The sequence below is a fragment of the Engystomops pustulosus genome, chromosome 4, assembly GCF_040894005.1.
Source record: "Engystomops pustulosus chromosome 4, aEngPut4.maternal, whole genome shotgun sequence".
Lineage (NCBI taxonomy): Eukaryota > Metazoa > Chordata > Amphibia > Anura > Leptodactylidae > Engystomops > Engystomops pustulosus.
The window spans coordinates 83167528-83311706 of NC_092414.1; the positions used below are offsets into that span (position 1 = coordinate 83167528).

The 144179-nt window shown below is 40.3% G+C and overlaps 1 protein-coding gene across 6 annotated transcripts; it reads right to left on the reverse strand.

Moving 5' to 3' along the window:
- Positions 1–13822: 13822 nt before the first annotated feature.
- On the reverse strand, positions 13823–105398 carry MGAT4C (MGAT4 family member C). 6 transcript variants are annotated; one of them, XM_072146517.1, is made up of 6 exons: positions 105085–105398; positions 96159–96398; positions 57517–57585; positions 21280–21429; positions 19763–19907; positions 13823–15496 (listed from the first exon to the last, which is right to left on the reverse strand). In XM_072146517.1, exons 4-6 carry the CDS (start codon positions 21376–21378, stop codon positions 14340–14342), a joined length of 1401 nt encoding a protein of 466 aa, XP_072002618.1. In that variant the 5' UTR covers positions 21379–21429; positions 57517–57585; positions 96159–96398; positions 105085–105398; the 3' UTR covers positions 13823–14339. The 6 variants fall into 6 exon arrangements, with proteins under 6 accessions (XP_072002618.1, XP_072002617.1, XP_072002616.1 ...); XM_072146516.1 differs by having other exon boundaries at positions 96159–96410; XM_072146515.1 differs by lacking the exon at positions 96159–96398.
- Positions 105399–144179: the final 38781 nt, after the last annotated feature.

Below are 144179 nucleotides of genomic sequence, written 5' to 3' on the forward strand. Positions count from 1 at the left end.
CTTCCCGGCTCGTCTTCTGTAAGATCGTGCTGGGCGCCACCATTGTTCTATGTGGCAGGCGCATAGTATGACACGCCGCTGCTGACGTCATACTAGGCGCCGCCCGTGGGAGGACAATGGTGGAGCCCAGCACGATGTGACAGAAAAGGACCCTGGAAGCCAGAAGACAAGCCGCAATGACATCGGGGGAGCAGCGCTGCACATCGGGCCCACCGGAGGTTGAGTATATAAGTTTATTATTTTTTTTAATTCTGGGCAGGCTGTATACTACAGGGGACAGGCTGTATATTATAGGGGGCTGGCTGGCTATATACTGGGGGGGGTCTGTGACCAATGCATTTCCCACCCTCAGCTTATACTCGAGTCAATAGGTTTTCCCAGTTTTTGGTGGTAAAATTACTGGTCTCGGCTTATACTCGGGTCGGCTTATACACGGGTAAATACGGTAAATGTATTTTTCTAATTAACATACTTTTAAGACAAAAATGTAAAATCATTTGCTAAAATTAAATAGGAATTTATGTTCATTCCTGTCAGTATTAGACATTCATAATAATTCCAGCCACAAGGGCACTACGTTGAAAAAGAAAATCCACCAGAGCAAGAATAAAAATATTCATCTCTGAGTTGTCTGCAAATTATCTGGTCCAGTGTATTTTGTGGTTTTGCTGGCACCTCGCCCTGATGGGGGATATCCTCTGACAAATCCATGGTTATGTCCATATGCAGCTTGTTGGGTCTGGCAGTATTATGGAGCATGGCACAGGCAACTTTAATCTTGCAGGCAGTGGGTGGGCTGTACAGTATTGCTTCTCCTGAAAGTCTAAAATCAATTTTTACAAGTTTGACAAATTATACTGTATTGTGTCTAACCATCCCTTATAATCACTTCACATAGATTTGCCTATCACAGTGAAATATGCAATCCATGGAAAAAGACAACACAATTTGAAAAGAAAATGGCTATAACTTCTGGTAAATATCATAATAATGGATGCAGGTAAAGCAGGAAGATTATAGAACAAGGCGATGTTCACCCAAAGGTTAAAAATGCTGTTGCTTTCATCAGTGTTCTCAAACCAATATCAAAAAAGATTCACAACAAGGTGGTTCCAGAAAACTGTGTTCACTTTCAATAATGTTGGTAAACTTTTTAACATGGGTTTGGAATTTTTAGGAAGAAAAAATGGTACTGTTAGACATAATTTAAATAAATCCCAAGGAGAAAACAGACCTGTGTCATGCTATGGATGACACAAATGTTATTTTGCAGTGAAATAAAAATTGCTAAGCATCATAAAGGAAATCACTTTGAGTAGTTGAGTTTTCAGCAATAAAAAAAATCAGTTTGAGTATTTGCCTTTGAAAAAACAACTCCAAAAAGTTGCAGTTTAGGAAAGCAACTCAGATTGAGTAGCTGCCTTTTAAGCCAGAATGTAAAGAAACACTGTAGTTGTCTTTCAAGCAATAATGTCCAAAAAAACAAAGCTGTTTCATGTAGAAAATGCTTTTTATGCTATGTTTGTATTATAAGAAAAAATAAACTTTTTTTGGCTGATTAAAAAATTGTAATTTTTGCTTCAATTTAAAAAAAAAACGCATCCACAAAAAGGGTGAAAAATACAAACAACAAAACACCAACATAAGAGAGTGGCATGTGACACAATTCTGTCAGACAATGCATGATAAATATGGAGCATGGATTGACTCCGCACCAGAACCCCCCGTTTATGTGCAGAATTTTGTGGTGCGGTGGACACAGTACACCGGTGACACAAAGCTGGGCATACACTTTATAAATACATGAGCAAGCAGTTTGCACGTTTTTTTCAGTGGAAAGAACTTTATAAAAATATGTGAATGAGTCTGAGGCGCTCACCGTGCTCTAATTATGGACACCCCCCGCCACTTTATATGCACCCCTCTGTCCCGCCCACTCTTCACAGACACCCGGTGACTTGTCATAGATGTAGATCCCGGCACATATCTTCATTATGCTTGACATACTGGGATTCCTGCGGAAAAAAAAAAAACATGCTGTAAGCTAATAATTGTGCACACCTCAATCGGCGATAGCTAACTCCTCTCCCTGCTGGAGAGTCTGGTGATTCCACACTGGAGGCGTACATGATTATCGGTCGAGAGAGCCTGTTTGACATGAGCATGTCTACGACAATCAACCGCTCTGGCCAGATTATTATCAATATAATAGGAGAATATTTCTGATAGTCTGAGCCCTCCTCTGTTTTTAGGACTAAGTAATAATAAAGTACTTTAAAATTTCTGCCACATAAATCTTTTAAAGGTATGATTTATAGTTTTAAAATACATCTGCAGAATGTTAATTGGTATTGTCTGAAAGACATATGAAGCTCTCTGCAAAAGATTCATCTTTTGGATTGCATATCTATCAAACCATGTATGATTACCTTTAGCCTATCTCGTGGACAATAGGAAGAAGAAAAGAATAAAAAGCACTCACAGAAGAACAAATCTGGGTGCTAAAAGAAAAAATGGGAGTATGGCTCACCAGATTGCAAAGATTATTCACAGTTCTATTCAGTTAGGGGTCACTCTCACAAATTCACCATAATCAAAAAGAGAAGACCCTCTGCGATACTTGAAATGGCATTAATCCCCACATGAGGTCCCAGATTGCCGAAGTACAAACACCTTCGTATCGGAGGCCGGTTGCAGATCCTACATGAAACAGAAGGTACACAATCATGCAGGCATCAGGTATAGGTAAAAATATATTTATTTACACATACTTCTGAAGTGTAGGATCATTTTTTCACATTTCCTGTTTGGGACGCTATGTTGTAGAACTAATCCCTGTTTCAAAATGTGTAGAAGCCAAATGTGGAAGCTTATTATTTGTTCATCAAAAACAATAAGATAACGTGGATAGGGGAATTGAGGTAAGGGGACCTGAGGAAGAACTCACCTGCAATATGAATATTCGGCTATTCCAACTATTGGGTCCTAGAATACACAATGGACCAGAAGGAGAACTGTAAGAAATTTTTCTTTCTGTAGATGTTCCTCCCACTCAACCTATGATTGGTGCTTTTTCTAGTGGGTGTGTACTCTTGTTTAAACCATGATTGGGCTTTATGGTTTAGGTGGTTTATTTAAAATAATTTGAAAAGACTGTTATCTTAATGTATGGCGGATAATGAAATAAGAATATGAGATAAGGTATTTGAGTTGAGCATTAGATTAGTAGTCTTCTAATAATATTACAAATAGTTCTAATTCAGATATATTCAGCAATTAAACAGATTAGTAATAAACTTGTACATTTACACTCACACTTTATTAGGTTCACCTGTCCAACTGCTCGTTAACACTTAATTTCTAATCATCCAATCACATGGCGGCAACTCAGTGCATTTAGGCAGGTAGACATGGTCAAGACAATATTCTGCAGTTCAAACCGAGCATCAGTATGGGGAAGAAAGGTGATTTGAGTGCCTTTGAACGTGGCATGGTTGTTGGTGCCAGAAGGGCTGGTCTGAGTATTTCAGAAACTACTGGGATTTTCACGCACAACCATCTCTAGGGTTTCCAGAGAATGGTCCGAAAAAGAAAAAACATCCAGTGAGCGGCAATTCTGTGGGCGGAAATGCCTTGTTGATGCCAGAGGTCAGAGGAGAATGGGCAGACTGGTTTGAGCGGCAACAGTGACTCAAATCGCCACCCGTTACAACCAAGGTAGGCAGAAGAGCATCTCTGAACGCACAGTACGTCGAACTTTGAGGCAGATGGGCTACAGCAGCAGAAGACCACACCGGGTGCCACTCCTTTCAGCTAAGAACAGGAAACTGAGGCTACAATTTGCACAAGCTCATCGAAATTGGACAGTAGAAGATTGGAAAAATGTTGCCTGGTCTGATGAGTCTCGATTTCTGCTGCGACATTCGAATGGTAGGGTCAGAATTTGGTGTCAACAACATGAAAGCATGGATCCATCCTGCCTTGTATCAAGGGTTCAGGCTGGTGGTGGTGGTGTCATGGTGTGGGGAATATTTTCCTGGCACTCTTTGGAACCCTTGGTACCAATTGAGCATCGTTGCAATGCCACAGCCTACCTGAGTATTGTTGCTGACCATGTCCATCCTTTTATGACCACAATGTACCCAACATCTGATGGCTACTTTCAGCAGGATAATGCGCCATGTCATAGAGCTGGAATCATCTCAGACTGGTTTCTTGAACATGACAATGAGTTCACTGTGCTCAAATGGCCTCCACAGTCACTAGATCTCAATCCAATAGAGCATCTTTGGGATGTGGTGGAACGGGAGATTCGCATCATGGATGTGCAGCTGACAAATCTGCGGCAACTGTGTGATGACCCACAGCGTCAGCATGGGTTTATGAGAGATCGGTCCTGTCAGACTAATCTGATTGGTTTCTACGAGGAGGTAAGTTCAAGAATGGATCTGGGGGACGCTGTGGATGTTGTATATCTGGACTTTTCAAAGGCATTTGACATCGTGCCACATAAAAGGTTGGTATATAAAATGAGACTGCTGGGAATAGGAGAAAATCTGTGTATCTGGGTAAGTAATTGGCTTAGTGATAGAAAACAGAGGGTGGTCATTAATGGCACATTCTCAGATTGGGTTGATGTTACCAGTGGAGTGCCACAGGGGTCAGTATTGGGGCCACTTCTTTTTAATATTTTTATTAATGACCTTGTAGTGGGTTTACACAGTCAAGTTTCAATATTTGCAGATGATACTAAGCTGTGTAAAGTAATAAATACTGAGGTCGATAGTTTAGCATTACAGAGGGATTTGTGGAAGCTTGAGGGATGGGCAGAGAAATGGTTGATGAGGTTTAATTTAGATAAATGTAAAGTTATGCACTTGGGCCATGGAAACAAAAAGTATAATTATGTTCTAAACGGTCAATTACTTAGTAAAACTGAAGCTGAAAAGGACTTGGGCGTATTGGTGGATGGTAAACTTAATTTTAGTGACCAGAGCCAGGCGGCTGCTGCTAAAGCAAATAAAATAATGGGATGTATCAAGAGAGGAATAGATTCTCATGATAAAGACATAGTTTTGCCCTTATACAAATCCCTGGTCAGACCACACATGGAATATTGTGTACAGTTTTGGGCACCAGTGTATAAAAAGGATATAGTAGAGCTGGAACGGGTGCAGAGGAGAGCAACCAGGATTATTAGGGGAATGGGGGGACTAGAATACAATGACAGATTACAAAATTTGGGATTATTCAGTTTAGAAAAAAGACGACTGAGGGGAGACCTCATTACAATGTACAAATACCTGAACGGACAGTACAAGGATCTCTCCAAAGATCTTTTTATACCTAGGCCTGTGACCAGGACAAGGGGGCATCCTCTACGCCTAGAGGAGAGGCGATTCTACCATCACCATAGACAAAGGTTCTTTACTGTAAGAGCAGTGAGACTATGGAACTCTCTGCCGCAGGAGGTTGTTATGGCCGACTCTATGTACATGTTCAAGAGAGGCCTGGATGACTTTCTGGAGAGAAAAAATATCACGGGTTATGGGGATAAAACACTTATTTAATTCTTGAAGGTTGGACTTGATGGACTTGCTTCTCCTTCCAGCCTTATATACTATGATACTATGATACTAGGATGACATCATGTCAATATGGACCAAAATCTCTGAGGAATGCTTCCAGCACCTTGTTGAATCTATGCCACGAAGAATTGAGGCAGTTCTGAAGGCAAAAGGGGGTCCAACCCGTTACTAGCATGGTGTACCTAATTAAGTGGCCAGTGAGTGTATATATTTTAGCTGTAAGTCACTTGAGGTAAAACAAAAATAAAATAAAAAATAATGAAAACAAAAAATTCAAATAATAAGCAAGCAGGAAATCATATGCAACATAATATATATTGATATAATACCTTGAATAATTATTTATAGATGATGTATAAGCATTGTAACCTTGTTGAAGTGAAGTTGGGAACCCTGTATAGGGATAAAAGGTAAAAATTGACAGGGTCACTTGGATATTACTCTTGGGAGTGGCCCAAAGCCAAGTCTTTCAGGTGGCACAGTGAGTCAACAACCTGCTTCATCATACAACATGCACTTAAGGAAAGAAAAGACTCATTGATGAGCAGGACCCTATGTGCTACAACAGGAGAGGGAGCCCTGTAACCCTGTGCATGATTGTGAATTGGCTGTTCTACGGTCTACCACAGCTGCTGCAACACGGTATGCTCACAGTGTTCCCAAAGCAGTGTAGCTGCATTATATAAGTTGTTTGCAGGGTATTGTAACGTCCGTGCCTGATCGTCGCTCTATCCGCAGTTGGCGGAATACATGGTGTTTATTTGTGTGTGAACTGTGGCTTAATTCTTGTGTTTGGATTAACTGAGCCACACCCTGGTCCTTGCATTTCTGTCCTGCCCAGCAAGGGTTACTAGCCTGATGGACAGTTCCCCCAGCGTGCTGCTGGAGGCGTGTCCGGGATCAGCCTTATATTCCTGCCCATTCCCATCATACCTTGCTGGTTATTTTGAGTCTTGTCTTCCTTGTGTATCTAATTCAGTTTTACCTGTCTCCGTTTGTCTGCCTGTATCTGTACCTGATCTGTATATTACCCGCTTGATCTTGATCTTGACCTGACCTGTATATAACCCGTTTGATCCTGACCTGTATATAACCTTTTGATCTTGACCTGACCTGTGTATATCATGCCTGCACCAGTATCTGGATCTGACCTGTGACTATCTGCCTGAAGACCTGTCTATATCTGTTGTTTTGTCCCTGACTCAGTCCTGTTTAGTATTCTGTGCACAAGTGTGAACACTGGTCTATTCCTGTATTCCGGTTACCTGTTCAGTCTTGTGTTGGTTTCTGTGTGCCAGTGTGAACACTGGTCTATTCCTGTATTCCAGTTACCTGAGCGCTCCACCATCCAGCAGCTGCCAGACGAGTAAGTTTCCCTTGTCATGTTACTTTATTGAAGAAAATGTTGAAGCGGCACTCACCAGATTCGTGCATAAGTTTATTAGAACCAACAGAGTGATGACATGGACAGACCGCGGCTAGCAACGGGCCGTTTCGCACCTGTGTGGCGCTTTCTCAAGCCTACAAAGGCATGTCTCTGGGGATGCCCTTTTAAACATGACTTCCGGTAACGTGCCGGCCGTGTGTCACACGGTACAGCACTTCCGGAAGCCGTGAGTAGGTACACACCCCCCGTGACGTGCTCATTGCTATGGCAACACAACAACAAAGACACATTAAAAGGACAGTAATCAAAGGGGTGCCAGCATAACACAGAGATCGTGATAATTATGCACTTCTATTCCTACGAATTGGATCTGCGTGACTATAATGAGTCTAGATAGATTGAGACGCAATCTTAGAGATAGAACATTGTTATACCTTATTTTAAATTTTAATTTTCTTGTCCTCGCATAATTTTACGATAGGGCAAATCGCCTTTTTAGGTGTTGTGGGTTGTAAATAACAATAAAATGTGAAGCGATCTCGGCAGTTAGCTGGCAATCCCAGGAGAAATATATACCAAATGCTGGCACACAAATATGTAAACACACAGGACATTGCATCTCTTCTTTTTTTCAATTTTTTCCAAAAGACAGGTGAATCGGGAAGTAAATAATTAAGTAATTAAATATACAAGTATACTGCAACTGTACATTTTTTTCCCTTTTCTCAATGTATATATAACATTTTCATCTTCTTACACATATAACTCCCCCCTATTTTTTTGATCATCCTGAGACACTGCAGGTGGGAACACGTAGTTTTTGTGCCCTCTCACCATGGTCAATCTGTGCCCAAAAAGACTGACCTATCATTAAGGCCCAGTCTCCCCATGGCGTCAAATCGTATAATATGCTTAGCCTCTCGACGTAACAGTTCCTTCTCCCTGTTTCCTCCCCTTGGGTTCCTTTCCACCTTCTTGAGGCCAGCAAATTGGAGTACCTCCGGATCTCCTCCGTGTTGTTCCCTTATATGTTCAATGACCCTAGGGCAGCCATTGCCTGTCTCTATAGATCTACAATGTTCCCTAAATCGTACAAACAAATTCCGAATAGTCTTACCTATATAGAAACACCTGCATGGGCACCAGAGAATGTATACTATGTGTGTGGTTCTACACGTGATGAACGAGTTCACTTTCCATGTGATGCCACCCAGATCGATGTGTTTTGCCTAGCTATTAAATTTACAAAAGTTGCAAGACCTACACCTATAATTCCCATTTGGGATGCTGCGTTCTAACCACGTTCTTTTCGGAGAGGAGAACTGACTACTAACTAGATGATTTCTAATGGTTTTGCTCCTCCTAAATGAGATAACGGGTCTCTGCATTGTGACTTCTGCTAATTGGGGATCATCTTTTAAGAGGTCCCAATTTTTATGGATAGCAGTTCGAATAGCGTCTCCATGTGGGCTGTAAACAAAAGAGAACGCAAATCTCTCATTTTTGGGGGGCATTGTCCTCTGTTACTGTTGTAATTTTTTGTTCTTGCTGTTCCCTGTCTTTGGGGGGAGTCTAACGCTTTTTTGAAAGCTGTCTCTATAACCTGCATGGGATATCCCCGTTCTAACAATCTAATCTTAAGATCATGTGCCTGTGTTCTGAATCCACTGTTGGTATTGTTCAGTCTTTTTATCCATAAGAATTGACTATAAGGTAAACTGACGCGAGTGTGTTTCGAATGAAAACTATCATACCGTAATAAGGAATTGGAAGCGGTGGGTTTTCTGAAGGTAATGGTATTGAGGGTCTCTCCTTCTACACTGACTCTTACGTCTAAAAAATCCAATTCCTTTCCCCCAAATACGGAGGTGAATCTCATGTTCATGTTGTTCACGGTATTCAAATACTAATCAAGATATTGTGAAATAGGTTCAGTAAGTGATCCGATGCCGGCAACAATAGGGCGACTGGGGGGATTGAGGAGTGTCTTGTGTACTTTCGGCAAAAAGTACCAGTTGGGGTATTTTGGGGATGTGGGGAATAGTTTTCTTGCTGTTTTTTCAGACAGTATCTCATTTTCGACACACCACCTAAAAAAAGAACGTAATTGTGTCTGAAATGTCACAGTGGGGTTCGAATCAAGCGGGCTGTATGTGTCTATATCCCCCAATTGTCTATTCGCTTCCTGGGCGTACTAAGTTCTAGTCATGACCACTACGTTACCCCCCTTGTCTGCCGGCTTAACCACCAGGTCATGGCGAGACTGGAGCCACTGTCATGTTGTAGGGTCGCTCAGGGACCGTCAGTTAGGTTCCTGATAGTTGGTTCGCCCTTATCAGGGCGGTTTATCTGCTTTAGACAGGGCCTTAGCCCGCAGGGATGTCACAGGGTGAGTTCGCCACCACTTACCTAGTCTGACAGCTAGCGCCAAGCCTGGTTGCCGTTGCGCATTTGCTGGACAGGTGCTGACAGGTACATTGTGCAGTGATCAGGAGTTTTCCATTAAATTGGCAATTTTAATTTTTATCAGCAAACTATATATATATATATATATATATATATATATATATATATATATATATATACAAACGGACCTCTGGATGTTGGTAATTTATTGTACTTTAGTCCTAGGCTACTAAACAGCTGTAACAGTTATCACAGGTGTCTGTAATTTAGCTTTATTGTTAATCCTGGTCTTATGACAATCCAACAGTTTCAGACTTACATATAAATTCAACTTAAGAACAAACCTACAGACCCTATCTTGTATGTAACCCGGGGACTGCCTGTATATATATATATATATATATATATATATATATATATATAATAATTTAACTATACTATGAAAGACATTTAAGGGAATAACATCATTGGAGACCAAATTTTTTTCAACAAAGATAAGCAACATGAATTTTACTCTTCTGTTTGAATCTGCAATCTAAATATATTTCCATGGAATGAAAAAGTGATTCAATTTGACTAATGAATAGAAATATAAAAGGTTGAAGAGACGTTTATTGAAATATTTTGCTGATTAATAGATGCCTATTTTGATTCATATTTTAATTATACATCTTTCTAGAAAAGACTCAAAAGATATAAAATGCGGATTGTATTTAAATAAAGAAATCTTACATTAAAGCAGCATGATATTCGAGTTCATACAATTCTTTCTTTTTAGAGGAAATCAACCACTTGCCTTTTGTTGTTTTAGGTTAAGTCACTGTCACATCTGCCCAGGATCTTATTTCCATTAGCCACAAAACTTTGCCATTCATGAGAAAATTCAGTTTAAAAATTACGCTAAATAGATAGCCTGGGCACTAGAGCCTGAGCAAAGCTGTTCAGAGCTCCAACTTTCCCATATTATTCATGCCTTTTACAAACCACCCTTTACAAGGGTCGGTGATGTCTTGCTCATGCATGTTTGGTTTACTTCCAGGTTCACTCAGTAAAGTCGCACTGAGAGCAGTCAGCTCCACTGAGTGATCCCGGGTGTGACTTCACTCATTTAAGACAGTAAGCAGCTGGCTGCTTGAAAGGGCCATCAAATCAAATTGCATGAGACTTTTCTGAAAGCCAGCTAACGTCAATGCCCCTTGGAAAGGGTAATCAGCATAATTCTAAAAATATATTTTCTGGCAAGGTTTTGTGGCTAAAGAAAATAAGATCCCATATGGGCATAAAATTGCTGATAAATCAGTGACCTCAGCATAAAACAACAAAAGCCAAGGGGTAGATTTATTTTAAGGTTATGTTGGGGTAGGATTTAAGATATCCTTTTTTAGTGTGCGTTGGCTGCGTCTAATCAATCAGCATGCGTGCACGTCGTAAGGAATTCAGACACATTTGCTGATTTAAATCTCGCTCATGCTATCATTGCCTGTGGCAAATCTGCACTGCGTGAACTTTATTTGGTTTCACAAACCTATATAGAAATTAGGAAAGAAGCAGAAGGGGGCGGAGAATTCCCAGCTCATGTAGTCTCTTGATTGGAGAACTTCCCTGCTGTCACACATTGAAGTCTTATTAGCTTCAAAACCTTTCTGTCTCGGCGCCATCTTGAGTTCATTGTGTCTATTACAGTACATTTTAGGAAAATAATAAAAGTAGAAATGACAGGATTTGATCTTTCAGCTAGGTTTACCTTAACAGTTACTAATGTAAAAGGCAAACAAAATGGATAGGATTTTCTATACTGAATCACAATTTATACTGTATATATACTTGACAAATTATGTCACTTCTAAAGCATACTTTACCAATGAGTTTTCACTGTTTCATATTTGATTATTTAACTTTATTAAAGTGTTTTGATAATTGAGTGCCGGATAAACAATCATAACTATCTCTTAAAAAGATGATTTTCTTGTTTTTTCTTTAGGACATGGTTTGGGATCATATTGCAATACAGAAAAAAATTAGGAGAGATTTAAATGGTAACTAACTTTTAAACATTTTTTCCATAAATAATGTGCCATAATATACAATAATGTACCATGTAAGTAGGAAATTGGTAAATGGTTTTAATTTACCTCCCTATCTTTTTGATAAAATGATTTCATTCTGCTGAAATCTCTGCTAAAGTTTCTCTTGCTAGCAAGTTGGATAGATGCTCATTGAGGTTTCAGAATTGTGAGGAAGGATTTAGATAAGGTCTCTATCCCTTATCTCATGTAGAAGTGAAAATTACCGTTAGAGATGGCAGAGAAATCTACTAGAAAATGCTGACTATGAGTCACTTAAGGTCTAGAAATTGTGGTATTGCTCAGGTAAATTGTTCATACATTGGCTCTGATATTTTATGCCCAATGTGACAATTTTCTGGCAAATCTGACACAGACTTAGCATCTTTTTACCCCTTTTGAACCTTGCCTATCTCTTTATAACATAGTGAGCAATTAAGGGCCCAAAGTAGACAAGGGTGTGGAATGGTGCAGATTATAACTGAAATATACACCAGGTCAGCATGACCAAGTATAATCGGTCTTTGTATTCTAGTCCATCCATTCTCAATGTCCTTTTTATATACTTGTGCCCAAAACTGTACACAATATTACTTGTGTTGTCTGACCAATGATTTGTATAGGGGCAAAACTATTTCCTTATCATGATAATTTATGCCTCTCTTGATACATACAATAATTTTATTTACTTTATTAGCAGCTGTCTCACTATGGTCACTAAAATTAATTTACCATCGACCAATACCAGTTTTATCAAGTAATTGACTGTTTGAAACATAAATCTTTCCATTTTTGTTTCCATGACTCAAGTGCATAACCTTAAATTCATCTACATTAAACCATCAACCATTTTTCTGCCCAATCCTCCAGCTTCCACAAATCCCTGTGTAATGCTATACTATCCGCCTCTGTATTAATTACTTTATTTTATGTATCAACCTTTTATGTGACACTGTATCAAATGTCTAAGAAAAGTCCAGATACACAGCACCCACAGCCTCCCCAAGGTCCAGACTACAGCTTACCACCTCATAGAAGCTGATCATGACTGTTCCCTCTTAAACCCAGCTGATGCTGGTGCATAAGGTTATGTACTGTGTGTTACTCCTGGATAGAATCTCTAATAAACCCCTCAAATATTTGCCCCACAACCAAAGTTAAACTCACTGGTCATTAGTTTCCAGGATCATTAGTTTCCAGGATCCTTTTTTGTATATTGGCACCATATTTGCTAAGCACAAGTCTTGTGGAACAGAAACCTGCAATCTTAAAATATTTTAAATAATGGTCTATCAATTACAGTACATAATTTCTTCAGTACTTTGGGTGTATACCATCTAGGCCAGGTGATTTGTCTATTGTAGTGGTCTTTAAGCGGCGCTGTACATCTTCCTGGGTTAAACTGTTGACATTCAAAAGAGAATTTGCATTATACCTTATTAAAGGGGTATTCCCATCTGGGCATTTAAATTTAATTAAATTCATTTGCCATATGTAAACATTTCTTCAATTACTGTTCTCTGTAAATCCTGCCATTGTTCCATTTGAATATACTAAGCTATAGAGAAGTAATACAGGTGTGATTAGAGAAATGAGTTTGGCACATGTAAGATATGCTCAGCTATTATATAGAACGTCCATTGGCCTTTAGATAAAATTACGGTATACAGTAAAAAAGGAGGTTTGACAAAGCGCTATTGGCGCTAAACAGCCTGTTAACTATCGGACCTCGGCGTCCCCACATGTCTGCATGCTTAATAGAGATTGTGGATTGTATAAGCGAGTGCTGTCCTGTCCTTGGATTTGAAGTACACAGTAAAAACAACACACCTCACCAGAAAAGGAGTCTTTGCAATATTCTGTGCATGGAGATACCAGACGCTTGGTGTGGAAGCAACACAGACAATGGACAGAAGTGTATATTCTTCACTGGACAAAGTTGGTATCTGTTAAAAATTCACACGTTATTCTTTATATCTCTATAAAAAGTGCATACAGCAATCAGAAAAGAACATGTAATAGGACTAACGCAGTCGCGTTTCGGCTCAATGCAACTCCCAAAGTTCCTTATTTTGTCCAATGCTGGATTTCCACTGGCACTATTATCTGTATTGCATCCTTTGGCCTTATCATAAACAATCATGTTCAAAGTTATCATAACGTCCTTGATTCCCTAACTGGATACAAACAGTCGAGAAGTAAGTATTCCTAAGAATTCTTAAGTATTCTTATAAAGTTTTATATTTAAAATATTCTGCCGACTTGACTTGAACAAAAATAAAATACTTTGTAAAAAATAAATACCGTGTTCCATATATTTGAATATATGCAATTCTAATGAGCCCATGAATATGCCTTGAAAAGAAATTATACACATATAAGCATTTCAATCAAAGTTTAATGGATTTAACAACTCGTAGTAAAGCATAAAAGAAAAATATTTCGTCCACAGTGTTCAATCACAGTGTTTAATTAAGTTTGCCTTGTGCATTAAACTTTTAAGATTATGGTAAAAAATGGACTCAATATAGAAAGAAAATAGAGGTAGTAAAATACGGTACAATAAAGACAAAACAAACAGAAATGCAAGACAGATTATATATGTCCTTAGTGACATTCCCATAGATTTAACACATAAAATCTTGAAATAAATAGGCTACAAAAATTTAGATTATGGGAAAATTAAGCTCAGTTTGATATAAAATAGAGGACGTTCAAAAAACACCAAATTGACTGAAATATTGCCGGACATAAATAGTAAAATAGAAAGAAAACGTTTAATTTGCCATTTTGCATTTCACATATTAGCAAAAAAGTAGTCCATAAGTGAAATAGACCAGTTGGCATTCAACTGAAATATCTTTCTTCCATGAGGAAGGCAGCAAAATGAATATTTCATTGGTTCAGTGTCTCAGTAGTCCAAACACTTATACTTTTAATAATTAGCCATTCAAGTTGATTTTTAGTCACTAAAATTCGAATACAGTCAATATTAAAAAGAACTTTACGGTCTATATTGTCCATTTCAAAGTTTCCATTTATGAAATCACCTAACCTAAGGTAAGTGGTACATTTTTTGTTCTTCTTAGTCCCAACTAATCTTTCTCCAACCTCCAGGGTCCCATGGTGTAAAATATCATTCTGCCGATCTTCTGTTCCTGTACTGACTTTTATTTTGCTTATTTTTATAGGCTTCTGAAACACAATGTGATAAAAGTCACCACTAGAAGGAGGCTTCGCCCAGAAATATTCTTCGGCACTACTATAAGCCCTATTAACCTCATAATTTTCAAAGGTATTCATATTTGTGCTGAGAAGTGCAGAAGGGTTATCAGGTATATCAAGCGAATCCTCTTCGAAATCATCATCCTTCAATTTGTTCTCAGCACCTTTATATGAGGAATAATATCCCATATGCTGAAAAAGAGATGGCTTAAACCGAATAGCTTCTTTTTGGGCTAACAGACCTCTAAAATGAATCAGCAACCAATCACAAGGCATTTCCTGGTAGAACATAAGTAGAAAATGGGCAAGTCGCGATAGATCATGAGTATGATATAGTTTTCCAATATATCCTAGTTTTGAAAATTCCAATGTGACCCAGTTTGATCCTTTCCTGGAGTTGATCACTTTTTTAATATTTGACAAGAAATTCTTGGCACATCTAACATCATCTTCAAGCATTAAATAATACTCTGAGAGATTGGCACAAAAATTTAATAGGAAGGCGTAGTCAACATTTTGTTTAGATCTGAATTTAACTCTGGCATCAGGATCATTATAGTTCCTTTTTAAACCTTCCAATATAGGATAGTACTGTGCTGGGGTATGAATAATTGACAGTCTTCCTGCAATAATATGATGGGAGAATTTTCTTGATATATCTTGTACAATGCTTTCACACCAAGCTAGGTCAAAATCTGCTAAATGAACAACTACAGCTATCTCCTTCAGTTCTTCATAGCTTGACTGTTCAAATACAGACTTGATGGTTTCAAGCAAATAATTTCCCTTTTTCCTTTTCACAGATGATAAGCCAATTGTTAAAAAACCTAAATGAAAAGAAAGACAGTGAATATCCATACTGTTCTTTTTCTAATTACTTCTTATATAAAAAGTAAAGAACCATATTGCACTTGTTATACAATTGCTTTGGATGGCTGAGGCCATGTTCTGCAGATTTAACCTCTTGAATGTGACATCCAGTGCATTCAAATATTCATTAGGCACTGATTTAATTTAATAATCTAGTACTTACCATCATAAGAGGACATTTTCGAGTGCTGTAATCAGATCTGGCAACCACTAGATCTCAATATTGATTAATAACTAAGAAATGTGGGTACAATTTTATATGTACAGACTACAGACTCCATACCTTCGTAGCTTGTTTTTAGTTTATGTTTGCTCAATATACCACAGAGTATATGTTATTGTTTGATGTTTTTGATAAAGTGAAAATTAATAATATTATCAAAAATCCAAGCTTCAAACTCTTACAAATATTTAGCACCTGAAAACATTAAGGAGAGGCTTTAAAGGACACCTGTCATCAGGTCTCTGTCACTATTTCTGTCACCTCTACCTGTTGGAGCAGCTCACAAGGATTCCACCCCAGACTTTATCTAGTCAATTTATACATAAATCATTGTAAAATCATCTTTGCTTTATTATGTAAATGAGGCTGGTCACATGGTCAGAGGCAGTGATGTCACCCCTGTTACCTCTCCCCTCTCCTCCCCCTGCTCATGTCTGTGTGTAATGTATAGTAAAGAATTGCTAGTGTGTGTGCTTTATCTGCTAACATGCTCTCCCTCCTAATACACAGGTGAGAGACACAGACATCAGCTACACATGAATCTGACATGTTCTGCTATAACATGGCTGCCTGGAACTGTTGTATCTCTCCTATATACACACAGGCTGCATGGGGCGCCAGCACCAGGAAGCACATGGAGGAGCCATCAATCCATTATACCTCACTCCATTATACAAGCTGTCAGTCATCTATATAGAAGTATTTCATACACACAGGCTGCAGGGGGCGCTAGTACCAGGAAGCACATAAAGGAGACATGACACCATTATATCTGACACCATTATACAGACTGTCAGTCAAGCACTGGGGGTGTGGCTCTATCTCCCACTCATGAATAAGGTGGACAGCTTAAATATGCTAATTGGACATTTCACAGGTCATTTGCATACAGCTTTAGGACCTCATTGCTTAGGGTTACAGGCATGTAGAGGGACAATGAAGGGATAGAGGCAATGATTTCTAATGGCAGTTAATGAAAATATATTTAGTTTGGGGGGTTAATTGGCCTGACTGGTTCTCTTTAAGTAAGAGCATTTCCTAAATTTTTTATATTTTAAATTATGTACTATAATTACCCTGTAGGATAATTGACAATTCTTCCTTCAGTTATCTAAAAAATATGTTTTCTAAATATTTCCTTCTTATAGTAAAAAGACTATAGCTGTCTATACTGGACTGTAAGTCTATACTGGACTGTATTTAGGGAAAAGTTTGTCTCTGGTCAATAAAAGTGACATGCTTTACTCAGCTCCATTTCTGCATCGAAGGGAACACAATAACATTTTCTGTGGGGGTACTTAATTGTAACTTTATGTGGGACAAAAGGGACTCACTGGGGGGGGGGGGATTTATCATTACAATTTGTCTATGAATTCATGAAGTGAGTCTATGTATATTGTTGTATTTGTTTTTTCTCATAATTTTGTATTTTTTTTGTTTGTCGCAAAATGTTCCTCTAAGGAGCAACTGGTCTTGATAAATTTGGTACGTGTTTTTGTACTATTTCTACAGCAGGGGGGGCGGGAGTAATCTTGCGCCAAAGCATATGCCTAAACGAAAATTTGGGCCAAATTGCAAATCATGAATTTAGTTAATTATTGTGAAAACTAGTCTAACCAAATAATAAATTTGACAAAAGCAACCCACCCATGTATTGCATTTATATACACTTAATCATCATTATCTCTTTTGGGCACACATTCTGAGATTTCAAACCTATGCAAAAACCTATGTTTTTGGAGTTTGGGGGGAAATTGGAATGCCCCGTAGAAGCCTTTGTAATCACATGGAGAGGTTAAAAATGCCACAAGACATATCCATGCCCATGCAATGCCTTTTGATAGAATTAAACACAGGACTCCAGGGAGACCATAATACCACACTAGTAACTTAATGAAAGTGAAGTTGAATCCAGCGCAAAGTCTTTTGATGCCCATAATTTATCTCTTGCACATATGAATAAAAAGAATATAATAATAATGGGTAGCCTGGTACAGATTTTACATTAGAGTCCAGCAGCTTCACAATAAGCCGCTAGTTGCAATTCATAATAAATAGAGATGAGCGAGTATACTCGTCCGAGTATACTGCTCGGTCGAGTATTAGCATACTCGGACCGGCTCGTTACTCGGACGAGTATCTCGCCGGCTCGAGATCGAGCAGTAAATTAATAAAATAAATTGAATAAAAGTATTTTTATTGTAAAAAAAAATATTACACATGTTTGCAGATGTTTTACTTGTAAGAACACATTGAAATAACACTATTCTTCACTTTCCAGGTGTTCGCGCGTGTCTCCCGCTAGGTTCGGAGATGTTCGGAACATCTGGAATGTGAAGAATATTGTTCTTTCAATGTGTTCTGCACTTAAATGGTCCTGTATTCACTGTTTTTAATGTTTTAATCCTATTCTTCACTTTGCAGCTGTGCGCGCGTATCTCCGAACCTATCGGGAGACACGCGCGCACACCTGCAAAGTGAAGAATAGAATTAAAACATTAAAAACAGTGAACACAGGAGCATTTAAGTGCAGAACACATTGAAAGAACACTATTCTTCACATTCCAGATGTTCGTGCACATCTCCTAACTTAGCGGGAGACACGCGCGAACACCTGCAAAGTGAAGAATAGTGTTATTTCAATGTGTTCTTACAAGTAAAACATCTGCAAACATCTGGAATTTCTTTTTTTTGCATTGTTCTTTTACTGTTCAGTTTTATTAAAAAAATGCTCGGGTCTCCCATTGACTTCAATGGGGCTCGTTATTCGAGACGAGCACTCGAGCATCTGGAAAAGTTCGTCTCGAATAACGAGCACCCGAGCATTTTAGTGCTCGCTCATCTCTAATAATAAACCAATGTACAGAATATGATTATTTGTTTGAAATAAAGAATGAAATAGACTGCAAAAGAGTGAAAAAGTTAGCCATGATGCACACCTAAATGCCTCTAGTTATATTGTACCACAGCTAATAACTCAAGGTAGGGGCATGGTACTTGACATCAAAGTGATGAAAGCATCTTTTATTTCTAACAAGTGCTCTTGCTAAACTACACTTGAAAAATTCTCTGATTAGAGTGGAAAAGTCACTTGGTTGAAGGGGCATTTGTACCTTTGAGGTCAAGTACCCTACTTCTTTTTGATTTTTTTTTTAAATATGTGTTTTTTAGACAAAATGTATATGTGTACAGAATATTAATTTGCTAAAAACTTTAAAATAAAATTACTAAATGTACTTTTATTTCTTATGAAGTATTTTATATTTTATTTTCAGTAAATGTGCTCGGAATAAGATGATTTAATGACTAAATTCAGAAAGTACTCTCGCACTCATGTGGGCTCTGCACACAGGTTCTGGGCTCTGCACCACAATTGTTTTGCGCGTGACCTTTTTGTGGTGCAGCTGAACTAGGCATCATGAAACGTGTTGCATGCCCTATGTTGAAGGTGCATCAGAAAAAGTTGGTGCACTCTGTCGGGGCAGCGCAGGGAAGTGCCAGATTCATGAAGAACGGGCACAAGAAATACGGAATCTGGAGCACTCTGCACTATACACAGACAAACTGCATTTAGTGTAGTTTGCCCTGTTCTTAGTAAATGTGCCCCATTGTGTTTACTGACTACAAATTCCAGCATGAAATGCTCCAGCTCTACTTCTTTCCATGGTCCTCTGAGCTATTTTTCAAGCCCCACCAGGTCACATCCACAGTTCCCCAGTGTACTGTCCAGTCCTCTAACTGCCTCTGTCTCTCCTAGCTGAATTTTAGGGTCTGCCACTATCATCTGAAGATATCCTTTCCCCAAGTACCTTCTTTACTCTTGTCAGTGTAAATCCCTAAATTGTAATCACTGCCCACTCCTGCTCATTAGTTTCTCCTGTCAGTGTACATCCCCATAGTGCTATTAGTGGGTTATTTTTTTTTTTTATAATCATACAGAAATGTAAAGCAAGAAATGCATATATGGATTCAGGGAATTCATGTTGGAACTAATACTTACGTTTTCTTGATATAGGTACTCCAGCTAAAATCTGATATGTAACATTTATAGTTGAGGAGATGTTAGAGAACTCCCTGACAGCGTTGCCATATGGATCTGAGCTTAATTGGTGAGTAGAAGCATCTCTAAGTCTTTTGTCTTCTTCCTATATGAAAAACATGAAGGTAAATTATAAGGTGTAACACATAACTTTTAGTAAAACTTAACACCTAGAACCTTAACACCTTGAGTTCTATTCTTTTCCTCTGAGAAAATTGTGGCATTATTTTGGTCAAAAAAACTTGAATGGTTATAGTTTTGATTTGATTATTGCAATTAGTGCTGGCACCATTTGTGCGTGTTGACTCTGTAAATGTTGCTAGCAAAGTAATTGGTTGTAAAGATCATATACTATAGACAGGAGAGTTTAGTATATGAGAGATCAGATAGTTGGGAGTTACTACAGTCAAGATGAGGAATGAAAGTCGCAGTCTGGCCTCTTTAAAGTAGGTTATCACTAAGATGGCCGCCACTGGAAACTACAAGTCCCAAGATCCTTTAGTTCTCAGTAACTCCTCCTCCCTCTTATGCTCTGCTCCCAGTGATGATCTAACAGGTTTTCTTGCTCTGTTACCATAGTAATGATGTGTAACTGCCATCACCACAACACTGGCCATACTGGATGCACTTCAACCAAGAGACTACAGCCAAACATAGTGGTGATCACATGACGTGCCCAGGCATGTGATGTGGAAATGTGACCAGCGGCCATCTTCTGTCCTGTTTCTGCTCTGCAACGGACCACACGGAGGAAATTAACGGACTGATTAAAGAGCCAGTAGCATTTTTAATTCTCCATCATAGTGTATGTCACCAACATTTTCTACTAAGGGGAGCAAAATTTTAAATAACAACTAATTACACATTAGCTTATATTTTAATGACCGATTTCTAAATGAATTATGCTTATTCCTGGAATACCCCTTTAAGACTGGTGTTTTACATGGGCATACTGCATGCCGGATATATCCAGAAGCAATCTCTGTCAGGTCAGTGCAGTATAGACCAGGTCTGACCGGGTGGATATTTCAGCTATGGTTTCGGGCAGAGACTATAGTAAATATGGGGCTTTATACAAGCTTTATCCACCAGAAAGCTGTAAGACAAAGCATTATAAATTCCCCCTGTGTTCAGTTTCTGAAAAATAAAATGTATATTGTGTAATGCAGTCCCCCATGGTGACACTGTAGAAAAAATGTCACAACTGATCACTAGTGGTCCCAGCAAGGTGAATCTTTTGTCATCAGCTTATTGTCAAAGCACCCTTCTAACAAATACAAGATTTCAAAGATGGATGCATGCTTTCAGCAATATTTTTGCAGAGTTGCTTTATCTTTTATCTAACATAAAATATACTGTATTGCAAAGGTGGACAATCTTTGACCCAAAATGGAAACCAGAAATTCTTGAATCTGAATTGCAAGCATGGTCAAAGTAATAGCACAGATCAAAGGTGTAATAATTGCATTATTTCTTACCACAACATACTCATCTTCAATATACAAGTTCATGAACAGCAGGCAAAAGATTAAAACCCCAAGGACTGGTAATGCCGAGCGTTTTCGAAAACATCTCATTTTATCCAGATATTAAGATTCAGTCGTTGTATGAATAAATACATATATTTCCTAATAAAAGACATAAAAAGACATATTTTATCCATCATCTAGTTGTATCACTCATTAGTAGCAAAATATATAAGTATTAAAATAAACTAACTAATTAAAATGTTTTAAGGTGAGTATAGAAAAGCCATCATATCAAGGTACACTGTAAATGAAGAGCTGTATTACATATAACAGAGGGACATGAATTGTGATTACATCATGTTACTGTTAACCAGCATTTTACCGAATGTATAAACGGAGGTGTCCAATGTTAAATGAGTTCAGTTAAGGACCCCAATTTCTCATAAAACTACTTCATCGTAATATCACAACATGCTAAAATAAACCCTACTAACAATACTACTCCCAACTTGGTGGTGGCACTGAAATACATATAAGATAGTTAGCTTATAATTTTGATCAGAATTTTTGTCCTACATATTCTTTCATGATTTAGGTGTGCTCATTTGTTGTTTAATATTTGTACCTGTATATTTATGCCATTTTTTAACTTTGTGTACAGCATATTGAGGGAGTTGTGGCAGAACACCATGAGTGTGGCATTTAAAGGAAATCTACCAAAAGGATGACGGATTGTAAACCAAGCACACTTACATTCAGGTATGTACCCCTTCTGGATCTGCTCTTCTTTTAACATCTTATGACTTTGTTTTTGCAAAAAAAAAAATTTTTGAATTATGCAAGGGGCTCCTCAGGCTCTTTGCATATTGTTTAAAGCCTTTTTTTTCTCAAAAACAAGGGTATAAGAAGCTTAAAGAAGAGCAGATCCTGCCAGAGGGGGCACACACCAGCATGTAAGTGTACTAGGTTTACAATCCTTCATCTCGATGATGGATTTCCTTTAAAGCTTATTGGGTAGACCATCTTACCCAAACTTATGCTTGTAGCGTTCTGCATACTTTGTACTTCTAATTGTTTTATTTGAACGTCTGGTCTTTTGTTTATGTCCTTTTTTCCATTCATGCAATAAAGATTGTGGTATTTATTCTTGAGCTTTTGTATACACATGTCCTTTTTGTGCATTTGGTGGTCAGTATTTTTACATGCATTAGCTCCATACAGGGCTGTTCCTACTATATTATTTTCTTTTGAGTTATTAATGTATCATGTCATTTTCAGATAAATAGCTGAATGTGGAATTTGGCTTTTCATCCCAAGTGCCTAACTTAACATTTGTTCATGTTTTGCATAATTGGGCCCAATGGTTAAACATTAAATTTTACTTTTGGATCATGCAAAAAAATAACTATTTAACCCTTTAGCCAGATGACCACATAAATAAATGGGCTACTGAATTTAGCGTAGCACCTAAACTAATTTTGTGTAGCCAAAATATGAAGACGGTATGGGTGCCAGAATATGATGGCATGAGGCTTTTTTTTCATGCAAGGTTTTTAATTTTTTTTAATGCTATACAGACATAGCCAATCTTTATAATTTTGGTCTTGCACCCAAAAAATAAATGGGAGGTGTCGCCTGGACTGCTTAGAGAATATAGAATAGGGAAAAATTAAGACATTTCCCATACAAAGGTTTTAATTTTTTGAAAGCAATAAAACCTTATACCAACCCAAAGAATAAAGGAGAGATGTAATTTTAGAAAGGGAAACAAAGCCAACAATAAAATGGATTTTTTTGGCAATTTCACTGGATTTTTTCTTGCTGTCCAGTGTACAACATTGAATATAAAATACTGTACCACCACCAGGTACAATTTTTGTTAATAAGAAAATAAGCCCAAATACTGGCAATGAAAAAACGAAATTATTATAATTAGGGCAACGAAACATTTAAGGATGTCAAGCAGTTGAAAAATATCTGTATTTTGCTGTTCAATTTACAAGAAGAATTATATTTTTAAAACACTAGAGGGCAGAATACTCAAATTTTGAAAGCAAAACTGTCTCCATGCCATAAGCAAAAAGGTATTTTGATTATAGGTTTCTAAACTTTATATAGGCAGCTCATGTATAAGCAACCAACCACCTGAAAAAGTTTCTAATACAGACAGTCCCTGAGTAAAGAATCCCCAATTTACAGATTATTCCTAGTTACAAAGCAACCTCTCTGCCCTCTGTGACCTCTGCAGTTATAGTTCCAAAATACAGGCGGTCCCCTACTTAAGGACACCCGACTTACAGACAACCCATAGTTACAGACGGACCCCTCTGCCCACTGTGACCTCTGGTGAAGCTCTCTGGATGCTTTACTATAGTCCCAGACTGCAATGATCAGCTGTAAGATGTCTGTAATGAAGCTTTATTGATAATTCTTGGTCCTATTACACCAAAAATTTTGAAACTCCAATTGTCACTGGGGCAAAAGAAAAAAAAATTGTCTAGAGCTTTTAAAGCTCTATAAAATATACAGTTTCGACTTACATACAAATTCAACTTAAGAACAAACCTCCAGACCCTATCTTGTATGTAACCCGGGGACTGCCTGTATACTTGTTCCAACTTTCACACAAATGCAACTTATGAAAAAATCTACAGAACCTGGGGATTGCCTGTGCACACAAACACATGTCAATATATGTGGTTTAGACGATTGTTCTGTGTTTGTTTTGTGTTTTATGTTTTCAAGAAAATAATTTCCTTCTAAATAAAAGTAGATATATTTTCAATATCTCTGTTGGCTCCAACCAATTATTAAATGATGGCACATCCAAATAACGTTTGAAGCTCACACATTGTACTTCAAATTAAAGAAGGCTCATTGAAAGGTCTGGCAGGCATCCTTGATGGGCTTCAAATATAGATTTTCTGCTTTGGGACAAGTCTTGTACTGCTGAAGAAATCTACCCACAATAGCTTCTTTAGAAATGCGGAGGGCCCTACACTATTATAATAATTACTGTTAATCTTAGGCGAAACATTTTGCCCATATGCATAACATGAGGCTTTAGGCTCCAAGGCAAAATCTGTACCTGCCCTTCCCCCCTAATTAAATGTATTGTTTATAGTACTGACCTCTTCATATGGAGAAAAGATGGCATATGGAACCCATAAATATTCAGTACGTTATCCCAGGTTTGTGAGGAGCATGGAATGCGAAATTCACATATATGGTTTTTACAAAAGCATAGGGCAAAAAAAAAAAGACAGTAGTGATGCTAGAGGGTAAAGGAGCCATGTGGGCCAGGAAAGATTCTGGAAAACTGGCAGCATTGGGGAGATTTAAGTGTCTTTTGTGAGTCTTCTGGTGGAGAAAACATAATAAATCTCCCCCATTGTTTTTTTTTAATAAAAAAAGAGCACATTACAAAATTATACTTTGATATAAATAAATAGCAATGAATTACGTTTGTTCTCTATTATCTTATTATAATGCATTTCCAGACCTGAAAAGGGGCAGCTTTTAAAACTCCAACCCAAAGTGAATGTCCCTGTCTGATATAGGGTCAGGACTGGATAAACCATGATCAGGACCCTTAGTGGCCTAGGGCTTTAAAGTCCCTATTTTATGAATACACTACCAAACCAAGGAGCAGAAGAGCCATACAAGTCACAATCCAGGTTAAAATAATAAATTGTGCAATGTGTGCACTTTCAATGTTTGTTGTGTGTTTTTATTTTTCATTTTTGTACTTTCACATTTTATTCCCATTTAACCCTATCCTGTTAGATATATAGGAAAATGTTGTTATTCAGTTCATATACATTTATAATATTTAATAACGTAACTCCTGTATGCCATTAACCAATACGGCACGCCATTGCTTGACACACGTGCTGCTTAGCTTTAGTTCAATAGTGTTTGACCAGTTGCTGTGTGTGCATGTGCTAGTGACGATACTTCCGATTCTGAATAGGACCAGGTGTACGATGTGTGCCTTCACATGTGGTATAATCAGGTACTTATCGTCTATTATTGCTTAGATTTATTTTATTATGAGGGACCAGGAGGGTATTTAATACCTAACAAGTTCACTGAGAGTATACCTTTGACAAGTCGCTCTACGAATCGAGACGAGTAGCTCCCACAGTATGTATACACTCCATGTATATTATTCCAGTCCTGTCATGTGCTATGACCTATATGTGAGCCTTTTATTTTTTTATTTTTAAAATCATAACTTAATAAATGTATTATTTTATTGTACATGGTGACTTTTACGGCTCTTGTGTTCCTTAATTTTGGTAGTTCATTGTTTAACACCTTAAGGACGTGTCCCTTTTTCATTTTTGCATTTTCATTTTTCACTCCCCACCTTCAAAAATCTGTAACTTTTTTATTTTTCCATGTAAAGAGCTGTGTTTGGGCTGGTTTCCTGCCTAACAAATTGCACTTCCTAGTGATGGTATTGAATATTCCATGCCATGTACTGCGCCATATTCTTGTGGGCTTGGATTTTACAGCTTTCACATATCTACTTTACTCTTTGGTTCAGTACAATCATGAGGATTGTACTAATAATTGTACTAATAATTGGCACTAATAACTTTTTCATACTTCAGTGCACGGAGCTGTGGATGATGTTTTTAATGCTATCATTTTGAGGACTGTACGGCCTTCTGATCACTTATTATAGAATTTTTTATATTTTTCAAAATGGCACAAAAGTGTCACTTTCAACTTAGGGCGCCATTTTCTGTTTGAGCAGGAAAAAAATGTAAAAGAGGTCTGTATTATGAATATCCTGAAGGCCATTTTAGGCCATGTCCTTAAGGTGTTAACTAGAAAAAAAGTTTTAAAAAATAAGTAGATTGGCTGACATCACCTGAGCGCCTTTCAGCAATCTTTTAATTTGCTCACACCCAACTATTATAGTCTTGGTTGGTTCCGCCCAATGAGCTAGAAGAGAACTCACGCCCTGCACTCTCTAAGCACCGGCTCTCTGATGTCACTGTCTCTCTCCAAGTCCCTTGGGTGAGACTATGGTAGTCCGGGATGAATGAATTAAAATACGGCAATGTCGGTTATGTCACCATGAGCACCTCCAGCTAATTTACATATTTTTATAAACTCTTTTTCTAGTTAATGATGCAGTTACTGCACTTAATACAACCACATCCATGACCTTCATCACCCGGGAAGCCTGTCAGTGCTAAACATCTTAAATCAGTGATGGCGAACCTTTTAGAGATTGAGTGCCCAAAATGAGACCCGAAAACCACTAGCATTTCCCAAAGTGCCAACATGGCAATTTAGGCAGTAACAAACTTATTGCTACCAGAATTTTGGAGCTGCAATCCAACCCTGTCCACACCTTTTCACTCTTCAGACAGGACCAAGCAGCACAGGATGGGTCACTTTAAAATAGCAGGGCACTACTCGGACTGCCTGAGACTGCAGGAAGATGACATGTCTGGTAAACTCTGTGCCTGGGAGACAGCCTGTGTGCCCACAGAGAGGCCTCCGAGTGCCATCTCTGGCACCAGTGCCATAGGTTCGCCACCACTGTCTTAAATGATATATACATGTGGTTCAAAGAATTGATGATATTACACAATGGAGGTTTTCAATACATTTACATTTAAAATACTTTGATATATAAACACTTTTAAAGACGGTGAATGCATAGACACCTAGGGGGAGATATATCATTAGTCCTATGTAGCCTCTTGGCATATAATTGTCGCAGAAAAAATAACAACTTACACAATGGTGGAAAAAATACTATACTAAAATACATATTAGGTGATGTGGGTCTATACTTCTCTACAGGGAGAAGTTTTGCTCAATTTTGAAGTTTTTGCTAATATTAAAGTTTTTCTTCAATTTTAAAGTTATCTGAGAATTTCCTGTGTAAAAACATTGCAAAAAGGCAGAAATTGAGCAGATGTTAAACATACGTGCGACTGGTGCAGTCTATTCGCATCAGAAGGAATTTAACACTGCACATACACCGGACTATAAATCCGACTGTTGGAAACCTGCCAGTGTAACACATAGATAACCGCTCAAACTCCTACCTAATGATAAATCTCCCATTTAAAATGTATGACCGTGCATATCTTGGATGTAGAAATAGTGGAGAACCCTGGTGGAGGTCAGAAAGCTCATTAAGAAGTGGCCAATAAAATGATAGTTCTGTATTACTGACATTCTTGTAGTCCAATTTACAGCAGTTGTGCTCTTTTATGATTCTTTGCCTCATCATACATAGTTGTGATGTACAATACATTACATGGAGAAATGGAAACATATAATGGGGCACATTTACTAAGAATGTGGGAAACTGCACTAAAAGTGCTCTGCCCGTGTATAATGCTGGATGCAACAGATTCATTAAGAACGTGCGCCAGAAATCATGAATTTGTATGCACCGAGAAGAGTTCACCAACTTTTTTGTTGTGCACCTCTAACATAGGGAGTGCGACAGACTTTGCAGGTTAAATACAGTGCATGGTCTGACTAAGTGCCGGGTGACCCTAATTTGTGTCGCATTGTAGCTAGTGCAGCCACCATGCGTCACAAAATGGTTGCGTGTGACACAATAATGGCACGGACACTTCTTAAATACTTGTGCAAGCAGTTAACACCTAAAAGAATGTGCAAAGTCTGTCAGAAAACTGGCAAAAAGCCCTTAGTAAATGTGCCCCAATATCTCCATGTATCTCTATATATTTTATAAAAACACAATAAATCCTTTATTTTCTTTTGCAATATTTTTAAAAATTAGAGGATTAATGAATGTTTCAATAGACTTATGTGACATTTACGGATACTAAGTACAACGAGATCACTTTTCTGCTACATATGAATATGTTTTATAATTATCACTCCTATTTATGAACCAACACTTGTAAGAACTCTTTCATTATGGACACAAAAAAAATATTATTAACACCTTCATTCATAAATGTATGATGTATTTGTTTTGAAAATGTCTTGTAAAGCACCTGTATACTTTATTTTGTGAAGCTTGCTGATATAGCTCTTCATGCTAATATATTCATATGTGAGAAGAGGCCAGGAGTGTTATAGAGAAATAACGAGTTCCTACTGTCTACTTGGGCAGCAAAAGTTACCACTTTCTCATTGTAAATACAGCTCTTCTTGTACATCTTATTATTCACCATAAAAGCATATCTAAAAATAAATTATTTAATTAGGATAAATTATAAATAGAGAAAAATATAACTTAAAGGACTTATTGCTTCTGAGCAATGTCACTCTCTATTACCTTATCTTTTTTTATTCTGCCTGGTCCTGCCATATTTAGAAAATGCACTATTTTCTCTCTCCCTCAGCCTCTCCACCTTGATCCAAGCATTTTGGCTGCTAAGGGCAGTCTATAGAGTGAAAATCCATGAATCTGAGGCTCAGGAAAAGGTAAGGGGTAGGGCTGTTCTCTGTTGAGGAAAAAAAAAGATCAATTCTTGTTTTGGATTTTTAGATTTTTTTTATTTATATTATTTTATTTTTTAATTATTATTATTATTATTATTTTTATTATTATTATTATTTTTATTATTATTTTAATTATTTTAATTATTTTTATTATTATTATTTATTTATTATTATTATTATTATTTTAATTATTTATATATTATCTATAGTCTATGGGTCACTATGATTATGGTGATAAGTTATTTGTATACATTTTCTATTGTGACCAAATTTACAAAATAAAAACAATATTGAAAAAATCTAATTACTTTTAGGATTGATGCATATTTTTTTTTGGTTGACAGAGATGGTTGAGGGCTTATTTCTTTGGAAAAAAAAAATATTCTTTTCAGTGGTCTCATGTGAAGGGTTTTGATAAAAAGTTTTTATGAAAGTTTTTATTTTTTTATATTTTGCTCTTGACCATAGAGGTCCAATATTGCTTTAGATTTATTTTACAGATTATTGCAGACGCAAAAATGCCAAATATGTGGGGGGTTGTGCATTTGTGGTTTTATACTTCTTTTCATTTTTAAATGGAAATATGGTTTATTAGGGTCTTTTTTTACTTTATTTTTAACTTTATAACTTTTTTGAGCCTTGGGCTTCAAGTATTTGTCTGATCGCATTTTAAAACCTCTTCACACTGTAATACAAATGTACTGTATTGCAGTGTGTTATGTAGATGACGCAGGACCTGACTTATAATGGCATTGGGCTGCACCAGGGCACTTATCAGACCCTATTGCTGCTACATCCAATCCGGATCCCCTGGTAAGCTCAGGGGGTGGGGGAGGACGTAATAGTACTGCGGTTTGCAGCTCCCCACAGTGCTGTACTATTAGGTCCCTTTGTGGGAAGAAGTTACCGTATATACTCGAGTATAAGCCGACCCGAGTATAAGCCGAGACCCCTAATTTTAACACAAAATACAGGGAAAGCCTATTGACTCGAGTATAAGCCGAGGGTGGGAAATGCATTGGTCACAGCCTCCCCAGTATATAGCCAGCCAGCCCCTGCCCCAGTTTATATAGCCAGCCAGCCCCTGCCCCAGTGTATATAGCCAGCCAGCCCCTGCCCCAGTGTATATAGCCAGCCAGCCCCAGTGTATATAGCCTGCCAGCCAGCCCCAGTGTATATAGCCTGCCAGCCCCTGCCCCAGTGTATATAGCCTGCCAGCCCCTGCCCCAGTGTATATAGCCTGCCAGCCCCTGCCCCAGTGTATATAGCCTGCCAGACACTGCCCCAGTGTATATAGCCTGCCAGACCCTGCCCCAGTGTATATAGCCTGCTGCAGTTGGCGGACAGATCACACAGAAGATATGCAGGGGTATTTATTTTTTTGACTCGAGTATAAGCCGAGTTTGGGGTTTTCAGCACATTTATTGTGCTGAAAAACTAGGCTTATACTCGAGTATATAAGGTAAATGGTTCCACTAAAAAGTATAATTTTTCTTGCAGATAACAAGCCCTCATATGGATTTGCAAACCGAAAAATCATAAAATATATGGCTTATAGAAGGAGCAGAGTAACAAATGGAACTGCAAAAAATGGAAAAAAATGACCCTGAAGGGGTAGTTTTAACTATATGTATTGGGAAAACTGGGGTTAAAAATATATATTTCTATTTAAAACCTCAATTTATGTGCATTTATGGAATAGTTGTAAAAGATAGCACAATATGATGACATAAGACAAGGGACCATAGTTTTGAGCTGTACTTTGATACTAAAACCAGAGATATTAAGCTGTTAGAAATTTATGTCTACAAAAACTATGCATCTTAAATAGAGATGAGCGAACATGCTCGTCCGAGCTTGATGCTCGTTCGAGCATTAGCGTACTCGAAACTGCTCGTTGCTCGGACGAATACTTCGCCCGCTCGAGAAAATGGCAGCTCCCGCCGTTTTGCTTTTTGGCGGCCAGAAACAGAGCCAATCACAAGCCAGGAGACTCTGCACTCCACCCAGCATGACGTGGTACCCTTACACGTCGATAGCAGTGGTTGGCTGGCCAGATCAGGTGACCCTGGGATAGACTAGCCGCTGCCCGCGCTGCTCGGATCATTCTGTGTCTGGATGCCGCTAGGGAGAGAGCTGCTGCTGGTCAGGGAAAGCGTTAGGGTGTTCTATTAGCTTACTGTTAGGCAGGAGTGATTCTCCAAGAACCCAACAACCCTTCTTAGGGCTACAATAACGTTCTACTTTTTTTTTTTTATTTGCATCTAGTACCATTTTGTGAGGAATTAGCAGGGGGACTTGCTACCGTTGTGTTTAGCTCTTAGTGGCACACATATCCACCTCAAACACCAAAGTGGGAAAATTTAGTAGGGGTTGGATTTCAATTAGGCACAGTCTGCCATTTTTCCTTTTTTATTTTACGTTTATTTTGTTTAATAACTCAGTGTCATCTCATCTGGCATAGTAGTGTGCTTTCATACTTGGCTAGAAAATAGCCATAGGAGAATCCAAACGGCTTACGCCTACAGTAGCGTTATATATTTGATTTCTGGTTGATCTGCTGGTGGCTGTACTTGCTGCAGTGCATCTACTAGCCAATTGTGAGCAATTTGTAGTGAGACTTGCGACCGCTGTGTTTTGCGCTTAGTGACGCACATATCCATTGCAAAGACCGAAGTGGGAAAATTTAGTAGGGGTTGGATTTCAATTAGGCACAGTCTGCCATTTGTCCTTTTTTATTTTACGTTTATTTTGTTTAATAACTCAGCGTCATCTCATCTGGCATAGTAGTGTGCTTTCATACTTGGCTAGAAAATAGCCATAGGAGAATCCAAACGGCTTACGCCTACAGTAGCGTTATATATTTGATTTCTGGTTGATCTGCTGGTGGCTGTACTTGCTGCAGTGCATCTACTAGCCAATTGTGAGCAATTTGTAGTGAGACTTGCGACCGCTGTGTTTTGCGCTTAGTGACGCACATATCCATTGCAAAGACCGAAGTGGGAAAATTTAGTAGGGGTTGGATTTCAATTAGGCACAGTCTGCCATTTGTCCTTTTTTATTTTACGTTTATTTTGTTTAATAACTCAGCGTCATCTCATCTGGCATAGTAGTGTGCTTTCATACTTGGCTAGAAAATAGCCATAGGAGAATCCAAACGGCTTACGCCTACAGTAGCGTTATATATTTGATTTCTGGTTGATCTGCTGGTGGCTGTACTTGCTGCAGTGCATCTACTAGCCAATTGTGAGCAATTTGTAGTGAGACTTGCGACCGCTGTGTTTTGCGCTTAGTGACGCACATATCCATTGCAAAGACCGAAGTGGGAAAATTTAGTAGGGGTTGGATTTCAATTAGGCACAGTCTGCCATTTGTCCTTTTTTATTTTACGTTTATTTTGTTTAATAACTCAGCGTCATCTCATCTGGCATAGTAGTGTGCTTTCATACTTGGCTAGAAAATAGCCATAGGAGAATCCAAACGGCTTACGCCTACAGTAGCGTTATATATTTGATTTCTGGTTGATCTGCTGGTGGCTGTACTTGCTGCAGTGCATCTACTAGCCAATTGTGAGCAATTTGTAGTGAGACTTGCGACCGCTGTGTTTTGCGCTTAGTGACGCACATATCCATTGCAAAGACCGAAGTGGGAAAATTTAGTAGGGGTTGGATTTCAATTAGGCACAGTCTGCCATTTGTCCTTTTTTATTTTACGTTTATTTTGTTTAATAACTCAGCGTCATCTCATCTGGCATAGTAGTGTGCTTTCATACTTGGCTAGAAAATAGCCATAGGAGAATCCAAACGGCTTACGCCTACAGTAGCGTTATATATTTGATTTCTGGTTGATCTGCTGGTGGCTGTACTTGCTGCAGTGCATCTACTAGCCAATTGTGAGCAATTTGTAGTGAGACTTGCGACCGCTGTGTTTTGCGCTTAGTGACGCACATATCCATTGCAAAGACCGAAGTGGGAAAATTTAGTAGGGGTTGGATTTCAATTAGGCACAGTCTGCCATTTGTCCTTTTTTATTTTACGTTTATTTTGTTTAATAACTCAGCGTCATCTCATCTGGCATAGTAGTGTGCTTTCATACTTGGCTAGAAAATAGCCATAGGAGAATCCAAACGGCTTACGCCTACAGTAGCGTTATATATTTGATTTCTGGTTGATCTGCTGGTGGCTGTACTTGCTGCAGTGCATCTACTAGCCAATTGTGAGCAATTTGTAGTGAGACTTGCGACCGCTGTGTTTTGCGCTTAGTGACGCACTTATCCATTGCAAAGACCGAAGTGGGAAAATTTAGTAGGGGTTGGATTTCAATTAGGCACAGTCTGCCATTTGTCCTTTTTTATTTTACGTTTATTTTGTTTAATAACTCAGTGTCATCTCATCTGGCATAGTAGTGTGCTTTCATACTTGGCTAGAAAATAGCCATAGCAATAGGATAGCATTGTTTGGTTTTAAAAACTCAAAAACACAAAAAAAAAAAAAAAAAAACACAAAAAAAAGTTAAAAAAAAATTAAAGCTATAACTCTCATTTTAAAAATGTTTAACCCGAGGGCTAGGGGTAGAGGACGAGGGCGGGGACGTGGGCGTCCAACTACTGCAGGGGTCAGAGGCCGTGGTCCTGGCCGGGGTGAGACACCACCTGCTTATGAGGGAGCAGGGGAACGCCGCAGAGCTACACTCCCTAGGTTCATGTCTGAAGTTACTGGGACTCGTGGTAGAGCACTGTTGAGGCCAGAACAGTGCGAACAGGTGATGTCGTGGATTGCTGACAATGCTTCGAGCAATTTGTCCACCAGTCAGTCTTCCACGCAGTCCACCCATGTCACCGAAATCGCCACTCCTCCAGCTCCTGCACCTCAGCCTCCTCCCCCCCAGTCTGCCCCCTCCCAGGAAAATTTGGCATTTGAACCGGCATACTCTGAGGAACTGTTTTCTGGACCCTTCCCACAGTCACAAACCACTTGTCCGGTTGCTGCTGAGCAATTTTCCGATGCCCAGGTTTTCCACCAGTCACAGTCTGTGGGTGATGATGACCTTCTTGACGTAGTGGAAGTGTGTAAAGAGGTGTCCGACGATGAGGAGACACGGTTGTCAGACAGTGGGGAAGTTGTTGTCAGGGCAGGAAGTCCGAGGGGGGAGCAGACTGAGGGATCGGAGGATGATGAGGTGACAGACCCAAGCTGGGTTGAGAGGCCGGGTGAACACAGTGCTTCTGAGACGGAGGAGAGTCCTCGACCAGAACAGGTTGGAAGAGGCAGTGGTGGGGCCAGACGGAGAGGCAGGGCCAGAGCTGGTGCATCAGCGCCAAATGTGTCAACTAGTGAAGCTCCCGTGGCGAGGGCTCTTGCGGCGAGGGCTAGATCTTCAGAAGTCTGGAGGTTCTTTAAGGAAACACCGGATGACCGACGGACTGTGGTGTGCAACATTTGCCAAACCAGGCTCAGCAGGGGTTCCACCACTACTAGCTTAACTACCACCAGTATGCGCAGGCATATGAATGCTAAACACCCCACTCAGTGGCAACAAGCCCGTTCACCTCCGGCCGTGCACACCACTGCTCCTTCCCCTGTGTCAGCTGATAGTCAGCCCCCTGCCCAGGACCCTGCCACAAAAACCCCATCGTCGCCTCCACGATCCTCCACAGCATCCACCAGCGTTCAGCTCTCCATACCCCAGACGCTGGAGCGGAAACGCAAATATAGTGCAACCCACCCGCACGCCCAAGCCCTTAATGTGCACATCTCCAGATTGCTTAGCCTGGAGATGCTGCCCTATAGGCTAGTAGAGACCGAGGCCTTTCGCAACCTCATGGCGGCGGCCGCCCCTCGGTATTCGGTCCCCAGCCGCCACTACTTTTCCCGATGTGCCGTCCCAGCCCTGCACCAGCACGTGTCAGACAACATCACCCGTGCCCTGACCAACGCCGTTTCTGACAAGGTCCACCTGACCACGGACACGTGGACGAGTGCTGCCGGGCAGGGCCACTATATATGGCTGACGGCACATTGGGTTAACTTGGTGGAGGCTGGGACCGAGTCTGACCCTGGGGCTGGTCATATACTGCCGACGCCGAGGATTGCGGGGCCTACCTCGGTCCAGGTGTTTCAGGCCTACTATGCCTCCTCCTCCTCCCACCCCTCCTCCACCTCCTCCTCCGAACTACCATCCGTGGGCACGGCGCCATCAGTCGGTAGCTCTAGGCACAGCAGCAGTGCCGTTGCTAAGCGACAGCAGGCGGTGCTCAAACTGCTGAGCCTAGGCGATAAAAGGCACACCGCCCAAGAGCTATTACAGGGCATCACGGCGCAGACTGATCTGTGGCTGGCACCGCTGAACCTGAAGCCAGGCATGGTTGTGTGTGACAACGGCTGTAACCTGGTGGCGGCTCTGCAACTCGGCAGACTGACACATGTGCCATGCCTGGCCCATGTGTTAAATCTGATAGTTCAGCGTTTCCTCAAGACATACCCCAATCTGTCAGATTTGCTCACGAAGGTGCGCCGCATCTGTGCGCATTTCAGGAAGTCCAGCACAGATGCTGCCACTCTCAGGGCAGCGCAGCGCCGCCTCCAGCTGCCCGCTCACCGACTGTTGTGCGACGTGCCCACGAGGTGGAATTCAACACTGACCATGTTATCCAGAGTTTACCAGCAGCGCCGAGCCATTGTAGACTGCCAGATGTCAACTTCCACCAGAACTGGTAGTCAGGTCAGTCAGCTTCCTCAAGTCTACAATGAGGAGTGGACGTGGATGTCTGATATCTGTCAGGTGCTGAGTAACTTTGAGGAGTCAACACAGATGGTCAGTGGCGATGCCGCCATCATCAGCCTCACCATCCCGCTGCTTGGCCTGTTGAAAAACTCTCTGATCAGCATGAAGTCGGAAGCTTTGCGCTCGTCACAAGAGACGGGGGAAGAAGATTCCCTTGTTGATAGCCAAAGCACCCTTAGGTCTGTTTCTCAGCGCATATCGGAGGAGGTGGAGGTGGAGGAGGATGAGGAGGAAGAGGAGGAGAATGTTGGCGAGACACAAGAGGGGACCATTGTTGAGTCCTTCACTGTTCAGCGTGTATGGGCAGAAGAAGAGGAGTTGGAGGAGTTGGAGGAGGAGGAAATGGACAGTCAGGCCAGTGAGGGGAGTGAATTCTTACGCGTTGGTACTCTGGCGCATATGGCAGATTTCATGCTAGGCTGCCTATCCCGTGACCCTCGCGTTCAAAGAATTTATTCCAGCACCGATTACTGGGTGTTCACTCTCCTGGACCCACGGTACAAGCAAAATCTTTCCACTCTCATCCCTGCAGAGGAAAGGAGTGTGAGAATGCATGAATACCAGCAGGCCCTGGTTCACAAGCTGAAACAGTATTTCCCTTCTGACAGCGCTAGCGGCAGAGTGCGTAGTTCTGCGGGACAAGTAGCGAGGGAGAGTAGGCGAGCAGGCAGCTTGTCCAGCACTGGCAAGGGTACGCTTTACAAGGCTTTTGCCAGCTTTATGTCACCCCAGCAAGACACTGTCACCTGTCCCCAGTCTCGGCAGAGTAGGGCTGATCTTTACAGAAAGATGGTGAGGGAGTACGTAGCTGACCATACCATCGTCCTAAATGATCACACAGCTCCCTACAACTACTGGGTTTCAAAGCTGGACATGTGGCACGAACTGGCGCTGTACGCCTTGGAGGTTCTTGCCTGCCCTGCCGCTAGCGTCTTGTCCGAGCGGGTTTTCAGTGCAGCTGGTGGCATCATCACCGATAAGCGTACACGCCTGTCGACTGACAGCGCTGACAGGCTGACGCTTATTAAGATGAATAAAGCCTGGATTTCTCATAATTTCCAATCTCCACCAGGTGAAGGAAGCTCAACCTGAATAATTGATCCACTCCTCCTCCTCCTCATTTTCCTCCTTCTCCTCCTCTTTGTACAGTAAAGCAGAGGAAACTGGCTATTTTTTGACAGGGCCCACTGGCTCTAGCTATAGTACTTTATGCATTTAATTTTTCTGGAGGGCCACCGACCCGGTCCTCTGTTTTAAACAATTTTTGGGAGTGCCACATACAGGCACTCAATCTATTCAATTTTTCTGGAGGGCCACCTACCCGGTCCTCTGTTTTAAACAATTTTTGGGAGTGCCACATACAGGCACTCAATCTATTCAATTTTTCTGGAGGGCCACCTACCTGCTCCTCTGGTTTGAAAATTTTTTTGGACTGCCACATACAGGCACTCAATCTATTCCATTTTACTGGAGGGCCACCTACCTGCTCCTCTGGTTTGAAAAATTTTTGGGACTGCCACATACAGGCACTATCCAAATTAAATTGTCTCCATAGCAGCCTCCACACGTCGTCTCCATTGCTACCTCCAAAAGTCGTCCATATAGCTGCCTCCATACATCGTCCCTTTATCAAACGAGGTGTGTCAGGCAGAAATTTGGGTTGTTTTCATGGATTCCACATCAAAGTTGTTAACTTTGTCGCCACCCTGCTGTGTTATCCACAAAATATACTGGCAAACTTTTATCATTTACCGATATTATTTCAGCGCTTCTTGCGCATCTGTTTACATTCCCCTCACCCGGCATATCCTAAACTTATAAGAACGCTACTACACTTGATCTTATACAAAAGGTTCTTAGAAGTGCTGTTTGGGGAGTAGCCTAGAGACAGGGGCTTGGATTGGCGAAAGCTCGCCTGGCAGCGGAGCGCCAACTCCATGCCAAGATCCAACTAACATAGTTTTAACTGCAGCACCTTTAATCTACTACTAGTTCACTGCCTCCATACATGGTCCCCTTATCAAACGAGCTGTGTCAGGCAGAATTTTGGGTTGTTTTCATGGCTTCCATGTTAACTTTGTCGCCACCCTGCTGTGTAATCCACAAAATATACTGGCAAACTTTTATCATGTACCGATATTATTTGAGCGCTTCTTGCTCACCTCCTTTGGTTCCTCTCTGCCACCCATTGGTTTGAAGCCTGAGTCCATTTAGGGTATGTCGCCATGCCACTCTCTAGCCTGCTGCCGCTGCCTCTGCATGCCGTCCCCTATAGTGTCAGGGTCAATTATTGCATGTTTTAGATGCTATCTAGCTTCATTCTGTCACTCTGTCATGGCCATGCTGTTGCCCATAATTTTGGCATAATGGTGCGATTAAGCAGCCTCAGAGGCATCCATGCATGCTGCCCCTGCTGTTTCCTGTCCATTTCCGTGGTGTTTCCATCCTTTTCTGAGGTTCCCAGGTGTTTGGCCAAGCTTCCCTGTGCAGAGCCTTGGTCCCCTTGAAAAATGCTCGAGTCTCCCATTGACTTCAATGGGGTTCGTTATTCGAGACGAGCACTCGAGCATCGGGAAAAGTTCGTCTCGAATAACGAGTACCCGAGCATTTTAGTGCTCGCTCATCTCTAATCTTAAAGTATCATTCCAAAATGTTACAAATAAGGGCTATATATTTGTTGTATATTGGGAAACATAAGGGATTCTTAAGATGTCCTGGGGGAAAGGCAAACTGTCCAAGCCATTTTCTGAAAGACATTTTACACTTATGACATAAAATTAATCACCTCTCTTGTCTTATTGTACCTTAGAAACGACAGTTTAAAACTGTGTATACTGCAGAAAAAAATACTTAAGGGTTTTACACATTCCCTTTTGATTTATTTTTTCTTGAATTAATTCTTTTATTGATCAAGACACTGTAGCTGAAGTGCTCAATGGCAAACTTTGATGAAAAACTCATTTTAGAAAGAGATTAATAATGTGGCTAGTAAAAACCAATTTTCTCACATTTAATCTCCTAATCTATTTTACATTATTTCCCTGGGGTATTCTGAACTTCACAGATACATGGTCCTGTGCAAATAATCAATTATACTGGGAGACGCTCGTAAAGGTGTTTCTTGATATATATGAAACCTCAAGCTTTCTAAATAGATTTTCAACAGCAATGAAATATATTACAGCACAAATATATATATATATATATATATATATATACAAATGTTGACTTTTTAAATGAAAAGAATATCTGAGCATATTATAATATATGAAATGTGTGTGGCTGAAAATTAATTCCTACTTTTTATAGTCTTTTGTTGAAGATTTAGTAAATGTTTGTCTTTTAATTTACACATGGAATTGTAATTTCCAATTATTTTATAGTAGATTAATCTGTATTTTCTAATAAAGGGATATTCTAGTTTCAGTGAAATATGATTTTATTGTATATCCTTAAAGGGTTTGCCCATGATTTTTACACAATAAGGTCATTTTAACCCCTTTCTTTTAAATTTTACTCAGTTTTATTGCTGTTTTAGCTCCTATCACTCAGTGATGGTCGGTGTAAAATACTAGAGTGTGGGCGGCGACAAGCAGACACTTCATGATTCGTCTAGCACTGTGAGATGTTGTGTGCTGACAATGTGCTATGATTACCAGGGTCCAGGGTTTATCTACAGTATTATTTATATTCTGCACATTCTACTAGTACCTGACACATAAAAAGAGAGATGAGACAGATCAGAGATGAGACAGGATGAGATCCATGAGATGGATATAACACACATACCATGAGTAAGGCTTAAGTAATAGCCGAAACGCGTAGGTGTTTGGACCTACTTGTACACTATGTACAATTTTTAATAATGACAAAATAAAGGAAAGAATCATTATTTTATCTGAATGTACTACGGAACTCTTCTTTTTTTGGATCTAACACACAATGACACTCTGCTAAATCACCTATAACACACAGTCAGCTATACTATATCTCAGCTACAACACACCATCATCTCTGCTATATGCCTCCTTCCCCTATAAAGAACTTATCTTGCCTGTAGTTTGTATACAAAGTCTATGCATGCTTCTTCTAGCCATCAGGAAGTGTCTGTTTGTGAGCTTGTCTTGTAATAGAGGGGGAGGGGCTGGAGAGCACACTGCATCCTGCAGACAGAATAAGAATCTGCCCTACCCGACCATAGAAGATTTACGGTCAGATCCTGGGGCAACCAAAATTGTATATGCTAGTACTGATAGAAACAGGTTGGAATTATATCTGTGAAATGTTATATTTTTGTTAATAATAATCAATTAGAGAGTCTGTTATTTTATTATCCTGAGTATATTTAAGAATCTTGTCTTCGCAGGAATACCCCTTTAATTCTCAGTTTTAAGTCAATTAATTAAACCTGTCTATGATTACTTTCAGGTGATAGAAAAGTGTATGGATCATATCACAAAAGTGCACCACTCATTAAATGACGGTTTTGGCATATAAGTCCTATGTTGTTGTGTCCTTCACACTTATACTAGGTGCTCTTAAGTGTTCGACAGGTAACACCAGAGCTCTAGTTTATAAACCATGTGGTGAGTAGATACAAAACTTAACTTTTAATAATGCTGAGTAAAATAAAAAGAAATTGATGCCAACATTAAAATTTGAATGACATGTGTTAAGAAGAAAATATCAATGGAAAGTTTTGTCAATGCAATTGCCTTACTCGATGTGGGGTATTTCCCCACTGTTTCAGAAACCAACATAGGTAATGCGGGCTACAAACACCAGCTTAGAGCCCCCTGACATGTTTCACTGGACAACCACTTCATCAGGGCAAAAGGAGCTATGGCAATAACTGAGATCTAGGGGGTCATTTACTAAGGGCCCGATTCGCGTTTTCCCGACGTGTTACCCGAATATTTCCGATTTGCGCCGATTTCCCCTGAATTGCCCCGGGATTTTGGCGCATGCGATCGGCTTGTGGCGCATCGGCGCTGGCATGCACGCGACGGAAATCGGGGGGCGTGGCCAAACGAAAACCCGATGGATTCGGAAAAACCGCCGCATTTAAAACAAAAAATGTGTTGCGGAGCTTGCACTTACCTTCACTCAGCCCAGCTCGGTGTATTCCAGTGCGTTCCAGGGAACGTCAGCGCAGCAGCGCCACCTGTTGGACGTCGGAGGAACTGCCTTAATAAATCCCGGCCGGACCCGAATCCAGCGCAGAGAACGCGCCACTGGATCGCAAATGGACCGGGTAAGTAAATATGCCCCCTTGTGTCAAGTGAACATTTTATATACTAGAAGTGTCATTTCTTACAGTACACAAAAAAGGTAATTTAATTTAACAAGACTCATTTATTGGTTTACATTGTGTGTTTATGCTCTCATTTGAAATTAATAATACTAACAGAAATGTAACAAAGCAAATACAACATAGAATTAGTTTTGTCATCACACATTTTCCATACACCTGAGGGGACAATGGATTTAAGTGACACTTCATTAATTGTCAAGAAAAGCTGTAAAAAAAACCTACCGGAATTATTATCTGGTCAAAACAATATGAGAAATGGCACAAAAGATGTTGATATACACATACAACTGCAGTATAATCATTGTGAAATACTTGAGGTACAATAAAGATGAAATTAAATAGTCCTGTTTCCTTGTTTTTCCTTTTTTCAGTGATGCACTATATAGCCTATTATTAGTAAAATATTTTTGTTCTATTATTATTACGGGGTGTTAATTCCCTAATAATGTAATTTAGAAGTCTGCAGTTAAGAACAAATATACAACAAAACCTTGGATTACAAGTAACTTCATCTGCAAGGGATTTGCAAGACAAGCATGCATTATACAAGCATTCTAACTTGCTTTACAACAAAAATCAATCTTGCAATCATCATGTGAGCCCTCCCCACCCTCTCACAATACTGTACTGTACCTTCCTGTCTCACAATATTGAAGTAGTAGAAGAAATAAAGGCTAGATATTGTGTTACACATGACTAAATATGTTTTGGCTGTTTTTGGCTTATTACACTTTTTACACATTTTCCCTATTGGAGTAAAATCGTAATGCAATATCAAAAATCCCACTTGTATATTTGCAAAAAAGTGTTTACTATACAGAAAATAATAATATTTTGTTTTTCTCAAAAATGACATGCACCATAGTACTTTGGCAAAATATCATGAAAGCCATATGGAGTGTTCATACAAGGCGAGTGTTTGCTGTATTATACTAACTGCTTCAGTTGGTACCAACATTTTTCCCTTGTTATGTCTTTAATTAGATAGCTGCCCCCTGTCACCTTCAGGGAGGGGGGATAACTGCTGTGATGCATTGCCTCTCCGGGGCTACCAGATCTTTAACTCAGCAATCCATATTACAGCCTTCTGCTTCTGGTATATGGACTGCTTTGAGATGCACCAACTATTTTAAGTGGCTCATAACAAATTAAGCTAGTACATTTCTTATTGAGAGTGACATATAATACACCAGCTTTAGAGAGATCTGCCACCAGATTTTAACCCACTAAACTACTAGTCCACTAAAGTAGGGTATTGTCTATTCTTTTTAGAATTCCCTCTTTTCTATGAAATCTTGCCAACTTACCTATACAAAAATCTCCTACAAGGTAATGGAAAAAAACTTAGTCAAGTTTAGAAGCTAAGCGGTTAATTTCCTTTTAATACTTTTGATGTCATATTAAAGATAAGAATATATATATTAGATGGAATTGTATAAAGGACATTTCATACCCTATTTGTAGTGTAATTGGGTAAAATATGGTGACAGATTAAGTTTAAGTTGTCAGCAACTTTTATAAAATGTTATCTCTGTCTGCAGGTCGTGATTCTAGAAATTGTTACTCGATTTTCTTGTCTAACAAAGCTGATCTTCCACTTTTATCAAGTATTGCACCTTAGTATTGCATAGTTAATTCCATAGGTTTATTATTTACATTTTAGTACATTGGCTATGTGCACACTCTTTTCCATAGAATTCCCCCTATTTAAGTATTTCCCTTTGGTGCTCAGGAAAGTTATTGATTAAAAAAGACCTTATTCCTTTAAAGTACCTTTCCATTAAACGTCACTTGGAACATTGTAAATATTCCCTGCTTAATTTATGAGCATTAGTTATAGCTTGCATATCTTTTCGGGTTGTTACCAACTACAGTAGGAAAGTAAATCATAAAGGATTTCCAAAATCCACTAAAATGTCACTTATAAATGTCATGTCATACACGTGTAATCCTATTGCTAAGGTCTAATGATTTAATTAGCAGTGAAAAAGCTTTATAATGACACAAAAGATAGGGAGAAATGCCTGCAGCAAAGTTTTTTTTTCCACTAAAATCTAATATTCAGTCCTTCCTATTGGCAAATTGTAATAAAAATGACAGTACAAGAATACACTCTGAGATCAATATCATAGCCTTGGACAGAGGACACTGTTAATGGCTGAATAGAGCTCACATGGCTGCTGAAGATGAAATCAGCTGCATTGTATATTGTGGAACTGAACAATCACAATGACATTTAGTTCACCTGTCTCTATGATTCATTTATCAATGGAACATTCAGTGCATTTTAATGTGAAACAGAAACAAAATGAAATGTTTCCATTGCTGGAAAAAATAAACCTTTGACCTGCAAATTAGTAACTAGTGAAATTAAAATAGGAGTGAAGGGGTATTCCAGTAATACCAAATTATCTTTTAGACAGAGGTTTACCAATAGATCAGCGGGGCCCATTTGCTGGGCACCCTATTAATCATGAGGATAGAGCAGCTTAGTCTCCCTGTTTGAATGTGAAGGTATTGAATTACTCTTGCTGATTTTTTATAGGTCTAATGTACATGTTTTTGTAGTCACAAATGTTGCATGTCTGTAATTGTGGCAGTTTCCACACCAAAAGTGGCAAACAAATGGCTCAAGACCAGACACAAGGCAATTTCGGTATGGACAATTGTGTAATAACAGACATGTGACTTTATCGGCCCAAAAATACTCACATCAGACCCATAAGAGTTTTGATAAATCTTACTCTAATCTTCTGTTATCTATGCAAAAACATGAACAAAACAGAGCTACTGTGCACCCATATGATTGCTGCTCTATAAAACTACTGGGACTCAGGAACTTAGCTATATTGATTGTTGTTGGACTCAAGACCACCATAGAAAGAAGACTTAGGCAGTAGGAAACGGCTGCACCAGAACTGCAGCCAGGATCGTGCTGTATCAAGAAGCTAATTTGCATAAAATACATAGGAAACCATATATTATCTAAAATGATGACAGCTCACTAGAATAAAATAATGCTATCTTTACTTGAATTGAACCAACATAAATGATAAGCCTAAAGAAGACCTGTCACCAGTATTTTACCAACCTGACTAACATTACCTGCTGATAAAGGGTTACAAGTCCTCCCCATATCACCTAACATCAGCTGCCAGTGGGGCACTGTACCTTATTTACAGACGTTTTTCAGATATGCAAATTAGCTTTCTTGACTCATGTCAAGTGGTTTGACTCTTCTCAGGCTGCCAGTGAATCATGCCCCATTATTTTGACTGACTGCTCAGTGTATCTTCAAATCACTTTTTTAATCCCTTATACTTAGGGACTGTCTGCTGACATTCAAATATATTCATATAAAGCACTATTTATAGGAAATAGTGTGTCAGTTTATGCAGTGCCTTGTGTTACATACATGTAATGTGACCAGAGTGAAATCATTGCAGGTCCTTTAGCCTTCTAACAAAAGCAAACTACACACCATGTATGTGATCACATAAAATCACAGAAGCTTTCATCAGTTTCAAAATTAACTTTTATATTTTAATAAATCATGACATGTTTACATATTTCTGAGTTTTCAGATGTGCTTTTCAATGCTTAACCCCTTAACGCTCTGCGCCGTAGCTCTACGGCGCAGAGGTATAAGGGATGTGTGAAGAGGGCTCACGGGCTGAGTCCTCTTCATACAGAGGTGGGGGTTTTTGCATTTTGCACAAAACCCCCACCGCTAATAACCGCGGTCGGTGCTTGCACCAATCGCGGCTATTAACCCCCTAAACGCGGCCACCAAAGTCGCCGGCGGCGTTTAAAAGACGGCGGCGCGCGGGCGCCGCCATCTTTTTTTCGATCGCCACGCCCCCGAACGTCATCGGGGGGCGGCGATCGGTTGCCATGGTAGCCTCGTGTCTTCTTTTGACACGAGGCTATCTGGCAGCTGCATATTCGTTACAATGAGCCAGTGGCTCATTGTAATGAATGTGCTGCAAAAATGCCATATATTGCAATACAGAAGTATTGCAGTATATGGTAGCAGCGATCTGACCATCTAGGGTTAATGTACCCTAGATGGTCTAAAAGATAGTGAAAAAAAAAAGAAAAAAAAAAGTTTAAAAAATAAAAAAAATCAATAAAATATTAAAAGTTCAAATCACCCCCCTTTCCCTAGAACGGATATAAAACATAACAAACAGTAAAAATCACAGACATATTAGGTATCGCCGCGTCCCAAAATGCCCGATCTATCAAAATATAAAAACGGTTACGGCCGGCGGTGACCTCCGAGGCGGGAAATGGCGCCCAAATGTCCGAAATGCGACTTTTACACCTTTTTACATAACCTAAAAAATGAAATAAAAAATTATCAAAATGTCGCACAGACCTCAAAATGGTAGCAATGAAAACGTCGCCTCATTTCGCAAAAAATGACCCCTCACACATCTCCGTGCACCAAAGTATGAAAAAGTTACCAAAGAATAAAGCAGTGTGTTATTTGGAGCGAAGAGTGAAAGTCGTAAAAACTGAGCCCACAAGAACGTGACGCACGTGCGTTTTTTTTTCAATTTTTCCACATTTGGAATTTTTTTTCAGCTTCGCAGTACACGGCATGTTAAAATAAATAACATTACGGGAAAGTAAAATTTGTTACGCACAAAATAAGCCCTCACACAGGTCTGTACACGGAAAAATGAAAAAGTTATGGATTTTTGAAGTTGGAGAGCGAGAAATGAGGCGAAAAACCCTCCGTCCTTAAGGGGTTAAGTCTATTCTGCATTCTGGTTCTGAGGTGTATTATTCGGCTTTGGTCCAGTAACTTCATTAAGAATGTTAAACCCAAAATCATCAAACTCCGCCTCCACCATAAAAGCTGCCTGTATGGTGCAAAAATTGAAAAGCAGAAACTTGGAGGGGGTAAACCGCGTTTTCAAAGACTCCAGGGTTTAATAAATAACTTCAAAAGCATAGAATATGTTAACTCAAACAAGAAAAATATTAATGCAAAAAGCCTTAAGCAACTCTAATTTCATAAAATAAAAAATTAGCAAGTTGGGACAACTAAGAAGTCTAGGAAGTAAGACAAGTTTGAATATCAAAGAAATATTCAGCATCAGCAGTAAAAATAAAACTTTAATGCTCATTTACAGATAAAAGCATATCTACAATGCAAATTGGAAATAAAAGAAGGCAGTTGTCTGGTGTGGACATTCACTATTCATTTCCCAGGTTATAGAGGTAAGTGCTTATTAAAGCATTATATAGCACTCTCTTGAAACAGTGGGAATTGATGTATTCTTTTAATGAGCATCCAAAACATTTGAGAGGGAGAGATCAGCTTTAGAAAATTACTGATCTATAACGACAAATATCTACTTTTAACCCCATTAATAAATAAAAATGATAAGATTGAGAGTTCTATTTAGATATACATTAAAGAAAGACAAAAATCAGAACATAGAAGCCCCAAGAGGGAGCTACGGCGAAGATGCAAGTCCCAGAACACCAGAACCTACACAATGAAAGTCAAGCTAGGGCGCTTCCTCCGATCCAGAAGATATTGGTTTCCAGTGCTTGTCAATTCCTCACCACACTATTTTGGTATTAGAAGTAGATGTATGTAGTATATGTATGATGTACTTCTAACACAAAAAAAATGTACTACTAGAAACTGGAAACAAATATCTCCTGTATAAGAGGTAGCAGCTTGGCATTGACTTTTTATAATGAGACATTAAAATGTATAAGTGTTTTTTAATGACATATACAGTAGTATGTATATAATTTCCCCATGTTATTTGTGGTATATTGAAATTGAATCAACATATATATATAGGAATTATACAGTATATATTATATATGCACTTGCCTCTCAACCAACCCAAACTAGTTTCCTTCCCTCTAATGATGAGATACAATGACCTTGAAAATGCTACTGATCTAAGTATTATTCCAAAACATGTCCCTAGACCTCTTGAAAGTCAGACATTGATTTAGAGGGAGCTCCCTTGCTTAGCTGCAGACTGGGGTCATAGTTTTGCCACCCTGAAAAATTATTTGAATATTCCTTCCTCCTCCCTCCTAAACTGATATTCACCTCTTAATATCTTCTTAATATCTATTGACCAAAAATATGGATTGAAGTATAGAAGAATATGATTACATAACAGTCTATGAAGTGGGGAAGAATGAAGGTGAAAGAAAGATCTGACAGATTGTGGAGAGACTGGAAAAAAGTCTGCGGGAGCTAAATACTAACTAAGAGTTAATAAAATCTCATTGATAAGCTAACAACCCACTAAAATGAAGTATATGTAATCTCGGAGAATATAAGCCGTTATATGGCCAAAATATGAAAGATTGTATAGCCTTTAAAAAGTGACAATGCAAGTCTGCTCTGAATGGCACAGCTTCCCTTAAATGCCATGGTGTGTGCCAGGGTCGGCTCTAGATTTGGCGACAGAGCCTATGTGGGCCCCTTTGCAGTGAACTCGCATGGCAGCATTTAAAATGCAGAAACTAAAACAGTCTCCTGTTTCCTAGTTTCTAATACCAAACAGCCACTCATGGTTATGTTATATAAGCTTTTGTGACAAAAACTTGGCATTTTGGACCCCTAAGGGGTACACAAGGCCAATTAATTATCCTTTTATAGACGGTCCAGAAGGTGCAGGAACCGATTTACAGTTGTCCACACAACCTCCGGATAAGGCACAACAATAAATCACAACCCTGAATGGCTAAAAGACCCCTTTCACTAGCCTTAGTGAAACAGAACTAAGAGACGGATGTGGGGGCCTCGTGGATCGAGAAAAAAGAAAGACACAGTTTAAACATTTAATTGCCCTAAGGGCACACTACACAAACAGTACACACAATGGGGCACATTTACTAAGGGTCCGCGGACCGCGATTCTGTCGGGTTTCCCGACTATTTGTATTCTGCACTGAATCGCACGTGATCGGATTGTGGCGCATCGGCGCCGGCTTGCATGCGACACAAATCGGGGGCGTGGCCGTCATACAACCGGACTGCTTCAAACAAACCACAGAATTTAAAATTCAAATTGTGTCGCAAGATCAGCACTCACATACACTGGGAAGAAGATGGTGTGTCCCAATATATATATAAGCAGAGTATAAAGTACACGAGTACTACAAGTATCAGTATGCAGTATGTTAGTTACCTTGTGTGGGCCTAATGGAAATGGATAGGCTGCACTTAATGATCCTTCTTGCGATTAGTGATGGTAAATGTTTTTCCAGAAGAAATACACTGGTTCTCGTGGGTGCTCTGATTATATTAAGTGCAGACACACCCCTGCACACCCACAGGAGGGCGCTTGGGATCCTCCTACCTGGTATCAGGTCCAGAACCTTGGAGGAGTTCTAGCTTCTCAAAGCTTCTGGTCTCATTGGATCCAGGTGAATCCCTGGATCATATTAATACCAAACCTGACCCATTTGCTATGGTTCCATTCAGAGTTATTTGTATCTCTGTGTCCAAGAATGCTAGAATCTAGTGAGTCAGAGCTATATGATCCACTAGCTATACCGATTCCAAAAATGTATCTGCCCTTGGGCTAAGATGGACCATAACTCCATTACGGTAGTGAAGTCCTTTGAAGCTCTACTACCTGGAGATTTGATGACACTCTAGTTCAATTAGGCTAGACAAGATGAGGCTGGAGGGAAGTGGTTGATTTGAGTAGTATAAGGCCCCCTGGTCATATTTATCACAGTCCCCTCATACCTTATGGATTGATTAGACACAGCCCCACCTCACCCCCATGGATTCCTTATATACAGGCTTTTGTGGGCCTCCCAGCAGCTCTGAGCCCCAGCACCTGCCCAGCTAAGCCGAGTGCTGGTGCAAGCCCTGGTGCGTGCTCATACTGCAAGTTACCACCACATATGGGATATTGGCATGGAGAGATTGGGTATCAAACTTTGCAGAGCATTTTGGTATTTAATGCACTGAGAATATATGTATATTTGGAAAAATACATTCATTTAACCAAAGAATTTTAAAATGTAAAATATTGGGGGTATAATTTCTATAATGGGCTAAGTTTTGGAGATTTGCTATAAACTTCTCCCAACCGTCCAAGAGCTGGTGATCAACAATGCCTTTTCCAGTATGATGGAGCACCTTGCCGTAAAGCAAAGGTGATAACTAAATGGCTCAGGGAACAAAACATAGATATTTTGGGGCAGATTTATTAAACTGTTTGAAAGTCTAGTTGGCCATGGCAACCAATCACAGCTCAGCTTTCAATTTGCCAGTGCTCATGAATATTTTAAAGGCGAGCTCTGATTGGTTGCCATGGGCAACTAGAAATATTCTGGCTTTCAGACAGCTTGATAAATCTGCCCCTTTGGGTCCATGGCATGGAAACTCCCCAGATCTTGATCCCATTGAGAACTTGTGGTCAATCATCAAGAGACGGGTGGACAAACAAAAACCAACAAATTGTGACAAAATGCAAGCATTGATTGTGCAAGAATGGACTGCTATCAGTCAGGATTTGGTCCAGAAGTTGATTGAGAGCATGCCAGGGAGAATTGCAGACGTCCTGAAGAAGGGCCAACACTGCAAATCTTTACTTGCTGCATTAACTCATTCTAACTGTCAATAAAAGCTTTTGTTACTCATAATATGATTGCACTTGTATTTCTGTATGTGATCAAAACATCTGAAAAACACACATAAAAGCCAGAGGGCAACAGAACATGTGAAACTATAATATTTGTGTCATTTTCAAAACTTATGGCTATGACTGTAGAATCTGAACTACTGGAATTTTTTCAGAACAATGGCCCTTCCTCCCTTTCACCAAGCAATCTCCGGAAAGTGCATAAAATGTTTATTTGGGGCACAGGAAAAACAAAGGCTAGCTCAAACCTTGAAAACAATCAATGAGATAAGGAGAGTAGATTCCCAAAATAAGACTACCCCATTGCAGAACCTAGCGGGACCTATTACCACACTGAGGGATAAACATCGCTCGCTGTTGCTATATTTATATGAGAGACAATTACAAAGGACGAAGGATTTTACTACTCATAAGAGAATAAAGCTGGCAAGCTTTTGGCCTCTCAATTGAAGGCCTGGCATCTTAAGTCCAAAACCCCATACCTAATGCATCTTCACACAGGTGGGAAACTCACACACCCTCTGGATATCATCAACAGGTTCAAGAAATATTACACCTCCCTTTATAATTTGAACTCCTTTGAAGATAGATGAGGTCAATGTTCCTTTTTGTGTAGTCAGAGGTTCAATAAGCAATCAAATCGTCACCTTCTAAAAAAAATCCCTTGTCCCTGATAGGCTCATTGGGGAATATTATAAACATTTTCCCACATCTTAACTCCTCTCATGACTAAGGTGTTTGCTATGGCAAAGTCCACAGAAAACCAGCAAGCATTAATAGCAACATTCTGCCTGTGCCTGACCATGAGCCTGGATTCCAATTCTGTACCTTTGCCAAGGCACCCTGCTGCAACAAGACCATCCCGCTTTGCGGTGGGCTCTTGTGAAAACCAGGTGCCACTTAGACTCCGGTCTCAGGTGTCGGCTAGTGCCATCTCCCACGGTGATCCAGGGGTCCACTGACCCTGAACCCTGACCCAGGCTGTGGACATCCAGGTGAACATCCTGGAAGCTATTAAAGCTCTCTACTCCAACCCATCCGCCAGAGTGTTCGTCAACGGTGCGTTATCGGAACCTTTTGAAATTACCAATGAATCCCCCCAAGGATGTCCCTTGTCCCTGCTGGTATTTATTCTCTCCTTGGAGCCCCTGGCGGTTATGTAAAGAACGCTCCAGATATTCAAGGTATCCCTGTAGGTGAAAGCTTCAATCTTATATCTCTTTATGCAGAGGATATTATTTTCTCCCAGAGATTTCACTGGAACAAGCAATACTGGCAGTCTCTAGATTTAGCAAACTGTCCTAGTATAAACTAAACACGCAAAAAACGCAAGCTATGCCCCTATTCAAATTTCATTCTTCTCTAGAGCTTTTAAAAGACTAATACCCATTTGACTGGAAAATGAAACATTTAGGTCGCAAATTGTGTAAACGTAATGAAAGAGAAGGCGACGCATATCAAGAAAACAAAGGATGCATGGATTGGGAGGATAGCAGCCTATAAGATGTTGTTTCTACCTAAGGATTATATTGCCAGCTGAAAGTGGTATGTTTTTTACCCTCTAAAAGGCTTATACCAATGCATACTGGGGGTCATTTTCTAAGGGCCCGAATTGCATTTTCCGTTGCGTTACCCGAATATTTCCGATTTGCAACGATTTTCCCTGAATTGCCCTGGGATTTTGGCGCACGTGATCAGATTGTGGCCCAGCAGTGCTGGCATGCATGCTACGGAAATCGGGGGTGGGGGGGGTGGGCGTAAGAAAACCCGCCGGATTCGGAAAAACATTTTAAAAATAAAAAGTTTTGCTTGACACGCGCTTACCTGCACCCAGCGTAGGATGGTGAACTTCAGTGAACGATGATGGAATTCAGCGCAGCAGCGACACCTAGTGGACATTGGGTGCACTACCTTAGTGAATCGCCAGAAGACCCGTATCCTCCGCAAAGAATGCGCTGCTGGATCGCGACAGGACTGGGTAAGTAAATCTGCCCCACTGTGTTGCTTGGTTATAATAGTTCCAGGCTCAGATTCCAGTCTCATATCATTATAACAGCTAAATATCACCACCAGTTTTGTTTTGTCCTTTACAAAGCAGTTAAATTATTTTCTAACTCAAGTTTCTGTCTTTGGAGAATAAATTTCTGTAGTGAAGGCTTCTTGCAAAGCTTAAAGTATTCATCATAGACCAACTGATTTAATTTAAGCTGAAGTAAGTGAGCATTTTGCAGATGATAACATTAGTAACTGTCTTCTCATAAGTAAATATTATGAGAAATATTTCTTACACATTCCAATGGAAATTCAAGTTTATTTGATTTTATATCATTATTCTATAGATAACTGCGAGACAAAGAATCCTCATGGAGCTGTTTTCTACAGCAAACTGACTATCTAAGGCTCTCATTAGAAAACATCTGAGTTCTGAGCTGGACAGATGTAATTAAGTCATTTTCCACAGGGACAAAGGAGGTTGATATGTTGTTCAAGTAGCACTTGCTTAGCAGTAAAGATACTTTAATTAGAATTTTAGTAAAATTGAGGGCAATAAGTTACTATCTAGCATCTGTCTTAATGCAATCTCTTCAAAATGAAGATAAATTAGGCTTATGCGCTATGCAGATATGATACATATTTCATTTTACCGAGGCAAACAATGCCATTATTTCATTCATTTTGTTCAAATTGCTCTACATATACAGCATATCTTAAAATAATGTTGTAAATGAAAACATATAGCATTGTACTCAGGAACTCATTACTAACCTATATATTTTAAGTAAAATCCAACGACAGTATTAATGGGCTTGAACAACTGGCTAATATAATACTAGCTTCACACTGTAGCTGTGCTTTAAAGAGCTCTCCAAAGAAAGATATTTGGAGGACAAAAGAAATAAGAGTAGAGTTAAAATCATTAACTATGATTCACCTTTTAAATCCTCCCATTTAAATGATGGTGGCCACCACTTATCTTTATTTACTTTGTACTAATGTCCCAGACTACAGTCTAGCAGGGGTAGTGGACCCACTGTACCACCGCAGACAGTGATGTAAGTCAACACATGGGAGTGGAGTCTAAGTGGCACTCGGTTTTCACCAGATCCCGCCGCAAAGCGTGTTGGACTTGCTGCGGCATGGTACCACCAGTTTTCTCCACAGGCACAACTTTGTCCACGATAGCAGACAAGTTAGGGTGCAGAATCGTGAGGCAGAGATGGAGTCATGAAGAGGCAGGAGGTCAGGACAGGGGGCATGGGTTCAGAGTCGGGGACGTAGCAGAAGGTCAGGACAGGCAGCACAGGAGTGAAGTCAGGAATGGAATATAGTGAAATCACTATAAATGCACAGGACATAGGGTACAAGCTTTCTCTAAGACAAAAGGCACGAATATCCAGCAGGGAATAAGGGAAGAGGCTATTTATTAGGAACCAGGTAGCCATCACTAATTAGCGGTGCGCTGGCCCTTTAAATTCTACAGAGCCAGCAAGCATTCACCCAAGTAGGCGGGGACGTGTGCACCGAGCCACGGGAGATGCCGCTGGAGCACATAGAGGTAAGTGAGACTTTAGCCTGCATGGAGGAGCACACGGGGCACACGGGAAAGGGGGCATTTATCAGGGCTTCTGTGTCACACCACATAAATAATAGCAGATGCTAGATTATTTTCCCCTTTCCACCTCCTGGAAAGGGGAGCACAATAAATACCTCCTGATTTTGTTTATGTGTTGGCACAGGGGTACAAATACCTAAGAAGCCTGTAGTCTAGCTTATGTGAGAAGAAGATATAACACCTGACTAGATGCTGGAGGCTTCAGCAGCTCTCCTGCTTTTGGCTACCAAAAAAACAGAAGGGGGCGTCTATGGAATGACCTTAATTCCTTACTGCTGAAGCCACTTTGTACCTTCCCGACGCAACTCATTTTTCAACAACTATAAGTTGTTATAATTTTGAAATACTTTAAAATATCCAAGTGATTTTGAAATAGTTTTCTTGTGACACATTGTACTTCATATTTGTTGAAAAATTTTGCTGGTATGTTTTGCATTTATTTATGAAAAAACAGATATTTGATGAAAACTAGCACAAATTCTTTTTCAACACATATTTATAACAGCAAAAAATACTAACTGCTTTACGTTGACACAGATTTTATGCATCTTCTCATTTTTGTAGGATGTTATGGGGCTTTGAACTTGAGGTGCGATTTTTCACAATTTCATAAAAAATGCAAAATCAGACTTTGGAGGGACCTGCTCAGATTTCAAGTCACTTTGAGAGGCCTAAATAATATTAAAACCATATAAATTACCACATTATAGAATCTATGCCCTTCAACTTACGTAAAACAACGTTTATGAAGTTTGTTAACCCTTTAATTGTTTTACAGGGGTTAAAACAAAATTGGGTGCATTTTAAAAATGTGCACATTATCAGTGGATAAAATACCAAAACTCTCCACAAAGTTTAATACCCAATCCCTCCTGACTATAACAAACCCCCATATGTGGTGGTCACCTGCTGTATGAACACATGCCAGGGCTTCAAAGAGAAGCTGCGCCATTCAGAGAAGATTCACATTTCCACTTTTTATTGGCTATACAATCTTTATTTTTTTCTGGCACTTTGGACATATAAGGGCAATTTTTGCGACATGAGATGCACTTTACAAATTCTTCATTTTAGGGGGTCATTAGCTTATTGATGAGATTTTATTAACTCTTGAATGTGTGGAAGAAAAGAAAATCGAGAAAAAGTACTCTTTGGGGGGCCATACACCGTACATTAAAAATACAATATTGTCTTTATTCTATAGATCACTACGATTATGGTGAAGCCTCATGTATATAGTTTTTTAAAAATATATTTATATTTAATTTTACTGAAGAAAACCTGATATAGAGAAAATCTCATTCATTTTTGTATTGCCATCTTTTCAGAGAAATAATTTTAATATTTCTTCGTTGACAGAGCTGGTTTAGGGCTTATTTTTTATGTGTTGAGTTGTTCTTGTCAGTGGTACTATTTTGGCACACATCATTTTTTTAATCATTTTTTGGAACATTTTTGTAGAGGGATTTTATGAAAAATTTCAATTTTTTGCACATTTTTCTGGTTTTGTTTTTACAGCGTTCACTATGTGGGTCCAATCATTTTACTGATTTATTGTACAGATTATCATGGACACTGGGATACATAGTTTTTATGTGATTTTGTGGAGTTTTTTGTACTTTATTAAATGTGTATATGGAATGTTGGTGTTTAGGGGACTTTCATTTTATTTAATTAATTATGTATTATAAAGACTTTATTAAATGTTTTAAAAAAACTTTCCTAACACAGTGTAATACAGTGTAATACAAAAGTAAATTTTAGACAGCAATGTAAAAATGCATAAAAAACATGCAAAAACATTTTGGATCTAAAATGCTTTATTTAGATGCATCAAAAGTTGTGCAAATTTTCACATATGAAAATTTGCCTGCTGCAGCAAGTGCGAAGGCTTGAGGACAGCTGTGGGCCCACTCCTCGCCGGTCATGCCTGTCTTCCACCCCCATCAAGACCCTCTACACTCCCCCTGCCGTGAAGGTTGGGGATTGGGCAAAATAATCGCAAGTGCTAGTAATAATCTAACATTTGCGGTTATTTCAGGGATTCTACGCCACTGATAAATATCCCCCAATATTTCTATAGATTAAACATAAAAGAGGGAATGCTAAAAGGATATTTCATATACTAATAATGATAATAATTCCTTTATTTATATAGCGCACACAGATTACGCAGCGCTGCACAGAACTGAGAATGTGATTTGTCTAGAGGTGTTAAAGCTGGTGACAGGTTCCCTTTTGATATCAGTGGTATGACATGCAGTATGCAAGTTCTTATTGAAGCTTGTATTATTGATCTAGATAACCTCTGTTATTAGTTTTATAGGCTAATCATTAATGATGGGACTTTTGCCTTGTGGCATTATAAATAAAGATGTCCCCTGGCCATAACAGGAAAACACATTACATGCATGTGTCTGTTGTGTGAATCTCTCTGGTCAATATCACTCTATCTCTGCAGGGAGAAATTAGTGCTTATTGATCAGGTAATCACAGACAACAGAATGCGGTGATAAGGTGATCATTTTGGGCTTGTTTTGCAGTTGCAGATCCTGAGTATTTTCAGTCATTAGATCCACTAAACATTTACTACAGACTGGGGACATCTAGAAAACAGAAAGTGCTGACACTGGGGGAAGACAAGGGTGGAATTTTATCACCTATTCTGCGTTATCCTACACTACACTATTGTTGTGTTAGATTTATCACTGTGATAATAAATTGTGGTGCAGCATAAGACTGTCAGGTCCTACTTTAGACCTTCATTAAGTTGGTCTACACCTTTTGCATGATCATGTCCCTTTGACAGAGGTCATGCCACTTAGTAAAACTAGTAAGAAAAGTGACAGAAAGAGATGTAAAAGCCTTGATGAATGTGGTGTAAGGTATTTTAGACAGTTTTTGATGCAAATTAAGCCATATTCAAAAGTGGACTACTGCATCCCCCCAATAATCCCAAGCACAGCAGCAAATTTTGGATAAAATGGCTAAAAAAAGGGTTTGAGGAGTTACAATAGTTCATAACTTCATTTAATTGAAATGATGTGGCAGGACCTTAAGATTGCTGTGCATATATAAATGTCAACAAACCTTTATGGGGAAGATTTATTAAGCTGTCTAAAAGTAAGAATGTTCTTAGTTGCCCATGCCAACCAATTACAGCTCTCCTTTTAAATATTCATGAGCACTGGTAAAATGAAAGCTGAGGTGTGATTGGTTGGGCTACTAAGAACATTCTTACTTACAGCTTGATAAATCTGTCCCAATGTTCTGAAGAAACAAGAAGACTTGTGAGAGACTGATCAAGTCATAATAAAGGAATCATTTTCTTAAAGTTATTGGGTGGTTTCAAATTGGTGTTTTTTTTTTAAATCAGTGATTTTTCACTTCAAGGACATCTACCACCTAAATGAAATACTAAGTGCAAATGAGCCTGAGGGGCCTCAGGTTCCATTAACACCAATGAAGGCTGGAGTCCCTCAGGCTCATTTGCATACAGTCCTTTATCCTGGTGGTAGATGCCCTTTAACCCATTTTGGCTTATGGACACATACAGATTGGTTTTATGTTCCTGGCTTCAGGAAGAGAAAACTTGAAGCTAGGCCCATAGGCCAAAATAGGTTCAGCAAAAAATCGCTGATGTGAAAAAAACGCCAATGTGAAACCACCCTAAAGGTGGTTCTCCAAGCTATTGATTTATGAGGGGTACTTAGATTTTCACAAATGGCCAAATAAATGAAACTTTTTATGTCCTAATGTCCTTTTTATGTCCTTAGTAAAACCTAACATTTCAAAGTGATTTTTTCATGAAAATATATATTCCTATAATGTATATACTGTATAAATCATAAATAATTAAATGATATTAAAATGATATTCTGGTTTTCATGATGTGATTTATTTAAGCAGAGAATATAATATACTGTGCTTTTCTAATAAACATACATTTCATTTTACTTACATGTTGCAATACATAACTGCAGTAACCTGTTTCTAAGAAGAAAAATTGGTAAGACATGATTATACAATGGGGAGGAGAATAATTATGATTATTCCCATTACCATTATTTCTATATACATTTGCAAAATTGTTTATATACAACATATAAAAACAAGCATTGAACAAAAGAAAAACTAACTAGATTGCTGCAGTTGAAATACAGTAGGTCTTTGTCTATGAGGACTTAAGGTTATTTTAGAAAAGGAATTTCACATAGTTCTATAGACAAGTGAATTTAATCAATGTAACATCCCTTTAATAGGCAACATTGTTAGTTGCAGTCAATGAAGTTACTTTAAATTGTAATTATTAAGGATTGCAAAACATAGAGAGAACTGCTACAATATCCCATAGGGCTAAATCCTTGAGTAGCAACTAATTGTTTAGGAAGTGTTATTTTTATATGACATTACTTATTTACTTCTTACCTTTAGTAATACTCACTCCGGTGTTATTCAGTATCAACTCAGATCGTTTTTCATATTTCCGTATTAATTCTAGAAATAAAAAAAAACACATTTGAGATTGGATAGCAACTTATATATGTAACTGTACGGATACTTCTTTAGTTGATTGTGACTATTGGTAAGCAAAATATCAAAGACTCACTTTGCAGAAGAATTCCTGGATTTTTCAAAATATTTAGTTGTGGTCTAAATCTATTTCATTAGAGCCGATACTGCTCCCTTTGGTATACAACCCCCTCTCGTTGTCTGGAACACGGATTTTTCAATTAAAAGCTTCAATCTTCTTTTATTTATTTTATTTACAATTGTATTACATTCCCCTCGCCAATTCCGCCTCCCAAATCTATGGGATGAATGACAGCAGCATTTTGCAAGGTTTGTCCGATGCAAATCAAAAAAGGTTTAGATTTGATTTGGTGGCTGAAAAATGCCAGATTTGTACCAATCTAGATCAGCTCATCTCTAAAAATGACAGAATTGATTTGTGGAAACAACAGATGCATGTTATTATTACTTAGTGTCTTAGTGTATAATATGATCTGATAACACATATCACAATTTAATAATGCTGTTCTTACTAAGATTGGCAGTGTTTAAATACATTTATTTTCTAAATTTATTTAAATTAGAAAATATATATGGACAAAATTGTTGGTACTCCTTGTTTAATGACCAGAGATGGTCAGAGAAATAACTTGAATTTGACAAAAGTCAAAATAAACATTTATAGAAAAATGAACAAATCAAAGACAGACATTGCTCATCATAGACATAGTTCATCAACAAAATTTTAACAAAACTCATGATGCAGGCTTGGACAGAAGTGATGGTACCGCTGAAAAAGTTGTGAGCAAAAGTACAGGTTAAATCAAGATGTGTCCACAAATTAGCATTGTATGTGTCTACAATCTTGTAATCAGTCAGTGGCCTGATTAAAGATTATAAGATCATCTCCAAGCAGCTAGATGTTCCTGTGACTACAGTTGCACATATTATTCAGAAATTTAAGATTTATGGGACTGTAGCCAACCTCCCTGGATGTGGCAGCAGGGGGAAAATATTTAGGACAAACCAAAGAGACAAATAATACAAATGGTAACAAAATAGCCCAGAAAAACTTCTAAAGAGGTTAAAGTTGTACTTCAAGCTCAAGGAATATCAGTGTCAGATTGCACCATCCCTCGTTGTTTGAGCCAAAGTTGACTTAATGGGAGATGACCAAAGAGGACACCAGTGCTGAAAACAAATCTGGAATTTGCAAAACTACATGTTGACACATCAACTCTATGTTCACAGACTGAAAAATTGGAGGAGGCTATGTTATGTTCTGGAGCTGGTTTGCTGCATCTGACACATGGTTACATATACTAAGGGACAGTTTTAATGTAAACTTTGCACATTCTTTCTAGTGCAAACTAGTGTATTCACTAGGGTCCATACCACATATGTGTCACACGCAACCGTTTTGTGGCTCAGCTGCACTATGCTTCATGCAACACAAATTTGTGCAAATTTGGGCATTCCAGTGCTCAGTGGGACCATGCACCAGATTTAACATGCAAAGTCTGACAGAGGGGGAGACAGTTTAACACCCTGTGAAACTACAACATGGGAGGCTTTGATAACCCCCGGAAGAGCCATTCAGGCTCATTAGCATAATTCTCAACGTTGATTTTAGAGGGAAGCAATTGATATCAAATATAAGAAGAGTACCACAGCCTCGGTGCCTGGATCATAATAAATTCCAAGAGAAAAAAGATTCAAAATATAATTTTAATAATCCAAACAGAAATTTTTTGACTACTGGTTCTATTGTACATTAATCACATCTAAACTCCAGGCCATGTTTTTCTTATTGCAGAAACTTGATGCCGGATAAAACAGATAACGCACTCCCAAAAGAATACATCTCTTAGCATTGCCTTTGCAGATACATGAGCTAGGGATTTCACTCTGGGCAGTGCTTGATACTTTGGCTTTATTGTTTACTCATAATTCACAAAAGAGTCAGTTAAAATAGCACTGCCAAATAAAATTGTTATTGATAACTTCAGTTATCTGGTGTTCTTCTGCTTAATGCTAAATATGATGAGTGATCTAGCCATGCTAATAAAAGTAATCAGTGAGATAGGGTTGTCCACACAACCTCTGGTATGGCACCACAATTGCCCACAATCCAATCCTGAATAGTTGAAGGTCCACTTTCACTAGCCTCAGTGAAACCCAGATTTATCAGTACATTTATCAGTACATATATATATCTCCATAACTAACATATGGAGTTCTTAAAGGGGTATTCCAGGAATCAGCATAATTCAAATATAAATGGGTCCTTAAAATATAAGCTTATATGTAATTAGTTGTTATTTAAAATTTTGCTCCCTTTAGCAGAAAATGCTGGTGACATAGACTGTAATGAAGAATTAAAATGCTACTGGCCCTTTAATCAGTCCGTTAATTTCCTCCGCGCGGTCCGTTGCAGAGCATACACAGGATAGAAGATGGCCGCTGGTCACATGTCCACATCACATGTCCTGGGCAGGTCATGTGATCACCTCTATGTTTGGATGTAGTCAGTTGGTTGCAGTGCATCCAGTATGGCCCGTGTTGTGGTGATGGCAGTTACACATCATTACTATGGTAACAGAGCAAGAAAACCTGTTACATCATCACAAGGAGCAGAGCATAAGAGGGAGGAGGAGTTATTGAGAACTAAAGGATCTTGGGACTTGTAGTATACAGTGGCAGCCATCTTGGTGATAACTTTAGGGAGGCCATAAAATTTTGTGAATCATAAAATCAAACTATTTAAGCTTCATATTGTGACTAATGACATTGAGTTTTGTTACATTCATTTATTTATAGCATTATGGGGTTTTGTATCAGACGTTCATATTCCCGAAATACCCCTTTAAGTTTTTGTCTCTTTGTAAAAAGTGGAGGGAATTCTAAAAAAAAGTCCTCAGGTCTGTGGAAGTGTCAGTTGCTTCACCCCCCACAGAGTAAATTACACTCTCCATTTTTTCTTCCCCTGAAGCCTATACCACCCAGTTAACTATGTTATTTAGTTAAGGTTGGGGGAGTGAGTGACATGTGTTCCGGCAATGTTGAGCTTAATGCCCCCTTACCCTGGCTGTATGGTCTATACTTTCATCACAGGGAGATTTAACATAAATGTGTGCGAGCAGAACTGATCTAGTTGCCCATAGCAACCTATCAGAGCTCAGCTTGCATTTTTTCACCGCTGTTTATAATATTAAAGCTCTGATTGGTTGCTGTCGGCAACTGGAAAGTTCTTCTCTCAGACATTTGTGATTAATATCTCCCAATGCTTTGGAGAGCCATCACAAAGCCCTGATCTAAATGATATTGAAAATTTATGGGCAAAGATCAATAGGTGGCCTCCAAACATGGCTGTTATATCAGTTCTGTCAGGAGGAATGGGCCCAAATTCCTACCAACTATTGTGAAAAGCTTGTGGTGCTATATCCAAAATGTGTGACCCAATTCATATAGTTTAAGGGCAATGGTGCCGAATACTAATGAAATATGAGTAAACTTTTGAATTTGAAAAATATAAATAATTTTGGTAATCTAAAACAGGAAAGTTTCATTTCCTGACCTTACCTAACCTTATTAGTGGGATTCTTGGAGGTAGAGCAATACTTATTGTTGAACTGAAATAAGAAATCCAGTTGCAAAAGTCCTGGTTTTGGCTCAAGGATAAGTTAGACATTTAGAAATAAGGTAAATATAAATCTAAGAGGGAATATATTTTGAGCCATCAGGGGCAATATCCTAATTCCACTTGTGCCAGTTCAGTCTAGTGATGTGTACTTTTTAGTTATTTGAACCCTTTGCTCCTGAAACAGCAGAGCCCCATATGAGTAGCAGTGAAAATTGCAGATTAAAGGGAACCTGTCACCAGGCATCTAATTTTCACTAAAGGCAGGCGGCAGAAGCTCATCTGCAGTGCAAATATGTCTTACTGCCTTTTCTAAGCAGTTAGTATCCAATGATATCATTGTGTCAAAGTACAGACACTTATAGTGCAGTCTCACAGTGCCTCCAAAACGAAGTGCATCAGTGTCCCCAACAATTATAGTTTCAACCATATTCTTAAAGTAGTACTAAAGAGGCTAAGCCTCTACAAGTTACATTATTCATTTATGCCCATTCAACATTTCTTCTATATGATACTGCCCCAGTGATGAAATCCTTTGCTGTTTTGTACATGTATAATAGATGTTCTCTCTTGTAGACGACAGGCCTATAGTATCCTTTGATCATAGAATGAGAGGATCTGTACTTCCTGTTTGAGTTCAGGGTTTGGGTGCACCCTGAACGACCCGGTGATTTTGTCAGATTGGTTGCTGAACAGCCAATGTGGCAAATTTATGTCCCTGGCTACCAGCCATTTCTGTGATTGGCCAAGAGCACACCCCTAGCCAGTCATAGCCATGGCTAGTTTCTAGATGCACCTGAACTCAAATGAGAGGTTCTGATCCACTAATCTCTAAATGTGACCAGTCTATGTGCCATGGACATCAATGATGACATGTGCGGCACCACTGATGTCTGTATCTGAAATATTTCTCTTGTAAGACTTGGCTACAATTACAGCCATTAAATGCAATCTCTAAGCTAGCCATATGCATCCAGATGACTCACATGATACACTCAAGCTTGAATATATATATATATATATATATCTACATACTGCTTGCGTATTATGAAACCTAGACCTGTTAGTATTCTTATTCGTAATGAGATTGTGGATCTCTTTTGCATTTATTTGAATATTTCCACATATTAGTTTTAGTTTTAAAAATGCATTCCTCCTATAACACATCAACTTTTACTCCAATGCACAGAAATCATTTCTGATTATTAATAACATCCACTATCTGCATGTAGGTCTAATATCTTTCCAAAACCCCGGGTAATACTCAAGTGTGCAAAAGGAGAATAAAAGACATAGTAACTAATCTCTTTGTTGAAAAGAAAGAAACATAAGACATTAAGCTGCGCAAAAGTAATTCTATGAAATCCAGTAACTATCATGATGCTAAGTAGAGGATAAAAAGACACATTGGCAGATAAACATGTGGACTTACTTGACTTCAATGTACGTATTGTACATCCAAGCTTCAAGACAGCTGACATGGCTTGTGGAAAAGCACTCTACCGCCATGTGGAGTTCAAAAATAAATAATGAATGTCTCAAAGGTATAAAATTGTTTGCTTTTATTGATCGCGAAGCTTTACAGTCTTTAGGATAGCCCTTCCAATGCTGTATTGAAATTCCATTCAGTGAAGAGAAAATAAATTGAAATGCCTTAGGCAGGCAGTGTGATGAATAAAACAAAAGCACTGCAGGCCTCTTCTATGTGAATTAAAATTTCAGATATTCTCCTATGGGGTACTGCATATTGAAAATTTGACTTGCATCACCTCTTTTTTTTATATTTGTCTCAAATTGCCTCAAATCTTTAAGTCAACTTTGCTTTGTTGATATGTGCCTTTCATGTCTCTACCATTTCTGTATTTTATATAAGATTCTGTAAAACATTGACTAGCTATTTTTCTTTTTTTTGTGGGGGGCGGGGGCTGTACACATCCAACCCATGTTGAAAAAGTTCAATGTGCTACATATCTAAAGTGAAGCAAGTATTAACCACTTAACCAACATTGGTCAGCATTGACCCTATCATAAATGTATGAGAAAGTTTAGATGTGAGTGTTGATGATCTCTGGAATATGTGTTGGTGCTATATAAACAACAGAAGTGAAAGAATAAATACATATATTTTTAAAAGGGAATAAGTCACTGCTGATCCACTTTTTTATCACAGCTTTTTATGCTTACAAGCTGAGAACCGATTCCAAGTGAGGAAGAAAATTCATCCAAGCACTTAATGAAGGTTTTCTTGTGGCTAGGCCTACATTACCTAAACAAATGGAGCAGGAAACTCACAGTATTGTCAAGAACTCTTCAAAAGCAGGAATTACCTTTGTAAAGCCCCTTTATGTTATTCTGTGAAATCAACCAATATCTTCAAACAGGTATCCATTACTACATAGAGGGACTTGCATAGACAGCATTTTGATTTTTAGATTTAATCATTCTGCCTATAAAAGCATATATGAGAGGTTGTGTATTGTTAACAGTTGTTAACTGTTAGTTATTTGTAGAATGGGAAAAGCAATATTTAGAGATGTGCAAAGCAATTCAGATGAATTGGAATTTGAACTTTTTTGTGAATTTCATGGCAGTTCATAGAAATAAAGTTTCCACAAATGGTGAATACGTGATTGTAGAAATTAAAAGCACTATATCACATGTTAGGGCATACACATAATCAGCAGCTATCCATTCCCTGAGATATCACATGCTGTTAAAGCTGCTTTAAAAAGTGACCAAGTAAACCACTTCCTGTACCTTATCATGAACACTTACACATGTTTCTTTCACTGTCTAGGGTGTTGGCATCATCCAAAAATCAACTTTGAAGTGAGATGTACAATGGAAAGTACAATAGGCTTGACTTTAGATCTCCACCAACCAGTTTTTATCCAATTTCAAAGTTAGTTTTCTGGAGGATGGCGTCATGCTGGGCGATGTAAAAACATTATCTGGAAGGTGTTTAGATGCTTGACATCTTAATTGTAGTCTTTTTTAGGTAAATTTCTGCTGACAGGTTCCCTTTAAATTTCTTATTCTGCATCATCCCAGCCATTAGCTTGCTAACTACGCATAGGAAGAGACACTGTTTAATAGGAAAGAGCAAAGCAGTTTTGAGGGTGACCTTGTAATTGATTGTTTAAGGGGGTTAAGGACTCAAGACAATATGCTGAGTGCTGCTGTAGTTGCTTGGATACTGGTATCTTTACACCATCTATACACCTTGCTTGCTCGTGTGTGTAGCTTGTTAAAGTTTAGGGGCCCCGACACAAAGCACCTGAGCCCATTACAGTCTTGTTACGCCACTGTTACCATCTAAAATCTTTGCTTATCTGCTGCATTGTGTAGCCTGTCAAAATTTGGGGCTACAGCACCTTTTTACATAAGCTCCCTGATACACCATCTTAAAACTTTGTTTGCTGATTTCTTAGCTTTTAAAGTTTTTGGGTTGATTCCCCTTTTGAAGAAGACTAGAGATGAGCGAGTATACTCATCCGAGCTTGATGCTCGTTCGAGTATTAAGGTACTCGAAACGGGTCGTTGCTCGGACGAGTATTTCCCCTGCTCGAGATCGAGCATTTAATTAAAAAAACACAGTGAAGAACAATGAAGAATAGAATAAAAACAGTGAACACAGTGAACACAGGATCATTTAAGTGAAAAAGACAGTGAAGAACACAGTGAAGAATAGATTACAGATGTTCGGCACATCTGCTTACTTGTCGGAAGATACGCGCGGAACGGCAGCAGGGAGACATCAAGCAGCAGGGAGACATCAAGCAGCACGGGGAGACATCGGGCAGCGGGGAGACATCGGGCAGCACGGGGCAGACATCGGGCAGCACGGGGGAGACATCGGGCAGCACGGGGGAGACATCGGGCAGCACGGGGGAGACATCGGGCAGCACGGGGGAGACATCGGGCAGCACGGGGCAGACATCGGGCAGCACGGGGGAGACATCGGCCAGCACGGGGGAGACATCGGGCAGCACGGGGGAGACATCGGGCAGCACGGGGGAGACATCGGGCAGCACGGGGGAGACATCGGGCAGCGCGGGGGAGACATTGGGCAGCGCGGGGAGACTTCAGTGGAAGAAGAGGAGCGATCCCGGGACAGCGTATCACCCCGACAAGTAAGCAGATGTGCCGAACATCTGTAATCTATTCTTCACTGTGTTTTTCACTGCACTTTTCACTTAAATGATCCTGTGTTCACTGTTTTTATTCTATTCTTCACTGTTCTTCACATCTGTTAACCCCTTCGTGTCTATGCCATTTTAGACCTTTAGGACCAGGCCCGATTTTTAAAATTTGCCCTGTGTCATTATAGGAGGTTATAACTTTTTGACACTTTAACATATCCAGGGGATTTTGAGATTGCTTTACCGTCACACATTGTACTTCAAAGTAATATTAAAATTTTGATGATATCTTTTGTGTTTAGTTATGAAAAAAATTTAAATTTGGCAAAAATTTCTAAAAATTCTTCATTTTCATAGTTCAAAATGTTCTGCTTTTCAGGCAGATAGTCATAGCACCCAAGTAACTTTATAACTAACATTTCCCGAATGTCTGCTTTATATCGGCACAGGGTTTTATGCATCTTCTCTCTTTTCTAGGTTGTTAGGAGGTTCAGAATTTTGGGAGCAATTTTTCTCATTTTTAGGAAAAACGCCAAAACCCTTATTTAGAGGCACATGCTCAGCTTTAACTGACTTTGAGAGGCCTAAACAGCAGTAAACCCCCATGTATCACGCCATTTTAGAAACTACACCCCTCAATGTGTAAAAAAATCAACTTTAAGAAGTATGTTAACCCTTTAGATGCTTCACAGTGGTTAAAACAAAATGGAGGTCTAATTTACAAGCTGTCATTTTTTTTAGACAATATATTAATTTTGGCCAAAAATTAAACCGTCACAAAGTATTAAATGACAAAAAACTCCACAAAGTTTGATACCCAATGTCTCCCGAGTCAGAGGATGCCCCATATGTGGTGGTGACTGCTGTACGGCCGCACGGCCAGGCATAGAACGAAAGGAGGCGCCATTCAGAGCAGATCTGCAATGTCACATCTTACAGGCTATAAAATGTTTATTTTTTGTCATTTGGACATATGGGGGATTATTTTTTTGTGGATGAGATCCACTTTTCAGGTACATCATTTACGGGGGGGCCGAATAGCTAATAATCAGATTTTATTAACTCTTTCTTGGTGGTGGTTAAAAAAATCATTGATTCTTGTTTATGGTTTTTAGCATTTTTCCCCCCCGACGTTCACCATACCATAAAAATAATGTGTTATCTTTATTCTACGGGTCATCACGATTACGGCGATACCCCATTTATATGGCTTTTTTATGGTTAACTTGTTTTGCAGAATATAGAACTAATTTTGTGAGAAATTTGCTTGTTTTTGTATCGCCATGTAACAATGGGCAGAACATTTATATTTTTTTGTTTACAGCGCTGGTTTAGAGCTTATTTTTTGCGGGACAAGCTGTACTTTTTCTTGGTATCATGTTGGGGTACATTTTACTTTTTTATCACTTTTTATGCACTTTTTATGCTGTCAGATGTGAAAATTTAATAATTTTTGTGAGGTTTTTTTGTGTGTTTTTTTACGGCGTTCACTGTACGGGTTCAGTGACCATTTTATTTTATTGTACGGGTTGTTACGGACGTTGTGATACCCAATATGTTGTGTTTTTTTTGTGATTTTCATTTTTTTTTTATGTTTTATTTGATTACTGCATGGGACGGGACTTAAGGGGACTTTTATTCTTTTTAAATAATTTTTTTTAGTTGCACCTTTTTTTTTAACTTTTTTTTTACTGTTTTATTTTGTCCCAGGGTGGGACATGAACAAGTGATCATTTGATCACTTGTTCATTGTAATATGCTGCAATACTAATGTATTGCAGCATATTACATAGTCAGCCTATGCATTCTGCATAGGCTGACAGCTGCACTGTTAGATCGTGCACAGTGCACAATCCTAGCAGGCAGCTGCCATATGCAGCCCAGAGGACCTGATCGGGCCTCAGGGTTGCCATGGCAACGATCAGCACCTCAGTGCCCTGCACGGAGGGTGCCGATCGTCGCGCCGATGCACCATAGACGCCGCGGTCACTATGACCGCGGCGTCTATAGGGTTAAACAGTCGGGATCGCGATAGTCGCGATCCCGGCTGTTACTGCGGGATCCCAGCTACCGCGTACCGCTGGGATCCCGCGGCGATCGCAAGGGCTCAGCTTCTGAGCCCGGGTGATCGCCATGACGTGATACTACGTCAAGGTGCGGGAACGACCCGCATCCTATGACGTAGTATCACGTCAAGGTGCGGGAAGGGGTTAACTTGTCGGGAGATAATATACGCGCGGAACAGTGAAGAATAGATTGCAGATGTTTACATACATCTGATAACTTATCAGAAGACATTCTTTTTCAATTAAATAACACATTTTATTCCTGAACCATGGCCCCTTTGAAAAATGCTCGGGTCTCCCATTGACTTCAATGGGGCTCGTTATTCGAGACGAGCACTCGAGCATCTGGAAAAGTTCGTCTCGAATATCGAGCACCCAAGCATTTTAGTGCTCGCTTATCTCTAAAGAAGACCCATAATATAGAATCTAAAAAGCTTGCTTGCTTGGTTCTGTAGCCTTTTAAAGTATGCGGTTACATCACCTTTTTGCAAAACCACCATAATACAACATCTAAAAACCTTGCTTGCTGAAGCCTGTTAAAATTTGGGGTTAAATAACCTGTAAAAAAAACACTATATTGCAAAAACACTATAAATTAAAAAAACAGGGTCTAAGAGGCAGACTCATGGGTTCCTTATGGGGACAGACAATGAGAAAAGGGTTACTGACAGTAGCAGCGGAAGAAGGGGGTTGGTAGCAACTCCAGCAGCAGGCCAGAGGTGTCAGTGTCATCAAGCAGTCATGTCCTGGCAACCAATCCTACAGTTACAGAATGGTTAGCTCAGTCTTCTACATGAACACAAGTGATGGAGAATGTCAGCTAGGAATAGCTGGGCTCTTAGACATCACACCTGGCATAGCCCAGGAAAAGGCTATGGGCCCTCACCTACACTCAAACTGCCTCTTACTAATGTTTCTCCTTCTGTCAGGGAAGTAACATCTGTCACCAACTCTCTTATGCTTTATGCTAAAGAGCAAGAGCAAAGGCCACTAAGGTAACCCCAGATTTGGAGGAGTGGTCCCTTAGTGTAGAAGCTGTTGCCAGTCACATATGAGCAGGCATTAGGGGAAAGTGCCATCAAATGAAGATGATAGTGACAAGACATTTGTGGATGATGATGTTGCCTATTGCACGTCCGAGCTGGGATAAGAGGTGGCTGCATCATCATAATGTGGCAGCACACAGATCAACTCGTAGGGTGGCAGAGATGAAGTCAAATGTGCCTGCATTGTGTGAAGTCAACTGAGCTCCCAGATAATATGTAGGATTTGAACCCAGAAGGTGAGCCATGGACAGGGTGAAAATGTTGGCACCAGAGCAGCTAGCGTCTGTTCATCAGCAGTCTGGGCTCCTAACTAGAGATGAGCGAATATACTCGTCCGAGCTTGATGCTCGTTCGAGCATTTAATTTAAAAAACACAGTGAAGAACAATGAAGAATGGAATAAAAACAGTGAACACAGTGAACACAGGATCATTTAAGTGAAAAACACAGTGAAAAACACAATGAAGAATAGATTACAGATGTTCGGCACATCAGCTTACTTGTCGGAAGATACGCGCGAAATGGTGCAACCAAAATAGTATGTGAAGAACACATTTAAGAACACGGTGAGCAGCACAGAGACACCAGAGAGCAGCACAGAGACACCAGGGAGCAGCACAGAGACACCTGGGAGCAGCACAAAGACACCGGGGAGCAGCACATGGAGACACCGGGGAGCAGCACATGGAGACACCGGGGAGCAGCACATGGAGACACTGGGGAGCAGCACATGGAGACACCGGGGAGCAGCACATGGAGACACCGGGGAGCAGCACATGGAGACACCGGGGAGCAGCACATGGAGACACCGGGGAGCAGCACATGGAGACACCAGGGAGCAGCACATGGAGACATCGGGGCAGTGCATGGAGACATCGGGGCAGCGCGGAGACACATCGGAGCAGCACATGGAGACACCGGGGAGCAGCACATGGAGACACCGGGGAGCAGCACTTGGAGACACCGGGGAGCAGCACATGGAGACACCGGGGAGCAGCACATGGAGACACCAGGGAGCAGCACATGGAGACATCGGGGCAGTGCATGGAGACATCGGGGCAGCGCATGGACACATCGGGCAGCACGGAGACACATCGGGGCAGCACGGAGACACATCGGGGCAGCATATGGAGACATCAGGGCAGCACATGGAGACATCGGGGCAGCACGGAGACTTCAGTGGAAGAAGAGGAGCGTATCTCCCGACAAGTAAGCAAATATGCAGAACATCTGCAATCTATTATTCACTGTGTTCTTCACTGCGTTTTTCACTTAAATGATCCTGTGTTCACTGTGTTCACTGTTTTTATTCTATTCTTCACTGTTCTTCACATCTGCTAACTTGTCGGGAGATAATATACGTGCGGAACAGTGAAGAATAGATTGCAGATGTTTGCATACATCTGCTAACTTATCCGAAGACATTCTTTTTCAATTAAATAACACATTTTATTCCCAAACCATGGTTCCCTTGAAAAATGCTCGAGTCTCCCATTGACTTCAATGGGGCTCGTTATTCGAGACGAGCACTCGAGCATCAGGAAAAGTTCGTCTCGAATAACGAGCACTCGAGCATTTTAGTGCTCGCTCATCTCTACTCCTAACCTAAAAAGCTGTTTTTCCCTGCATTCCTCTGCTGGTTCAAATCCTCCTCCTCATCTTCATGACCCTTCCTCAACCTTAAATGTCTTGCAATTATCACATCTACTAATTTGTGTTCTAAGTGTAAGTGTACAAGGAAATCTATTTTGTGTGAAACTGGCACAATAGCGTTCCATAGTAGGAGGGAAGTGTATGGAATTTGGTGAGCCTTGCTAATCATGGAGGACACTTCATTCCAAATCTTGGTTGGTTTACACTACCTTACTCTGATCTTTTGTACCATACTTTGGTTTAATGTTGAAACATTTTAAGCCTTGTCCCCAGACACTTTCAAATGTGGAATAAAATTGACTTAAAACACAATAAAATATGGCACAAGGCATGCACTATTTTTTTTTTAAATAAACAATAAATAAATAAATAACCTTACCTTTTGTAAGTAGTTATTTGGAATAAAAATATGTAAATTTCAAAGCAGTATGTCAAATGCAACCATCTAAAACTTAAGAAAAATACAACACACTGGCCTTTTTTAGCTGTTCATCTCTAAGTTACATCAGAATAATAATCATTTAAATATAAAAATCGATATAAGTAATGATTACACAATATAATTAAAATATATGAACACTCATACAAGTGTCACTTATTTTTCTGTATTGTGGACTAAATTGGAAAGAAAAAATTCAATTGACCTTTGTACATTCTGATATCAACAATCATCGGTAATAACAGAGTCTGAATAATATATTAAAATGATGGATTCAGTCTGGAAGAATATTAAATAATGATCAATATTGTATATTTCAGACAGCATATAATATCTCGAGAAAAAAATCAATAACCACCCTAGCTGCTAATATATGAGGATAGCATCTCCCCGCCATTAAATAACAATTTATGCATCTACTGTACAGAAGATACCTGACTTATGGTTTAAAGATAACAGGCAAAAATTTATACACTGCAAACAGCTTGCAGCTAAATTTCATCGTTGCATTTCTATATGGAAGATACCATCTTTAGTATTTTAATGTTAATCCTTGATTTTATGCAGTTATTCATTGCTGGGAACATTCTAATCAGCCTTCAGGAGCAAGACCTAAAATCTGTATTCAAGGATAGAGTTTCGGAGTAGGAGATGCAGTTATCTCCTTTATTAAATTCTTCATATATGCTAATCTTCGAGGTGTGAGCGTGTTTGTCCCTTTGTCACTGCATAGACGGTTGATATTGGAAATAGCTCATTTAAATATCAATGCAGCAGATACAATGGAGTTTGAATAATTATTAGAAATTGAACAGGATATCAGGTCCATACTTAGCATTTAAAGGAATAGCATTAAATGTGTCTACATGTCTTTTTTATATCTACCGTCCTATATCAGTGTATTTAATAGCCAGGCAGCCATTGAAACATAATAGACTTTAGATAATGAAAACATGAGGGATACTAATGACTTGCTCAGCCTACAGAGAGGATAAATTAATGGGTGCAAAGTATTTTAAGACTTGGAGAAATCCGAATTAATGAAGGTATTTATTTTACATTGTAGACACCTAACAAATTACACATCTTATGTTATATTGCCAATAGGCAGCTACAGATTATTAACCCCTTAACACTGAGGCCCTTTTTCATTTTTGCGGTTTCAGTTTTAACTCCCCACCTTAAAAATTCTATAGCTTTTTTATTTTTCCATGCAAAAAACTGTGTAGTGGCTTGTTTTCTTCCTAACAAATTGCACTTCATAGTGACAGCATTTAAGATTCTGTGGCGTGCAATGGGAAGTGGAAAAAAATTCCAAATGCAGTGAAATTCTGGTGGTAATAACTTTTTCATACTTCAGTGTACAGAGCTAGTGTGGTGTCATTTTTTGCAAGTTCTGATGATGTTTTCAATGCTTCTATATTTAGGACTGTACCCCCTTTTGATCACTTTTTGTAGAATTTTTTATATTTTTCAGATGGGCAAAAAAGTGGCATTTTTGACTTTGGGCGCTATTTTCCGTTACAAAATTAAACACGGTGAAAAAATTCAATATTCTGATAGATCGGGCATTTTTGGATGCGGCAATAACTAATGTGTTAATCATTTTTACTGTTTATTTATATGACTTCTAGGGAAAAGGGGGTGATTTGAATTTTTAGGTTTTTTTCAATATATTTTTTAACCATTTTTTTTACTATTTTTCAGACCCCTTAGGGTACTTTAACCACGGGTTGTCTGATTGATCCTACCATATACTGCCATACTGCTGATTTTCCTCCTCATTCATTACAATGAATCACACATTGTACTGAATAGGTTAAAACAAGACAGCCTAGGGTCTTTGTGAGCACTCTCCATTCACCCGCAGCCGATTCATGACATAGTACTACATCACGTGTCGGTAAAGGGTTAAAGGAAACCTACCACTTGAAGTGGAAGGTATAAGAGGGTACTACCGAGCACCAGCTCAGGGTGAGCAGGTGCCGGAGCTTATTTTTGTTAGTGTTTTAAACCGCAGCAACCCCTTTTTAACCCCTTAAGGATGCAGCCATTTTACAGCTTAAGGCTCAGTCCCATTTTTTAGATTCTGACCTGCGTCTCTTTATATGGTTATAACTTTTGAACACTGTTACTTATCAAAGCGATTCTGAGATTGTTTTTCCCCACATGTTGTACTTCATTTTATTGGTAAATTTTGGCTGATAAGTTTTGCGTTTATTTACAAAAAAAAGAAAAAAATGATGAATTTTTAGAAAAATTTGCCATTTTTGAAATTCAAAATCACCGCGTTTTCAGGCAGATCGATTTACCACCTAAATAACTTGCCGAATAACATTTCCCATTTGTCTACTTTACATTTTCATAATTTTTGAAATGCTTGGATAATTTATTTTGACGTCACGCGGCCTACAAATCGAATAGCGATTTTCCGTATTTTCAGAATTGACTATTTTGGGGATAAATACTGTTTGAAATCAAATTTTACATAATTAGCAACAAAAACCCCCTATATAACCAACCCATTTTCAAATCTGCACCCCTCAAACTATCAGAAACAGCATTTACAAAGATTGTTAACCCCTTGAGATCTTCATAGTAATTGAATCAAAATGGCGGTGAAATTTAGAATGGTCAAATTTTGTCGGTTATACGTTCATTTAGCCCTAAAATTTACACATTTCCAAAAGATAAAAAGAGAAAACTCACCATAAAATTTTTTCTACAATTTCTCCTGAGTGCAGCGACCCCCCACATGTGGACATTACTTGTGTTATGGGGGCACAGCTAGGCGCAGAAGAGAAGGAGCACCCTGCAGCTGCCAGGATTTTAGATTTCTCGTTGCCCCCTTTTGAAGGCTATAAAATTTTCGCTTTTCCGTTATTTGGGCCATGTGATGGCATTTTTTTTGCGGGATGAGATGCTTTTTCCAGTGTTACCATTTTGGGGTTGGTATCACCTATTGTTGAAAATGTAGGAACTTTTTTTGAGGTCATGAGTAGAAAAGCATCAATTCTGTACTGGATTTTTAACTTTTTTTTTTTTTCGTGTTCACCGTATAGCCCAAAAATCATGTTATCTTTATTCTATGGCCCGATACGATTACGAGGATACCAGACATGAATATTTTTTCTTATGTTTTACTAAATTTGCCAAATAAAACCCTAATGTGGGGAAAAATCTATCATTTTTGCATCGCCGTCTTCCAAGTGGCATAACATTGTTACGTTTTTGGCTACAGAGCTGGTTGATGGCTTGTTTTTTGAGGGACATGTTGTTCTTTGCAAAGGTATCATTCTGGAGGACATATGTTTTGTTGATCACTTTTTATTGCATTTTTAGTGGGATATAATAGGTAAAAATCATAATTTTTGGTGGGTTTTTAACGTGTTTTTTTTTTTACGGCGTTCATCATATGGGTTCAATAGTTATTTAGTTTTATTCTATGGATTGTTATGGATGCGTTGATACTATATATGTGGGGTTTGTGTTATGATTTAGACTTTTTTGAGCGTTATATGTCTCTTTATATGTTTTGGGGCTTATGGGCATTTTTAGTGATTTATAAAGTAATTTTTTATTGAAAAACATTTTTTTTTTACATTTTTTTACATGATCCACCATGGGATATGAACAAGCAATCATCTGATTGCTTTTTCTTGATAATACTCTGCAATACTAATGTATTGCAGGGTATTAGCAGTGCCAGCCTATGCAGATGCATAGGCTGACACTTTGCCTTTAAGATGACGTCACAGACGCCATCTTAAAGGCAATCCCTCCAGGCTTTCGATCGGGACCCCAGAGGTGCCAAAACAGCAATCGGCCCCACCGAAAAAGGTGCGGGGGGGGCGATCGTGGGGTAAAGACCCCCAGAAGGCATGTTAAATGCCGCGGTCGCGTTGACCGCGGCATTTAACGGGTTAAACACCCGCGATCGGAGCCCACTCTGACCGCGGGTGTTAGCCGGGGATGTCAACGGTAGATTACCGTTGAAATCCCGCGGCTAACGATGCCAGTTCGGCTGCTATGCAGCGCTGAACAGGCATCGTCTCTGCGCAGTAGCTGTACTGCACTGAGCGCTATTCGCGGGACTCAGCGCAGTACAGCTACGGCGCAGAGCATTAAGGGGGTTAAACTTTATGGCCGGAGCTGCTTCGGCGCAGGGAGGTACGTGCTCGGCGCGCGACCGTGCACGCGGCTACATAGGAAGTGAAGGAGAGCCGTGCGCACGGTCGCGCGCATGGTGCGCCGAGCGCGTACCCCCCTGTGCCGAAGCAGCTTCAGCCATAAAGTTTAAAAAGTGTTTTAAACCGCGATACTGCGGTTTAAAACACTAACAAAAATAAGCTCCGGCACCAGCTCACCCTGAGCTGGTGCTCGGTAGTTCCCTCTTATACCTGCCACTTCAAGTGGTAGGTTTCCTTTAAAATTTCCTTTTAAATTTTTGCCTTCACATTTTATTGACATTTATTGATTACTTCTTAGGGTGTGGTCACACCTACTACTCAGGTAGGGTGCTTAGATAGGGTACTACCCCAATCTCCACAATACTAATAATAACCTGCCACTCCAAGGTGTGTCAAAATAGATATACTTGCAAGTTAGATATGCCTTACCTTCTGCGGAATCATGAAATGTTCTATATCCACCTTAGTGTTTATATACTTGCTGGGGATTTTATTGGTTGTGAGGATTGTACAAGGGGATATTTTGTGTCTATATTCACTTTCTTCTATATAAAAGGTTCTTGGAAAAAACCTATTACATGGTGCACATTTATTGCACCAGATGATGAGGAGTTCAAGGTCTGGCGTGCTGATGCTGAAGGGAAGAGCAATGTACCCCTACTCCAATTTGTGAATGGACTCTAGAAGTACTGCTGTCGTTTGAGATTTTTATTCAATTTTGTGGGACAGAAAAGCAAACTCATTGGGGCACATTTACTAAGGGTCCGAATCGTGTTTTTCCGCCAGAGTTCCTGAATTTTTCTGAATTGTGCTGAATTGCCCCGGGATTTTGGCGCTCGCGATCGGATTGAGACGCATCGGCGCCGGCTTGCACGTGACAGAAATCGAGGGGCGTGGCCATTGGAAAACCCAACGGATTCGGAAAAACTGCGGAATTAAAAAAACAAATTGTGTCGCAAAATCTATCACTCACATGCACCAGGAATAGGTTGGTGAACTCCAGCGGACCTCGGCAGACTTCAACGCAGCAGCGACAAATGGTGGACATCGGGCGCATGACCTTAGTGAAGACCTGATTCCTTGTCGGAGAACGCGCCACTGGATTGCGACATGACCAGGTAAATGACCCCCATTATGTTGTTTCCCAACAATAAGCTTTGTACTGGCATTTTTCTTTTCTAGCTCCATTTTCTCCTGTTATTATCCTTCTCTGTTCTGCTTTGATTGCATTGTAGGCTTTCAAGGTTTAATACTGAGTCTTGTTGAGCTTTAATTATTACAGCACACAGTTTGTGTACCTAAAAAAGAACCATACGACACAAATACTTAATGACCTCCAATATATATATTATCCCTTCTTTCTTGTTTTTCGTCTTATTTTGAGCATTGTGAAAATAGTACTTTGTGCACTTTTTTTTGCATGTGAATACACCCTAAAAAAGACTTCAAAATCATCGAGCAATAGTATCTAGAGATGAGCGAGCACTAAAATGCTCGAGTGCTCGTTATTCGAGACGAACTTTTCCAGATGCTCGAGTGCTCGTCTCGAATAACGAGCCCCATTGAAGTCAATGGGAGACTCGAGCATTTTTCAAAGGGACCATGGTTCGGGAATAAAATGTGTTAATTAATTGAAAAAGAATGTCTTCTGATAAGTTAGCAGATGTATGCAAACATCTGCAATCTATTCTTCACTGTTCCGCGCGTATATTATCTCCCGACAAGTTAGCAGATGTGAAGAACAGTGAAGAATAGGATCATTTAAGTGAAAAACACAGTGAAGAATAGATTGCAGATGTTCGGCACATCTGCTTACTTGTCGGGAGATACGCTGTCTCCGTGCCCCGCTGTCTCCGCTCCGTGCCGCTCCCCGATGTCTCCGTGCGGCTCCCCGCCGCTCCCCGATGTCTCCGTGCCCCGCTGTCTCCGTGCCCCGCTGTCTCCGTGCCCCGCTGTCTCCGTGCCCCGCTGTCTCCGTGCCCCGCTGTCTCCGTGCCCCGATGTCTCCGTGCCGCTCCCCGATGTCTCCGTGCAACGATGTCTCCGTGCGGCTCCCCGCCGCTCCCCGATGTCTCCGTGCCCCGATGTCTCTGTGCCCCGATGTCTCCGTGCCGCTCCGTGCCGCTGCCTGATGTCTCCATGCTGCCGCTGCCCCATGTCTCTGTGCTGCCGCTGCCCCATGTCTCCGTGCTGCTCCCTGGTGTCTCTGTGCTGCTCCCCGGTGTCTCTGTGCTGCTCCTCGTTGTCTCTGTGCTGCTCACCGTGTTCTGCAATGTGTTCTTCACACATATATATTGTTCTTCACATACTATTTTGTTCGCACCGTTCCGCGCGTATCTCCCGACAAGTAAGCAGATGTGCCGAACATCTGTAATCTATTCTTCACTGTGTTTTTCACTGTGTTTTTCACTTAAATGATCCTGTGTTCACTGTGTTCACTGTTTTTATTCTATTCTTCATTGTTCTTCACTGTGTTTTTTTAATTAAATGCTCGATCTCGAGCAGGGGAAATACTCGTCCGAGCAACGAGCCGTTTCGAGTACCTTAATACTCGAACGAGCATCAAGCTCGGACGAGTATACTCGCTCATCTCTAATAGTATCTTTCCTCATCCCATTTGCTAAACTAGTTATACTTCATAAATATACAATGTAACAAAGGCCACAACCGGGTCCACTAAAACATGATCCTTAGAATGACTGATCCTCAAAATGATGATATATCTCTAGGTAGAGCAAGGCTTATTATGCATTCACATGGGTGAAACGGAATTAATTCTTGTTAGGATCAGCAAAGTCAAACTAGACAAACACAGTCTGTTGACTGACTATGTCTAATCCTCAGGGAACTGTCCTCAGCAAGCTAGTGAATGTTATCAGCGATTATCAAAGCCACTGTCAAGAAAATGTGAACTTGTGGTTTTTGTGTCTGGGGAGATCATGTCATGCATACAGAGTTGGAAAGGAATAATTAACCAAACGCCCTTCTCAAGAAGTGTACTTTCCAGACCTGAAACATTTAGAGACTCTCTGCTTCATATATTTAAAATGAACATTCTTGCTATAAGTAAATTAGGACAAGAGTACAGATTATGTAGCTCTAGCTGCAGCTCTCTATGGTTCACCATCTTTATGCTGTTACATTCCCAGTATGAATATATGAGTAAATTCTCACATTTCTGAATTAGATTTGTTATATTACCGACCCATGATTTAACTCAACTGACTTTATTTAAATTATATAATTTTTTGGAAGCATAAAGAATGAAAAAAAATATTTATAAAATTAAAGCAGTATTTAAATTATTAATGTAGGAAATGGCTTGTTATGCATCCAATTGTATTTCAACCAATCACAAAAGCCTAGCAACCTGAGAACCAACATTACAGGGAAAACTACCAAAACCAATCACAAAAGCCTAGCTACTGTATATTTATCCGTCACATATACTTGAAAACAGTTTGGCTTGCACTGGCACCTCTCTAACCGCCTTAGACACGGTACGAGTCAGCGACCTTGGTTTTCATGATAGGTGACTGCATTACAGGTGGGTTCCACATTTGTCAGATATGCATAAAATATCCTGTATATAAAATGGTATGGTAATACAGTTACCCTTTCAAGTACTAAGGGAGGAATTTATTAAGGGCTTTGTTTGATGGTGTAAAAAAAAGATGTAACTTTTGGTGCCCACCCTCTTATCATATATAAAAACATGTGACTTTCAGATGCTTTTTTAGCATACTCATTACTTTTCAAAAAAGTGAGTAGGATTAACCAAAGCTGTATAGCCTTTATTGTACCTGTTCATATATTGATGTTAACACCAAATAGTAGCAGAAAACCCCACCATAAATAAAAATCTCTCAGGTATATATTTCATTGACTGGTGTGTGGACAACCTGAGAAACAACATTACAGGGAAGTCTACCTTTTGATTTTATAAATTATGAACCAAACATACCTTGAGAATGCTGTAGCTAGACTGATGCAGGATCATATCTTGTTCAATCCCTAAACTGAGTGGTTTTGCTAAAAAAAACTATTACACTATATTTTTTAGCAAAAACACTCAGATCAGGGACTAAACAAGATATGTTTCTGCATCGGTGTTACTACAGCATTCTCAAGGTATTTTTGGTTCACAATGAATAAAAACAAATGGTAAGGATGCGGTCACATGTTGCATTTTGAAACCTATTACAACAGCTGGTGATTTGCCTAATTACATTACTGTTAACATTTGCATTTACAAAATGCATAGTAAACGCAATGTAAACACACAAGTGTTAACAGCTGTTTAATTAGACAAATCTCAGCTGCTGCAATGCGTTTTTAACGCAATGTGTGACTGCATCCTCAGAAGTAACCAATAAATTAAAAAAATGTAAATGTAAAAATTTCAGAATTTTCAAAAAACAGGTTACTGTGCAAAATGTTAATTCCAATTAACATGTTAAAATAAGGTCCATGAAAAAAATCCTTCCTGTGCACCTGCCCTGGACCAGGTGCAGATTTGCGCCTGAAAAGTCGCAAAAATAAACAAAAAAAGTGATACATAAATAAAAAGTCGCAGGGAACATCTGGAAAACAAACATATTTAACCCCATAGCGCAATAAGACGTACCCTTACGTCTTACTGCGCATGGGGGAGTATGAAGAGGGCTCACAGGCTGAGCCCTCTTCATACTCACCGGGCATTTGCTTCATAATGAAGCAAATGCCCGTCGCTAACACCCGCGATCGGTGCTTGCACCGATCGCGGGTGTTAACCCTTTGATCGCCGCCGGCAAAGCTGCCGGCGGCATTAAAGAGCCAGCGGCGCGTGGGCGCCGCCATCTTGGCTCCGATCGTCACTCCCCGTGACGTCACCGGGGAGCGGCGATCCGTTGCCATGACAGCCTCGGATCACACAATGATCCGAGGCTATCATGTTTTAGGCCATCTATTACAATGTGCGATCTGCACATTGTAATAGATGGTATGCAAAATCCCCATATACTGCCATACTGTAGTATGGCAGTATATGGTAGGATCAATCAGACAACCTAGGGTTAAAGTACCCTAGGGAGTCTGAAAAATAGTGAAAAAAATAAATAAAAAAAAGTAAAAAAAAAAAAATTATATTAAAAAAACATAAAAATTCAAATCACCCCCCTTTCCCTAGAACTGATATAAATATAAATAAACCGTAAAAATCATAAACACATTAGGTATCGCCGCATCCGAAAATGCCCGATCTATCAAAATATAAAGACCGTTTTTCACTGCGTTTAACCCCGTAGCGGAAAATAGCGCCCGAAGTCGCAAATGGCATTTTTTTGCCATTTTGAAAAATAGAAAAAATTCTATAAAAAGTGATCAAAAGGTCGCACAGTCCTAAAAATAGAAGCATTGAAAACGTCATCAGAAGTCGCAAAAAATGACACCACTCACAGCTCCATACACCGAAGTATGAAAAAGTTATTAGCGCAAGAACACGGTAAAATGAAGAATTTTTTTTCTGTACAGGAGGTTTTAATTTTTGTAAATGTATGAAAACATTATAAAACCTATACAAATTTGGTATCCCCGTGATCGTATTGACCTAATGAATGAAATAGACCTGTCATTTGGGGCGCACAGTGTAAGCTGTAAAAACAAAGCCCACAAGAAATGGCGCAAATGTGTTTTTTCATCATGTTCACTGCATTTAGAATTTTTTTCCCGCTTCCCAGTACACGGCATGGAATATTTAATACCATCACTACGAAGTGCAATTTGTTACGCAGAAAATAAGCCATCACATAGCTCTGTACACGGAAAAATAAAAAAGTTATAGATTTTTGAAGGTGGGGAGTGAAAAATAAAAACGCAAAAACGAAAAAGGGCCTGGTCCTTAAGGGGTTAAAGGAAACCTACCACTTAGTATGGCAGGGGTAAGCTGTAAGTACCGAGCACCAGCTCAGGGTGAGCTGGTGCCGGTACTTACTTTCGTTAGTGTTAAAACCGCGGTATCGCGGTTTTAACACTTTTTAAACTTTAGGGCAGAAGACACTTCGGCGCTGCGTGCGCACGATCGTGCGCGCGCCTCCATAGGAAATAGCGGAGATGTTGCGCGCGCACGGTCGCGCGCAGCGCCGAAGCCCCTTCTGCCCTAAAGTTTAAAAAGTGTTAAAACCGCGATACCGCGGTTTTAACACTAACGAAAGTAAGTACCGGCACCAGCTCACGCTGAGCTGGTGCTCGGTACTTACAGCTTACCCCTGCCATACTAAGTGGTAGGTTTCCTTTAAGGCACTGCACACGCTGCAATTTGACAAGCAGAAATAATGATACATGTCCCCCATAGTTACCATCCAAATTAGTTACTAACATTTCCCATACATCTGCTTCATGTTTTTATCATTTTTAAATATCTTAATATTTTATGACATTGTCTTACAAATTGAACAGAAATCTTCTAGATTTTCACAGAAATTTCAATATTGAATTTTGGGATCATTTTTGGTTTTAATGTGTTTTGAAATATATAATATCAGAATTTCACCCATCAACTTATTAAAAACAGCTTTTACAAAGCTTGTTAACGCTTTGAGAGCTTCATAGTAACTAAATCAAAATGGAGGTGAAATTTAGAATGGCCTAATTTTGCAGTAATACCATATTTTTTCGGACTATAAGATGCTCTTTATGATAAGATGCACTCCAGATTTAGTCATCCAAAAAAGTAAAAGATATATTACATTAATTATACCAATTAAAATATAGCTGTTGGTCAAACACAAGCATAGCACACTTCAGCTCAGCTACATCAAGACATTTACACACACAGCTCTGCTATATCCATTCATTCACACATACGCAAACAAAAATAGGAACACACTCCGTATTGCTATACATACTGGGCACTGCTGTAAACAATGGACACTGCTATAGACACTGGGCACTGCTGTACACACTGGGCCCTGCTATACACACTGGGCACTGCTGTACACACTGGTCACTGCAATGCACAATGGACATTGCTATAGACACTGGGCACTGCTGTACACACTGGGCCCTGCTATACACACAGGGCACTGCTGTACACACTGGGCACTGCAATGCACAATGGACACTGCTATAGACACTGGGCACTGCTGTACACACTGGGCCCTGCTATACACACTGGGCACTGCTGTACACAGTGGGCACTGCAATACACAATGGACACTGCTATAGACACTGGGCACTGCTATAGACACTGGGCACTGCTATAGACACTGGGCACTGCTGTACACACTGGGCCCTGCTATACACACTGGGCACTGCTATAGATTATGTGCTCGGCTATACACAGAAAACACACAGATAAACTCACACCTCTTCTTACCTTTTCCCAGTCCTTAGATCCTTCACTGCTCCACCTCCGGCAGTGCTATGCAGGCACTTATTAGCAAGATTTTTTCTTATAGTCTAAAAAATATGGTATGTTCATTTAGCCCTTAAATTTACACAAAGTCATCTTCAAATGTGTTATGCAATGTCTCCCGAGTACAGAAAAAACCCACATGTGCATGCACAGAAGGAATGGAGGGCCATTATGTAGCAGTTTTGCGCTACAGAATTTAGTTTTTTTTCAGTTTCTTCAATGGCACACTTTTGTTAGTTGTAAAATATATGTACTTCTGTTAATGTGGTCATGTGGAGGCTTATTTTTTGTGCTATGAGATGTATTTTCCAGTCATACTATTCTTGGGGTGCCTCTATCTTACTAATGAAAATGTATTGTCTTTTGGGGTGGCATAGAAAAAAATGTTAATTTTGTAATAGGTTTTTAAATTTTTTTTTTTTTGTGTTCACCAAAAGTAATATTGGGTTCATATTATGTTTTTGGTATATGCATCAGTGTATACATTGGGAAAGCATAGTTGTTGCCTCTGTCTGAACAGTATATGATGAAGAGGGTAGAAGAAGAGTGAAGAAATCAGGTGATAACTTTTTGAGGCTAACTGAGTATACTTGATGGTGAGCTTTCTAGAATACTAGTTCTCTTCGTCAGACATGATGTTATGCATGAAACAGAAAATTCACAGCATTTTATACACATAATAGTAATTTTATTTAACAAACTTTAAGGAGGCAATACAGGCGGTCCCCTACTTAAGAACACTCGACTTACATACGACCCCTAGTTACAAACGAACCTCTGGATATTGGTAATTTATTTTACTTTAGCCTTAGGCTACAATAAACAGCTGTAACAGTTATCGCAGGTGTCTGTAATGAAGCTTTAGTGTTAATATTGATTCTTAAGACAACCCAACATTTTTAAAATCCAATTGTCACAGAGACCAAAAAAGTTCTGGCTGGGATTACAATGATAAAATATACAGTTCCGACTTACATACAAATTCAACTTAAGAACAAACCTACAGACCCTATCTTATACCTTACCCCGGGGACCGTCTGTACTTAACTTTTTAACGACTGCTGTATCAGGACTCTACTGCGGTCATTAAGGGTACTTCTGAGGCAATCTTTCTACCTTTGCATGTGTTTAGCCACTTATACACTGCAGGGGCCATGGTGGCTGTCACCAGCTGCCAACAATAGACACCGTGCAGCTGCAATCACAGGGTGCTGAAAGGTTTTGCATGGCAGGCTGGGGTCCAGTGAAGGACCCTAGGACTGCCTATGTTGAGTATCTAATAGATGCCTGTTGAAGCGCATTATATAAGAGTGCAAACAATCTCATGTTAGAGTCCCTTTGTGGGACAAAGGGATATAAAAAAGAAAAAATAAATTTAAAAAAAGTTTAAAAAAAGCTGCAAAAAAGCACCATACACACAAAAATTGTCTGCCCCTTTAAGAAAAACTAAAATCACACAGATTTTGTACCTCCACACCAGTACTAACCCAGGCTGCAAAGGCTACATGTCTAAAATAGTATTTGCAATCAAAAAACTTTATGAAACCTCTTTTTTACAAAAAAAAATAACCTGCAGGACTTTTCACAAAGAATAAGCCCTCACACAGCCACACTGACAAAAATTTGTAAAAGTTATGGCGCTTGGAAGGGGGTGTTGCAAAAAGTTGTTTCTCTAAAAGTATTTCATTATGCAAAGAAAGTCACTAAAAAAAACCTAGAAAATGTGCACTGCTGTATGTATATTGGTCCAGAGAAAAAAGTTATCATGTTATTTCAGTTTATTGATTGCATTATTTCTTAAATATAATGTACAAAAAGGGTTAATAAAAGTTTACCAGTAGGATATAGGAAACCCAAAAATTGTGCTATTAAAAATTACATTTTATCCCGGAAAAAACAAGACCCCAGGCAACATTCTTTCTTAAATGATTGCATTCTTTCTTAAATATACTGTACAAAAAAAGGATTACCGTATATACTCGAGTATAAGCCGACCCGAGTATAAGCCGAGGCCCTTAATTTTACCACAAAATACTCGGAAAACCTATTGACTCGAGTATAAGCCGAGGGTGGGAAATGCATTGGTCACAGCCTCCCCAGTGTATATAGCCCGCCAGACCCTGCCCCAGTGTATATAGCCTGCCAGACCCTGCCCCAGTGTATATAGCCTGCAAGACCCTGCCCCAGTGTATATAGCCTGCCAGACCCTGCCCCAGTGTATATAGCCTGCCAGACCCTGCCCCAGTGTATATAGCCTGCCAGACCCTGCCCCAGTGTATATAGCCTGCCAGACCCTGCCCTAGTGTATATAGCCTGCCAGACCCTGCCCCAGTGTATATAGCCTGCCAGACCCTGCCCCAGTGTATATAGCCTGCCAGACCCTGCCCCAGTGTATATAGCCTGCCAGACCCTGCCCCAGTGTATATAGCCTGCCAGACCCTGCCCCAGTGTATATAGCCTGCCAGACCCTGCCCCAGTGTATATAGCCTGCCGCCACTGCCGGACAGATCGCACAGAAGATATACAGGGGTCGCCGGAAAGGTGAGCTTAGATATATTTATTTTTTTGACTCGAGTATAAGCCGAGTTTGGGTTTTTCGGCACATTTTTTGTGCTGAAAAACTAGGCTTATACTCGAGTATATAAGGTAATAAAAATCCCAGAAAAAACAAGACCCCAGGAAGATGCAGTGACAGAAAAATATACGCATTGCTTGTAGAAGGAATTGATTAAAAAAACAGAAAAATGGCCACAAAACAGGTGCTGACATAAACGATTAATCAAAGTAACTTTGTAAACAAAAATAGTTAAAAAAAAAAAACAGAAAACCAATAAGCTAGTCCACAAAAATAAAAAGAAAAAAATATAGATATAAATAACCACAATTGTCCTGTTTGACGATTGGTGGGGTCCCAAATATCCTTTCTTATACTCTAAACTGTGTATTATCGTAGAAATCATAGAAAACATACATATAAATAGCCTCATTTACATTGAGGAGATGTATAGATGTTCTACGTAAGTTAACATTGATCCACAGCAAAGAATCGGTGTTCTGGTAAAGCAGAGAAGCTGTTGGCATCCACCCAGTGCTCAGAGCCCATTAGCTGCTGTATGTTACAGCGTGTATGCCGTTGGTCGTCTTCATGATGAATTTTTTGCCCCCGCTTATAGAATGAAGAGCTCTCTCTGCTCTTACAAGTGAACTGCTCTGTGAGTCATGAAAAAGAGAGAATATAGAACACATGCTAAAAACAGACCTAGTATATGTGATAATAATGTAATACGAGTAGCGTAAATAATTGTAGCTAGTGCTGAATAGAATAAGGAACTATTAGAGTGGTTTATTTGGGACATATGACACATTTATGACATATCCACAGTCTACAGGAGCTTGTCTGCTCAGATGATTTTAGAAAGCGAATGGAGAATGCTAAGGAGCATGTGCATCCTTATCCTTGTCACGGTACTGTGTTAAGCCCTGAAGGATATCACATCTTTTTGATGTCAAAATGCATTGCTGCAGATTTATCATTAGGCAGTTCTTTTGGGTGTCTACAGAACCCTATTGGTACATTTTGGACATAAGATTTGTCCAACATGAAATGGGTTTGTGGCTTTTTTTGACTTTTTGACAAAAAAATAATTCAACTAATTGTAATACTGAGACATTTTTAAAGAAAAAAACTGGCTTAACTAAAATTATAAATTACCCGTTGTCTTGTTATTTCAATATAATCTAAGACACCTATGGTATAGTTCACACCTTCATTTGAGCTTTTGCTATTCATTTCCGTCACAAAAATGATAATATAAAAATATTAAGAGAAATGGTGCAAACATAACAAAATCCATTAAAAGTCTATTTCCATCAATGGACATTTTAAAAGATCATATAGTCTTCTATTATCATAATTTTTGTAATGGAAAAAGCCATCAGCCCACCCCGCCCCTTAAGCTCATAGCCTTTTTTTCTCAGTGACCCCAGCAATAGGTACCATGGGAGCCATTGAACCCTTTTTTGGAGATTAATGGAAAATTATCAGCAGAAAATCACCTCAAAGTTTTAATGTTTGACAAATTTAATACATGTCACTGTCCAGGGCTTTTTTACCTTTAGGCACTTGTGGTAGGGCCTGTGCCTAGGGTTTCTAGTTACTCAGGAGCATTTGTATTTTCATTATTTTTTTTCTGAATTTTCCCTTTTTATAAGATCATAGTTTATAGGGTGGAATAAAGACACATGTCCATCAAGTTCAACCAAGGAAAAGAAGGGACTGGTTGAGGAAGAGATTTATGGGAAAAATTCTATATAACATAACCACCGATGTTATTTAGGTGTAAAAAGGCATCTAGACCCTTCTTGAAGCTTTCTGCTGCCCTGGCTGTGACCAGCGCCTGAGGCAGGCTATTCCACAGATTGACAGTTCTCATAGTAAAAAAGCCCTGTCGCCTCCGGTGATTAAACCTTGTTTTCTCCAGAAGGAGACATTGACCCCGCGTCTTTTTGATTTAATCTGAAACAATTTACCACCATATTTTTTTTTGTATGGACCATTCATATATTTAAATAAATTAATCATGTTCCCTTGTAGTCGTCTCTTTCCCAGACTAAATAAATCTAGTTGTTTTAATCTTTCCTCATAACTAAGACCCTCCATGCCCCTTATCATTTTGTCGCTCTTCGTTGAACTCTCTCCAGCTCCAGGGCATCCTTTTTATGGACCGGTGCCCAGAAGTGGACAGCATATTCCAGGTGAGGCCGAACCAATGGCTTTTACAGTGGTAATATTACATCCCTATCCAGAGAGTCCATACCACGTTTGATACATAACATTATCTTGATGGCTTTAGAGGCAGCTGATTGACATTGCATGCTGTTATTTAATTTATGATCTACTATTACCCTCAGGTCCTTCTCAACAAGGGACTCTCCCAGATTTACTCCCCCAAGGTCATATGTTGCCTGTGAATTATTATCCCCCAGGTGCATAACCTTACACTTATCCACATTGAACCTCATTTGCCAAGTGGATGACCAAACACTCATTTTGTTCAAGTAACCCTGCAGCCTATGGGAATCCTCCATAGACATAAGAAAGATCCATAAAGATCTGTCAAGGCTTTATAGTTTGTGTGCTGTCCCGGACCCAGTGGCGTAACTTGAAGCTGATGGGCCACAGTGTCAATTCTGTGTCAGGCACCCACTATATTGTATGGTTTATAGTACTAATCTGGAAAAGGGGCCCATAGGCATCTTGACCCCAGTAGGGACCACACCATCTGCGCCCTTTTAAGTTACGTACCTGATCCCAGCCTTCTCTACACTCCTCCCCATCCACTTGGAATGGCAGTGGCTATAAGTGGCAACCTTTTAATGGCTTGTATACCAGAAAACTATATATATACTAGGATCATAGAACTGCAAATTCACCAACCCAACAGGGAATCAATGTCAAAAAATCAAACATTGCTTAGCAATATATTGGAAGACAATATTACTTCACATTGTACTAGTTACTGACCTCTTGTCTCTTTTACAAGATAAAAGAGAGCGATCAAAGGCAACTTTTATCTGTGAAATGTACTACATATGACATTAGAATGGTTTTAAGTGTCTTTGTATGGCTTGATAGAATTTTATATAGCCAAGGGGAAAATTACACGCTGTGGCACATTTAATGTGATATGCATACATATCATAACTATTGGCTACATATGGCCAGAAATATGTTGAATATTATGCCTGATTCAATTACCTTAAGATAAATGCATCAATGTGGTAAAACTTTCCTTGTGGTGACTCACACAGCTCTTCTGTATATACACAGCTCCACAACATGCATACACACAGCACTGCTATATACACATATGCAGGATTTATGCAACTTGTAATAAATCCTTGCCATAACATAGTTTACATGTTTTTCCATTGTGGCCTCTCTCTTGTATGTGATTAATATTATGCTAATCACTTCACTGAATCTCCATCAGACTTCTGATGCTGCTTGGGCTATAATTTGTTTGTAATTCGGAACTGCATATTTTACAATTATAGCCATAGTCAAATTTTTTTTGGTCTCTGTGACAATTTGATTTTTCATAAGAACCAGAATTAACAATAAAGCTTCATTACAGACACCTGTGATAACTGTTATAGCTGTTTATTGTAACCTGAGGCTATAGTATGATAAATTACCAACATCCAGAGGTCCTTTTGTAACTAGGGGTTGTGTGTAAGTCGGGTGTTGTTAAGTAATCCCTTTCAAAACCTTTCCCAAGAAGCATGGTTCCATATGCACATAATAAATGCCAAACCACAAGAAAAAATAGGCTTCTTGGAGCTCACAATTGATATACAGTCCAGGGCCCATGTGTTTAATCTTAAGGAAACAGTCACAAAGGTCTGGCACTGCTCTCCTGAATCTGAATGATAAAATCTAGGCACTTTAAAGAGGACCTGTGACCAGAATTTTACCAGCACATCAGTAATACTGGCTTGTAAAGAGTTAAAGGTCCTCATTGTATCACCTAAAATTATCAGCCATGAGGCACTGTACCTTAATTACAGCCTTGTTTCTCTTATTCAAATTAGAAGCAATCAACTTCTGCTGGTGATCCAGGCCTCATTCTTCGTCAAATCTGGGCCTGAACAGACAGGAAGTCCTCTTACAGTCCTTACCAGAATGTGACTTTCACTGCATATTGTAATAAGCAGTGAGCACCAAGTAGGAAATTACAGATCTTAAAGGACACCTGTCATCAGGTCTGTGTCACTTGTCCTGTCACTACTACCTGTTGGAGCAGCTCACAAGGATCCCATCCCAGCCTTTATCTAGTTATTTCATACATTATTCATTGTAAAATCATCTATTTTTTATCATGTAAATGAGGCTGGTCACATGGTCAGAGGCAGTGATGTCACCCCTGTTCCCCCTCCCCTCTCCTCCCCCTGCTCATGTCTGTGTGTAATGTCATACCTCCCAACATTTGTGAAAGGGAAAGAGGGACAAAATGGCGGCACGCGTAGCGTGCCTCGGCGATCCCCCTAGGCCACACCCCCCAATCACTCCCTGGCCACGCCCCAAATTTTAGCCATACTATAATAATAAAAATCATCTCAATAAAAAAAAAAAAAATGTATCCTCATTGGGATTTGAAACCAGAACCTGCAGTGTCCATGTACAATAATGACACAGTGCCCCAACCAACTGAGCTATAACCTCTGTGATTAACAAGGTGGAGAATTTTGGTTACTAAGAACTATGACTACTGTTACACTGTGACACAGATTTACTGCCTTGGTATATAGGGAGGGATCTTCTCAGAGGTTATTATTGTAATTATGGAGACTATTATTATTATTATGGAGATGATTATTATTATTTTTACTATTATTAATAATCATCTCCATAATAATAAAAATAAAATTTATAATAATAATAATAATAATAATAGTCTCAATAATTACAATAATAATCTCTGAGAAGATCCCTCTCTATATATCAGTGCATTAGTCTGTGTCACAGTGTAAATGGCAGATAACACTTCTTAGTTACCAGAAATCCTCAGCTCTGTATCACTGGGCTTAAAGCTCAGTTAGTTAAGCTCCTGTCTATGGTGCAGAGGGTCCCAGGTTCCAATCTTTGCCTGGCCAAAACTTTATTTAACTTAATTAAATAAATAGCTTGTGTCTGGGGAAGCCCTGGAGACCATATATGGACAGATGCTGATCTGACCTGGTGACGTGGTCCCTGCTCTCTCAGCTAAGCCGACACTTCTCTGAAAAGGATTCCCTGCCCGATGTCTGCTCTGGGGAACCCTAGGAGATGCAGTGACCATATATGGACAGATGCTGATCTGACCTGATGACGTGGTCCCTGCTCTCTCCGCTAAGCCGACACTTCTCTGAAAAGGATTCCCTCCCGATGTCTGTAGAAGCCATTCTGTACTGTGAGTTCAGACTTTCAAAGTATTTAATATGGGGACACAGCGCCGGGACAAAGCGGGACCTGGGGGGAAAATCCGTGACAATCTCATAGCTGCCCGTGACGCGGGGCAGAGGTAAGAAAAACGGGAAAGTCCCGTCAAAATCGGGACGGTTGGGAGCTATGGTAATGTATAGTAAAGCATGGCTAGTGTGTGTGTGCTGCATCTGCTGACATGCTGCATCCTCCTAATATACAGGTGAGAGACACAGACATGAGCTACACATGAATCTGACATGTCCTGCTGTAACATGGCTGCCTGGAGCTGTTGTATCTCTCCTATACACACACAGGCTGCAGGGGGCGTGGCCACCAGCACCAGGAAGCACACCATTATACAGCCTCACATCATTATACAGGCTGTCAGTCATGCACTGGGGGTGTGGCTGTACCTCCCACTCATGAATAGAGTGGACAGCTTGAATATGCTAATGCTTCATTGGACATTTCACAGGTCATTTGCATACAGCTTTAGGACCTCATTGCTTAGGTTTACAGGCATGTAGAGGGACAATGAAGGGATAGAGGCAATGCTCTCTAATGGCAGTTTATGAAAATATATTTAGTTTACGGGGGTTATTTTGCATGACAGGTTCTCTTTAAGAGCCAAGTGGGGTGGACAGTCCAACTTAAAGAAAAGCCAACTTAAATGTTTGGCGAAGGATTTTACCAGCCCTTTGAGTAATAAAAGTACCTGATACTTTTTCACAAATCTCAGTGACCTCAGTTCAGATCAGCACATCACATTCAGTAAAAGAGGTGCACACAGTCATGGGGGTGGTGTAGAGTCACATGGAATGTCCACTCTTTCTTTTTAAGCACATTTCTATGTTTTCGTTTCAGTTTTTTGCTCCCCTTCCAATAAGTGACAGACCCTTTTTATTTTTCAGTTTACGAAGATAAAACATGAAATATGAAAGCTTGCTTTCTGCAGGCTAAATTGTACCTCCTGCTGGCAACACTTAATATTCAATGTAATCTACTGTGATTTCAAATGAAAAAGTTACAAATGCAGTGAAATTGATGTACCATTTTCTTGCTGCCACAGTTTTTGCCGCTTTCACTGTGCAGGCCAAAATACATCTCCACTTCTTTAGTGACTGAGATACAACATTGTAATAGTTGTTACTGTGCATTTTAATACCTTTATTTGCATTCTAGGGTAATGGGGAATGATTAGAATTTTTTGCATGCTTATTTGTTTTTGTTCATTTTTTTGAACTAAATATTGTAATATTTTTGGCTCCCAAGGAAATCTGATCAGTTATACAATATACTGAAATACAAGTTCTGCAGTCTCCAATGCAGGTCCTTTTGGGACAGCAATGGGAGTCCCGAGCGGCTGCTGACTATGAAAGTAACATATCATGGGGATCCACAATTACAGGGGGTGTCGATCACATCCAATATGGCAGTGTAAGCCCTCTCCATACAGCCTTAACATTGCTATGCCATACTATTATGATGCTGAGTTATGTAGTACATGTAGTATTAGTACATGAGTGTCAGGTATTTTTAGCAGTTTCTCTCTTGTAGTCGTTGTGTCATGATGTGTCTTGGCTTAGGGAACAACATTCTAGGCAGCATGGGACATAACAGCAAAGTTGTTGTCAAGACCTGTGACTTCCTATTATTGGAGGAGATACATCAACCTTTCTCTGCCACAATTCTGGTTTAATTTACATCTGAAATGCAGAGTATTTATTATGGGACACTTTCAGGCAGTTTTCAGACTCGTCCAAAAAGGGGGTGTGGTCTAGTCCAGGCGACAGAAAAATTCAGCCAACAAAATTCTTGTGTAAATTAGACCAACAATTAGCTGGCCTTAACTCCGACTGTGGAGTCGAACTATGCACTGGTGTATTCAGTGTCAGTTTTATTAAATCTCTGCCATTGTATGCAATGCTGAAAGATCATTTTCTGCATAATGAAGATTTCCCTGAATGATATTACGGTGATGGATTCCTTTCTTTGATAACAAGTTGGTGGTGGTTTGTGAGCCTAAAATCTCATGACAGGTTCCTTCTAAGTACTTAGGAAATTATTGCTGTCCTCGCAAGAGCTCTAATAAACAAGAGGGAGGTAAAGAGTCAATTTGATTGAAGCAACTGTCTTACTGCCTCTATGGGAGCAATGCGTTTTTTTCCTTTGTGCAGTGGAATGGGCCACAATTACACAGGTGATTTTATTTTACTTTCCTTAAATCAGATTAAGGAGAGTTTGAAGCGTGTAGACTTTTGTATATACATATATATATATATATATATATATATATATATATATATATATACTTATATTATATATACATATATATAATTTTTTTTTTAATTTAAAAGCTAGTTTTCTACTATGCTATTTTCATACCATATACTGCAAGGTTCATGCACTGGGTTGTCATGGTATATAAAATACTTTATGGCATTACAAAAACTGATGATTCATTTTTGCTTGTAAAGAAAGTTGTTAAAATATTCATATACTATGGCATTATTCATATACTTTGGCATTAATATAAACTAGTCCATGAATATAAACAGTTAAAGTCGATTCTGTTTAGATGACAGTGACCTGTCATATGCCAAAACAATCTGCATGCAGTATAAGCAGACTGAAGAGAGGAAAGTAAAGCCTGCAGCAGTGACAGCCTTGAATCCTGCAGAATAAGTGGAGCTTTGAACACTGCATTACAATATTTGAAGCAGAGCTTTTTAATAATCTGTTATAGGTCTTTTGCATATAATTATCAAACTTCTGCTCAAGACGTAACTGTTAGCATTCAGCATGAGACAGACTGGAGCTGATGTCCACAACTGATCTATTTCTGAATCCTCTACTTAAGAAAATTCATACTCTATTGCAAGGTCATGTTACTTTTTAAAGACGAGAACAAGCAATCATACCAAGTCCATTAGCTATGGCAGCCATTATTATACAGACTATGTCCTCTGAATAAAAAGCCCTCAGGTGAAATGTTTAATTTAGTTGCCAGGCAATTAACCTTCTGTTTATTGAGATGTCTAATTGGCAAGAAAAATGGGACACGTGCAGTATATACTGTTCTGAGGTCTTTAAAACTCAGAATCGGACATTGATACCTTTAGTTGACTTAAAGGGACATTCTAGGAATCACCATAATTCATATACAAATGGGTACTTCAAATATAAACTAATATGTAATTAGTTGTTATTTAAAATGTTGCTTCCCTCAGCGGAAAACAGCTGTGGACATACAGGGGCAGATTTACTTACCCGGTCTATTCGCGATCCAGCGGCGCGTTCTCTGCGGTGTATTCGGGTCTTCCGGCGATTCACTAAGAAAGTTCCTCCAACGTCCACCAGGTGTCGCTGCTGCACTGAAGTTCGCCGAGGCCCGCTGAAGTTCATGATGCTATACTTGGTGAAGGTAAGTGCGTGTCCCGCGACACTTTTATTAAAAAAATGCGGCGGTTTCTCCGAATCCGTCAGGTTTTCGTTCAGCCACGCCCCCCGGTTTCCGTCGCGTGCATGCCGATGCACTACAATCCGATCGCGTGCCCCAAAAACCTGGGGCAATTCAGGAAAAATCGGCGCAAATCGGAAATATTTGGGTAACACGTCGGGAAAACGTGAATCGGGCCCTTAGTAAATGACCCCCACAATGTAATGAAGAACTAAAATGTTACTGGCTCTTTAATCAGTCCATTCCATTTTCCCCACGCGGAGCAGGCACAGGACATAAGATGGCCGCTGGTCACATGTCCACATCACATTGCGTGCACCTGCCTGGGCCTGTTATGTGTTCACCACTATGTTTGGCTGTAATTGTTTGGTTGAAGTGCATCCAGTATGGCCAGTGTTATGGTGCAATGTCATCTAAGTGATGCCATGTACAGCATAGGCAGTTACACATATCATTACTATGGCAACAGAGCAAGAAAGTCTGTTAGATCATAAGAGGCAAGGGGTGTTACTGTGAATTAAAGGATCATGGGATTTGTAATTTCCAGTGGCGGCCGTCTTGGAGATAACTCTGCATACTTTATAAGAGCCATAAAATTTTGTGAATCCTAAAATCAAACGATTTAACCTCCATTTTGTGATTAATGACATTGTGGTTTGTTACATTCATTTACATATAGGATCATGGGTTTTTGTATCAGATGTTCATATTCCCGGAATACCCCTTTAAAGGTTTATTGTGGTCTTCTGTTAATAAGCAAACAACTGATTTTATTCAATCAGGTTTTGAGATCTTGGCTTGTCAGGAGTCAACAGTTTTGCAGCTTCTTAAAGGTGTTGTCAAGACCTATGAAAAACATTTGCCAAAAAAATAAATTGGACTTACTTCCACGGTCCCTCACGCAGTCAAGTTGCACTGAGACCATCCTCCAGCCGAGGTGTCCGGCCACACCCATCTGTTCCTATATCCCAGTGCCTGAAACAATGCAGGGAATGGTGTCTGGTTGGTGTGGCCAACCACCTCGGCCGGCCAGAAGCTGGTCTGAGCACAACTCCCGGGCCCCTGTAAATTAACAGGGGCACGGCCCAGAGAGACAGTGGCATAGGACACTGGGAGGCAGTTACCCCCCTCGGCCACATATCTGTTTAATAAGTCTTTGATAACCCCTTTAAAAACAGAAATCCAATCTGATGGGCCCCAACTGAACAGAAGATCAAGGGGAAATATCTAAATCAGTTTCAGTTTTCATACATTTTTAGACAAAGACTGGGGAATGCGAGGGGATATTTATCAGCAGGTTGACTGGTTTCTTGTATTACATTTTGAGACATTATTTTTTGTCAGAGACATAAGTCTCAAAAATGTACAACAACCCAGACAACCCATGAATGAATACGCACTTTGGAATTTTTACAGTTTTACAACAATATTTCCATTTTAGAAATAGTGGGGCCCATGGTTCAACACATTTTCTATTACTAAAGTCAAAAAACAGGCTTAAAGGGAAGCTGTCACTAGGCATTACCCCGTTAAACTACTAGTCCTCTCAGGTAGGGTATGGAATGTCCTTTCTAGAATCTCCACTTTTATGTGAAATCTCATCTGTTTATCTACAAAAAATAAGTCTTCCTCAATGTCATGCACATATAACTCTCCTCACCTCATTTTCACATGGCAGATGATTTAAAATCAGATGTGCAAAAATGATTAAAAATTCCACAATATATTCTCACATCAATACATGTATACCAGTAGTTATGGAGTGACATGTGTTTAGCGTACTATGAGGTAAGGTTACTATCATTGCTCAGCTTAGTAGGGGTGACCATGATGTAGTGAGCCCTCCGGTGGAGTGTGTAAACAATAGCCAGCGCAACAATAGGGATGCTCATTGAATTGTTCTTACTGTATATAATGCTGTCATTGCACAATTAAAATTGTCTATTGAGAGACTGCCTGGCTAAAGTCACAAGTAGTAAAACTTCCAAGAATTGTTGGTATGACTATTATACTGGTTACCTCTGTGTAAAGCTTTCAGATACCATCATGCCATTTGTTTTATACTGAAATAATTTCTTTCATGGTTAATCTGCCAAGTATTTATGCCAACAACAATGTGGCATATTGTCCAACCTTCACATGGACAATGCGACCAACCAAATTTGACCAATTTGCAGTCATACATCTGTAAGTCTGATCTATTTCGCTCTTCGTTGCAAGCCAAGTATAATGTAAATGTGACCTATGAAGAGTATAATACTAACAAACACAAAATAAGATAATTAACATACAATTAAACATATAACAATAATAATTCAAAACTAATAATGATAGTATCTTTGATTAAAAACAAGACAAATGACGGTCACGAAAGGATAACAACTACCATTTACATTTATGGAATTTCAAAAATTTTAAATTCCAAGATTCCTTAACTCATCCGTGAAATTGAGATCATTCAAAAAATACCCTGTTGAGAATATAAACACAAATAATATAATTTTTTTTGCTCTAAATGAATTAAATGTAAGCAGAAATTACAAGAAAGAAAAAGATACACTTACATGGTTTTATGAGCATCTTCAAAATGCTGTGTTTGCTATTTAATGCAGAGTGTAATTTGATTTGTTCCATTGAAACACTACGAAAGGAAGTCTCAAACTGAGGAGCATAGATTTATTGCTAGGTCTTCTCCTTGTAACCTTGAGCAACTCACATTATCTCCTAGTGCCTGGAGCACTAAATATTTTATTATGAATTCAGCAGGGCACAGATTGATTTAAAGAACGTGTGGTTTTAACCATCTGCAAGGTAAACTGAGATAGTATAATAAGATTAGGGATAATGATGCCTTATTATTATCATTATTAGTATTAGTTTATTACGTTTAACAGTTTTTCTTTGGAGCTGTAAAGTAATTCATCATTTTGTGTGATTGAAATCAAAGAACTACTGAGCGTTCTCAAATATTTTATCACAGGGAGCTGGCAGGTGGCAGTGTTGTGACGTAGATATCTATAGATAGTGTCTTCTGTATCTTGAAAATAACAACATTGAAAATGCTTACATTATATAGAACATGACTTATTTGTACTCTGACCTCAGGATAAAGGCTTTCATAATTTCAGTGTCACATGCTGTATATTGGAATGCCTACAGTATATGTTTACAGAAGGTGCAATGCAGTATATTGTCTGTATATCAATGTTACATTCATTTTCATAGCTATATATTGTTTTTTATCACAATGCCTTAGGAATTCATCATTTGTATATAATAATCAGTGATAAATAATATTGGTTTTCCATATAAATTCATTTCTATAAAAAAAGATGGTTACTGTGACAGTATGTTTTATGCAATTCTGCATGTTTTATTATAGGCACAAAGTCATAAACAATAGACAATTTTTCTCATTGTAATGAATATCACCCATGCACCAGCCCATCATAATGAGCTATGTTTCTATGTTCATGTACAGTGTTACCATATCTCTTTTTTGTTCTTAAATCAGTGTTGAGAGTAACACCATGCATTGAAGAACTAGAGACTGGGATATCACAGAAAAATTGTGTATTTTTTTTGCCTTAAGTCCCCCTTAAGTAGACTGTGGTTGTCAGGCATTGTATCCCTAGCAACCAGTCTGGTTGTTCAGCTCCATGCAGAGCTAGAACTGAACTAAGCCAAAAAGGTTAAAGCAGTTTGGCAGCGCTCATGTAATATTTCCATTTCGTCCTACAGTACTTATTCTGCATTTCTAAATATAAATCTACTAAAATTGTAGGTCTATTTTTATAGAATAACATCTCACTTCCAGTGGCTCTAAGAACAAAGATTGCAATTTGGTTATTAGAAAAAGTGGTAAATAACGAGACAATTAAATGGATGGTCTCAAAAAGACAGCAGGGAATTTCATTACTGTGTGACTACATTTTCACAGCAGTTTTAGGATATTTAAAAAGTATCTATCTACTATATATGGAGTGGTCCTACCCACCACAACAGCAAACCCAACCCACTATAGAATCCACATGCCCTTAAAGAGACAGGTATTTATACTCCGTGCAGCGCTGAATAATCTGTGTGCACTATATAAATAAAGAATTATTTATTATTATAAGGGGTGGACAATACACTAAAATTTGACAAGACCCCATCAGGGTGATTCTAAACCACCCACGGGACCTTATGGACCAGAGTTTTGTGTCCTAAATCAGCCATTAGATTTTACCTCCGTACCCGTAAAGGTAAAAAACAAACTTATATACTCACCTCGGTACAGAGCTCCTGATTCCTGTGCAGTGATGTAGTGAAGCTGCTGTAGTACACCCCGGCAAGCGAAATTAAGCAGGGGCTGTACTACTCTGAATTCACCGAATCACTGAACAGGCGTGGGGAGCACCAGAGATGATTCTGACATGTCAAATTGGACTAATTTCTAGGTAAGTATAAAGGTATATATTTTTTTATAGCAGCCACAGAGAGATCTCTAACAGGGTGATATTAACTACTAAACCAATAGAGTATCAAATCACCCTTTTTTAAGGTAAAAAAGCTCAATATATATATATATATAGCTTTTTCTTTACTAAATATGAGAAATTGTTTAGATTTACAATGAAACAAGATATTAATTATCCTATAAAATCAGTTTCCATCTAGGGCTGATTTATCTTAGAAAATACAGTGTGGGACATTTGCTATGAGGTCCCAGGGGCAGAAAGTGGTTCCAGTTCCACATAATTTAATAGGTACCTCATTACCTACAGCTAGCCGGAAACCAAACTAAGGTAACAGAACTTTATGTAAATGTATCCCAGTGTTTTTGTAAAATGGGATGATATTTTTTTAGTCAAGGGGGCATTCACCAAGCCGAAATAGGTCAGCTTTCCTGCTGGTGAATTACTTCCCCTGGGTGTGTTTCATATTCTCCACATCGAGGAGCTCATCCTGGTCACCAAAAATATTACCGACCTGCTTCCACTCTCTCTACTCCTGACCATAGGTGCATATGTATGCATGAGCATGGCTTCTAAAACTAGAAGTAAAGACAAAGCCCACTGCCATATGGAACACTAGTGAGCTTGTACTTCTGGCTTCTGGAGGCAGCCGCATGAACACAAGTAATTCACAAGCAATTGTGTTGGAGGAATGCCATTATAACTTAACACGAACATCTACAAGATGAACACTGTTTCAACAAACCATTGGGTGCTGGAGCTAGTTATCGGTATTAGAATTATAAATATATATGTGTGTGTAACATATTAAACAATTTGTAAACACTAAAGAGGGTTTTGGATATTGCTACAGAGCATTAAATAGGCATAAAGAGAGAGTTAAATTAACAACTGCATTTTAAGGCAGTTACTAAAGGTTGCATGTTTCCCATATATTTAATATATAATTGCTTGTACATTTCTTACTCCAGCTCTAGGGAACACTACACCTAGTGCTCTATATCCCATTACAATACAGTTGGCATCATTTTACATTGTAAATCAAGAGGCTACTCTAAAAGCTTTTAATGCACTAAGGTAATGCTTGCTGAGCATTTTTCCTACGTATGTGCACAATGTGGAATGGGAATATATTTAGTGCAAGGTGTTGTAAGTCCTATAAATTCACAAGGCATTACATGACCTCATTATAAAAGAAAAAAAAGGGAAATGGTAAATTGCAACTAAGAAAGCTAATGATGATTGATTAAATAGTTGATGATTAAATAGGTTTTCAAAAACTAAAAAGTATGTTAGAAATTTTGTTTCTAGAAGCAACACTAAGTGCATGCAAATTCTCTAACATCTCCTTTCATTGAATGCCAACATGGGCTTACAATGAGTCCATGAGTACAACCGATTCACATTTAAGATAAAGCCCCATTCCACATCTCATTTTTATGATACGTTCAGCATGATCATCAGGAAAGCACCTAGCTTATATGCTAAACATATCCATAGACATATACTGACAGACAGAGTAATCCGTTTTGCCATTTTCTGACTAGTATACATTGGATACTGCAGGTAACACAGGATGGAAAGAATCAGCAAGCCGATCCTTTCTAACCTGCTTCCTCCTGCTGAGCAATGTACATGCTCAGCAGAAGCCATAATAGCCTATTGTATTGCATCCATCTTTGGCCTCCACTGAACGTGTGCTCTAGGAGTTCCCCAGTGCTGTAAATGTCAATAGAAAACACCCTGAACATTATGTCCACTTCTCCTCCAGCTTTCAGGAGTGAGTGGGTGGAAAAGGACAAGCTATCCCACTATATGAGCATAACGTTCTAGCCATCCATTGTAAGAATATGTTGAGAATCTGCCTGATGCATCCTTACAATGCAATGTGAACATAGGTCAGGCTTCAACCTTTAAATTTGGATAAAAGGTTATTTCTTATTTTCACCTCCCTGAGGCCTTGGGAGTTAAGGGGAACCCATCACCACTATTTTCACAAATACAGGTAATGACAGGTTCCTATAGAGCTCTAGTAACTATCTGACACCCTGCTTGTAGCTAAAAATTATTCCCCTGAGATTCCCATATATTCAACTTTATAGTTTTACCTGGTTACTAAGAATGGCTACAGTGAGTCCAAGTGGGTGTGGTCTCCTCGGGCTGACTCCAGCAGCTTCTCTCCATCCCTATTGCTGTATGCTGCTATAATGTCATGTGACCAGGGTGACATCATCACAGGTCCTATAGCTTTTGTAGCATTAGGAACTGTACACTAAGCATATATGTCATGTAATCACAGCATATTTTATCACCTGAAATCACAGCAGCCTGCATGGAGAGGAGTAGAAGTCCATGGAGGCTGCTGTGATTGTTTTATGGGGTCAGATATGTACATGCGGTATAGTTTTCATATTAAGTAGCTTAAGGACCTTTGACGATGTCACCCTGGTCACATGACATTATGCCATGCCCCCTGGACTCGCTCCAAAGCTGCATAGATACCAGGCAAGATTATAACTCTGATTTTATAGGGATCTGAAGGAAACTACTTTTAGCTTCAAGCAGGGTGTCAGATAGTTACTAGAGCTCTATAGGAACCTGCCCCTACCTGTATTTGTGAAAATACTGGTGACGGGTTGACAGATCAACAGCAAAGCACAACAGTTTGATGCTATTTCAACAACTCAAAGTTAAATGACAGCATAGCACAGCAATATGTACTATTTCGCTAATTGGAACCACTCATTATGTTTGGAACCCTGAAAACACCAGTGTGCCTTTTTGCAGATAAGGGTCCAAAACTTGTTTCTCTTGCTGCTGCCTGTCCCATGGTTCTCATGTTATTGAATGGAAAATGTGCCAGGTTAATCTTTCATTATCCAACAGTACAATCGCTGCATTTTAAAAATCTTCATAGAAAACAAGAACAATATATTGAATCACAAGCCCATGTGCCATATTAAGCTATACCAACAAACCATTTTCTAGCACTAGCGATTAAATAGAAACATAGAAGTGTAAGTATTACAAGATTTTATTCTGTTTTTGAACATTTCCCTAGGGCTGTGACTTTCTGTTTCCATATTAATGAAACCTGTGTGGACTATGTACTTTCTTTTCATATCGAGCATCTTCCTTTAATACCACGGTCCCAATTTTTGTGTATTCTCCTGATAAATTATGTCTAGTCCTCTATGGAGTCAAAACCAAACAAAGATATGTGAATGATACTCAGCTGAGACTGAAATTTTTGTGGGTAAGTTTTGGCTTCCACTGTTATGAGAGCATTGATAAGTGTTGCAGATACTAATCTACCGCCAAGACATATATACTAAATGCATATGGTTTGTTCATGTAGGGGCTTATTAACTAATGGTCCACGGATCGCATTTCCATCGGACTGTTTTCGGGATTTGCATCGCTGGGACAGGGATTAAGCAGGGGATTGAGTCGCATGTGATTGGTGTGCAGTGTCGCCGGCTTTCATGCAACAGAAATTGGGGGGCGGGCCGTCGGACTATCCAATTCGGACTGAGCGCAGGATTTAAGATTAAAATTGTGTCACAACCAATGCACTTACATACACCGGGAAGAAGAAGGTAGGCCTTAGCTGGGAAGTGACACATGCAGGATATCGGATGCACGATCTTAGTTAATCTCCCCAGACTGCATTATCATTGGAACAATGCACTTCGGTGAACTCCTCGGACAGGTAAGTAAATGTGCCCCATAGCCTGTTTTGCAACTTTATGTTTTACCAAAAAGAAGGGCATAATCTGTTAAAAAAATTAAATCAGGTCCTCTAATGGAGTCAAACCAATAAAATGTAGGGTGTTGGATGTTTTCATGTCTTCTCAAACCAAAATCTGTAATATTATTAATTGCACTGCACGTGTATTAGGCTAACTGCTTCTGGTAGATATTTTCTATAAAATGTTTTTTGTATACTTCTTATGGAGATAACATGTATACATAATAACATGTTGATTATTATACTATAAATACTAATATATAGTTACATAAGTATATAGTGTACATGTTATTTCTTTATCTCAGAATAAACTACCTCCATTTCTCGATTTATGAAAAATGTGTTATATTTAATAAATTATATAGTTAGACTATAAAAACTAAGGATTAAAAAAAAATAAAATGAGGAGGGGGAGAAATTACTGAGCTATGTGCTCTATGTTGTAATTGCCATTCACCAAGTCTATTATGTGTTTTAAATAAGTTTTTCACTTCAGATGACAATTGTGCGTGGCTGTGTGTATATAGATATAGATGAATAGATATATTTTATAGTTTTGTAAGACAAAAGCATGAGTTTCTTCAGAAATACATCCCTGCAAAATTGATTTTTTTTAGAGCAGTATGACTTTCATTCCATACCTAGACACCAAATTATTTTGTATTTATTCTCTTCTAAAGTTTACAATGCTGAGGCCCAGGACAGAATTATCTATAACAGTTCAGAGCTCCAAAATCTCTATTCCTATGCCAATCTAATGCCAAGTATTTATATAGGCATTTGTAACACATATATATAAAAACCCTTGTAAGACCCTGCACAGGTCGTCCAAATTTCCTTGACTGGATGAGTAGACACAGGACCTGTGTAATATAAGATCTCTTTTATCCGTGTACATTAGTATGTCAGTTGCTCCATGAGTATTCTTTCATAAATAAACCCCTAAATGACATTTTACCCATATTCCTACTTCTGATTATATAGGCGCAGCAAAGTTCTGTGACTATTACTATCCTACTATTACTACTATGACTACTACTATCCTGCATATATAGGCACCAGAGCAGAGTACTACTATTCTTATCCTGCATATATAGCTACTACTATGAACATACAAATGTGTTCCTGCAAAAAATTGAAAGCTGACAGAAGGAATTGCCCCATCTTGCTTCTAATACTGTTTCTAGGCAAAAGTCTGAAACTATTTGAAAAATATTTCACTGGTGGGGGTTGTATCCAAAATTTTCATATAGTCTAGGGGTTCTGGCAGTCTTAGTGCCATCATGAGTATATATTTGTATTGTAATATTGTATTGTATTTACTTATAGCAATTAACCTCGAAAGCAGCTTTGAGCAAGTATAAAGGTGGTGTAATTCTTCATAATAAATAATAAAGATTTTCATAAAATAACATAAATGACATAGTTTATATCTATGTAAACCATATTCTTTTTGTCTGCTTAGTCTAGTCATTTCAATGACCCAGGGAAAAACATTCAACAAGTGAAAACAGACTCTTCCTATTTAGAGTATTTTTAACAAAGTCACTCAACAGTTGTGTGCTAAAAGCATTGCTTAGTGACTTGACCTTTTATATCATGTTGAAGTAGCAAGCACACATGTAACAGGATGTTATACAGTGTGTAGGCACAATATCATAAGGAAGTAGAATAAGCACTACCATGGCTGACACCATGCCACACTGAAATAAATGCATGTTCAATAATTCACTTTAAGTTTACACTTTAGAAAGTTTTGTTCATCTATTTGTGTAAGAAACACATGCACTAAGTAAGTTTAGTTACTTATGTTTAGGGTTTTTATGGCAAATAGTAGACATAAACCAAAAGATATATCAATAAAAAAGAGATATAAATTGCATGTGATCACATAGCAACAACTTTTCACTGCACTGGTGATGCTACAACTCCATTCTGTGTATAGCAAAGGAAATGATTGGCATACTTTTAATTTATAAAGTACCTTGCCTGCTTTGATTCTATTTATTAAGAAAATATAATTGAATTGCCTTGCATGTAAAGCAATCAGTTCACACAGGGTAGTTAAAGCAAGTCTCAATTCTGTAAAGCACTTCCTAGAATAAGCATTGTTAAAATGCCATCAGTACACCTGACACATAATAAGACTGTCAAGTAACAATTGGCATCTACATAAATAAGAGTTATTATTCCGGGATATTGAATAGCTGCAGAAAATAAGGAAAATCTAATATTTACAAAGGTCGGATATCAGCAGAGCAGAGCACAGCCTTTCATAGGCATCATCACTGTAATTGTTGCTTTGTGCCACATCCAGCTAACAGGTGAATACTTTGTTTACAAAGCCATGCCATTCTTATGAATACAGAAATCATACCAAGTACAGAATAATTCTGATTCCACAGTATTGTTAATGATATAGTCGTCTTTCTAAGTCATGAGAAATGTTTCATTCATTATACCCAGGTTTTGTTCCAGTTCCAGTGATTATTGGATTCTTCATCCAGCATCGAGTGTACTCACTCAGTCAATTAAATCTCTTATTGTATCTGATTTGTCAGTGTCAATGTCACTGTTAATCTCTTAAATCCACATCAACTCAGAAGCCTTTAAAATAGCTTTTTTTTCTATCTGTAAGAAGCACTGGCTGGAAATGCTACTAGAAACCTATTATAACAAGTCCTGCATATTATTCAAGCACTGCTGGAACAACATACAGTACATTCTGCATTATTAAATAACATTAATATGTAAAATACAAAAGCATCTGCAGACAAGCCTTAAAATACAGCTGCTGCCTTTCCATTTTGGTATCCAGTTTCTGCATTGTTGCTTGTGTTCATCCACTTTGGATTCCTCGAAAGGTGAACAAGGCTACCGCAACTTGTCTGAGAACTTGAATAACTTATTACCCTGTAAATGTCAAATAATCACCACTGCAGGGAGCATAGCTCATCCAAGGCTCCTCTAATTCACTATATCACACATAATGTAATGTTTCTCTAAACCAATGGTCATTCGATAGCAGAAGAAAATAGAGAATATTCCCTCTAATCTTAAGGACTACTGAATTAACATATTGGTAAATGAAGTGAGAGTAAAAATAATTAGAGTTGCATGCATATTAAGCCTATGTGAATCAACAGCAGAAAGCTTGAAAATGCTGTTGCTAAGTCTTCCAATACTAAAGCGCAGGGTTGTGCCAGCATTTTCCTCTGCACGATACACACACATCAGCTACAATATCTAAGAGAAGACAAAAAGAAAAGCCTCTCTTACCATGCACAGAGGAAAGCTATTCGTTCAGCTAGATCCAAGACTGCTGTATCCAGACGGGCAGCATGAGTGATCCTTGGGCCTCACACAAAAGCGAGATAATTGGCTCTCAATGAAGAGATGTAAACATCCATCATAATAGCAATGGTGCTGAAGCTGAAAGCTACCTCAGCTGTTCTAGCTACTCTGTGAGATGATGTCACAAACATCATCTTGGTGTACTCTCATTGGCTTTTGTTACCTGGAATAATATCTTAACCCTAAGCTTGCAGCACAATTTGAAAGGCGGATCACTGCTACAGTGCTTGCATACAGTATCTGGAAAGAGGGGGAAGAACAGCCCTGAAAGAAATGTGAAGATACACATCACTGAAACTACCACTTACAAACAAAACCCATGCTGTCCAACCAATTCTTTCCATAAAAAGCTATTATTCTTTATTCAACATATAATTATAAGATGCTTTTTTTTCTAAAATTTTGTAATTTGATATTCTGAAATATTTGGGCTTTTTTATTTTGTTAGTGATTTATGGGAAAGGATGCTATTTACATTACTCACCGTATGGATTTCTCTGTTTCAGATTAATCATAATAATACTCCCTTCTATGATTATACAAAAGAGAACATGGACAACAGAAAACTAATAATCATGATATTATAATATAATAATAATAATGATTCAGCCCAAATTAAATCTATGAATTATTTGCATTTGTGTCCATGTTTTGCATGTTTTTTCCCTTAATTTTCTTCCTTAGGTATTTCAATCTATAATATATGTGCGTTCCCATTCAATTAAACATGTGCTGCTGTCTGAAGATGGCACCCCTGCCCAAAGAAACGACATGAAAATTCAATGTAACAGCCTCCTTTTGGGCAGACTATGAGCCCTGAATATGAGCCTTTAAAGTAGCAGTTTATATCTGATGTAAGAAAGGTATTGATAAATTGTGCTGCATCCATTAAGAGGAAGAATAAATATTTGTCTAAAACCTCTTATGGATTAAGAGATAGGAAAGTAATAAGAAGTTATGTGAATTAATTAGGGAAGACTTCCTTCTAAACACTGAATAGAATTCAGCGATCTAATATACTGCTGTATATTACTGATAGGACTGACATGATCCAGGGCTAGTACAGATTATACAGTAACAAAGTGAGTTACCTTTACCCAACTGATTTGGAGTTTGGCACAAGAGAGCATGGATTTGATTTGAAATAACAGGAGACATTAGAAAATTCCAGTATGGGGAGAAGGAGGGGTGCATGGGGAATGGCTGTGAGGGGGCATTGGGGCTCGTTGTATGATAAGAAGGGTACTTAAATGATGGCTGTGTAAAGAGGTGAAGAAGGTCATATGGGATGGCTGTATATGACAGCAGAGGGGGACATGGGGCTGGCTATCTGAGGAGACATAGTATCCGGTGGTGCTGGCTGTTGGAGGAGGAGGTTGACATGGGGCTTGCTGTGTGAGGAGAAGGAGTGGGCATGTGTGAAGAGTAGGGCAAAAATGGGGTGATGGCTTTGTGTTAAGGAGAAGTGGGATTTGGGGGTGCTGGTTTTCTGAAGAATATAAGGATCTCAGAGCAATGGCTGTGGGAGGAGGAGAGGGCCTATGGATGCAGGTTGTATGTGGAGGAGTTAGGGGACCTGAAAGTGGAGGATGTGTGTGAAGGAGGAGGAGGGATACCTCGTGGTGCTGGCTACGTGAGGAGTATGGGGACTTAGGGTCACAAGATGCCTGAAATAGACAAGCGGTGCTGATTATGTGCGAAGAAAATGGATATGAGGGTAGAATCTGAATGAGAAAGAAAAGGACAGAGAGGTATACGCTGTGTGAGATGGAGGGAAGGAACATGGAATGCAGGCCTACGTTAGGTTTCTTAAAAATAGGTTCTACACCCTCTGTTCCTGTGAGCTACTCATGGACCTGGGTCTGGGGCACATACTGCACTCTAGCCTGGACAAATGATTATTCAAGGAGGATAATATGTATTATAATTTATTAAGTCAAGTTATATATTTGAGACATGCTGGGGGCACAGTGTGGTCAGTTGTGGTGTCAGTCGTACATATTATTTAGAAGTGTACTGTGCCACATAATTGTTATATAATAAAAAAGATAAAAAAAGGGCACAGTGCGGAGATGTTCTACAAGGAGCTTAAGATATCTGGGGGTAGATTCAGAAGCAATAAGTTATGGTTGGGAGAAGTGACCATTCAGTAATTTATCCAAAGGAGAAAATCATCCCCTATAAATTATTGGATGCCACTTCTTCCCATGTGTGATCAGTGTAGATGTCACTGATTCAACTTCTAGTGTGATTATAAAAAAAAAAATGGAGCAAATTTATCAAGCTGCCTAAGAGTAAGAATTTGCTTAGTTGTCCATGGCAACCAATTACAGCTTCCCTTTAACCCCTTAATGACCTTGCCCTTTTTTGTTGTTTCATTTCCATTTTTCACTCCCCACATTCAAAAATCTATTTTTATCTTTACACGTAAAGAGCTCTGTAACAGTTTGTTTTCTGTGTAACAAATTGGACTTTATATTGATGGTATTGAATATTCCATGTCGTGTACTTTGGGAAAAAAATCCAAATGCAGTGAAAATTGTGAAAAAACGCATTTGCGCATTTTTTTAAAATATTTTTCAAACTGGCAAAAAAGTGCCATTTTCGACTTTGGGCGTTATCTTCCATTACAGGGTTATTTGCAGTGAAAAAACGTTATTATATTTTGATATCAGGCTTTTTCGGATGCGGCAATACCTGATGTGTTTATGATTTTTACTGTTTATTTATATTTATATCAGTTCTAGGGAAAGGGGGGTGAATTTTTAGGTTTTTTTATTGTAATTTTTTTTTACAACTTTTTTTTTATTTTTACTATTTTTCAGACTCCCTAGGGTACTTTAACCCTAGGTTGTCTGATCAATTTTTTTTCTCATTTATTACAATGTGAAATTAGCACATTGTAATGAATGGGTTAAAACGAGAAACCCTTGGATTTTTCTCCATCATAGCAATGGATGGCCATTCCCCAATGACGTCCTGGGAACGCCAATCTTCATCAAGATGGCAGTGCCCATTCACTGCCATCTCTTTGAAACCGCCGGCAAAGCAGTGCTAGCACAGATTGCAGGTGTTACCGGTAATTCTTTGCTGCAATATGCAGCAGGACTTACTGACTATGGAGAGAGCTTAGCCCGTGAGCCCTCCCCTTGTACCCACACCCGACATGTGCCGCATTATTAAGCCGTGCATCGTTGAGGGGTTCAAATATTCATGAATAGTGGTAAAATGAAAGCTGAGCTGTAATTGGTTGCCATTGGCAACTAAGCACATTCTTACTCTTAAATCTTCCCCACTGTTTTTAAAAAAAAAACAAAACAAAAATTAAGTTAAAGGACACCTGTCATCAGGTCTCTATCACTATTTCTGTTGCCACTACCTGTTGGAGCAGATCATGAGGATTTTATCACAGCCTTTATCTAGTCAATTCATACATTAATCATTGTAAAATCATCTTTTCTTTATTATGTAAATGAGGCTGGTCACATGGAGAGAAAGTGATGTCATCTCTGTCCTCCCTCCCCTCTCCTCCCCCTGCTCATGTCTGTGTGTAATGTATAGTAAAGCATTGCTAGTGTCTGTGCTTTATCTGACATGCTTTCCCTCCTAATATCCTAATACACATGTGTGAGACACAGACATCAGCTACACATGAATCTGACATGTTCTGCTATAACATGGCTGCCTGGAGCTGTTGTATCTCTCCTATATACACACAGGCTGCAGGGGGCACTAGCACAAGGAAGTACATGGAGGAGACATTACACCATGATACCTGACACCATTATACAGGCTGTCAAGCACTGGGGGTGTGGCTGTTCACAGATTGAATATGATATGACTCATTGGAAATCTCACAGGTCACTTGCATACAGCTTTGTGACCTCATTGCTTAAGATTACAGGCATGTAGACGGACAATGAAGGGATAGAGGCAATGCTTTCTAATGGTAGTTTACGAAAATATATTTAGTTTAGGGGGTTAATTTGGCTACCAGTGATGCCACTGCTCAACCATGGAACCCTACATTTCTAGAGATGTCTATCATCTCACCTTTCTTCTTGGCTGTGCAGAAGTGCATAGACACACAATAGAGATTTGTAATATTGTGTATAAGTATATATGGCTACCTATTGTTTGTTTGTGAATTACATCCTTTCAATGCTTTTATTGTCATATGATGATACCGCACTGAACTGAACAGGTTCAATCAGTTCTTAATAAATTTTAACAATTAGTTTTTAATAAATTTTAACAAGGGTAAAAAAAATTGTTTTCACTATTGTTTACCTATTTTGATGCTTTATTCTCCTATTTTGTTTCAATATTTTTGTAACATTTTGAGAAATTTTTAGTATATTCTGTTATTGTTGTTTTTGTTCTCCTAAAAACATTAAAAGCATCTTATATAAAACAATTATTTATTTTTTTATTTACAGTAGAAAATGGCAAATTGCTTGATTCTTAATATACTTGTCTACACCTAACACCTTTCTTCTGCATTGAATGCTTTGTCATCTCATTACAAGTCATATAAATATTGAGTCAAGAAACAGGATTGTTGATTGTATGCATGAACAATTTGTATTTAGAGCTCAAAATGTTAAAAGCTTTAAAGAACGCTAAATTCAGTCTTGAGCCTTTGGCAGCAATATAGAACCAGGGCTCCAGCTTCAGTCTACTGTATATAAAGGTTTCCTAAATGGTGGAACCTTAGAAATTAATCCATTTACAACTAGCAGAAAAAGGTTTGTCAATGGCTGTAATGACAAGGCAAATCATGCTATAACTTGGTCATTATTCATAAGTCAGATCTTTTTACCATTTGGATTCAAGAAAGCAATAAAATTCAAAGTCCAACATAAAGGCAAATAGAATTGTTACTGATACTAATAAACACGCTTGATCAATAAGGTAAAAGAATATGTGCCTTTTTAATGCTTTTCTGTAATAAAATAAAAAAAATAAACAGAATTACTTTGGTGAATATTTTTCACCGTTTCCTGATTTCTTTTTGATCAAGAAAGAAGAAATACTATATCTTACTAAAAGAGAACAATAAAGTGACTCTTCAGTTTGTTGACTAGACAAAGACCCTATGGGGTCATGAAAAAACTTGCTGTTTCCCTGTTGCTTCTCTTTTACTCCCAACTTCAGAAAGAATTGAAAGCAGAGGCTTGATGTCACCTGTTGTGCCCTTCTGACCATTAATTTTCTCTGTGCTTACACTCTAGGCACCGGCACACAATAGGGAGTGTCTCAGATGACTGCTTTCACTTATTAACCAAGCTGTGACTTGCTGGTCTAAAAGCACAGCTTTCAAGAACCTATAAGTACCTGACCAGCAAACAGTGCAACCACAACCAGACAAGCTGTCAGACTGGGTAAGTGATGGTAAACTAAGACTGGGCTCACATCATGTTATTTGCCATTTGTTGTAAGGACACATCAGGAGGATTCGAATATGTCCTTACAACTTATGGTGCAGACACATCCCATTGTATGCTCCATCCTGCCTGAATGCAGGGGAAGAGTGTACATCGGCAACAGCTGGTAATTGGCTGCCCATGAATGGGATGTTACCCCCACAGATGTCACCGTCCTAATATAGACTGTGATGTCACCAAGCCTTCCCTCCTGCCGAGCAAGGCTGTGAGGAGGGATGCAATACGCTGCATCCATTCCCCATATCCCTCCATTGCCTCTGTTAAACAGACAGGTCGATCAGGTTGCAGGCTGAAAAACCGTAAAAAATGATGAAAAGTCCTGCATTTTTTGATGGACAGAACATTTAGAGGCAGACGAAGGCAACAACTATGCCTCCGTCTGGCACTATTTTTCAATGTTTGTGCTAAAAGGTTTGAATTAAACTAGAAAGTTTGTTATTAGAGATGAGCGAGCACTAAAATGCTCGGGTACTCGTTATTCGAGACAAACTTTTCCCGATGCTCGAGTGCTCGTCTCGAATAACGAACCCCATTGAAGTCAATGGGAGACTCGAGCATTTTTCAAGGGGACCAAGGCTCTGCACAGGGAAGCTTGGCCAAACACCTGGGAACCTCAGAAAAGGATGGAAACACCACGGAAATGGACAGGAAACAGCAGGGGCAGCATGCATGGATGCCTCTGAGGCTGCCTAATCGCACCATTATGCCAAAATTATGGGCAACAGCATGGCCATGACAGAGTGACCGAATGAGGCTAGATAGCATCTAAAACATCCAATAATTGACCCTGACACTATAGGGGACGGCATGCAGAGGCAGCGGCAGCAGGCTAGAGAGTGGCATGGCGACATACCCTAAATGGACTCAGGCTTCAAACCAATGGGTGGCAGAGAGGAACCAAAGGAGGTGAGCAAGAAGCGCTCAAATAATATCGGTACATGATAAAAGTTTGCCAGTATATTTTGTGGATTACACAGCAGGGTGGCGACAAAGTTAACATGGAAGCCATGAAAACAACCCAAAATTCTGCCTGACACAGCTCGTTTGATAAGGGGACCATGTATGGAGGCAGTGAACTAGTAGTAGATTAAAGGTTCTGCAGTTAAAACTATGTTAGTTGGATCTTGGCATGGAGTTGGCGCTCCGCTGCCAGGCGAGCTTTCGCCAATCCAAGCCCCTGTCTCTAGGCTACTCCCCAAACAGCACTTCTAAGAACCTTTTGTATAAGATCAAGTGTAGTAGCGTTCTTATAAGTTTAGGATATGGCGGGTGAGGGGAATGTAAACAGATGCGCAAGAAGCGCTGAAATAATATTGGTAAATGATAAAAGTTTATTAGTATATTTTGTGGATAACACAGCTGGGTGGCGACAAAGTTAACAACTTTGATGTGGAATCCATGAAAACAACCCAAATTTCTGCCTGACACACCTCGTTTGATAAAGGGACGATGTATGGAGGCAGCTATATGGACGACTTTTGGAGGTAGCAATGGAGACAACGTGTGGAGGCTGCTATGGAGACAATTTAAATTGGATAGTGCCTGTATGTGGCAGTCCCAAAAATTTTTCAAACCAGAGGAGCAGGTAGGTGGCCCTCCAGAAAAATAGAATAGATTGAGTGCCTGTATGTGGCAGTCCCAAAAAGTTTTCAAACCAGAGGAGCAGGTAGGTGGCCCTCCAGAAAAATTGAATAGATTGAGTGCCTGTATGTGGCAGTCCCAAAAAGTTTTCAAACCAGAGGAGCAGGTAGGTGGCCCTCCAGAAAAATTGAATAGATTGAGTGCCTGTATGTGGCAGTCCCAAAAAGTTTTCAAACCAGAGGAGCAGGTAGGTGGCCCTCCAGAAAAATTGAATAGATTGAGTGCCTGTATGTGGCAGTCCCAAAAAGTTTTCAAACCAGAGGAGCAGGTAGGTGGCCCTCCAGAAAAATTGAATAGATTGAGTGCCTGTATGTGGCAGTCCCAAAAAGTTTTCAAACCAGAGGAGCAGGTAGGTGGCCCTCCAGAAAAATAGAATAGATTGAGTGCCTGTATGTGGCAGTCCCAAAAAGTTTTCAAACCAGAGGAGCAGGTAGGTGGCCCTCCAGAAAAATGGAATCGATTGAGTGCCTGTATGTGGCAGTCCCAAAAAGTTTTCAAACCAGAGGAGCAGGTAGGTGGCCCTCCAGAAAAATAGAATAGATTGAGTGCCTGTATGTGGCACTCCCAAAAATTGTTTAAAACAGAGGAACGGGTCGGTGGCCCTCCAGAAAAATTGAATAGATTGAGTGCCTGTATGTGGCACTCCCAAAAATTGTTTAAAACAGAGGACCGGGTCGGTGGCCCTCCAGAAAAATTAAATGCATAAAGTACTATAGCAAGAGCCAGTGGGCCCTGTCAAAAAATAGCCAGTTTCCTCTGCTTTACTGTACAAAGAGGAGGAGAAGGAGGAAAATGAGGAGGAGGAGGAGTGGATCAATTATTCAGGTTGAGCTTCCTTCACCTGGTGGAGATTGGAAATGATGAGAAATCCAGGCTTTATTCATCTTAATAAGCGTCAGCCTGTCAGCGCTGTCAGTCGACAGGCGTGTACGCTTATCGGTGATGATGCCACCAGCTGCACTGAAAACCCGCTCGGACAAGACGCTAGCGGCAGGGCAGGCAAGAACCTCCAAGGCGTACAGCGCCAGTTCGTGCCACATGTCCAGCTTTGAAACCCAGTAGTTGTAGGGAGCTGTGTGATCATTTAGGACGATGGTATGGTCAGCTACGTACTCCCTCACCATCTTTCTGTAAAGATCAGCCCTACTCTGCCGAGACTGGGGACAGGTGACAGTGTCTTGCTGGGGTGACATAAAGCTGGCAAAAGCCTTGTAAAGCGTACCCTTGCCAGTGCTGGACAAGCTGCCTGCTCGCCTACTCTCCCTCGCTACTTGTCCCGCAGAACTACGCACTCTGCCGCTAGCGCTGTCAGAAGGGAAATACTGTTTCAGCTTGTGCACCAGGGCCTGCTGGTATTCATGCATTCTCACACTCCTTTCCTCTGCAGGGATGAGAGTGGAAAGATTTTGCTGGTACCGTGGGTCCAGGAGAGTGAACACCCAGTAATCGGTGCTGGAATAAATTCTTTGAACGCGAGGGTCACGGGATAGGCAGCCTAGCATGAAATCTGCCATATGCGCCAGAGTACCAACGCGTAAGAATTCACTCCCCTCACTGGCCTGACTGTCCATTTCCTCCTCCTCCAACTCCTCCAACTCCTCTTCTTCTGCCCATACACGCTGAACAGTAAAGGACTCAACAATGGTCCCCTCTTGTGTCTCGCCAACATTCTCCTCCTCTTCCTCCTCATCCTCCTCCACCTCCACCTCCTCCGATATGCGCTGAGAAACAGACCTAAGGGTGCTTTGGCTATCAACAAGGGAATCTTCTTCCCCCGTCTCTTGTGACGAGCGCAAAGCTTCCGACTTCATGCTGATCAGAGAGTTTTTCAACAGGCCAAGCAGCGGGATGGTGAGGCTGATGATGGCGGCATCGCCACTGACCATCTGTGTTGACTCCTCAAAGTTACTCAGCACCTGACAGATATCAGACATCCACGTCCACTCCTCATTGTAGACTTGAGGAAGCTGACTGACCTGACTACCAGTTCTGGTGGAAGTTGACATCTGGCAGTCTACAATGGCTCTGCGCTGCTGGTAAACTCTGGATAACATGGTCAGTGTTGAATTCCACCTCGTGGGCACGTCGCACAACAGTCGGTGAGCGGGCAGTTGGAGGCGGCGCTGCGCTGCCCTGAGAGTGGCAGCATCTGTGCTGGACTTCCTGAAATGCGCACAGATGCGGCGCACCTTCGTGAGCAAATCTGACAGATTGGGGTATGTCTTGAGGAAACGCTGAACTATCAGATTTAACACATGGGCCAGGCATGGCACATGTGTCAGTCTGCCGAGTTGCAGAGCCGCCACCAGGTTACGGCCGTTGTCACACACAACCATGCCTGGCTTCAGGTTCAGCGGTGCCAGCCACAGATCAGTCTGCGCCGTGATGCCCTGTAATAGCTCTTGGGCGGTGTGCCTTTTATCGCCTAGGCTCAGCAGTTTGAGCACCGCCTGCTGTCGCTTAGCAACGGCACTGCTGCTGTGCCTAGAGCTACCGACTGATGGCGCCGTGCCCACGGATGGTAGTTCGGAGGAGGAGGTGGAGGAGGGGTGGGAGGAGGAGGAGGCATAGTAGGCCTGAAACACCTGGACCGAGGTAGGCCCTGCAATCCTCGGCGTCGGCAGTATATGACCAGCCCCAGGGTCAGACTCGGTCCCAGCCTCCACCAAGTTAACCCAATGTGCCGTCAGCGATATATAGTGGCCCTGCCCGGCAGCACTCGTCCACGTGTCCGTGGTCAGGTGGACCTTGTCAGAAACGGCGTTGGTCAGGGCACGGGTGATGTTGTCTGACACGTGCTGGTGCAGGGCTGGGACGGCACATCGGGAAAAGTAGTGGCGGCTGGGGACCGAATACCGAGGGGCGGCCGCCGCCATGAGGTTGCGAAAGGCCTCGGTCTCTACTAGCCTATAGGGCAGCATCTCCAGGCTAAGCAATCTGGAGATGTGCACATTAAGGGCTTGGGCGTGCGGGTGGGTTGCACTATATTTGCGTTTCCGCTCCAGCGTCTGGGGTATGGAGAGCTGAACGCTGGTGGATGCTGTGGAGGATCGTGGAGGCGACGATGGGGTTTTTGTGGCAGGGTCCTGGGCAGGGGGCTGACTATCAGCTGACACAGGGGAAGGAGCAGTGGTGTGCACGGCCGGAGGTGAACGGGCTTGTTGCCACTGAGTGGGGTGTTTAGCATTCATATGCCTGCGCATACTGGTGGTAGTTAAGCTAGTAGTGGTGGAACCCCTGCTGAGCCTGGTTTGGCAAATGTTGCACACCACAGTCCGTCGGTCATCCGGTGTTTCCTTAAAGAACCTCCAGACTTCTGAAGATCTAGCCCTCGCCGCAAGAGCCCTCACCACGGGAGCTTCACTAGTTGACACATTTGGTGCTGATGCACCAGCTCTGGCCCTGCCTCTCCGTCTGGCCCCACCACTGCCTCTTCCAACCTGTTCTGGTCGAGGACTCTCCTCCGTCTCAGAAGCACTGTGTTCACCCGGCCTCTCAACCCAGCTTGGGTCTGTCACCTCATCATCCTCCGATCCCTCAGTCTGCTCCCCCCTCGGACTTCCTGCCCTGACAACAACTTCCCCACTGTCTGACAACCGTGTCTCCTCATCGTCGGACACCTCTTTACACACTTCCACTACGTCAAGAAGGTCATCATCACCCACAGACTGTGACTGGTGGAAAACCTGGGCATCGGAAAATTGCTCAGCAGCAACCGGACAAGTGGTTTGTGACTGTGGGAAGGGTCCAGAAAACAGTTCCTCAGAGTATGCCGGTTCAAATGCCAAATTTTCCTGGGAGGGGGCAGACTGGGGGGGAGGAGGCTGAGGTGCAGGAGCTGGAGGAGTGGCGATTTCGGTGACATGGGTGGACTGCGTGGAAGACTGACTGGTGGACAAATTGCTCGAAGCATTGTCAGCAATCCACGACATCACCTGTTCGCACTGTTCTGGCCTCAACAGTGCTCTACCACGAGTCCCAGTAACTTCAGATATGAACCTAGGGAGTGTAGCTCTGCGGCGTTCCCCTGCTCCCTCATAAGCAGGTGGTGTCTCACCCCGGCCAGGACCACGGCCTCTGACCCCTGCAGTAGTTGGACGCCCACGTCCCCGCCCTCGTCCTCTACCCCTAGCCCTCGGGTTAAACATTTTTAAAATGAGAGTTATAGCTTTAATTTTTTTTTAACTTTTTTTTGTGTTTTTTTTTTTTTTTTGTGTTTTTGAGTTTTTAAAACCAAACAATGCTATCCTATTGCTATGGCTATTTTCTAGCCAAGTATGAAAGCACACTACTATGCCAGATGAGATGACACCGAGTTATTAAACAAAATAAACGTAAAATAAAAAAGGACAAATGGCAGACTGTGCCTAATTGAAATCCAACCCCTACTAAATTTTCCCACTTCGGTCTTTGCAATGGATATGTGCGTCACTAAGCGCAAAACACAGCGGTCGCAAGTCTCACTACAAATTGCTGACAATTGGCTAGTAGATGCACTGCAGCAAGTACAGCCACCAGCAGATCAACCAGAAATCAAATATATAACGCTACTGTAGGCGTAAGCCGTTTGGATTCTCCTATGGCTATTTTCTAGCCAAGTATGAAAGCACACTACTATGCCAGATGAGATGACACTGAGTTATTAAACAAAATAAACGTAAAATAAAAAAGGAAAAATGGCAGACTGTGCCTTATAGAAATCCAACCCCTACTAAATTTTCCCACTTTGGTGTTTGAGGTGGATATGTGTGCCACTAAGAGCTAAACACAACGGTAGCAAGTCCCCCTGCTAACTCCTCACAAAATGGTACTAGATGCAAATAAAAAAAAAAAAAAGTAGAACGTTATTGTAGCCCTAAGAAGGGCTGTTGGGTTCTTGGAGAATCACTCCTGCCTAACAGTAAGCTAATAGAACACCCTAACGCTTTCCCTGACCAGCAGCAGCTCTCTCCCTAGCGGCATCCAGACACAGAATGATCCGAGCAGCGCGGGCAGCGGCTAGTCTATCCCAGGGTCACCTGATCTGGCCAGCCAACCACTGCTATCGACGTGTAAGGGTACCACGTCATGCTGGGTGGAGTGCAGAGTCTCCTGGCTTGTGATTGGCTCTGTTTCTGGCCGCCAAAAAGCAAAACGGCGGGAGCTGCCATTTTCTCGAGCGGGCGAAGTATTCGTCCGAGCAACAAGCAGTTTCGAGTACGCTAATGCTCGAACGAGCATCAAGCTCGGACGAGCATGTTCGCTCATCTCTATTTGTTATATTTGTCACGGGTGCTCCCGTGATCCCTGATTGTTTCCCCGGAGCCCGGAAGAATTTACCTCCCCTGGCTCCACCGGCAGTCTCTCTGACTCCCACGGCTCTGCACGCGCGTCCCCGTCTCCTAGGTCGCGCTGGCTCACAAAGATTTAAAGGGCTAGCATGCCAATAATTGACGCTGGCCTGCCATAAGTTCCAGTCCCTTCCTGTGACCCTTGCCAGATCTATTCCTATGAAGAGAAAGTCCTCCGTGTTCCTGTGTCTCCAGCGTTACCTGTGTTCCTCCGTGTCCCTGTGTTTTCAGCGTTACTAGTTTTCCTCCGTGTTCCTGTGTCTCCAGCGTTCCTGTGTTCCTGTCCCATGTGCCAGCTCCAGATTCCTGATTTGAGTCCTAATGTCTCCTGCTTTGTTATTTTGGCTACCACTGCGGGCTAGTCGCACCTGTGGAATGACCTGGTGGTACCCAACCGCAGCAAGACCATCCCGTTTTGCGGCGGGCTCTGGTGAAGACCAGGAGTCCACTTAGACTCCGGTCCCATGTGTCGTCGTGTACCATGTCCCGCGGTGGTCCAGATGGTCCACATACTCACAACCCTGACAATATTGTTATCATGAGTTTATTTAAGAATCTTGTCTTTGTGGGAATATACCTTTAATGGCTTTTTGGGAATCTCAGACAATCTAGCAAGTATGAGCATAGTTGGTCACTAAACCGCAGCATAGTACTATTGTAAATGTAACTGATTGTGAATGAGGTAAATATTCTAGTAAAGGACACATTCCCAGTCTCTTATCATTAAAATAAAAAAATGTTATTATATTCTTAAAATGTAAGGAATTATTTAATAATGTTTATTTTTATGCATTTTTATTGTTTTATTGGTTATGATAGCACTTAGCAAAATAAAATAACTCCTGAAATGTATATGTTTTTTTTCTACAAGAATAAAACATATATACTAAAGAAACAGGCTTTTTTGTATGAATGCTATCCTGCAGTGATTTTGGAACAGCGGGAGTTCCATTGTGGAAGCAGAAAGCAAGTCTGAAGAGAGGAAATAGAAGAAAAAGCAGGAGATTAAGGGAGTTATGTTTAGATGAAGGAAGTGGTAGTTACATTTTAGGAAATATAATTATCTCATTCATAAACAATTAAACATAAAGTATTTTTTTGCATTCATTTAACTGTAATAAGTAGATTATATTGTTTATTTAGTCCCAGGGCTCCCTTTGTCGTTGTGACAAAGTCAATTTCCCCTATGGGGACAATAAAGCATTCTATTCTATTCTATTCTATAATATAACATCAAGCCACATTACTAAAATTGTATGTGTAAAGAAAGATTTACCTTTTAACCAGAAAGAAAATCCAGGGAATTAGGAGCTACTATATTTGTGAATAAGCAAACTAAAAAGAAAAGAAAGTTTCTGCGCAAGTAAAAAAAACAATTATTTGTGCTTAATCCTTATGGAGTACTTCAGTTACCTTATATACTCGAGTATAAGCCTAGTTTTTCAGCACAACATTTGTGCTCAAAAACTCTAACTCGGCTTATACTCGAGTCAACTAAAAACAAAGACAAAACTCACCTTTCTGACGTCACCCATAGGTCCTCTTCTGTCTGAGACAGAAGAGGACCTATGGGGGACGTCGGAAAGATGAGTACAGTGTTATTTTTTTTCCTACTACAGGGGCTGGGCAGGCTGCATGCTACAGGGGTTGGGCAGGCTGTATGCTACAGGGGCTGGCAGACTATATACTGGGAGGCTGTAATCAATGCATTTCCCACCCTCGGCTTATACTCGAGTCAATAGGTTTTCCCCAATTTTTTGTGTTGAAATTAGGGGTCTCGGCTTATACTCGGGTCGGCTTATACTCGAGTATATACGGTAACTACTTTATGGAAAGGTGCTTTCTCTTGTCTCCAGGTTACGTGATCTATAATCAGACATACCAAAAAGCTCTCATATAGGGCAGTGCTGTCAGACCAAATAACCAGTTGCTTATTAATGCTGCAGTGCACTAATTATTTTAAACAAAGTGCAGGGAAATCTTCAAATAACACGACCAAACCAATTCCTTACTAGGGATTATACTGTAGAATCGTGAGGAAGGGATCAGTTTGCAACTTCCCATTCCAATGTCCTGGCGCATTCCATTATAGGAATGTTACCTATATTAGTATCAGTTGTGGGTGTTGTTGTCTCCTTTTGATAAAGTGGTAGTTGGTATAGGGCTAGAGGCACTGGGGGAGAGGGGGTTATTATGACTTTGGTTGGTTTCTTGTACCATTTTTGTGACAAATAAGTCTTATCCAAGATAAATAAGTTTCAAAACATTGTAAAAGAAACCAAAGTGGTGATAAATCACCCCCACGGTGATTCTAAAACATAACCTTTATTTCTAATAGTCCACACACAGACAACATGTAGGTAAAATAAGCTAGATAAGGTAGATCTATGGAAAAAAGCACTATTGGCTACTGGACTCCACTAACTATTCAAAGTAGCAGTTTTAATCCTATGTAGCTAGCAACCTCTAGCTGTTTAACATTTACCGTTGCATGGATACTATACTAGTCCTGCATCCCTAAATTGACCCTGCATGTTTCATTATTATCTTTCCAAATATAAAAACAATTGTTCCCAATGATAAACTAAATAGAAAATAGCACCTGAATATTTTGATCAGCTTTTTTTACAACTCAATAATTGGAATAAAAAGTGATCAAAAGTTCGTACAGCCCCAAAAGTGTATCAAAGAGATTTTACCGGAAACCTTAACACACATAGATGTACCAGTATATCCTGGTGTTCTTGTAGTTATAGCACCAGAACATACAACCTGAAGATCGCACAGGCTCAAAAGCATAACCTGTGCGATCGCTGTGGGAGCCTGGCTCTGTGTGACAGACGTTTCTCTGCAGTAACAGTTTAACCTTATAGATGGTGCAGTTTATAGGGCAAATACAAAATATTCACACGATACATATTTGATACATATATACACGGGACAATCATAAGACCCTCATCCTATTACATCATCATTGAGGAGACAAGGACGTTAATCCACCGCAGGATTAACCCTTTTATCCCCCTCATAAACTCTCTCACAGATAATTCCTCGCTCCTCATGGCCAGACAACATCTGGCCCCCCAGAGATGATAGACACAGACAGCATTGATAAGATACAATGTCCTCTTACTATAAGCCCCGAGAGCTGCGGGGAACTGAGCGTACATCACCTCTGCATATGTCTGCACTTCTAGATGGGGGAGATGTAACAGCCAAGCCAGTGCCCCCCACAGCTGCCTGGTGAAGAGACACTCACACACCAGATGCTCCATAGTCTCTATCTCCACACCACAATCCTCACGAGGACACCATCGCTCTGAAGTATTTCTGATCTTGGCATTCGCCTTTACATACATTTTTCAGTGAAAACCCAACCACAGAACATTCTTCATATGAAGAGGCACCCTATGGTCCTTCATCAGCTGTACTGCCCCCATAATGGGGCCCCCATAATGGGGCCCCCCTCGGGGCATTCCTCAGCTCCACCACCGCCCTGGGGATGTTCCTCATGTCATCACATGTAAACTTCCACTTTATCAACTTTCTAATGGTGTGTACCCCGTACCAGGACACTGCACTCCTGACATGCGCTGTCACTCTCTTAATGGGAACACCCACCGTCCAGACACTCAGGAATGGTCCTATCTGCTGCCTGAACAGACGCGCCCACTGCTTTACCTTATTGCTACCTACAAAAGAAAAATTCTTATACAAGAAAAGCAAATTAAAGAAGAGCTCCGGACACAACATCCCCAGACCCCCATCTCTGCGGGGCATGTGGGTGATGTTCCTTCTCACAATGTTCAATCTATTCCCCCAAAGTAAATGGAAGAAAGCATTAGCGAGCCTCGGGAAAAACCATGCTAACATAGACAACCAATGGCAGCAGGAACCTCTTCATGAGGTCAACCTTTTGTGGTAAGGGAGCTTCCGCAACAGCCATCACTTCAGCTTATCCTCACACAAGATCAATTTCTCCACCCAGTTGTCTTTTCGTTCATCATTTCCTCCAAACACAACACCCAGGATCTTAATCTTTCCCAGAACTATGTTAAAAGGGACCTGGAAAGCATTGCTCTTCTCCCCAATCCACAAGGCCTGACTATTCTCCATATTTACAGCTGAAATAGATACCTGTTCATACACTGCTATTTCCTGCTGTAACACCTCACAACTCTGCCGACGGGATGACGAGTGTAACATCATCAGCATAAGCAAAAAGCTTCACCTCCTCTTCATGACTGCCCAGATCGACTTTCATACCTTCTCCCATCTGTAGTCACCCCCCTCCTCCCCGCACAGGATTCCGGGGTGCCAGTTGCCTTCTTGGTAACCCTGGGGTCCGATGAAGGACCAGTGCAGTAAGTGCTTGCAAGATCTTCCCAGGGGACGGACCTACCAGTGCCATTGTCAGCCTACGCATGTGCATATGCTGAGTGGTATACCACCCTGCAATACATCAGTATGGCAGTGTGTTAGTATAAACAAGTGATAAGATGACTGCTTGTTCAAGTCACAGAATGGGATATCACTTTTTTTTTTTTTAAAGTAAAAAAAATTACAAATAAACACCCCTCCAATAAAACATAAAAAAGAGAAAAATCCCCACTCAAACCCCACGTAATAGGTATTGCCATGTCTGTAACAAAACATATAATTAAATCTATGAAGTATTGCAACCTTAAAAATTGTGTAACTTCATTCCTTGAGGGTTTTGTTTGCAAATGGGGTCAGACTTTAGAAAATTTTATTATCCTTCTGTCTCAGGGGCACAGCAAATGCCACATAGCACCTGAAATATGTTTTAGCAAAATATTCTCTCCAAATGACGACTGCTGCTTCTTCCCTTCCAAGCCCACAGTGAGCCTTTACAGCAATTAGTGACCATGTTACTGCATTCTAGAATAACTGGGTAAAAAATATGTGCATTTTCAGGGACCAAAGCAGTGTTTTTGTTGGAGAGGTTGGAGAGAAAGTTGGAAAGGTTCTCTTTAAGTTTAGGGAATTTATTTAAAAAAAATATTTTATTATATTGTAACAAACTATTAAGTCATTTTAACTTTATACATAATGGGGCTCATTTACTTACAAGCACCGGGAAGAAGCAGGTGAACTCCGGCGGACCTCAGCGCAGGAGCAACGGATACAGGAACTTGGGCGCACAATCTTAGTGAATCAGAGAAGACCCGAATACTCGTCGGACAACACACCGTGGGATCGCAACAGGACCGGGTAAGTAAATCTGCCCCAATATTTCTGGTATGTTGTCCCTCTACTTTTACCTCAGAAACTAGAAAATATCATTCAATTATAACAGAGGAAATGCTAATGTTTTTGTTACTTTATGAAATTCAGATGCACTAGGCTTTAATGACCATGATGAATTAGTTTAAAATTAGAACTCCTGTATCACCTTCAAAAACTATTTTGTAATTTTGTTCTATATTTGAATCATAGGGCATTTAGTATTCCCATTTGAGTCATTTGTTGTTATCTCTGCACACCTCAAAGTAACTACAAATATAAAATTGTGTTTAAAAGCATCAAAAGTATGACAAAGCCACACCTAAGTTAGTACACCCCTGTTTTTAATTGTACATCCCATGTCTATTCATGTATTGGCAGAAGGAATAACAGAAGATATCTTAAGTGTCATGATGGGATGCCCATTGCTTTTTACAATTAACAATCTAGTAAAATATAAAAGTAAGCTGATAATAAAAATTCTAAGACAATCACTCCAAAGGGTCCAAGAAGCAGGCAACCAAACATATGGTCACTAAAAATATAAGAAATTAAGATAAAACGATACAAGGAGAAAACAAGATGTGCAGACTGGTCTTGTGTTGAATGTTGCATCCACAAATAGCTCATGTTACATTACGCTTGATAACGTAAAAATAAAAGTGCAATAAAAAACCCTCGTTCTGTCATCTTATTACACTGAAATAGTTTAATCCTATCAAATTCAAGCTTATAGTTTGATTATAGCTTTAAGTTAATTACATTCACTAATTCAGAAGCTTAGACTCAGTGTGGTGCCAAAGTAGTCATATGACATTTACCTACCATTTGTTAGAGTATTCGTTTTCCATGGCATCTGTTAGTGTGGATTTCTTGACAAATATGTAAATTAAAGTAGCAATATAAAGTGTTTTATTATATGGAATCAGCTGCTGCAGTGTGATAAACACCACCATGAAACAGGTGAGAAACAGCAGTTTCTTTTCTTACTTTCTCCCGAAACAACTTTGATGATTCAGCTCATGTCATTTATCCGTTAGTGCATGTGTGAGTTTGTCTTTGTACAATTTGTTTCTTTAAACATTTTGTGCAACACTTTGATAATGTGGTTCCTGGTTTCCAGGAGAGAAGCCCACTTATTGTCACTATAATACATATCAATCAACATGTCTCTATTGAGATAAATAGTATTTCTGAACGCAAGTTATTTTTGCAAATAATATGCCAATTATACAGAGGAGAACTTTGATACTTCTCTTTTACCCATCCTGTAGAAGCATATTTTCTACCCATTGCTGCTGCTGGGAGCTCCATTATGCGGTAGAAGAAAAGTTTCATCTCCATGTTAACTAGGGTGAGTGTTCTCTATTTGTACTTGGGGACCTGTGGCGAATATTGCGTAAATTTTGACATAGGGGACATTTTGGCTGGCTGTTGAAATAACTGAGGCTGACACTGGGAGCATTCTGGTTGGCAAGTGAGGGTATTCTGGCTGGCAATAGGAAAATCACTGGCAATGGAAATGGATTACAGCTAAAACTGTGGCATAATGGTTTGCAAAAGAGGGTTGTTGCATTTGCCAGAGAGTATATTATAACTGCCCTGCCAGTTATTTAAAGGGGTATCCCAATGAAAACAAGATTCTTAAATATACTCACAATAACAAAATAACACATTCTCTAATTTACTGTTAGAGTAAATACAGCATGTCACAGATGTAATTTCAACCTGTCTCTATTAGTCCTGTTGTTTACAATTTTGGTTGTGGCATGATGCAACTGTAAATCTTCTGACTATGGTCAGATTCTTCTAATGAATAGTTTCTCTTGTCTGCACACTGCAGTGATCTCTGCCTCCTGCTCCTGCTGCCCCCTGCATTACAAGGCCAGCTCAGATACAGACTGATAAAGTCTTTATAGATAATGTCTTTATAGAAGAGTTGACTGTGTGTTTTATTGAATTGGTGAGGGAGCAGAGCTGACTGAATTCTAAGATAAATGACGCCCCATTGTGTTTTATATCCATCTCATGGATCTCATCATCTCTCATTGCTGTTCTGTCTCATCTCTCTATGTGTCAGATGCTAGTGAAGATAAACCCTAAGCTCTGATAATCTAACACACCATCTCATAACACAGAAGAATCATGAAGTGTCTGCTTAGAAAGTCCCCACCCACGCTGTGGAATTTTATACTGGTCGTCAGTGAGTAATATGAGCTAAAACAGCAATAAAACTGATTACAATTGTAAAGTAAGGGGTTAAAATGATCTTTATTGTGTATACATCACTAGGGGATTAAAATGTGAGAACTTTCTTTCATGGGCAAACCCTTTTGCCCTGTACAATGAAACATGTATTATAGTGATTAATATGTCATTCTCGGTTCAATTATTAGGATAATTAGTTGTAAGTTTAGAGATCTTTACCTTATCCCATGTGTAAAATTAAACACTGAGCATTTAGAAAAAAATTAGGAAACCAAAAAGACTGCACTCTTTGCAATAATAATGGTGATGGAGCAATTTTGTGGGGTAATAGCCTTTGTTTTCTTATCAGATCAATTAGGTACATTGATCGGATTTTAACAGTAGCCACCAATATGGGACCTAACTTTCTCATCCAATAGTTAAAATCAACAATACAATATTCAATAACTAATGCACTAAGGATGTAAAACTGTCAGTGCTGTTGAATATCTGCAGTTGATGTTCCCTAGTGATTGTGTAATGTCCTAAATAGAGATGAGCGAACACTAAAATGCTCGGGTACTCGTTATTCGAGACGAACTTTTCCCGATGCTCGAGTGCTCGTCTCGAATAACGAACCCCATTGAAGTCAATGGGAGACTCGAGCATTTTTCAAGGGGACCAAGGCTCTGCACAGGGAAGCTTGGCCAAACACCTGGGAACCTCAGAAAAGGATGGAAACACCACGGAAATGGACAGGAAACAGCAGGGGCAGCATGCATGGATGCCTCTGAGGCTGCCTAATCGCACCATTATGCCAAAATTATGGGCAACAGCATGGCCATGACAGAGTGACAGAATGAAGCTAGATAGCATCTAAAACATCCAATAATTGACCCTGACACTATAGGGGACGGCATGCAGAGGCAGCGGCAGCAGGCTAGAGAGTGGCATGGCGACATACCCTAATTGGACTCAGGCTTCAAACCAATGGGTGTCAGAGAGGAACCAAAGGAGGTGAGCAAGAAGCGCTCAAATAATATCGGTACATGATAAAAGTTTGCCAGTATATTTTGTGGATTACACAGCAGGGTGGCGACAAAGTTAACATGGAAGCCATGAAAACAACCCAAAATTCTGCCTGACACAGCTCGTTTGATAAGGGGACCATGTATGCTTACAGTTCATGCCAGTCGCTGCACTGGCTGCCAGTCTCCTTTCGAATACAGTTTAAAATAATAATAACCCTCATCCATAAAGCTCTGTATAATGCTGCACCCCCCTACCTCTCCTCTCTTATCTCAGTCTATCGCCCAACCCGTGCTCTTAGATCCGCCAGTGATCTTAGATTAACCTCTACCCTAGTGCGGACCTCCCACTCGCGTCTCCAAGACTTCTCTAGAGCTGCACCAATTCTATGGAATGCTCTGCCCCGGACTATCAGACTAATACCTAACCTCCAAAGTTTCAAACGTGCTCTTAAAACCCATTTCTTTAGGCAAGCCTATAACACTCATTAACTGCATGAAGTTTTAACTCTTCTACTAACCCGTCCTGTGTCGTCCTCCCATCTGTTATCCAGCAACCAACAGGCACCAGACTTCTCTGCAGTCCCATTCACCCTGGACCTGGTATATAAGATGACGGCTGAGTGGTTAAGCGACAGCAATTCCATTTATTATATTTTTTTCTATTCCCTAAGAAGAATGGCTTGACCATTAAATATTCTTTTACCTCGTGTTACCCCATCATCTTCATAAACCGTAAGCTCTGGCGAGCAGGGACCTCACTCCTGTTGTTCCATACAAATGTTGTGCTCTGTTACATTACATTTGTATTTGTTTCCTATGATTTGTAAAGCGCTACAGAATATGATGACGCTATATAAATAAAGATTATTATTATTATTATTATGGAGGCAGTGAACTAGTAGTAGATTAAAGGTGCTGCAACTATGTTAGTTGGATCTTGGGATGGAGCTGGCGCTCTGCAGCCAGGCGAGCTTTCGCCAATCCAAGCCCCTGTCTCTAGGCTACTCCCCAAACAGCACTTCTAAGAACCTTTTGTATAAGATCAAGTGTAGTAGCGTTCTTATAAGTTTAGGATATGGCGGGTGAGGGGAATGTAAACAGATGCGCAAGAAGCGCTGAAATAATATCCCTAAATGGTAAAAGTTTGCAAGTATATTTTGTGGATTACACAGCAGGGTGGCGACAAAGTTAACAACTTTGATGTGGAATGCCCTGTAATAGCTCTTGGGCGGTGTGCCTTTTATCGCCTAGGCTCAGCAGTTTCAGCACCGCCTGCTGTCGCTTAGCGACGGCACTGCTGCTGTGCCTAGAGCTACCGACTGATGGCGCCATGCCCACGGATGGTAATTCGGAGGAGGAGGAGGTGGAGGAGGGGTGGGAGGAGGTATAGTAGGCCTTTGAGACCTGGACCGAGGTAGGCCCCGCAATTCTCTGCGTCGGCAGTATATGACCAGCCCCAGGGTCAGACTCGGTCCCAGCCTGCACCAAGTTAAGTGTAGTAGCGTTCTTATAAGTTTGGGATATGGCGGGTGAGGGGAATGTAAACAGATGCGCAAGAAGCGCATGATGCGCATGGAGCTGGCGCTCCGCTGCCAGGCGAGCTTTCGCCAATCCAAGCCCCTGTCTCTAGGCTACTCCCCAAACAGCACTTCTAAGAACCTTTTGTATAAGATCAAGTGTAGTAGCGTTCTTATAAGTTTAGGATATGCCGGGTGAGGGGAATGTAAACAGATGCGCAAGAAGCGCTGAAATAATATCCCTAAATGGTAAAAGTTTGCCAGTATATTTTGTGGATAACACAGCAGGGTGGCGACAAAGTTAACAACTTTGATGTGGAATCCATGAAAACAACCCAAATTTCTGCCTGACACACCTCGTTTGATAAAGGGACGATGTATGGAGGCAGCTATATGGACGACTTTTGGAGGTAGCAATGGAGACAACGTGTGGAGGCTGCTATGGAGACAATTTAATTTGAATAGTGCCTGTATGTGGCAGTCCCAAACATTTTTCAAACCAGAGGAGCAGGTAGGTGGCCCTCCAGTAAAATGGAATAGATTGAGTGCCTGTATGTGGCAGTCCCAAAAATGTTTCAAACCAGAGGAGCAGGTAGGTGGCCCTGCAGTAAAATGGAATAGATTGAGTGCCTGTATGTGGCAGTCCCAAAAATTTTTCAAACCAGAGGAGCAGGTAGGTGGCCCTCCAGTAAAATGGAATAGATTGAGTGCCTGTATGTGGCAGTCCCAAACATTTTTCAAACCAGAGGAGAAGGTAGGTGGCCCTCCAGTAAAATGGAATAGATTGAGTGCCTGTATGTGGCAGTCCCAAAAATGTTTCAAACCAGAGGAGCAGGTAGGTGGCCCTGCAGTAAAATGGAATAGATTGAGTGCCTGTATGTGGCAGTCCCAAACATTTTTCAAACCAGAGGAGCAGGTAGGTGGCCCTCCAGTAAAATGGAATAGATTGAGTGCCTGTATGTGGCAGTCCCAAAAATGTTTCAAACCAGAGGAGCAGGTAGGTGGCCCTGCAGTAAAATGGAATCGATTGAGTGCCTGTATGTGGCAGTCCCAAACATTTTTCAAACCAGAGGAGCAGGTAGGTGGCCCTCCAGTAAAATGGAATAGATTGAGTGCCTGTATGTGGCAGTCCCAAACATTTTTCAAACCAGAGGAGCAGGTAGGTGGCCCTCCAGTAAAATGGAATAGATTGAGTGCCTGTATGTGGCAGTCCCAAAAATTTTTTAAAACAGAGGACCGGGTAGGTGGCCCTCCAGAAAAATGAAATAGATTGAGTGCCTGTATGTGGCACTCACAAAAATTGTTTCAAACAGAGGACCGGGTAGGTGGCCCTCCAGAAAAATTAAATGCATGAAGTACTATAGCAAGAGCCAGTGGGCCCTGTCAAAAAATAGCCATTTTCCTCTGCTTTACTGTACAAAGAGGAGGAGAAGGAGGAAAATGAGGAGGAGGAGGAGTGGATCAATTATTCAGGTTGAGCTTCCTTCACCTGGTGGAGATTGGAAATTCTGAGAAATCCAGCCTTTATTCATTTTAATAAGCGTCAGCCTGTCAGCGCTGTCAGTCGACAGGCGTGTACGCTTATCGGTGATGATGCCACCAGCTGCACTGAAAACCCGCTCGGACAAGACGCTAGCGGCAGGGCAGGCAAGAACCTCCAAGGCGTACAGCGCCAGTTCGTGCCACATGTCCAGCTTTGAAACCCAGTAGTTGTAGGGAGCTGTGTGATCATTTAGGACGATGGTATGGTCAGCTACGTACTCCCTCACCATCTTTCTGTAAAGATCAGCCCTACTCTGCCGAGACTGGGGACAGGTGACAGTGTCTTGCTGGGGTGACATAAAGCTGGCAAAAGCCTTGTAAAGCGTACCCTTGCCAGTGCTGGACAAGCTGCCTGCTCGCCTACTCTCCCTCGCTACTTGTCCCGCAGAACTACGCACTCTGCCGCTAGCGCTGTCAGAAGGGAAATACTGTTTCAGCTTGTGCACCAGGGCCTGCTGGTATTCATGCATTCTCACACTCCTTTCCTCTGCAGGGATGAGAGTGGGAAGATTTTGCTTGTACCGTGGGTCCAGGAGAGTGAACACCCAGTAATCGGTGCTGGAATAAATTCTTTGAACGCGAGGGTCACGGGATAGGCAGCCTAGCATGAAATCTGCCATATGCGCCAGAGTACCAACGCGTAAGAATTCACTCCCCTCACTGGCCTGACTGTCCATTTCCTCCTCCTCCAACTCCTCCAACTCCTCTTCTTCTGCCCATACACGCTGAACAGTGAAGGACTCAACAATGGTCCCCTCTTGTGTCTCGCCAACATTCTCCTCCTCTTCCTCCTCATCCTCCTCCACCTCCACCTCCTCCGATATGCGCTGAGAAACAGACCTGAGGGTGCTTTGGCTATCAACAAGGGAATATTCTTCCCCTGTCTCTTGTGATGAGCGCAAAGCTTCCGACTTCATGCTGACCAGAGAGTTTTTCAACAGGCCAAGCAGCGGGATGGTGAGGCTGATGATGGCGGCATCGCCACTGACCATCTGTGTTGACTCCTCAAAGTTACTCAGCACCTGACAGATATCAGACATCCACGTCCACTCCTCATTGTAGACTTGAGGAAGCTGACTGACCTGACTACCAGTTCTGGTGGAAGTTGACATCTGGCAGTCTACAATTGCTCTGCGCTGCTGGTAAACTCTGGATAACATGGTCAGTGTTGAATTCCACCTCGTGGGCACGTCGCACAACAGTCGGTGAGCGGGCAGTTGGAGGCGGCGCTGCGCTGCCCTGAGAGTGGCAGCATCTGGGCTGGACTTCCTGAAATGCGCACAGATGCGGCGCACCTTCGTGAGCAAATCAGACAGATTGGGGTATGTCTTGAGGAAACGCTGAACTATCAGATTTAACACATGGGCCAGGCATGGCACATGTGTCAGTCTGCCGAGTTGCAGAGCCGCCACCAGGTTACGGCCGTTGTCACACACAACCATTCCCGGCTTGAGGTTCAGCGGTGCCAGCCACAGATCAGTCTGCGCCGTGATGCCCTGTAATAGCTCTTGGGCGGTGTGCCTTTTGTCGCCTAGGCTCAGCAGTTTGAGCACCGCCTGCTGTCGCTTAGCGACGGCACTGCTGCTGTGCCTAGAGCTACCGACTGATGGCGCCGTGCCCACGGATGGTAGTTCGGAGGAGGAGGTGGAGGAGGGGTGGGAGGAGGAGGAGGCATAGTAGGCCTGAAACACCTGGACCGAGGTAGGCCCCGCAATCCTCGGCGTCGGCAGTATATGAACAGCCCCAGGGTCAGACTCGGTCCCAGCCTCCACCAAGTTAACCCAATGTGCCGTCAGCGATATATAGTGGCCCTGCCCGGCAGCACTCGTCCACGTGTCCGTGGTCAGGTGGACCTTGTCAGAAACGGCGTTGGTCAGGGCACGGATGATGTTGTCTGACACGTGCTGGTGCAGGGCTGGGACGGCACATCGGGAAAAGTAGTGGCGGCTGGGGACCGAATACCGAGGGGCGGCCGCCGCCATGAGGTTGCGAAAGGCCTCGGTCTCTACTAGCCTATAGGGCAGCATCTCCAGGCTAAGCAATCTGGAGATGTGCACATTAAGGGCTTGGGCGTGCGGGTGGGTTGCACTATATTTGCGTTTCTGCTCCAGCGTCTGGGGTATGGAGAGCTGAACGCTGGTGGATGCTGTGGAGGATCGTGGAGGCGACGATGGGGTTTTTGTGGCAGGGTCCTGGGCAGGGGGCTGACTAGCAGCTGACACAGGGGAAGGAGCAGTGGTGTGCATGGCCGGAGGTGAACGGGCTTGTTGCCACTGAGTGGGGTGTTTAGCATTCATATGCCTGCGCATACTGGTGGTAGTTAAGCTAGTAGTGGTGGAACCCCTGCTGAGCCTGGTTTGGCAAATGTTGCACACCACAGTCCGTCGGTCATCCGGTGTTTCCTTAAAGAACCTCCAGACTTCTGAAGATCTAGCCCTCGCCGCAAGAGCCCTCGCCACGGGAGCTTCACTAGTTGACACATTTGGCGCTGATGCACCAGCTCTGGCCCTGCCTCTCCGTCTGGCCCCACCACTGCCTCTTCCAACCTGTTCTGGTCGAGGACTCTCCTCCGTCTCAGAAGCACTGTGTTCACCCGGCCTCTCAACCCAGCTTGGGTCTGTCACCTCATCATCCTCCGATCCCTCAGTCTGCTCCCCCCTCGGACTTCCTGCCCTGACAACAACTTCCCCACTGTCTGACAACCGTGTCTCCTCATCGTCGGACACCTCTTTACAAACTTCCACTACGTCAAGAAGGTCATCATCACCCACAGACTGTGACTGGTGGAAAACCTGGGCATCGGAAAATTGCTCAGCAGCAACCGGACAAGTGGTTTGTGACTGTGGGAAGGGTCCAGAAAACAGTTCCTCAGAGTATGCCGGTTCAAATGCCAAATTTTCCTGGGAGGGGGCAGACTGGGGGGGAGGAGGCTGAGGTGCAGGAGCTGGAGGAGTGGCGATTTCGGTGACATGGGTGGACTGCGTGGAAGACTGACTGGTGGTGGACAAATTGCTCGAAGCATTGTCAGCAATCCACGACATCACCTGTTCGCACTGTTCTGGCCTCAACAGTGCTCTACCACGAGTCCCAGTAACTTCAGACATGAACCTAGGGAGTGTAGCTCTGCGGCGTTCCCCTGCTCCCTCATCAGCAGGTGGTGTCTCACCCCGCCCAGGACCACGGCCTCTGACCCCTGCAGTAGTTGGACGCCCACGTCCCCGCCCTCGTCCTCTACCCCTAGCCCTCGGGTTAAACATTTTTAAAATGAGAGTTATAACTTTTTTTTTTTTTAACTTTTTTTGGTTTTTTTTTGTGTTTTTTGTTTTTTTTTGTGTTTTTTGTTTTTTTTTGTGTTTTTTGTTTTTTTTTGAGTTTTTAAAACCAAACAATGCTATCCTATTGCTATGGCTATTTTCTAGCCAAGTATCAAAGCACACTACTATGCCAGATGAGATGACACTGAGTTAGTGCCTAATTGAAATCCAACCCCTACTAAATTTTCCCACTTCGGTCTTTGCTATGGATATGTGCGTCACTAAGCGCAGAACACAGCAGTCGCAAGTCTCACTACAAATTGCTCAGAATTGGCTAGTACATGCACTGCAGAAAGTACAGCCACCAGCAGATCAACCAGAAATCAAATATATAGAACGCTACTGTAGGCGTAAGTAAGCTCTTTGTATTCTCCTATGGCTATTTTCTAGCCAAGTATCAAAGCACACTACTATGCCAGATGAGATGACACTGAGATAGTGCCTAATTGAAATCCAACCCCTACTAAATTTTCCCACTTCGGTCTTTGCTATGGATATGTGCGTCACTAAGCGCAGAACACAGCGGTCGCAAGTCTCACTACAAATTGCTCAGAATTGGCTAGTACATGCACTGCAGAAAGTACAGCCACCAGCAGATCAACCAGAAATCAAATATATAGAACGCTACTGTAGGCGTAAGTAAGCTCTTTGTATTCTCCTATGGCTATTTTCTAGCCAAGTATCAAAGCACACTACTATGCCAGATGAGATGACACTGAGTTAGTGCCTAATTGAAATCCAACCCCTACTAAATTTTCCCACTTCGGTCTTTGCTATGGATATGTGCGTCACTAAGCGCAGAACACAGCGGTCGCAAGTCTCACTACAAATTGCTCAGAATTGGCTAGTACATGCACTGCAGAAAGTACAGCCACCAGCAGATCAACCAGAAATCAAATATATAGAACGCTACTGTAGGCGTAAGTAAGCTCTTTGTATTCTCCTATGGCTATTTTCTAGCCAAGTATCAAAGCACACTACTATGCCAGATGAGATGACACTGAGTTAGTGCCTAATTGAAATCCAACCCCTACTAAATTTTCCCACTTCGGTCTTTGCTATGGATATGTGCGTCACTAAGCGCAGAACACAGCGGTCGCAAGTCTCACTACAAATTGCTCAGAATTGGCTAGTACATGCACTGCAGAAAGTACAGCCACCAGCAGATCAACCAGAAATCAAATATATAGAAAGCTACTGTAGGCGTAAGTAAGCTCTTTGTATTCTCCTATGGCTATTTTCTAGCCAAGTATCAAAGCACACTACTATGCCAGATGAGATGACACTGAGTTAGTGCCTAATTGAAATCCAACCCCTACTAAATTTTCCCACTTCGGTCTTTGCTATGGATATGTGCGTCACTAAGCGCAGAACACAGCGGTCGCAAGTCTCACTACAAATTGCTCAGAATTGGCTAGTACATGCACTGCAGAAAGTACAGCCACCAGCAGATCAACCAGAAATCAAATATATAGAACGCTACTGTAGGCGTAAGTAAGCTCTTTGTATTCTCCTATGGCTATTTTCTAGCCAAGTATCAAAGCACACTACTATGCCAGATGAGATGACACTGAGTTAGTGCCTAATTGAAATCCAACCCCTACTAAATTTTCCCACTTCGGTCTTTGCTATGGATATGTGCGTCACTAAGCGCAGAACACAGCGGTCGCAAGTCTCACTACAAATTGCTCAGAATTGGCTAGTACATGCACTGCAGAAAGTACAGCCACCAGCAGATCAACCAGAAATCAAATATATAGAACGCTACTGTAGGCGTAAGTAAGCTCTTTGTATTCTCCTATGGCTATTTTCTAGCCAAGTATCAAAGCACACTACTATGCCAGATGAGATGACACTGAGTTAGTGCCTAATTGAAATCCAACCCCTACTAAATTTTCCCACTTCGGTCTTTGCTATGGATATGTGCGTCACTAAGCGCAGAACACAGCGGTCGCAAGTCTCACTACAAATTGCTCAGAATTGGCTAGTACATGCACTGCAGAAAGTACAGCCACCAGCAGATCAACCAGAAATCAAATATATAGAACGCTACTGTAGGCGTAAGTAAGCTCTTTGTATTCTCCTATGGCTATTTTCTAGCCAAGTATCAAAGCACACTACTATGCCAGATGAGATGACACTGAGTTAGTGCCTAATTGAAATCCAACCCCTACTAAATTTTCCCACTTCGGTCTTTGCTATGGATATGTGTGCCACTAAGAGCTAAACACAACGGTAGCAAGTCCCCCTGCTAATTACTCACAAAATGGTACTAGATGCAAATTAAAATAAAAAAAGTAGAACGTTATTGTAGCCCTAAGAAGGGCTGTTGGGTTCTTTGAGAATCACTCCTGCCTAACAGTAAGCTAATAGAACACCCTAACGCTTTCCCTGACCAGCAGCAGCTCTCTCCCTAGCGGCATCCAGACACAGAATGATCCGAGCAGCGCGGGCAGCGGCTAGTCTATCCCAGGGTCACCTGATCTGGCCAGCCAACCACTGCTATCGACGTGTAAGGGTACCACGTCATGCTGTGTGGAGTGCAGAGTCTCCTGGCTTGTGATTGGCTCTGTTTCTGGCCGCCAAAAAGCAAAACGGCGGGAGCTGCCATTTTCTCGAGCGGGCGAAGTATTCGTCCGAGCAACGAGCAGTTTCGAGTACCCTAATGCTCGACCGAGAATCAAGCTCGGACGAGCATGTTCGCTCATCTCTAGTCCTAAACCTAAATCTCATTCAGCATGTAACAGTACATCAATTTGGGTTAGCTGCATTTGAAGCATCTAATCCACAGGATTAAGACCCCTTGTCATTCTGATATTATTCACTATGGTCTACTGCATGGATAATCATGTTCTGTTGACAAATTATAATTTTTAACATTTGGTCTATTATTTTAGGGGTGAAGTTTTATTACATTTATCAAAAATGTTTTAGTTATCCGTCTGCTAGTAAATTTTTTTCTCATGATTCCAAACTAAAGATTTATTAATGTCGAAAAGGAATCTCTAAGAAATGTATAACTTAGAGACACCCAATGGTCATGGGAGACTTGACAACATAAATTACTTAGTTGTAATGAAGATAAATAACATTCCAGTCATGGATGCATAGTACGCTGTGAAGAGAAATTGGTAGTGATGGTGTTGCCAGGCAACCATTACCAGACACTTACCCGACTGTATATGTTTTCTTCCCCTTAATCCTTTATTAAATGGTTGAATATATGCAGAAGATTACAGTATATGAATTCATAGGTTACATGAAAAATGCACAAACAGATGTTTGCTAAATGCTTTATACCACATGAAAAACAAGCCAAGTTAAAAAAATTCATGATTTCTAGATCAGTAAAGCAACCATTATGTATCTAACCCTAATAAAAATCCATGACTATTTTACATTATAATAAATAAAACTCAGAAAGCTGTATACATAATGCCTTCTAGCCATGGAGGAGAGGTATGTGATTCTATTAGTTGGGATTCCGCTTTACTAGATCTATGCATATTGTTTATTGCTGTTACTTTTGTTGCAGTTCTCAGTTCTCATGGACACTTTTCCTACCCTGGACTTTTGCAATACAGAGAGACATCTCAATATGTGAGACCTTACACAGGACACACTTACTTCAATTATTCTCATTTAATATAAAAAAATTATCACTTTGTTCAAAAGTTTGAAAGAGCCACTAAGGCAAAAGTAGATCTCCTTCCATAAGGACACTTTTTTGTTTCTTGTGTTTACTTTTTGCTTTGGATTCTTTTCTGAACAATTTTGCAACAAAAATACTCAGTTTTCTGCCATGTGTGAATATACCCAAAACATTTAGCATAAATTCCTTCCTATTTAGGAATTAGGATTCATTGCCACTTCCCCTAGGCTGTGTAATTTTCCCAGTGCACAGTGTCATCACTACCCACTTCCAGTGTGTACCCAGGATCTGTTCTGCACATGATCACTAGGTCTGGAAAATAAGACCTATGGAGACTTACAGACATTTATGCTCAAATGGTGGATTCTGAGAAATATGAAAATACGTTTTACGGGATGAGATTAAAAAAACCTGGCCTCTTTGCTATCTTTTAAGGCAGCCCCTTTAAAATCAAGCATTCATTTTTCAAAAAGCCAAATGATATGATGCAGGATAATAGTTCAACCAGTATATCTTTTTTCTATAAGGAACAGATTGCCAATTGTAGACAGCACTTCTTTAAAGGGGCTTGCTCATAAAAGAATTTCACAAATTTCAATTCCCTATACAGTAAAGATAATTTTTAACCCTGTAATTTACAATTTTACTCAGTTTTATTGTTGTTTTAGCGCCTATATTATAGTGGTCTCTCTAAGTAGATACTTGATCTGTCTAGTGCTATGAGATACAGTGTGCTGAAAATGTGCTTCAATTATCAGGGTATAAGATTAATAATATACTTTAATTTACCTTCTGAACATTGTACTAGTATCTGACACATAGAAAGAGAGATGAGACAGATCAGAGATCATGAGATCTATGAGATGCACATAAAACACAATGGCATTCTATTCTCTTCTACATAACTCCCTCATCTCTGCTCTGCCACAACACACTGGAATATCGGATGTGCCCCCATGCCCCTCCCCTGAATAAAGAACTTATCTGCCTGTAGCTTGTATCTCTCCTCAAGATATGATGTACCGGCAGGAAGTTAGTGTGTTTAAGTACTTCCTGAAATGCAAGGGTGGGGGATAGAGGCAGAGAGGAGAGAATAGCTCAGCTCCACAGTGTCGGACAAGTAACTGCCAACCCTAAAGTCAGAAGATCCAGGGTCAGAAACCAGGGGCAACTGTAATTGTATACACCAGGACTGATAGAGACAGGTTGGTATTATATCTGGGAAATGCTTTATTTTTATTAAAAACAGTGAATTAGAGAATGTGTTATTTTGCTATCATGAGTATATTTAAGAAATATATATGTAAGAAACTTGTCTTTGTGGGAATACCCCTTTAATATGTTTGCATCTCATCAGTGCTTACAGCAGCTCACAGGAGTAAGAAGGAGGATAAAATGAAAATGTATTAGCTTTTAAAACTGTGTATACATAGAAGTTAATGGAAGAAAAGGCTATTTCAAAAGAAAATATTGCTTTACTAAAGCTTTTTTTACTACAGTTATACAAAAATCCTTTTACATTGTATGGCGTAATAGTATTCCACAGCAATGCTTATGCTTAGGTCAAGTCGCGGTAAGTTGCAACCAAGGTTTGGAACCTGCCACAGATCCACTTCTTTTACCAATATACTGCGATACTGCTGTAATACAGTCCCCCTAGGATTCAGAAACCATAGAGGGCCTAAAAAATATAGCAAATAAAATAAAACACCACATATTTTTTATTGCCCCATTCATTACAATTTATATACTAAAAATAACTGAACTGGCACGGTGACCACCAAAGAAAAAAATAAAACCCTACAAAGAAATTTAGATTTTACACACCCAAACATCTGTGATAATAATTGATTTAAAATGCTCCAACATGATAACAATTACCATATATACTCGTGTATAAGCCAGGTTTTCAGCACAAAAAATGTGCTGAAAAACTTTACCTCGGCTTATACACGAGTCAATTAAAAAAAAAATTAATACTCACCCTCCGGCACCCGGATCCTCGGCGGCGGCTCCCGGTCCTCAGCGGCGGCTTCCGCTTCTCTCTGCTTTCTTCACCAGCCGGCAGTCGAGTGCGTCCATGCGATCTGCCGGCGGGCGCACACTATGATGCGGCGGTGTAATGCGCGCCCACCAGCAGATCGCATGGACACGACTGCCGGCTAGTGAAAAAAGAAAAGAGAAGCCGATGCCGAGGACCGAGAGCTGCCGCCGAGGACGGGGAGCCACCGTCTGAGGGTGAGTATTAAGTTTATTTTTTTTTATTAGCTTGGAAGGCTGTATATCACTTGGGGCAGGCTGTATACCACTTGGGGCAGGCTGTATACCACTTGGGACACGCTGTATACCACTTGAGGCAGGCTGTATACCACTTGGGGTAGGCTGTATAGCATTTGGGGCACTGCAGGCTGTATACCACTTGGTGCAGGGCAGGCTGTATACCACTTGGGGCAGGGAAGGCTGTATACTACAGGGGGCTGGCTGGCTGTATACTACAGGGGGATGCCTGTATACTACAGGGGGCTGGCTGGCTGTATACTACATGGTGGCTGGCTGTATACTACACCCTCGACTTATACTCGAGTCAATAGGTTTTCCCAGTTTTTGGTGGTAAAATTAGGGGTCTCGGCTTATACTCGGGCCGGCTTATACTCGAGTATATACGGTAGAAGTATAGCTCATCCCGAAAAAAAGCATTAAACCCGGTCCATGAATGAAACATAAATAAGATGTTTATGTAACAAAAAAGGATTTTTTCCCCAAATTAATTGTTATTCTGTAAAATTAGAAAGCATGAAAATGTTATGTAAATGAAAAATTTTACTTTTTATGACCCAAAGAATAAAGCTTAAATCCTTGATATTAACAAGGATTGTAAACCAATCACACTGACATACTGGTGTGTGCCCCCTCTGGCAGAATCTACTCTTCTTCTCAGCTTCTAATGCCCTGTTTCTTTTTTAAAAACAGGTGTTTAAAATTATGCAAAAGGATCTGCATTTGCATAAATTTTTTAAACTTTTTTTTTTTTTAAAGAAGGTCCTAGAGAGCTTGCCAGAGGGATTACACACCAGTATGTCAGTGTGCTTGGTTCTAAATCCTTCATCGTGGTTATAGATGTCCTTTAAATACAGTAAATTCTGTTAATGTCATAAAATTACATTTCCAGTAAGATACTGCATATCATATTATAGATTTTAGAGTCAGACCATATGCTTTTAGTGATTAGGAAAATGTTTCCTAATATGATGTTTTTCATTATTTTTTAAAGTAAATACAAAAAATATGTGCTATACACGTTCTTCCATTTTTACTAAAATTAGCTGGAAAAGATTTATAATGACTCAGGCAACCCTTAAGTCAGTTTTCTTGCCAAATACAAATCCTTGTCTTAAATAAAAGAAATAAATGTGATAATCAAGTAAATGAGTCACAATCCAACTTTCTAGTCTTGAAGGTGATTTTAGGAAGTTCCAGTATTGGAATTGCTATCTTATAAACAAAAAATCTTACAGTTTGTAGGTCTGTAAAGAAAGGCCATAACTTGGCTTCTGTGACACTTCGGGGTCCTTTAGATAAATTGAGGGCACCGTTTATGGAATATTGTATTCTATAACAATCATAAGCGCATCAGCTTATGCATGGGTTTTATGTTGATCTATATTTGGACCAAAAATGTACAGTTATCTAAAAGCATAACCCTGTTGATGCCAAGAAAAGCATTGTGCCTTGTTTTCATTTTGTTTACCCCGAGCAACCATTGTAGAAGGTTTTATGTATATTGGAAATGTGTGAAATTTAAAGAGGTCACACATTTGCCACATTTATCAAATTAGATGAATTGGGCAAAATGACATTTCCTTTGTCTAATCATAACAGCAATTCAACCTATCTACAGCAGATAGATGTATGTTCAAAGACAACCAAACAACACTTGTAGACTCCTATAACCTTTAGTTGTAAAGCATAATATGAACTGCATGATTTTGGCATCTCTGAGCTCCCAGATATCTCCCTGTGTGACCAAGACTACATCCTTGCATTGGGTATTTGTAGTGCAAGAAGCCATTGTTTGGGGATCATGCTACCATGATCAAATGAGTTTATTGCATTCCGTAAGATATGTGTGTGCTCTATAATCAAGGTCTTTGAGTAGATACGGTGCTTGATCAAGACTGGACTGTTTATGAGTAGATTAATCAGTTCATTAGAGGGAACCTACCACCACGAATCTACCTATAAAGGTAGATCGGGTGGTAGGTGGATGTATGGGACGTGAGGGTAGCCCTTTTTAGAGCTAATCCTCACGTCCCCGCTAGCGTAGCATAAACTTTATTGCCCTAATATGTAAATTTTATTAAGCGGCTACTGGGGCGTGGAGTAGCCGGACACGAGGCTACACGGCGCGGCTACTCCACGCCCCAGTAGCCGCTTTCCCCCGCCTACCCTGTGATCCTCGGCGCGCAGCTCCTGGCAGCTGCGCGCCCTCGTCCGAGAAGCCGGAGTTCTGCGCATGCGCAGTAACTCCGGCCTCGTTCCCGAGATCGCGCATCCTCGGGCCTGCGCTCTGCATACCTATACCAGAGCGCAGGCCCGAGGATGCGCGATCTCGGGAACGAGGCCGGAGTTACTGCGCATGCGCAGAACTCCGGCTTCTCGGACGAGGGCGCGCAGCTGCCAGGAGCTGCGCGCCGAAGATCACAGGGTAGGCGGGGGAAAGCGGCTACTGGGGCGTGGAGTAGCCGCGCCGTGTAGCCTCGTGTCCGGCTACTCCACGCCCCAGTAGCCGCTTAATAAAATTTACATATTAGGGCAATAAAGTTTATGCTACGCTAGCGGGGACGTGAGGATTAGCTCTAAAAAGGGCTATCCTCACGTCCCATACACCCACCTACCACCCGATCTACCTTTATAGGTAGATTCGTGGTGGTAGGTGCCCTTTAAGGTTCTAAATATTTTAAAGTATCTGATCCAATACCTACAAGTGATCCAAGGTTCTAAATCTCATTTTGAAACATCCTATTATATTACCTTACTAATTATAGCTTTCAAGGTTTACATTATCGCTTCATATATATCTCTTTCAAAAGAAATGTTTGTAATATATGTTAACATTGACTGCTGCACTGGGATCCATATAAGTGAAGAACAATTTCAGTCACTGACATTAGTACAGTAATTACATAGGGCTGCCGCACTAATAATGCATATCAAGGATCTCTTGAGTTAATTACAATGGGAAGTGTCCCCTTGCTAACAGAATCATTCTTGAAAATGCATCTGAGAGACGTGTAATAGAATGAAAAATAATTCATAAAAATATACCTAGTGGCAAAAAATGTAAAATATAAGAAAATTAATCAACATACAATTATTTGAATTTGAAGGAGAAAAACTGAATTTTTTTTAAAGGTATTAAGACATAATAAAATTATATTAATTTGGTATCTCCATGATCACACTTACCCAAATAATGACACACTGTAAAATCCCTTCACTGCATGTTTCCAAAATTTCCTATTTACTGTGCAGTGCAAGTGACACAGACCATTTATTCTTTGGGTGAATACAATCAATATATATTTTTATTATTCCATAGTTTTGTTATTATTTAATACTTTTAAACCTTTGCCGTAAAATGTCATACTATTATGGCATATGTATGGAGAGGGCTTACGGACATATTGCAGCAAACTTTCATGGGTAACACATCTTGTGTTAACCCATTAAATGCTGCTGGCATACTGGGGGCATTGAAACCTAGGTGGCATCACTAGGATAGATGATTTGTTGCTGTGACAGGAAAGAGCCTCCTTGAGACTCCAGGGTCTTTCATTTGCAGAGACCTGTAACGATCTGGAAATGCCAGAAAAGTGGCTTTATTGCAATCATAAAGTACTGCAGTATATGGCAGGAGGGATCAGACACCCTAGGATTAAAGTGTACTGGATGACCTGAAAAACTATAAAAAAAAGTTAATAAAAAAAAAAAAAATCAAAGTTCAAATCACATTCACTAGAAATAATATCAAAAATAAACAAAACAAAACCATTAACATTATAGGTATCAACGCATCCCAAAAGTCCCAATCTATCAAAATATAAAAACTATTATTAACTTCGGTGAACTCTGAATCAGAAAATAGCACCCAAATGTCCAAATCACCGCTTTTGCATCATTTTGAAAAATGCTAAGATTTAATAAAAAGCGATCAATAGGTTGTACAGTCTGCAAAATGGTAACAATAAAAAGGTCTGATCATCCTGAAAAAACAACTCCATAGACTGAAGTATGAAAAAGTTTTTTTGGGAAAATGACAAAATGAAGATTTTTTTTTTTTAATGAAAGGGTTTACATTTTTAAAAAATCTATTAAAACATGATAAAATCTCTACAAATTTGGTATCTCTGTGACACGACCAACCCAAAGAATTAAGGGGTGGTGTCATTTGTAGTGTACAATAAAAGCAAAAAATCTGAGTTTACAAGAAAATGAAGCAATTAAATTTTTTATACAATTTCACTGCATTTTTAATGATTTCCAGTTTACCAATACACGGCATGAAATATTAATACTGTCACTAGGAAGTACAATTTGTTACCCTAAAAACATGGCCTTTTACAGCTCTGTACATTAAAAAAATAAATAGTTATATATTTTTAAATGAGGAGAGTAAAAAATGGAAACAGCAACAGTGGGAAGGGGTTAACAAATAAAATCTTTTAGATTTTTTTTCCCTTATTCTTAGGTCAATAACCTTTTTATACTTGTGTGACAACACACGGCATTTAACAATTAGAATTGTGTCGCAAGACATGCACTTACAAGCATCGGGTAGAAGCATCTCTGTGTGGAAGCGACGGATGCAGGAGCTCGGGATTGCGGCAGAGCCGAATCCTCGTGGGACAACGCACTGCGGGATCACGACAGGACCGGTTAAGTAAATATGCCCCATTGTCTGTATCTAATGTTATTGCTATTGCTTTGCTATTCTATGCATCTAACCTCTACTACATTTATTTGACCATTCTATTTTATACTTTGCTTTTCTGCCATCTTGGATTTGACCTTGTTCTGTCTGACACTGCTTGTTTGTCCCTCTGTCTTTCTTCTCCTGATGCAACCCCTTTTTTCCTGACCTGTGTTCGGTTTTTGTGTTCAGTGTTTTGACTTCCTTGTACCTGTCCGCCCCACCATCTAGCAGCTTCCAAACAAAGTAAGTTTTCCCTCTCATCATCAGGGTCTCTAATGGTCCATTAGTAGGAATTGGGTTGGCCCTTATCAGGGCATTATATCTGCTGTAGACAGGTCCTTAGCCAGCAGGGAGGTTGTAGAGTTAGTTCATCACAATTTACTCAGTCGCACGGCTTGCACCAAATCTCGTTGTGGTTGTGCTGTCTGCCGGTCAGCTTCTGACAGCTTCTTGACAATATATTGGTAATATAATAGTTCTGTATTAAAACCTGCTATGTCAGCTATTTCGGTTTGTGTATATTATTTCTTTATTCAGTCCACCTTTCTGTGTTTTGTATATTCTTTAAATCATGTTTTTATCTATTTGAGACCCCCTTAGCTGCACAGTGATCTATTGCTTTATAAAACTTTACTGCAAATGTGCATATAATGATTTTCATGTAGTATTGGAGATACTATTGTTATCGATGTGTGGCTCAACACATGCAAAATGTTGCATAGATTGTATAAACTAGTGTTTGATGAAATGTTGGTTTTCATCTTTTTAATGTAATCAATATACATTTTATTAAATTCACAATTATATATTAAAACCACTTTTTTACTTTTTTATTTTTAATATTACATACATGGTCATAAAAGATAAAGCAGCAGAAAAAGACAAAACATGCAATACATATCATGTTGCTCATATTTTCCCTACCCTATCCCCACCTCTAACCATTCCTATGGCACCTATCTAATGCACCCTGATGATGGTTATATTTTTAGGCCTTTTTGGATTCTATTTCTTCCAATACCAGGGGTCCCCAAACTTTTTACATAGGGGGGCATTCATTGTCCCCCTCAGAGTACATGTGACCACATCAGTAATACAATGGGACCCCCCTCAATTAATTATTTAATATACTGCACCCC

What these genes read in the sequence shown, in the direction of transcription:
- MGAT4C (XM_072146515.1), bottom strand. Translation starts at nt 21,378, where the DNA reads ATGAGATGTTTTCGAAAACGCTCGGCATTACCAGTCCTTGGGGTTTTA. An exon ending in TTGAAGATGAGTATGTTGTG is followed by an intron (nt 19,908 to 21,279) that starts GTAAGAAATAAT and finishes TTTTTCATATAG; the next exon opens with GAAGAAGACAAAAGACTTAG. An exon ending in AGTACCTATATCAAGAAAAC is followed by an intron (nt 15,497 to 19,762) that starts GTAAGTATTAGT and finishes CTTTTCATTTAG; the next exon opens with GTTTTTTAACAATTGGCTTA.